The 144,179-nt window shown below is 33.9% G+C and overlaps 4 protein-coding genes and 1 long non-coding RNA gene across 16 annotated transcripts; 4 read left to right on the top strand and 1 right to left on the bottom strand.

Moving 5' to 3' along the window:
- Positions 1–52,470: 52,470 nt before the first annotated feature.
- Positions 52,471–78,986, top strand: LOC143231775 (uncharacterized). Its single transcript, XM_076466421.1, has 3 exons — positions 52,471–52,866; positions 71,253–71,353; positions 78,421–78,986. Exons 1-3 carry the CDS (start codon positions 52,829–52,831, stop codon positions 78,960–78,962), a joined length of 681 nt encoding a protein of 226 aa, XP_076322536.1. The 5' UTR covers positions 52,471–52,828; the 3' UTR covers positions 78,963–78,986.
- A 278-nt stretch (positions 78,987–79,264) lies between these two features.
- On the top strand, positions 79,265–92,895 carry LOC143231325 (uncharacterized; the record flags this gene model as incomplete). The annotated part of the gene is given in 17 exon segments (XM_076465873.1): positions 79,265–80,165; positions 80,352–80,986; positions 81,125–81,382; positions 81,521–82,174; positions 82,313–83,258; positions 83,520–83,728; positions 83,829–84,321; positions 84,508–84,840; positions 85,299–86,121; positions 86,288–86,496; positions 86,880–87,214; positions 87,557–87,683; positions 87,821–88,423; positions 88,661–89,233; positions 89,236–89,888; positions 90,100–91,147; positions 91,232–92,895. Coding segments are annotated over 17 exon segments (10,464 nt in total), but the record flags the coding sequence as incomplete, so codon positions are not given.
- Positions 92,896–92,923: 28 nt separating this feature from the next.
- On the top strand, positions 92,924–94,413 carry LOC143231772 (uncharacterized). Its single transcript, XM_076466416.1, has one exon. It carries the CDS (start codon positions 92,937–92,939, stop codon positions 94,173–94,175), a length of 1,239 nt encoding a protein of 412 aa, XP_076322531.1. The 5' UTR covers positions 92,924–92,936; the 3' UTR covers positions 94,176–94,413.
- Positions 94,414–106,663: 12,250 nt separating this feature from the next.
- LOC143231776 (uncharacterized) lies at positions 106,664–127,703 on the bottom strand. 10 transcript variants are annotated; one of them, XR_013017174.1, is made up of 6 exons: positions 127,222–127,702; positions 122,051–122,124; positions 117,740–117,805; positions 116,481–116,586; positions 110,061–110,219; positions 106,664–107,808 (listed from the first exon to the last, which is right to left on the bottom strand). It is a non-coding gene; the product is annotated as an uncharacterized LOC143231776 (long non-coding RNA). The 10 variants fall into 10 exon arrangements; XR_013017175.1 differs by lacking the exon at positions 106,664–107,808 and adding an exon at positions 110,572–110,630 and having other exon boundaries at positions 109,150–110,219; XR_013017176.1 differs by lacking the exon at positions 110,061–110,219.
- Positions 121,068–137,196, top strand: LOC143231773 (uncharacterized). Of its 3 annotated transcripts, none has more exons than XM_076466419.1 (6): positions 121,068–121,402; positions 131,868–131,933; positions 132,120–132,173; positions 133,276–133,351; positions 133,790–134,003; positions 136,612–137,196. In XM_076466419.1, the coding sequence occupies exons 1-6, from the start codon at positions 121,366–121,368 to the stop codon at positions 136,678–136,680; spliced, it is 516 nt and encodes a 171-aa protein (XP_076322534.1). In that variant the 5' UTR covers positions 121,068–121,365; the 3' UTR covers positions 136,681–137,196. The 3 variants fall into 3 exon arrangements, with proteins under 3 accessions (XP_076322534.1, XP_076322532.1, XP_076322533.1); XM_076466417.1 differs by lacking the exon at positions 121,068–121,402 and adding an exon at positions 129,404–130,155; XM_076466418.1 differs by lacking the exons at positions 121,068–121,402; positions 131,868–131,933 and adding an exon at positions 129,655–130,155.
- The last annotated feature ends 6,983 nt before the right edge of the window (positions 137,197–144,179 follow it).

Below are 144,179 nucleotides of genomic sequence, written 5' to 3'. Positions count from 1 at the left end.
TTTCTGTCAAAGTCTGTTTTCTGTTTAAAAACGTTACCTTAAAACTTTAGTAATTGAACGATATTGGAACAAACGAATTTAAGTCACGCACAGTGGCGTAATGATTTTGGAATAAGTGATACCGAAGTTTCCAACAAATTATATAATTTCCCACATATTTCAAGCTATTACACCTGCTGTGCATAAACAAACATGGCGGAATACTCACTGAAGCATGAATTATAACGTGTGTTTTTTTTTATAGAGGGAGGAACGAAACTGAACTTGCTTGTCTTCACTCAGTCCTTGGTCACAAATTTCTTACGTTTCCTGTAATTTAGTAGTGCGCATATGAGTGCATGTTTCCAAGGTTTTAACAAATACCACTAGAATTTCAGCATGTTACGACCTCGTTACGAATGAATGTACGTATGAACTTTTACACAAAAATGAGAGCAAATAGTTGGTTTTAATGGTGAAACTTTCCGCTTATATTATGCGCACATTAAACTAGATCCACACCTGTACATTCCGGGTTACCTTTATTTTTAACACAAGAAAGGGTGTTCATAGAATTTCAAATCTTACACTGGGATTGTTTTCTGGGATTGCTAACCCTAACATTATTCTGTTGCAAAGGGATTGCTAACCCTAACATTATTCTGTTGCAAAGGGATTGCCCAAAACAAAATAGATGTGGTGTAAAAACACGAGTTGCTTTAAAGTAGAGAGGTTGCTGAATGATTAGTCTGCCTGTTAAAGTGATTAGTTAATTATTGATTTAATGGTTTTGTACGTTACTCACACTTGTGGCTTGTGGGATTATATTTGAGCTTTAGTAATAAAAAAAGAGAGACATATCGTGGATACGAAAAAGTAGAAAGTGAAAAATGTAGAACTTGAATTTTTCCCGGTATTTAATCACTTTTAAGGCATCCAAAAGGACGAGCCGACAATACAAACTCTTACAACATTAAGTCAGGAGTAGGGTTATTTTGGTAAAAATGAAAACTGGACTTCAAGATGATGAGAAATATGCGAGGTTGAAAATGTGTTACAAACGATGAGACAATGGAATTCCAATCAAGAAGGAAGAAAAAATTTAAAAGAACAATACACACTTCATCGTAGTGTGTGTATTATAAATAACTACAGATACCTCCTGGAGAACTTCATCACTACAGCATCAAACGATGAAACATATCAAGTCAGTTAAGCAATATCGTTTAGTTAAAAAACATATCAATTATGATGACAAGGCCACATAGGAGACATGTCATCATAATTTAAGATACTTTCCATAGCAAATGATGGTACAGAGAACAACAACGTATTTTTACTGCTTTAAATTTAAAATGACCAGTTTAACGATCATAAAACAACCTTCCAACAAACAGTCGTAATAACTGCCAAGCAGCAGTGGCAATCTTACCAAATAAAGTTTGAGTATCATATCAGCGGAAGAAGACTAAAGACTAGACCAATGCAATCTTATATATGTAAAAACGGCTGGTATGGATAGAGAAAACACTATGTAGAGGAGCGAACAACGTTTCGACCTTCTTCGGTCATCGTCAGGTTCACAAAGAAAAAAAAGAGGTCACTAACTGATAGCTGATCATATGTTTAAAGGGGGTTGTGTAACTGAATGCAGGAATGTAGAGGGCGTGCTTAGATGTTTGATTATGTTTATTAATATACAGTCATGTGAAAAAGTTAGGACACCCCCACATTTTTACACACAGGTGTATCACATCAGGTGCACATGATTAGAAGATCCTTACTCAGCATTTTGAATGAGGCTTGCCCTATTTAAACCTCAGACATTTAGTTTGGTGTGTTCCTGACTGTTGAAGTGAGAGTGAACACCATGGTGAGAGCTAAAGAGCTGTCTGAGGCCTTCAGAAAGAAAATTGTAGTAGTTTGTAAGTCTGGTAAGGGATTTAAAAAGATCCCAAAAGATTTTGAAATCAGCTATTCTACTGTCCGGAAAATAGTCAACAAGTGGAGGGCTTTCAAAACAACTGCCAACATGCCCAGGTCTGGTCGTCCAAGCTAGTTCACCCCGAGAGCAGACCGCAAGATGCTAAAAGAGGTCTCCAAACACCCTAACCTGTCATCACGGGACCTACAGCAGGCTCTGGCTACTGTTGATGTGAAAGTGCATGTCTCTACCATAAGAAAGAGACTGCACAAGTTTAACTTGCATGGGAGGTGTGCAAGGAGGAAACCTTTGCTCTCTAAGAGAAACATCAAGGCCAGACTGAGGTTTGTCAGAAGAGAATGTAGACAAAGACCAGGACTTCTGGAGTAATGTTCTTTGGACAGATTAGTCCAAAATTGAATTATTTGGACAACAGAACAGAGGACATCTTTGGCGTAAACCAAATACAGCATTCCAGGGAAAGAACCTCATACCAACTGTGAAGCATGTAGGTGGAAGTGTCATGGTTTGGGGCTGCTCTGCTGCAGCAGGACCTGGACAGCTCACAATCATAGAATCCACCATGAATTCTACTTTGTATCAGATGGTGCTTGAGGATCATTTGAAACCATCTGTAAGAAAATTAAAGCTGAAGCAGAACTGGACCCTGCAACACGACAATGATCCAAAACATACCAGTAAATCCACCAAGGACTAGCTGAAAACTAAGAAATGGAGAGTCCTGGAATGGCCGAGTCAAAGTCCAGATCTTAATCCCATTGAGATGCTGTGGGTGACTTGAAACGGGCTGTACATGCAAGAAACCCCTCAAACATCTCACAGCTATTAAGGGGTAGTGTGTCCTTGCGTTTTTCCTCAGTTAGAATATACATTTTTGTAGAATTACATTTACAGAAGATCTTGAAAAGTCTTTTCTTCAGTTTTAATTGTTTAGTTATATTCCTATAATCTCTCAGTATTGTTAAAATTGAGACTGAATATCTATATATCCAAAAATGTTACAAAACTACACAGGCTTTCATAGGGTGTCCTAACTTTTTCACATGACTGTAGGCATAAAGGTGTTCCTTTCTATTGATTTATTTTGGGCTTGAGTTTTTGTATAAGTAAGGCTTCTTTAATTTTGCGTTTATTTTAAAAGTCACCTTCACACGTTTTCAAACACTGCAAATAAAATAAACACAACATAACCATAGAAAACATTTAAATACTAAATAAAGAAACAAAACATGAATAAACGCAGAATTAAAGAAGCCTTACTTATACAACAACTCAAGCCCAAAATAAACCAATACAAAGAAACACCTTTATACCTATATTAATAAATATAATCAAACATCTAAGCACGCCCTCTACATTCCTACACTTAGTTACAGAATCCCCTTCAAACATGTGGTCAGCTAACGGTCAGTTACCTCTTTCTTTCTTTGTGAACCTGACGATGACCGAAGAAGACCGAAACGTTGTTTGTTCCTCTACATAAATATTTTTCAACCCAAACCACTTGTTTTGACATATATATTTTTCTCTATAAGTGGGTTTTCTCGTCATCGCTGATTACAATGACAATTTTGTTAAAGACGTCAAAAAACTTGCCCAATTTACTCGTCTAAATCAGTAGCGGCGCCAGGGTATTTTCATTGGGAGGCTGAGGTAAACTGTGGAAGGGCTTTCAAAATTGCCATCAATACAAAGTGTAGATTGTAAATTATGATAATGTAAATACCAAGGTACATTTCAGAAAGGTGTGCTATTTTGAACTGCGTTTTCCATATTTTATGAATATATGTTGGTAACAATATTGGGGGGGGGCTGAGGGGGCTTCTTTCATTTGCAGGTTCAAGCCCCCAAGCCCCCCCCTGGCGCCGCCACCGGTCTAAATGCCCCACTTTTAATGATATATTTGTTTGTACATGTATAATTCATACATGACAATTGGACTAAACTGAAGTAGGTGTGTATATATATATATATTTTAAATGGCCAGTTGACGATTGAATTTGATTCTCATAAAGTTCCCGATAACGAACTACAGGCACTCGTAATTCATGGCATTCAGATCAAACCGTGTGAAAAAATATTAGTGTCTTTTGATTGAAGTATAGAACAATTCAACGGCCAGGAAGTGTTTAACGTGGAACTTAAAGAAATATATGTTATCTTCATGTAAAACCTTTATAAAATAAAAACTAATGAAAGAAAAAAGGAACTGTTATGAGTGCGGAAAACGTAAAAATTACATCTGAAACTGTGAGGCGTCAACCATTTGAGTCCGGCATGGCCAGGTGATTAAGGCACTCGACTCATAAGCTGAGGGTCGCGGGTTCGAATCCCCGTCACACCAAACATGTTCGCCCTTTCAACTGTAGGGGCGTTATAATGATATAGTCAATCTCACTATTCATTGGTAAAGAGTAGCCCAAGAGTTGGCGGTGGGTGGTGATGACTAGCTGTCTTCTCTTTCGTCTTACACTGCAAAATTAGGGACGGCTAGCACAGATATCCCTTGTATGGCTTTACGCGAAATTCAAACCAAACAAACAATCAACCATTTGTAACAAAGAACGGTGGTAATATTCAGAAGGTAAACATATTTATTCTATGCCCAGCGGATACGAAAGGGCTTAAACCATAGAGCCCATTAATTTAGGGAATTGTTAATAAGAAGTCTTTTAAAATGTAGATTGACTCTGGTTCTACAGTTACCATTGTCTGACGTGATCCAATGACGAAAGCCGGAAAGTTGCATTGAAGAGTGAAGCAATATATCGGATTAATGCGAAAAGCAAATAGTCACAAAGTTCCACCAAGAGGAAAGTTGGAAGCCATTTTTACTGTGAGAAGTTTCTCTTCATAACATGATGTGTTGGTAATTATAGTGCATACTGGTAATAAAATTCACGGAAAAATAAATACGTTAAACTTACTTGAAACAGTGCTGCCCTCCTTGTTACCATTAAAGAGCTCACTGGTAGTAAGTAAACCTGTTGGAGATCCTGAGGTTACTGTCGAGATCATTTATAAAATATCCCTGGGAATGGAAATTCTAGTGGATTGAGACTGGTTCTACAGCTAACGTTGTTAAGCTTAAAGATAACTTCCTGATGGCAAGATAAAAAGTGTTGATGAAGAAGAAGATGTCAGTCCATCTTCGTACTACGTGCAACGGAAAATAAACAGAAGTATCTGTTGACTGAACAATTTAGGGACGATACACCATAAAAGAAAAAAGTATTTTTAAATAAAAATTATACTTATATTTTACACCTTTAAGTAATGTTTTAATTATTTTAATGCATCCGTGTTGCTGTTTGGAAAAATTCTGTTGTTATTCATTGACACTTTAACGTCCAATTGTTTTGTTTTGTAAAGAATCGTTAAAATACAGGTAGACATCATAATAATATGACTTTTCAAAATTAACATCATTCAATACAAGATTTTCAAACTCTGGACATAATTATAATAAAAAAGTACAAAACTTGTCCAAGATGTTGACTTGACTTTGTTTTTTAAAATACTTTCTTATTATTTCATTTTCAGCTTGAAAAAATATTTCTTGTTTTTAGTGATAAATACATTTTTTAATATTTAAATCATTAAATTTGGAAAGCACTTTTACAACAGAGATAATACTGTGCTTTTAATCGACTATGGTCTAGTTGTTTTCGAGGAGATGAAGATAGATTAGACTCTGCTGAATTTGAAGTTTTCATGGATGACACCTACCTAGAGAGAAGATGTGATAGAATATTAAAATGCGCTAGGCACCAGTGTAAACCAATGGTCATGTTGAAAAATTATTAGACTCTGTATGACAAAAACATTATTATTAATATTATTAATAATGTTTTTGTTGTAGATATGTGTTTTACAAATTTTGAATACTTTTTTTCATTATGTACAAGAGAAAAACATCTTGATGACGGATTGGTACTGTTAATAAATCCTGAAATGTGATTTTTATAAAATATTAGGCCTAAGTACAAGTAAAACATCCTGAAGGTACTTGTTATAAAATATTAGGCCTAAGTATGCATAAAACATCCTAAAGGCAATTTTATAAAACAGTAAGTCTAAATACAAGTTAAACAACCCCAAAATACTTGTTATAAAATAGTAGGCCTAGATACAAATAAAACAACCTCAAGGTAATTTTTATAAAAAAAGTAGGCCTAAGTACAAGTCAAACAACCTGAAAAGGCTTGTCATTGTAAAAACTTAATGACAGGTAATTGTTACAAGATGATAAGCCTAAATACGCGTAAAAAAACAAAAAAAAACGTGTAATTAAATACACGTAAAATTTTCAAGATAATTGTTACGCTATTTTTAAGTATAGAATAGTGTAATAGTATAAGATAGATAATGTTACGCTGTTTGGTCAATAGAACTGAAAATGTTCTCGTGTTTTAGTTTTTGAAGGTAAGACAACTAAATAGGAAATCTTTTCAGACAAAATGTGGGTCTGCGAAGTGAGCTATAGTGATTATGAAGGTATTTCAGCTTATGTAGCGTGAACAGTGCTTTACCAATAACTGCGTGCGGTTACCGCACGTTAACCCGAGGACCTCGAAAATTCTTTCTCCTCCTATTACTTGCAGAGAAAGATACCATTTAAAATAAAATGTGAAAAGTGCCTGAGGACATTCCTAAGTAGCAATTATCCATCTATGCGTTATATGCGTGCATGAAAGTGAATGAAACCGGAACACTTTTGTAAGAGGTATGACAACACAGAAGCGAGTAAAGAAAGTGGTAATCGAAAGAGCCTCAAGACATCTTAGCTGGAAATATGATTCAGACTACTTTGGACTTCTCTCCCGCTGGATATGACTGTAGGGGCCGGAAGTGCACTAACCTCTCTTTGCATCTCCGTAATGTTTGACCACCTACAGGCTCTACGGCAGCGCCTTACGTTGATACTTCGTCACGAAAGTTAGCTCTACGGCAGAGCCTTACGTTGATTCTTCGTCACGAAGGTTGCTTAAGAGACTCTTTACCCCCCTTTTTCCAGTGTTGTAATAAATTTGCAAATGCCTGCCATGTCAAAGGTCATTTATTTAATGACCCAACTGTTGCAATGGTACCATTGGAATTCTTCTGGGCAGCACCAAAAGCCCTATTTGCTACGCCTCATTAAAAGGCACTGCTTTTAGCTAGACGCGTGATTAGGTTTATACCTGTTGGCATTAAAATGATTGTTCCAAGATTTAATGTTTTCTTTGGAATGTCCGTTTTCACGTCCGGCTTCCATACCCTTTGTTGTAATAGCAGACTTTTTGGATTCCAAAAACTCGTCACGAAAAATTTAAATTTAGGCTTTAAATTTCATAAGACAGATATTTCAAAGTACTCTTAGTGTATAGAAAGCTGCTCCTTTAACTTATTCAGTTGCACATTTAAATGAAAGCTGACTTTGTTGAGGTGACCCATCACGTTCGTGTTCAAAACAAAACGTTTCTCTGGTTTAATGTAGATCAGTAATATTTCTGCGTTTAGAAATGGTAATTCCTGTTATTTCAAACATACATTAAAGCAAGGAGAAATATTAGCATATTCAAACATAACCCGATATAAAGAATTCATACATTGGTATGTAAAATGTCTGTCACTATTCTGTGTCTATGAATAAAACTTCGATCTTGCCTTCCAGTTGAGGGGTACGTGTCGTTCGCCGACCTGTTTACGTGAACATAACAACTCGCTGAAGCATCTTTTCATCGAATTATTTTATGAGATTCAAATCCAACAACTTTACATTTCTAACACAGTTTTAGTTGTTACTTCCGTACCAATATTTTATACGATATGTGTAAAATGGGACAACACACCACGTGATTTTATTGAGAGGGAAGGGTTAGTTCCAGAAACGTTTCGTGTTAATCAGTTTTAACATACTTGAAACTGAGTTAATTAAAGTTCCTGTGTACCACGAGTCATCTCAAACCTCTCACGACTGCTTTATTTCATTTTCAATTTCGCTCAAACCTACTCGAGGACTCTCTGTTCTACCCGTTGATAACTTTAGAGTGATAGACCAGAACAAACTACCCGTTGATAACTTTAGAGTGATAGACCAGAACAAAGTACCCGTTGATAACTTTAGAGTGATAGACCAGAACGAACTACCCGTTGATAACTTTAGAGTGATAGACCAGAACAAACTACCCGTTGATAACTTTAGAGTGATAGACCAGAACAAACTACCCGTTGATAACTTTAGAGTGATAGACCAGAACAAACTACCCGTTGATAACTTTAGAGTGATAGACCAGAACAAAGTACCCGTTGATAACTTTAGAGTGATAGACCAGAACGAACTACCCGTTGATAACTTTAGAGTGATAGACCAGAACGAACTACCCGTTGATAACTTTAGAGTGATAGAACAGAACGAACTACCCGTTGATAACTTTAGAGTGATAGACCAGAACGAACTACCCGTTGATAACTTTAGAGTGATAGACCAGAACGAACTACCCGTTGATAACTTTAGAGTGATAGACCAGAACAAACTACCCGTTGATAACTTTAGAGTGATAGACCAGAACGAACTACCCGTTGATAACTTTAGAGTGATAGACCAGAACGAACTACCCGTTGATAACTTTAGAGTGATAGACCAGAACGAACTACCCGTTGATAACTTTAGAGTGATAGACCAGAACGAACTACCCGTTGATAACTTTAGAGTGATAGACCAGAACAAAGTACCCGTTGATAACTTTAGAGTGATAGACCAGAACAAACTACCCGTTGATAAATTTAGAGTGATAGAACAGAACGAACTACCCGTTGATAAATTTAGAGTGATAGACCAGAACGAACTACCCGTTGATAAATTTAGAGTGATAGACCAGAACAAACTACCCGTTGATAAATTTAAAGTGATAGAACAGAACGAACTACCCGTTGATAAATTTAGAGTGATAGACCAGAACGAACTACCCGTTGATAACTTTAGAGTGATAGACCAGAACAAAGTACCCGTTGATAACTTTAGAGTGATAGACCAGAACGAACTACCCGTTGATAACTTTAGAGTGATAGACCAGAACAAACTACCCGTTGATAACTTTAGAGTGATAGACCAGAACAAAGTACCCGTTGATAACTTTAGAGTGATAGACCAGAACGAACTATCCGTTGATAACTTTAGAGTGATAGACCAGAACGAACTACCCGTTGATAAATTTAGAGTGATAGACCAGAACAAACTACCCGTTGATAAATTTAAAGTGATAGAACAGAACGAACTACCCGTTGATAAATTTAGAGTGATAGACCAGAACGAACTACCCGTTGATAACTTTAGAGTGATAGACCAGAACAAAGTACCCGTTGATAACTTTAGAGTGATAGACCAGAACGAACTACCCGTTGATAACTTTAGAGTGATAGACCAGAACAAACTACCCGTTGATAACTTTAGAGTGATAGACCAGAACAAAGTACCCGTTGATAACTTTAGAGTGATAGAACAGAACGAACTACCCGTTGATAACTTTAGAGTGATAGACCAGAACAAACTACCTGTTGATAAATTTAGAGTGATAGAACAGAACGAACTACCCGTTGATAAATTTAGAGTGATAGACCAGAACGAACTATCCGTTGATAACTTTAGAGTGATAGACCAGAACGAACTACCCGTTGATAACTTTAGAGTGATAGACCAGAACAAAATACCCGTTGATAACTTTAGAGTGATAGACCAGAACGAACTACCCGTTGATAACTTTAGGGTGATAGACCAGAACGAACTACCCGTTGATAACTTTAGAGTGATAGACCAGAACGAACTACCCGTTGATAACTTTAGAGTGATAGACCAGAACGAACTACCCGTTGATAACTTTAGAGTGATAGACCAGAACAAAGTACCCGTTGATAACTTTAGAGTGATAGACCAGAACAAAGTACCCGTTGATAACTTTAGAGTGATAGACCAGAACAAACTACCCGTTGATAACTTTAGAGTGATAGACCAGAACAAACTACCCGTTGATAACTTTAGAGTGATAGACCAGAACGAACTACCCGTTGATAACTTTAGAGTGATAGACCAGAACGAACTACCCGTTGATAACTTTAGAGTGATAGACCAGAACGAACTACCCGTTGATAACTTTAGAGTGATAGACCAGAACAAACTACCCGTTGATAACTTTAGAGTGATAGACCAGAACGAACTACCCGTTGATAACTTTAGAGTGATAGACCAGAACAAACTACCCGTTGATAACTTTAGAGTGATAGACCAGAACAAACTACCCGTTGATAACTTTAGAGTGATAGAGCAGAACGAACTACCCGTTGATAAATTTAGAGTGATGGACCAGAACGAACTACCCGTTGATAAATTTAGAGTGATAGAACAGAACAAACTACCCGTTGATAAATTTAGAGTGATAGAACTGAACGAACTAGCCGTTGATAAATTTAGAGTGATAGACCAGAACAAAGTACCCGTTGATAACTTTAGAGTGATAGACCAGAACGAACTACCCGTTGATAACTTTAGAGTGATAGACCAGAACAAACTACCCGTTGATAAATTTAGAGTGATAGACCAGAACGAACTACCCGTTGATAACTTTAGAGTGATAGACCAGAACGAACTACCCGTTGATAACTTTAGAGTGATAGACCAGAACGAACTACCCGTTGATAACTTTAGAGTGATAGACCAGAACAAACTACCCGTTGATAACTTTAGAGTGATAGACCAGAACAAACTACCCGTTGATAACTTTAGAGTGATAGACCAGAACGAACTACCCGTTGATAACTTTAGAGTGATAGACCAGAACGAACTACCCGTTGATAACTTTAGAGTGATAGACCAGAACAAACTACCCGTTGATAACTTTAGAGTGATAGACCAGAACAAACTACCCGTTGATAAATTTAGAGTGATAGAACAGAACGAACTACCCGTTGATAAATTTAGAGTGATAGACCAGAACGAACTACCCGTTGATAAATTTAGAGTGATAGACCAGAACAAACTACCCGTTGATAAATTTAGAGTGATAGACCAGAATAAACTACCCGTTGATAACTTTAGAGTGATAGACCAGAACAAAGTACCCATTGATAACTTTAGAGTGATAGACCAGAACAAAGTACCCGTTGATAACTTTAGAGTGATAGACCAGAACGAACTAGAACAGAAAGTACCCGTTGATAACTTTAGAGTGATAGACCAGAACGAACTACCCGTTGATAACTTTAGAGTGATAGACCAGAACAAACTACCCGTTGATAAATTTAGAGTGATAGACCAGAACAAACTACCCGTTGATAAATTTAGAGTGATAGAACAGAACGAACTACCCGTTGATAAATTTAGAGTGATAGACCAGAATAAACTACCCGTTGATAACTTTAGAGTGATAGACCAGAACAAAGTACCCGTTGATAACTTTAGAGTGATAGACCAGAACGAACTACCCGTTGATAACTTTAGAGTGATAGACCAGAACGAACTACCCGTTGATAACTTTAGAGTGATAGACCAGAACAAACTACCCGTTGATAAATTTAGAGTGATAGAACAGAACGAACTACCCGTTGATAAATTTAGAGTGATAGACCTGAACGAACTACCCGTTGATAACTTTAGAGTGATAGACCAGAACAAACTACCCGTTGATAACTTTAGAGTGATAGACCAGAACGAACTACCCGTTGATAACTTTAGAGTGATAGACCAGAACAAAGTACTCGTTGATAACTTTAGAGTGATAGACCAGAACGAACTACCCGTTGATAACTTTAGAGTGATAGACCAGAACAAAGTACCCGTTGATAACTTTAGAGTGATAGACCAGAACAAAGTACCCGTTGATAACTTTAGAGTGATAGACCAGAACAAACTACCCGTTGATAACTTTAGACCAGAACGAACGCTCAACACCACCCACTTTCAATTCTTGGTACTTGTACCATCGAATAGTGCAATTGATCATACATTATAACGCCCCCCCCCTCCATGATTGAACGAACAATCATGACTGTGGACAGGATGTGACTCCACGATTTACAAATTAGCAGTCGAGTGCCTTTATCATCAGGCCAAACAATTCTCTTGTGATAAAAACAGACCTTAGCTCTAACTATTATTCCTACACTTTTCTCCAATTAAAAGTCTTAAAAGAATTCATAGTGTTAGAAGATTGTTTGGCTTAGGTTAAACCAAACCCTCAAGTCTGTAAAGACCAGCGAGCTTAGGTAGACATATCATATCACTTTTCTTTGGTGTGGTTAGGGAGTTCGAATCGCAATCTTAGGGGCACGGGCTCGACCTCCCCCCTATCACACCCTAACATACTCGCCCTTACAGCCGTGGGGGAATTATAAAATTTCAATCAATCCCATTATTTGTTGGTAAAATGGCAGTCTAAGAGTTGGCGGTGGATGGTGATGGCTAGTTTTTTAATTAGGCAGATAGCCCTCGTGTAGCTTTGCATGAAGTTAACTTTCATGACAAATAAAGAAACACAAAAATTTGGTTCGAAAAAAAACCACCCAAATTACGACGTTCTTCCTGTTTATTTGTTTGTTTCCAACTCGAAATTATTTAAATCTAAATATTTTAATATACTGTAACGCCACAACATAGGTGTATTGAAAGACGCCAAGTATTTACTTGTTACTATATTTTTAATTTTGAAATTCTTGTCTTTCGTTAGATTCCAAAAAAATGACAGAACTCCGTTAATCTTTAAACAATATAAAAATTGTAAATAGTCTTAAAACCAGTCCTTATCCAGAACTTGAACAATACAAGTTATTGCACGTGTTTTTGGATTGTAGAAATTTTTTGTTTTGTTTTTTCACATACGCCCTGACAGCAGAAAACGTTAAAATATATAAAAATAAGTTCCATGGGAAGGAAAAACATGATCTGAGTTTTATTTATTTATTTATTTATTACTATTATTAATATTGGTGTGTTTTACAAACAAAACACATCAATCTTCTGTAAAAAGTTGTCACATCTACACGAATACCTCGGAAACTGTTAGGCCTAACGCTGGCCAGAATAATAAATCGTTGCGCATGTTTGAGCTACCACTTCAAATACAAAAGTCATTTTTTACCAATATGGCGTTTCCACAATAATTCAAACCCTAAAGTCGAGTAATTTTACAAACATACACACACACACACACACACATATATCAAAATCCCCATGCTTCTTGCAAGTTCACATGTGTGACCAGGCGGTAAACGTTGTTGTGTCTTTGTTGTGTAAGTTGCAGGTCCGAATGCAATTATCGTCTAAGTAGTTTTTCAAGTAAACTCTTTTATAAAAAAAAAAAAAAAAAAGTCAACATCAAAGCAAACAAAATTCTCTTTTGAGTATCTAAAATGTATTTGAGATCAAAGATAGTTTTTAAATACTTGAAAACTATCTTTAATTTCAAATGTAGGAGTAAAAGTCATAAACTCGAAACGGTAGGAAGGTAGTTGACCCCAACATGGCCAGGTGGTTAATGCACCGCCTCATAATCGGAGGATCGCGGGTTCGAATCCCTATCACACCAAACATGCTCGCTTTTTCAGTTGTGGGGGCGTTTTTATGTGGCGGTCAATCCCACTATTCGTTGGTAAAAAGAGTAGCCCAAGAGTTGGCGGTGAGTGGTGATGACTAGCTGCCTTCTCTTTAGTCTTGCACCACTAAATTAGGGATGGCTAGCGCAGCTAGCCTTCGTGTAGCTTTGCGTGAAAATCAAAACCAAACCAAAAACCAGAAAATACTTAACCGTACTTCAACCAGTTGTTTTGTTTATAACATAGGAAAAATCACAGACTTAAACTCTAAATTAAAAATCTGGCTACACTTTAATAAACTCGCAAACTCCAAAGGAAAAAGAATATGTTATTTGACACAGTCAATAAGTTTTATCAAAATATCTATGAAAAGTTAAATAGACAGAGATCGAATTCGAAGCAAGGCGGTTACTTCCATTGCCAGACCATGCTAGGTTACTTACTTACTGCGTTGACGGTGGGTGATGATGACTAGCTGCCTTCCCTCTAGTCTTAAGCTGGTAAATTAAAGACGGCTAGCACAGATAGCCCTCGTGTAGGTTTGCGCGAAATTCAAAAACCAAACAAACGACATATTGTAATGAGTTTTTGCTGAAGCTAGAAATCAGGATTAAAATATGACATTCCACCAAACCTGTAAAAAAAATTCTTTATTTTGTAGGGTTAAGACATTCTACAACATGTAGATTTGTTGTTGTGAAGCGCAAACCTATACTTTGGGCTATCCGTGCTCTGCCCACCACAGGTATCGTGACACGATCTTTAGTGTTCTAAGCCTGCAGTTTTAATGCTATTAAGACAAGGAAAGTATACATATTCGCAATAGGTTCGTATATCTGGGTGTCAGTGCGTATGTGTCTGGACATGACAACGTGATTTTACACCTGAACACCTAACAGCACAAGAAGAGTGACATCGTGTCTTCATTTATATAATTCCATTCATAAGGTGTGAAAACTATTTGTTATTATTGTTACCGACTGCGTCATGTTTTGTTGAAATATGTGCATCGTACAAATTTAAGATAAAAATGTTTTATGTCCGTCAAAGTAACGAAATGTTAGCGAATTAGTTTATTAACTTTGACAGTTTGACTCTACAATCATATAAAACCACGAGGTGCATTCTGTAACGGGACGTAGTAAGTATACGAGATAGGTAATTTTAGTAGCGTGTGCAAAATGCTGAAAGTCGCGAATTACATGCTTTTGATTTTGTTTGTTTTTGAGTTTCACGTAAAGCTACACGCGGGCTATCTGCGCTAGCCGTCTCTAATTTAGCAGTGTAAGACAGCCAAGGGAAGGCAGCTAGTCATCACTTTTGGGCTACTCTTTTACTAACAAATAGTAGGATTGACCGTCACACTATAAAGCCCCCACAGCTGGGAGGGCCAGCATGTTTGGTGTGACGGGGATTCGAACCTGCAACCCTCGGATTACGAGCCGAATGCCTTAACCACCTGGCCATGCTGGCCAACACATGCTTTTGAAAACGAAGAGATTATAGTGAACGTGTAGAGAATCGATATTTATATTAATTCTGTGGCTTAGTTTCACACGAAAATAAAAACTTTGAACAGTGTCGAAAACGTATCATAACATCTGACAAATATCGGTTTTGTTAGAACGGAGTAAACATTACCAAATATCCAGCGTGAGAAACTTTAGATCTCTCATGAAAAACTCACTTGAACTGAATATATATTCTAAAGATTTCAGATCTGTTAGAACATGGCACCACACAGTATCAAACATCTAGCGTAACAATACTCATACTTTATTATTGTTTGCTTCTCGTGAATGTGAAATACTGAAATGATCAAACCAAAGATGAACACTAAAAAGTTCTTATGTCTTCGAAGCCCTGTCGGCACTGAAATCTTTACGGTCGGTTTCAAATACTACAAATTACACAGATCCAATTTTCTTATTTCCTGGGTAATAGTGGAATCAATTGGTAACTGTTTACTTTGAAATAAATAGATGACATGTTAACTATGTTGTGGCGTTAGATCTTACCTCCCAATGGCACAGTTTGCGGATTTACACTGCTAGAAACCGGGTTTCGAAACCCGTTGTGGACAGAGCACAGGTAGTCCTTTGAGTAACTTTGTGCTAAAATACATAATAACAAAACAAGGTATGCTCTTCATATTGGGCAATAGAGGCCTTATTGGATATCAAGATGTCATATGTTAACACATTAATATCCTCTGCTACAAATTATAAAGAAATGTTCTTACACTATATGGAATTAACCAACATTTTGTTTCAGGTGATAACAGCTTCATTATATAATCTCCTAACTACTCATGTTAACTTGTCACCGTCTACACATATTCCTATGTCAATAAATGTCGCCTTTGTGGACACGGCAGATAGCCCGATGCGGCCTTGCTCTAATTAAAACACAAACACACACACTTTTCGTTAATGTTATCATTAAATCACTATTTTATTATTTTTCGAATTTATCTTTGTTATATTTCTGTGCCATTTTAATTTCTATTACTTTAATACTCGGATATCATTTTGAAAACTGATTTAAGAACCACTACTACGTTTTAACAATATATTTGGTATCATGCTCTACGTAGTACAAACTAGGAATCTCTCTATTCTAACCTTTCAATGATTCTTTCTAAGCCTTTTTTTTTTATCTTCCGTGTAACACGATTTAAGCTGTCTAACAAATGGCGTCTGCCAGAAACGTTGTCAATAATAATAAAGTTTTGTTATAGACGTGTTTTACCAATTTGGACACTTTAATTATTTTTCCACATCCTGTGGTCATTTCTACTGTGTCTTTATAACACCACTCGGACGAGTGCATTACATTTTTTATAATGCTGTTTTGAATAATCATTCGTTCGTTTAAATTTTGAAACAATAAAAACAAATTCACCTAACATCTTTAGAATCGTACTTGAGAATACGTCATTAATCACTTATCCTTCACACCAAAGAAACTTCTGATTGGTCAATGCATATTTATGCCAGATTTTGTTATAAATGGTAAATATGAATTTAAATTATAGGTTTTTTCTAGACTGTTACATAGTTGTTGTTGTTTTTTATTAAGCATAAAGTTACATATTAATTGCGTGTGTGTGTTTTCACACCGAGTCCACCGAGAAGGATCGAGCCCCTGATTTTAACGTTGTAAATCCGTAGACTTACCACTGTACCAGCAGGGGACCACTTGAATTGTCTATACTCTGTCCATTGCTGATATTGAAACTGGAATTTTAGCATCGGATACTTTAATTAACGTATCATAAAAAGAACTACTTTTATTAAGGCATCATAAGAAGGACTACTTTCATTAAGGTATCATAAGAAGGACTACTTTCATTAAGGTATTATAAGAAGGACTACTTTCATTAAGGCGTCATAAGAAAGACTATTTTCATTAAGGTATTATAAAAAGAACTACTTTCGTTAAGGTATCATAAGAAGGACTACTTTCATTAAGGTGTCATAAGAAGAACTACTTTCATTAAGGTATCATAAGAAGGACTACTTTCATTAAGTTATCATTAGAAGGAATACTTTCATTAAGGTATTATAAGAAGGACTACTTTCATTAAGGTGTCATAAGAAGGACTACTTTCATTAAGGTATCATAAGAAGGACTACTTTCATTAAGGTATTATAAGAAGGACTACTTTCATTAAGGCGTCATAAGAAGGACTACTTTCATTAAGGTATCATAAGAAGAACTACTTTCATTAAGGTATCATAAGAAGGACTACTTTCATTAACGTGTCATAAGAAGGACTACTTTCATTAAGGTATCATAAGAAGGACTACTTTCATTAAGGCGTCATAAGAAGGACTACTTTCATTAAGGTATCATAAGAAGGACTACTTTCATTAAGGTATCATTAGAAGGACTACTTTCATTAAGGTATCATAAGAAGGACTACTTTCATTAAGGTATCATTAGAAGGACTACTTTCATTAAGGTATCATAAGAAGGACTACTTTCATTAAGGTATCATAAGAAGGACTACTTTCATTAAGGTATCATATACTTCTTGAAAAAAATGATCATTTCATATTCTCCAAGAAAAACTTTCCCTAACTTTGTGTTCCAAATCGTTGTGTTTTTTTTTAACCGTGGTTTTAAACACCAGGTGATGTTTTATTATATTCTTCTCACGATTTGGCCTCAGAAGCACCCAATTATGCTAATATCCGTCGTATAATTAATTACCTCAAGAAGGGTTGAGATTGTAACGAAGAAGCTCATAAATAGTGTATTTGACGTAGTCGTGAATTCTAATGTTCTGTCGTCAGCGGTAAAACTCCTTGTTGCAACACAAATACCTTTGTTTAACTGACGTGGAAATTATCTTTGTGAACTTCCATTCACAAACGTGTAACACGTACTCTGCCTTCTTATATCGCTCTGGTGAGTCAGCTGTAAGTCTGAGACCTTATAACGCTAGAAATTGCGTTTCGATACGTGCGATACGATTGGAATAGATTACGCTGAAAAAATAACAAAATATTCCCTTTTAAAGAAAATACTCAAAGTACTTATTGACCGGAAATTGTTTGTTTCTTTTGACACCAACACCCACCCACCTAACCCAGCAGTTCCCTGGTTCTCAGTTCGGAAGGCTGGTTTTAACACCTATATAAGGCACAGCATACATGGACTATTGTGCAGTTTTGGATTTAACTAAAAACAATTATTTACTCTTATCTTTTTAAAATAATAAATGATTTTTACACACCGATCATCGAAAACAATATTTAGCTTTCAGGTTTATCAAATAAGTTAATTAGAAATTATTATATTGATTAACAATTTCTAGTCCTTATATCATCAGTGTATGAGAGAAAAAACTATTAATATCTTGATAGTCTGGATAATAACGTTAGTGTTATGTTAATTGTGTTTATTTAGTTTAGATAAGGACATCAGTGTTATGTTAATTGTGTTTATTTAGTTTAGATAAGGACATCAGTGTTATGTTAATTGTGTTTATTTAGTTTAGATAAGGACATCAGTGTTACGTTGATTGTGTTTATTTTAGATAAGGCCATCAGTGTTATGTTAATTGTGTTTATTTAGTTTGGATAAGAACATCAGTGTTATGTTAATTGTGTTTATTTAGTTTAGATAATAACATCAGTGTTATGTTAATTGTGTTTATTTTAGATAAGGCCATCAGTGTTATGTTAATTGTGTTTATTTAGTTTGGATAAGAACATCAGTGTTATTTTGATTGTGTTTATTTAGTTTAGATAAGGACATCAGTGTTATGTTAATTGTGTTTATTTAGTTTAGATAATAACATCAGTGTTATGTTAATTGTGTTTATTTTAGATAAGGCCATCAGTGTTATGTTAATTGTGTTTATTTAGTTTGGATAAGAACATCAGTGTTATTTTGATTGTGTTTATTTAGTTTAGATAAGGACATCAGTGTTACGTTGATTGTGTTTATTTTAGATAAGGCCATCAGTGTTATGTTAATTGTGTTTATTTAGTTTAGATAAGGACATCAGTGTTATGTTAATTGTGTTTATTTAGTTTAGATAAGGACATCAGTGTTACGTTGATTGTGTTTATTTAGTTTAGATAAGGACATCAGTGTTACGTTGATTGTGTTTATTTAGTTTAGATAATAACATCAGTGTTATGTTGATTGTGTTTATTTAGTTTAGATAAGGACATCAGTGTTATGTTAATTGTGTTTATTTAGTTTAGATAAGGACATCAGTGTTATGTTAATTGTTTTTATTTAGTTTTGATAAGGATATCAGTGTTATGCTAATTTTTTAATTAGTTTGAGTTTAGAACACCATTATTATGTTAATTGTTTTTAGCTAGTTTGGATAAGGACATCAGTGTTATATTAATTGCTTTAATTTAGTTTGGATAATGACGTCAGTGTTAATTGTTTTTATTTGTTTTGCCTTAACTGCTTTTCCATCATAATTATATTATTCTAGTTTTGAAGAAACTGTTATTTTACTATTATACTGTATTTGCTTGGACTACGTAATTAATAATAGATATTTTTGTATCCATATTTAGAATCAATATTTACAAGTAATCTTGAATAAGCTATCATATCCCCGCCAAAATAAAGAAACATTACATACACACACACAAAGATCTGGTGGGGAGTTTAAGAACAACATGATGGTTAGCATGTAACTTACACTGTTGTTCACTAAAGTTCCAGAAGATTCTCGAATGTAACAATGCACTATGGGCACATGTAAATATTGATGTTTCAAGAGACAGAATGTATTGCTGATTTGCTACAGTTGGTATACTATAAATCTTGAAAGTTATAACTGTGATAAACGCTTATTAATCGGGAAACTACAGATATATGACCAGGCACATTTATTGTTTTCGAACATTACATACCGTTTAACTTCAGAGAAATAAAATTGGACATTAGTGTTTCTACGAAAACGTTTTTCTACCTTTAGTGGTGAAAAGCTAACGTGTGATCAGCGAAGAACTAGTTGGCTACCCGTTAAGTAAACTGCTGGAAAAATGTTGAATTCGTAACGATGAAAAACCCACTTGAAGTAAAGATGTATCTATATTTCTTTCTTAACCTGAAGATGACCTAAGAAGGTCGAAACGATGTTCCATATTTTATTTTAATAATAGTTTTAATACCCATACCAGCCGTCTTGGGATTACAGAAAAGGTGAAATCGGACCTGTTGGTGGGTCTCGCGGTCTTTGCCTCGCCGAGAAAGAGTTAGATAATTACTGCGTGAAACATTCGAAAAGAACCAAACACAAACAAGTCTCTACATTATGTCTTCAAAAGACATATATAAACCTGCAGGAACAATAATTGTTTTTCACAAAGCAATATTCAATAGCTTATAACACAAAATCATCAATATAATTTAAAGCACACCAGGTTATTTATTCTACATTCCAGATAAATAACATTCATTTTTATGGGCATAGTTCATCGAAAGCTATGTGCATTATGTGAAATACTGTTTTTGGAGTCACACACACAATTTTATCCAAGGGAAGAAATACAGAAATTTGGAACATTTCCGTTTTATTTATTCTGTATTTTTCTCTTCCTAAAATACAGAGAAGGAAGTGGGTCGTTGGTGCGTCCATGAATTTACTCTAGCATGTCCATTCAAATAACCCCAATTTTCTACTGATGAGGGTTTGCTTTTCCTTGCTAATACCCGGCGTTTAAAACGAACCCTGTGTTTAGAGTAAGTACTTCCTCTGATAGGGCAAGGCTGGGAAAACATCACTTTCACGTGGTTAACTAAACGCTATATAAGCCATAGCAACAAATACGGAGAAAGTTCGTGTGGATTAACGTTTACGTCACGCCTCGTGACTTGCATGAGAATCATCCTTTACGAAAGTTTCGTTTGGCACACGAATAATATGACAATCGCAACTTTGCAACATTCTCAAGGATTAGAGACGACAAGAGAGTTGGATAGATAGTTATTTCTACACAGTGGATCTCAGGGCAAGATATTCATTCATTTTTAGAACGAAAAAATTCTACTCGATAACGCTGTTCTTGTCGATATCGACTTCGTTTTCAACCACAGAAGTTCCGCTATTTAACACAGAAATGCTGCTTAGAAAATATATTAGTATAGGTAAACCCTAGTATGAAAAACACATTGTCAATATAAATCTTTCAAAAAAAAACTTCATAAGCTGACGAAATGTCACGATTCGACTTTATATAGTTACAAGATTAAAGTTTCTTGTCCTTAATGTTAAATCTCCAGTTACATTAAACAGTAAGAATTTTAATAAGGTGTTAGATGTATATATATTACCGTTTAGCTACGTAACACAAGACAAGAATTTTAATAAGGTGTTAGATGTATATATATATATTACCGTTTAACTACGTAACACAAGACAAGAATTTTAATAAGGTGTTAGATGTATATATATATATTACCGTTTAACTACGTAACACAAGACAAGAATTTTAATAAGGTGTTAGATGTATATATATTACCGTTTAACTACGTAACACAAGACAAGAATTTTAATAAGGTGTTAGATGTATATATATTACCATTTAACTACGTAACACAAGACAAGAATTTTAATAAGGTGTTAGATGTATTTTTATTACCGTTTAACTACGTAACACAAGACAAGAATTTTAATAAGGTGTTAGATGTATATATATATATTACCGTTTAACTACGTAACACAAGACAAGAATTTTAATAAGGTGTTAGATGTATATATATTACCGTTTAACTACGTAACACAAGACAAGAATTTTAATAAGGAGTTAGATGTATATATATATTACCGTTTAACTACGTAACACAAGACAAGAATTTTAATAAGGTGTTAGATGTATATATATTACCGTTTAACTACGTAACACAAGACAAGAATTTTAATAAGGAGTTAGATGTATATATATATTACCGTTTAACTACGTAACACAAGACAAGAATTTTAATAAGGTGTTAGATGTATATATATTACCGTTTAACTACGTAACACAAGACAAGAATTTTAATAAGATGTTAGATGTATATATATTACCATTTAACTACGTAACACAAGACAAGAATTTTAATAAGGTGTTAGATGTATTTTTATTACCGTTTAAATACGTAACACAAGACAAGAATTTTAATAAGGTGTTAGATGTATATATATTACCGTTTAACTACGTAACACAAGACAAGAATTTTAATAAGGAGTTAGATGTATATATATTACCGTTTAACTACGTAACACAAGACAAGAATTTTAATAAGGTGTTAGATGTATATATATATATTACCGTTTAACTACGTAACACAAGACAACAATTTTAATAAGGTGTTAGATGTATATATATTACCGTTTAACTACGTAACACAAGACAAGAATTTTAATAAGGTGTTAGATGTATTTTTATTACCGTTTAACTACGTAACACAAGACAAGAATTTTAATAAGGTGTTAGATGTATATATATATTACCGTTTAACTACGTAACACAATACTTCAATTTTAATAAGGTGTTAGATGTATATATATATATTACCGTTTAACAACGTAACACAAGACAAGAATTTTAATAAGGTGTTAGATGTATATATATTACCGTTTAACTACGTAACACAAGACAAGAATTTTAATAAGGTGTTAGATGTATATATATTACCGTTTAACTACGTAACACAAGACAAGAATTTTAATAAGGAGTTAGATGTATATATATATTACCGTTTAACTACGTAACACAAGACAAGAATTTTAATAAGGTGTTAGATGTATATATATTACCGTTTAACTACGTAACACAAGACAAGAATTTTAATAAGGAGTTAGATGTATATATATATTACCGTTTAACTACGTAACACAAGACAAGAATTTTAATAAGGTGTTAGATGTATATATATTACCGTTTAACTACGTAACACAAGACAAGAATTTTAATAAGGTGTTAGATGTATATATATTACCATTTAACTACGTAACACAAGACAAGAATTTTAATAAGGTGTTAGATGTATTTTTATTACCGTTTAAATACGTAACACAAGACAAGAATTTTAATAAGGTGTTAGATGTATATATATTACCGTTTAACTACGTAACACAAGACAAGAATTTTAATAAGGAGTTAGATGTATATATATTACCGTTTAACTACGTAACACAAGACAAGAATTTTAATAAGGTGTTAGATGTATATATATATATTACCGTTTAACTACGTAACACAAGACAACAATTTTAATAAGGTGTTAGATGTATATATATTACCGTTTAACTACGTAACACAAGACAAGAATTTTAATAAGGTGTTAGATGTATTTTTATTACCGTTTAACTACGTAACACAAGACAAGAATTTTAATAAGGGGTTAGATGTATATATATTACCGTTTAACTACGTAACACAAGACAAGAATTTTAATAAGGTGTTAGATGTATATATATTACCGTTTAACTACGTAACACAAGACAAGAATTTTAATAAGGTGTTAGATGTATTTTTATTACCGTTTAACTACGTAACACAAGACAAGAATTTTAATAAGGAGTTAGATGTATATATATTACCGTTTAACTACGTAACACAAGACAAGAATTTTAATAAGGTGTTAGATGTATATATATTACCGTTTAACTACGTAACACAAGACAAGAATTTTAATAAGGTGTTAGATGTATATATATTACCGTTTAACTACGTAACACAAGACAAGAATTTTAATAAGGTGTTAGATGTATATATATTACCGTTTAACTACGTAACACAAGACCAGAATTTTAATAAGGTGTTCAATGTATTTTTATTACCGTTTAACTACGTAACACAAGACAAGAATTTTAATAAGGAGTTAGATGTATATATATTATCGTTTAACTACGTAATACAAGACAAGAATTTTAATAAGGTGTTAGATGTATATATATTACCGTTTAACTACGTAACACAAGACAAGAATTTTAATAAGGTGTTAGATGTATATATATTACCGTTTAACTACGTAACACAAGACAAGAATTTTAATAAGGAGTTACATGTATATATATTACAGTTTAACTACGTAACACAAGACAAGAATTTTAATAAGGTGTTAGATGTATATATATATATATTACCGTTTAACTACGTAACACAAGACAAGAATTTTAATAAGGTGTTACATGTATATATATTACAGTTTAACTACGTAACACAAGACAAGAATTTTAATAAGGTGTTAGATGTATTTTTATTACCGTTTAACTACGTAACACAAGACAAGAATTTTAATAAGGAGTTAGATGTATATATATTACCGTTTAACTACGTAACACAAGACAAGAATTTTAATAAGGTGTTAGATGTATATATATTACAGTTTAACTACGTAACACAAGACAAGAATTTTAATAAGGTGTTAGATGTATATATATTACCGTTTAACTACGTAACACAAGACAAGAATTTTAATAAGGAGTTAGATGTATATATATTACCGTTTAACTACGTAACACAAGACAAGAATTTTAATAAGGTGTTAGATGTATATATATATATATTACCGTTTAACTACGTAACACAAGACAAGAATTTTAATAAGGTGTTAGATGTATATATATTACAGTTTAACTACGTAACACAAGACAAGAATTTTAATAAGGTGTTAGATGTATTTTTATTACCGTTTAACTACGTAACACAAGACAAGAATTTTAATAAGGAGTTAGATGTATTTTTATTGCCGTTTAACTACGTAACACAAGACAAGAATTTTAATAAGGAGTTAGATGTATATATATATATTACCGTTTAACTACGTAACACAAGACAAGAATTTTAATAAGGAGTTAGATGTATTTTTATTGCCGTTTAACTACGTAACACAAGACAAGAATTTTAATAAGGAGTTAGATGTATATATATATTACCGTTTAACTACGTAACACAAGACAAGAATTTTAATAAGGTGTTAGATGTATATATATTACCGTTTAACTACGTAACACAAGACAAGAATTTTAATAAGGAGTTAGATGTATATATATATTACCGTTTAACTACGTAACACAAGACAAGAATTTTAATAAGGTGTTAGATGTATATATATTACCGTTTAACTACGTAACACAAGACAAGAATTTTAATAAGGTGTTAGATGTATATATATTACCGTTTAACTACGTAACACAAGACAAGAATTTTAATAAGGAGTTAGATGTATATATATATTACCGTTTAACTACGTAACACAAGACAAGAATTTTAATAAGGTGTTAGATGTATATATATTACCGTTTAACTACGTAACACAAGACAAGAATTTAAATAAGATGTTAGATGTATATATATTATCGTTTAACTACGTAACACAAGACAAGAATTTCCAGAAGTAAAATGTATCTAATTACGTCGTGTTTTTTGTTTGTTTGAATGGGCCATATTCACTTATTCATGTGGCCCAAATTCATGTTTTCATCACGTTCGTTTACAAAGAAATAATACCTATAAAATAAGGTATTTTTTTATTGAAACGGAATCTCTTCTTACGTCATCAAAAAGACCAGACATCTTATATAACATGGACTAAACTAACCTGAATGTCACATTATACAATATGGACTATACTAACCTGAATGTCACATTATACAGCACGGAATAAACTAACCTGAATATCACACAATATACAGCATGGACTAAACTAACGTGAATGTCACCTTATACAACACGGACTTAACTAACCTGAATGTCACATTATACAGCATGGACTAAACTAACCTGAATGTCACCTTATACAACACGGACTAAACTAACCTAAATGTCACATTATACAGCATGGACTAAACTAACCTGAATGTCACATTATACAGCATGGCCTAAACTAACCTGAATGCCACATTATACAACATGGACTAAACTGACCTGAATGTCACATTATACAACATGGACTAAACTAACCTGAATGTCACATTATACAACACGAACTAAACTGACCTGAATGTCACCTTATACAACACGGACTAAACTAACCTGGATGTCACATTATACAGCATGGACTAAACTAACCTGAATGTCACATTATACAACACGAACTAAACTGACCTGAATGTCACCTTATACAACACGGACTAAACTAACCTGGATATCACATTATACAGCATGGACTAAACTAACCTGAATGTCACATTATACAGCATGGACTAAACTAACCTGAATGCCACATTATACAACATGGACTAAACTAACCTAAATGTCACATTATACAACACGGACTAAACTAACCTGAATGTCACATTATACAACATGGACTAAACTAACCTGAATGTCAACTTATACAACACGGACTAAACTACCCTGAATGTCACATTATACAGCATGGACTAAACTAACCTGAATGTCACCTTATACAACACGAACTAAACTAACCTGAATGTCACATTATAAAAGCATGGACTAAACTAACCTGAATGTCACATTATACAGCATGGACTAAACTAACCTTAATGCCACATTATACAACATGGACTAAACTGACCTGAATGTCACATTATACAACATGGACTAAACTAACCTGAATGTCACATTATACAACATGGACTAAACTAACCTGGATGTCACATTATACAACATGGACTAAACTAACCTGAATGTCACATTATACAACACGAACTAAACTAACCTGGATGTCACATAATACAACACGAACTAAACTGACCTGGATGTCACATAATACAACACGAACTAAACTGACCTGTATGTCACCTTATACAACACGAAATAAACTAACCTGAATGTCACATTATACAACATGGACTAAACTAACCTGAATGTCACATTATACAACATGGACTAAACTAACCTGAATGTCACATTATACAACACGAACTAAACTAATCTGAATGTCACCTTATACAACATGGACTAAACTAACCTGAATGTCACATTATACAACACGAACTAAACTAACCTGAATGTCACCTTATACAACATGGACTAAACTAACCTGAATGTCACATTATACAGCATGAACTAAACTAATCCGTTTGCTACCTCATACAGTATGAACGTAAACTAATTCGTTTGCTACATTATACAGTATGGACATGAACTAAACTATGACGTCAGGGACTCCCAACCTTTAGATGAAACCATTAAGTTATAACGAAGAACGTCTAACAAAAGGGTTTTGAACCCAGTAGTTGGAGTTACTGTCACTTTTATTTATAACGTTTTCACAGCTAAAACTGTGAGATTCGTTGTAACTCTAACAACAGTATCCAGCCAGCTCAATTACAAAGGATTTTCAAGAATATAAAACTAATTCATAATTGAATAACTGAGCTGAATGTTGTTTTCTGATTGGCTACAGGAATTCTTTGTTTGAAGGTATAAAATGTCCTAACCTGTCGCACATTCAAAATTAAGTACATATTTATAAATATAAAAATAATATTATTGTTATAATTTATAACACAGTGAACTGAACAGAGCTCAGTTTTAAACACACACGCGCATATATATATTATATGTTTGTTTGTTTGTTTTTTGGAATTTCGCACAAAGCTACTCGAGGGCTATCTGTGCTAGCCGTCCCTAATTTAGCAGTGTAAGACTAGAGGGAAGGCAGCTAGTCATCACCATTCACCGCAACTCTTGGGTTATTCTTTTATCAATGAATAATGGGATTGACCGTCACTTTATAACGCCCCACGGCTGAAAGAGCGAGCATGTTTAGCTCGACCGGGATGCAAACCCGCGACCCTCAGATTACGAGTCGCACGCCTTAACACGCTTGGCTATATATATATTATATGACTGAATTATTAAACACACATACATGAATTTTGTCTTGATTTTAGTATTGTACAGTTGCTATAACCAATTTTAATGTCGTGTTTTGAAAATTATAAGAAGGATAATAAACAAATCAACACACAATTTGTATTCAAATTTATTAATTTCTTTAAATAATAGAAACAAATAATAAATATTCATACACGTGACCAAAATGATGTAGACTCTTTATTATTTTCAAAATTCTAAATTATTTTGATATAAAACAGTTTTTTTTATCAACCCGAATTTTAAATAATGACTAAAAAACGACAAGTTTTTCATGTGAAATTATTTTCTTTTTGTGTCTTGGAAACACATGTGTCGTTGCGAAAAGATAATTTCTCTACCACTGAATAGTTTGTTTTTTTTTTAACTTCGCGCAAAGCTACACGAGGACTATCTGTGCTAGCCGTCCTTAATTTAGCAGTGTAAGACTAGAGGAAAGGCAGCTAGTCATAACCACCCACCTCCAACTCTTGGGTTACCCTTTTAACAACGAATAGTTGGATTGACCGTCACATTATAACACCCCCCGGCTGAAAGGACTAACATGTTTAGTGTGACGGGGATTCGAACCCGCGACCCTCAGAGTACCAGTGAAGTGCCTTATCCACCTGGCCATGCCAGGCCTTATTTTCATATAAACTACAACTCTGCTGCCCCTAGTGGCACAATGGTATGTCTGTGGCCTCATACCGCTCAAAACCGAGTTTTAATACCCGTGGAGGACAGAGCACAGATAGCCCATTGTGCAGCTTTGTACTTAATTTGTACTCTAAACAAACAAATAAACAACTCTGAATAGATCAGAGTTCTAGTTTTTACTGAATTTTTATGAACATTGTTTTTAGCAACAAAGCTTTATAACATGCTATCTACGGTTTGCTCACTACAGGGAATCGAGCCACTAATCTTAGGGTTGTCTAGTCGTAGATTTTCAGCTGTTCCACTGGAGAGGCTTCTCCCGAATAAAGAAACTATCATATATTAGACCAGTATGAGTTACTCATACTCTGCGTTTTGTTCACTAGGGGAATCAAACTCCGAATTTTTGGATTGTATAGATGTAAACTTCATAATAAAGTAATTATCTTACATTACAATCAGTGTCATCCGTCAGTGAATATATCTAAATTTATTTAAAGATAACAATAGAAACGATTCTCATAACCGAAGAGCCTTTACTTAATGAAGTGATTGGCAAAACTATAGAATTCATATCTGTGCAGTATATGTCCTAATGAATGTCCTGATTTCTTTCACAGTTCTTTTGCTCTAGAAACAAAAATACAAATAGGTTTAGTAAATTCAAATAAGGTTTGAAAAAAAAACGCATAAAAATTAATGACACAGAATAGATATATATATCAGTAACATAATTTACTGTAATCTACTTGTAATGTAGGTGTTGAAAGCTCTAGAACTCTTCAGTTCTGTTTCCATTTTTCTAATCTACTCCAGGACGTTTGCAGAGTTGCATAGATGTAAACATGTAGTGCAATAGAGAAAGAGCATGTTAACACCACTCGTCCTTATGGAAAACTGAGCAAGTAAATATAATTACAAGGAACTAGTGGGTTATCATGTAAGTACCCTACACTTTTTTCATTCAGTAACTACGGTTATTGTCTGGCACGGTTCCCTTGAGAGATTTGACACACTTTATTGCTAGTTATTTCACTGGTACTCACAAGAGGTCACTTTATTGCTAGTTATTTCACTGGTACTCACAAGAGGCCATTTTAAACAATGTGAATGTAAGGTTACGTTTTTCGGTATTCATTCTAGCACTTTGCGTAAAAAGAAAAATGAATCCATATAAGTACGTTAGTTCAAAATGGTTCACACAAACCACACACGTACACGTAAAAATATTACATGGCATAAAATTAGACTTACTACATACATCGTGTTGTCTAGATAACCCACTGAGTTTAATAATAAATAAACCCTCTTTCCGAACACAGGGTGTTCCAGATGTGTAATTAAAAGTCACCGTGCACTTATATATTTATTAACAGAGATGTTTTAAAAACTGCACAGTCACTTTCCGAGCACCCTGTGTAACCGTTTGCTGCTGTATTAATTTATAAAAAAATGAATATATCCAGATGTGTAATTAACATTTTGTGTAGCCTCGTTTTCCATTTTAAAGACAAATAACAATTAAACTGTGACGTAAGGTTTCTTACCCAAGATGTTTTCAATATGTTGTTAATATGTTTGATGGTTTCTTACCAAAGATGTTTTCAATATGTTGTTGATATGTTTCATGGTTTCCTACCCAAGATATTTTCAATATTTTGTTAATATGTTTCATGGTTTCCTACCTAAGATATTTTCAATATGTTGTTAATATGTTTCATGATATATTTCCTACCAAAGATATTTTCAATATGTTGTTAATATGTTTCATGAAGTGTAATAAAAAAAGAAAATGCATTACTATATTTAATAATTGCTATAATAAAATATATTTTAGTTTAAATTTTTTAAACTAAATGAAAAAAAAAATGCTTGTCTAGTTAAAAGTAAGGTTTAATAATGCTTATGTAGTTTCTGTCCTGACAGTCATGGCGGAGAGCAATTTTATAATATTCCTTGATAATTTATTCAGAGTATGAGTATTAGCCATAGTGAATTCCCAACAGAAAAGTGCTAACTTTACGAACTTTCCAGTTCTGTGTTGAAGAACAGCCACAGTGATTGATCTGATACATGTATGCTATAGCCATCTATCGTCACTTGAGAACACTATAATGATATGATGATTTACAAACGTGAATTCAACATATCGTTACAAAACTTTGTCATTTTGACTTAACATGCTATATGTAAAAAGGAAGGAAATATCACCAGAAAGCTATGGTATTTGTTCATTCGTTGAAGAACTAATTAAATAAATTATTATATAATTCCATCGAACTACTTTTCACTGTAAATTAATTTTTTTATAACTACATGTGACATGTTTCATTTAATATTGATACTATAACAAAATTATTGCAGTCATAATACGTATTAGAAATATATACGAAAAGATAGCTATGAATTAAGTCACCAAAAAAAATTTAATTACTATTTGACAGACAACGTACTTACTAAATTATTTGCCTGTAACCTGCACTAGCAGTCCTTTCGAAAATACTAATAGTTTAATAAATCAAACTTCGTTGGCCTGCGTCTATGTAGTTGGTGTGTATAATAACATAAATAATGGTTCAAGCGACAGCTACGTGAGGGCTATCTGCGCTAGCCGTCTCTAATTTAGCAGTGAAATACTAGAGGGAATGCAGCTAGTCACCGCAAACCACTACCAACTCTTGGGCTGCACTTTTACCAACGAATATTGATATTCATCGTCACATAATAACGCCTCCATGGCTGAAAGGGCGAGCATGTTTGGTGCGTCGGGGATTCCAACCCGAGACCTTCGGATTACGAATCGCTCGCCTTAACCCACCTGGCCATGTCGGGCCGCCGTATTATAAGGTAAGGTGCCAGCTATTAAGGCTCTAGGTAAGGATTACCATTAATTAACACGTTGCTCACCAACAGCTAAATTTACGTCTTATCTTTGGACAAGGAAAAAAATCACCAGAGATTATTATAGAAGGCTGCAAATCGCTCATAGATACCATGCACTGTCATTCCTACCAATTGCTGGCACTGGAAGTGAGCACTGGCACCACGTGTAATTGGCTAGTAGTAATAATGAATAAAACCTGAAGTCAATCTACAGGTACTTACGTCTTTAGTAAACCACGATGAACTGACATTTATCATAAAAGAATTCAACTGTTTTAACCACGATGAACTGACATTTATCATAAAAGAATTCAACTGTTTTAACCACGATTCACTGACATCATGCCACTTGTGTAAATATTTTGTAATCGCTTATTCATTCTGCTTTGGTTCTTCACCATTCTTAATTATATACTTTTAATATCCAATTAGATTTAAAAAGGTCTCCCACTGGCGGGAATCTTGTCTCCCTTAGATTTGTCAGCATATAATTCCATTGACAAGGAAATATGTTGAAGGCAACAGAACAATTGCTCTGAGTTTCACCTTGGATATTATAACAATACTTGTAATATGAGCACATGTTACATAGAAGATTCAAAGTTTATTAAGGGAGCTGGGTAGATAGTGGAACTTTATAATTAGTTAATTGTGAGACCCTTTAATCAGTTGTAAACATTCGATTAGTTAATTATTCGTAAATAAGACTCAGTTGGAATAACTGAAAATTCTGGTTAACACTCCTACGAAAAGTGGGGCCTGATAGGCCCCAGAGCAACTTGAAAGGTTATTCATATTAGGCTAATAATTTTGTATTTAAATGAAATTGCCATTTAAATCCATAAATGAATGGATTAACGAGATTCCCACTGTCCCTATCTGCTATCTAGCGAAACCACAGCCAGGGGAACGGGCTTGGAGAAATCAGGACTAGAAACGTCTTTTCGTAGGAGTGTTAATAAATCTACCTAAACAGTAAAGATAAATAATCATGAGTTAGCAGAGAAAAAATATAGTAATGTAAAAAGGCTTCCCCACAGGAAAAATAAATATAGTAATGCAGAAAAACTTCCCTACAGGAAAAATAAATATATTAATGTAGAAAGACTTCCCTACAGGAAAAATATATATAGTAATGTAGAAAGACTTCCCTACAGGAAAAATAAATATAGTAATGTAGAAAGACTTCCCTACAGGAAAAATAAATATATTAATGTAGAAAGACTTCCCTACAGGAAAAATAAATATAGTAATGCAGAAAGACTTCCCTGCAGGAAAAATAAATATAGTAATGCAGAAAAACTTCCCTACAGGAAAAATAAATATATTAATGTAGAAAGACTTCCCTACAGGAAAAATATATATAGTCCCTACAGGAAAAATAAATATATTAATGTAGAAAGACTTCCCTACAGAAAGACTTCCCTGCAGGAAAAATAAATATAGTAATGCAGAAAAACTTCCCTACAGGAAAAATAAATATATTAATGTAGAAAGACTTCCCTACAGGAAAAATAAATATAGTAATGTAGAAAGACTTCCCTACAGGAAAAATAAATATAGTAATGTAGAAAGACTTCCCTACAGGAAAAATAAATATAGCAATGCAGAAAGACTTCCCTACAGGAAAAATAGTAATATATTAATATTAATAGAAAGACTTCCCTACAGGAAAAATAAATATAGTAATGCAGAAAGACTTCCCTACAGGAAAAATAAATATAATGTAGAAAACTTCCCTACAGGAAAAATAAATATATTAATGTAGAAAGACTTCCCTACAGGAAAAATAAATATAGTAATGTAGAAAGACTTCCCTACAGGAAAAATAAATATAGTAATGTAGAAAGACTTCCCTACAGGAAAAATAAATATAGTAATGTAGAAAGACTTCCCTACAGGAAAAATAAATATAGTAATGTAGAAAGACTTCCCAGGAAAAATTACATAGTAATGTAGAAAGAAAGGAAAAATAAATATAGTAATGTAGAAAGACTTCCCTACAGGAAAAATAAATATAGGTAATGTAAGAAAGACTTCCCTACAGGAAAAATAAATATAGTAATGCAGAAAGACTTCCCTACAGGAAAAATAAATATAGTAATGTAGAAAGACTTCCCTACAGGAAAAATAAATATATTAATGTAGAAAGACTTCCCTACAGGAAAAATAAATACAGTAATGTAGAAAGACTTCCCTACAGGAAAAATAAATATAGTAATGCAGAAAGACTTCCCTACAGGAAAAATAAAATAAATATAGTAATGCAGAAAGACTTCCCTACAGGAAAAATAAATATAGTAATGTAGAAAGACTTCCCTATATTTGGATTTCCCTGAGAACACACAGAAGATATGCCAACATAATAAGCTCAGAATGTTGTTTTTTTTTGTTTCCTGAATTTTGTGCAAAGCTATACGAGGGCTATCTACACTAGCCATCCCTAATATTGTAGTGTAAGACTACAGGGAAGGTAGCCAGTCATCACCACTCACTGCCAACTCTTGGGCTATACTTTTACCAACAAATAGTGGGATTGACTGTCACATTATAATGCCCCATGGGTGAAAGTGTGAGCATGTTTAGTGTGATGGGAATTCGAACCCACGACCTTCGGATTACAAGTTGAAAGCCTTCACCCACCTGGCCATGCCAGACCTAAAAAAAATAGGGACTTACTAATGAGGGACTGCATACACTATTACATTTTCTGCACACACTTTTTGCAAACATTTCCCACCTATTTGTGCACTAAAAGTAAAATCAACAGTATGAATTAGGTAAAATAGGCCCATAAATACATTATTTTTTATTTGTAGTAGGTGCAGTTTCGTTAAATCTGTATCTCAGTAAGTTACACATACATATATGTATATATATATATACAGTAACTTATCATATTCAACCTGTAAAACTGTCCCTCATTACAGATAAACATAAATCATGAATACATTTTAACATTAATACATGTAGAGTAAAATATTAACCTGAACTCCAGCATTCACAGTTGAAATATTTTTGAAACTCCACAGTCTAGCCTAATCTACATCTAATTCCAATCAGGAATAACTCTAATTAAGACCTGGAATTATGTCCATTTTCTCCATGGTGTATTGGTAGTATCCACCATATATCTAGTGTTAAATATCTAAAGATTATAGCAAGTAATAGTTTACAATCAATTATTGACCACTCTTAGAGTAGCTGATATATAAACTGATTGAAGCTGTGTTTTCTTTTATTAAAAATTGTGTAGGTATATGAAGATAAGACCAATTAGGTGCCACCTATTAATTGGTTATCTGCTTGACAACCATGTGTGAACATGCAAATCTGTATCATAATACCTTTCATTTCATTGATAGCTGCATGACTGAGGTCTGTGTACAGACAAATATCCATGTGATAGTCGTAAGTTTAGCTATTGTTTACATGGCTGAAGCCAGTTTGTAACATACTTTATCTGCATGTACCTAATATATGCTTCAGATTATCAATATATTTGTTATTGGAAGTTATTTAAAAGTCATTAACACCATTAGAACACTAGAGTTAATTCATGTTTTAATTTTTTTTTATATATGCATATTTTCACGTGTAAATGTGTATGATGTGATTTTATTGGGTAATCATGGAATTCTGTGCATGAAAACTGAAGATTTAGGGTTACCAAGAACCATGCTACATTTTGAGAAAAGGAAACACCAAAACCTTGAAAAAACGTGCTATATCTAACCCCAGATTAAGGCATAGGTTAACAAGGCTGAAGCCCAGGGCCTCACACTAATTAGGGTGCCTTAAGCTATGCCTATAAATGTATTGTGCATAGAGATTCTGTCTCGAGGGAGCTTCTATAAGTTGAAAGCCTAGGGCTAAAAGAACTCTTATCTAGCCTTGGCAATATCTTCTTGGGACAGTATATTGAAATTTACAGGTGGACTCCATCACTAGTCCACATGATCCAACTACAAGTTTTTATTGTATGGTACACAGAGATATCAATTTGTATAAGTGAGCTTTTCCTTTTTCATTTATATAAATGTTAACAATGAAAGAATAATTCTTGAACAACTTATTGCCTATGTTTCCTATTATGCATAAAGATAGAGGCTTGAAGATATTTACCTGTGGACAACAAGAAACTCTTTGGTTCTCTAAAGGTGTCCTTGCACACCCATACTTGAGAAATGTAAAATATGTAACCTACCTTCTATTTTTCAGGAATTCAACCTTTCTTTCTTTTAAATTCTCATAACATACTAATTTCACTATTGCTGATGCCAGTTCATTCCATAACTCAATCATTCTGTTAGAAAGATAAAACTGTTTTTAATTTTAGGTTGTATTTACAGAAATACTGAATATAAGTTTAACCTTGTCCCCACTGGCCAAAGGCCATGTCATCGTGTTTGTTGACTTGCATTCAAAACTATTATTTTATTAATTTATATCATTAATTTTGTTATCAAATTGTAGATTATAATTTAAAATTGAATATTATTTATCAGTTGATATTTTAATTTAAAAGTAAATATTAAAAGAGCACACCTAAGTATTGATTTTTGTGTGTCATGTGGTAAGTTGAATGCAGCACTGGTTTAAATTAAATTTTTTCAATGTCAAAATACTAATTCTATAGTTTTGTACAAGTTAAGAGTTCAGATTACTAATATTGACAAGCTAGAATATGAAATAAGAACCTCACATCTTTTCATTTTGCTGAGATATGGCTTCTGTATTGAGTCAAACACAGTGGCCTCCATTCACCTCTCTCCATATCTGGAAACATTTTATCATATACACTCACTTCAATATATGACATGCTAATAACCAATCAAATGCTCAGAATGTTCCTCTAGTCACTTTCTCAGCCATTTTAATGTGTTAGGGATGCCACCTTATTCTTTAGAGCCAAGATTTCAAGCAGGTTAACTTTAGTCTGCTTGAAATTACTTATTCTTTAGACAAAATACAGCTTAGTTACTAATTTTGATAAATTGTAGTAAAATACTATAGTATTGGTAGGGTTAGTTATGATATTTTGGACTTTTTAAAGATACGTAAAACATAAAAATCATTATTTTGTTTCACATCTTCCATGTGCAAAATTTAAAAGGACTTAGCAACTTATGGCAAGCAGTAAATGAGTACAAACTATACAATATAATTGTTGATATGCTAGTTTATTTACTGTTCTGTGGTTTAATAAAAAGTAATAGTCGATATAAATATATAATAATTGAAATGTGACCATTTTACCAAATACTATTCCACTAAAGGATGGCTAAAACAGGTCACGTTGTAGAGACTAAAGGTTGAGTTTGTATTATTGGATGCAGAGGTATGAGTGCACATGTGCTGCATCAATGTGACATGTGTAATATTAGCTAGGCATGGCTGGAAGGACAGTAAAATAAATATATATTAATGTATGGTGTTATGAACTTTACCAGTCTTTAATTTTCCTGGTTGATGTAGAAATTGATATTTTTCTGTTTATTTTCCACTTATTTAGCCAAACTTTACATCTAATGTATGATAAGCATCTTTTCAAGATTCTCTTTGCAGTAGCTATTTTCTCATGTTTGTTCTGTTATTTATTATGTGAAGCTTGCAATAAGATGAACAGCTTTATTTTGTTTTTTCTGGTTTTTCTCTCTGTCAAAGATACTAAAAGTAACTGTTTTTGGTTGAGAGACCAGTTTGTCATTCCTCCAACCTCTAGGAGTTAACCCAAGATTTTATCTTTGAAGAATTTCTTGAGTTGTTGGTGTTATCTTATGAAATAAATTGTGATTACATACTGTAAACAACAGCTTTTCATGTTTCCCCAACAGTGCAGCCCTTTATCCATTGAATTTTATTCAGTGTGCTGTTAGGCTGTTAACACCAAACATTAATTGTTCCATGTTTCTAGCTAAGCACAGCATTAACCAGAGTGCCACTCTCAATTCCAGAGAAATTTGAGGGTTTATTTTAGTACAGTAATCTTATTAAATAACAAGGAACTCTTTTTTATGCCTGATGCATAGGACCAATGTATATGTTTGGATGAGAGTGCCTATTAGATACCATCCTTCTGTTTTGAATGATTCCCTGTGTTTCTCAGAAAATGTCATGACACTTGTCTCAGTTGATACAGTGGTGTCCAAAGACTGTAATGGTTTCATAATCATAAAGCATGTCTCTCATCCTCAGGTTATAACTAACTAACCTGGAATAACCTTGTGAAAATAACCCTATTTTTACTTGTTAATCCTCTGAGTAACCTCTTCTTTGATTAACACTCAAATATGGACTGCCGTATCAACTGGTCACTCTTTTCCTCTTAGGATACTGCTGTCTTTTCTCTTGTAGAACATTCTTCATTTCGAATGTGGTTATTTAAGAGTTCAGGTATGTGTGAGGTTAATATATTTAAAAGTTTTAAACATAACTTTCTTTCTGTTTCTCCTCATTTTCTGTTTGTTCCTAGAATTGTCTCAAGTGATGGGACTCGTATAAGAAATTGTACTAAAGAATGAAAAAAATAGGCTTTAAATTTATCAAATTTTAAACACATATATTTCAGACTCTTGACTGTCTTTTGAACTGATTCAAAGTTAAGCCTAATATAGTATCTTAGTATTATCAGTAAATTTGAATGATATATATTGTCTAAGTCGGAATTTAAAATACTAACATAAAAATGAATAATAATAGTCCCAAAACAGAACTCTATCAAGTAGCATTCATATCATAACTCTTTCATGAGTTCATAAGGTTTTCAAAGATTATCATAAGGATATCCCTGACTGCTTACAAGGAACTGTAAGTAAAGTATTCTTCAATTTTTTAAGATTTAGATGTGATAACACGAAGGTAGTGAAATCACTAATATTGGAAAATGAGGACAGCAAACTTGTAGGAGTATAGGTGTTTGTGATGTTAGCATTTTAGTTAACACTGATGTTGGTGGTAACAGATGCTTTACAAGTAAAAGACCTCATTGCCATGCTCAGTAGTTAACAAAGAGCAGTTGAGTTGTTTTATATTTAACCTATACCAAACGATAACTTTCACCCACTGAAAGTTAGAATTTTTTTAACTGGATGCCAAAGGTTTTTGATTAATAACTTATTGGTAGACAACAGAATGTTGCTAGACAATAACATTGTATAACATATATAAAGAACCATTGTTTTGGAATCAGTATTCTATTAAAATTTTAAGAATAATTATGATGGTGCAGCTGATTTTCCGTTCTGTTGATTTGTCTTGTTGTTAAACATGTATATTTTATTACTTGTTGAATGTGGGCATAGTAATCTTGCATTACAGTTACTGTTTAAATGTTACTGCTTACCATCTATTCCTTCTTCAATTTTCAGTTGAGCACTGTTGCAGACAGTTTTCTCAAGTTGATCCTAGATGAGCAGTCTGAAGCAGTGAAGCTCATCCGAGGCCTTCAATCTCTTCTAGTCAACCAGTTACAGGTCGATAATGATCTTCTAGACGCCCTTGTGCTGGAAAGAAACCAGATATGGGAAGACATTATCAGTCTTCTTTTTGAGAAATTAAATGGTTCTTTTGGTATGAGATCTGGTCCATTTACATGTGATAATAATGCCTTTAGTAGTGAAGTTAAGGTTGGTAACAGAACTTCTGATTACCTTTGCATCATACCCTCTTCCATGTCTCCACAGTTTGTTACTGAGCCACATAATTACTTAAACACAAGATGGACTTTTGATATACAAAATCATTTAGATATTATTGAGAAAAATGGGATATTGTGCTCAATAATGCAAAGAATTCTTTTGTTATAAGACATGTCAATTATTCTGGTTTTAAATAGTCTTTTAACAAAGGACATGCCCTCCACTAGTACAGCCATAAGTCTACAGATTTACAATGATAAAATCAAGAGTTCGATTTCCCTCGGTGGATTCAGCAGATAGCCCGATGTGGCTTTGCTATAAGAAAAACAAACACACACACTTCTCAAACAAAGGACATTGAGATTTCTGAATCACAGACACAACTTCATGGGCAGAATGTTTTATCTAGCTTTAGCTTGTCAATTGCTGGTGTCACAGAAAACTCACAAACACAATTTATGCCATAAATCCAGGTTTGTGATGTTGGTTCTGTTGACAAAAAATGCAGCAAATGCAATGTTGAAGAACAAACAGAGTTCTAGTAGTAACTCCAAACAGAATTGTAAGTACCTGTTTAGAACATTGCCTCAGTAGTAACTCCAAACAGAATTGTAAGTTCATGTTTAGAACATTGTCCCAGTAGTAACTCCAAACAGAATTGTAAGTTCATGTTTAGAACGTTGTCAGATGAATATCTACTATTTAAGTTTTCTAGAAACTTCCTTTCTCTTAAAGTTTTAAAAATGTGTGGAATTTCCTTGAAACATAAGCTCCACTATTAAGGTAGTTATTAATAGTAGTTATTATTTCTTGTGTACATCTTCATTTGAAAATAACAAAAAAAAATTATTAAAAGTAGTGTCAAACATGTGATTATAACACATAAAACTTTAATATGTAATACAGTTAAAACAAAACTAGCTTAATGTGGTAGTGTAATGTTTTGTTTCTGTAAAGTGGATAAAGTTATTAAAATGTAACATCCAGATTTTTACCAGTTTTCCAACCAAAGCATAACTTTTGAAACTTTCCATCTCTCTCTCTTCAGACTCAGATTACTGTAGACTGTGTCAGATGAAACCTTTCATGCTTCAAACTTCTCATGATGGTTAACAGGCAAAATATAGCCATTAAGACCATTAAATGGCAGTATTATAAATGAGAGTGATATATCTACTGAAGAAATTTGTAATATGAATAATAATTAATAATAGACGTTTTTGTATATTCCTTCAGGTAGTCCAAAGGCAAGTCTAGTAAAAAGTTATGAAGATTGTGCCAAACTGTTAATAACGTCTCTATGTGTGCGTGAAAAATCTCTCGATTGTTGAGAAGAGAAACAATTCTTCCTGTAGAAAAGGACTGCCTTGATGCAAAAGTAAAAAATTGCAAGAGAGTCATTCAAGAATAAGAAACATTGTGCTAAAAACTTAGAAGTGTCAAAAATTACTGTTAAAGTTTCTCAAAAAGTAATAAAATGCAAACAAAAAAGATAAAAACTAAGTTGAATTTACACGTTCCAGAAAGTGTAAAAACTATAGAAACATTAATAGAAAAAGGACAACATCTCTGTGACATTTTGTAGTAGAGGTTGGCCTATTAGACAAAAATTGTACTGAATGGGTGAAGTGTATTCAGATGATGAAAAAGTTGATGTTACTTGATGAAATTCCTCTGAGAAACTTACTTTATGAAGTATAAAAAACGTTCCCAAATTTTTACTGGACACAATTTAGTGAAACAAAAGTGTCACAGAAAGGCAATGGTCATTCTTGAAAAAAAATAAAAGAGAGTATGTTGCAGGTTGTGTAAAAAGGATTTCGACAACGTTAACAGCTTAAAATACCATGAGTGCAAGCCTACTTCAATACCAGAAGGTAACATGATTTAAAACTGTGATTTGTATGGTCTTCAGGCCTATCATCAATAACATCTTGAAAAACATGTACAGGGTCATGAATGTAATAACTGTAGGATTTGTAATACAAAGTTTATGATTAAAAAAAATCTCTGCAAACACATGAGAACTACTCGTAAAATTGCTGAACCTGAAGAGCTCTATGAATGTCCTTTTTGGGAGCATCATTTTTTAAATGACTATCACTCCTTTCACATTTAAAGGAATATGCAAATGGAAATATAGTCTGTAAAAAGTGTGGGGATATATGTGAAAATGGAAAATCTTACAGTTGGTACATGGAAAAGCATTTGGAATAGTACAAGTTTTATTATAATCAGTGCAATTAAAGCTTTATAAGACGTCAACTGTACAAGAAACATTTGTAGGTCATGAGAAACATGGCTGTACTGTCTGTGGGAGTAACTTCTCTACAAAGAAGTACCTTGTCAAACACCACCAGGTTATTCATAGTATTCATATCAAAGAGTAAAGAAAACATCTATGTTCAACTTGTAACAAAATATTTCACAGATCAACTCTACTCAAAGTACATCAGTGAATCTACATGGGTGAAGAGCCTCACAAGTGTTTTAAAATGTGATAAAAGCTTTTGCACATCTCAGACACTGTCAGTCTACATGAAAAAAATATTTGTAAAATTAATGTTGAAAAATTCTAGTTAGAAAAGCCATATCTTTGTGCTCAGTGCAGAGCAAAGTTTTACTCTAGACCAGAGCTACATTGTTATCTTAGGCTAGGCCTTTGGAATGCTCATATTGTGACTATAAATGTAAATGTAAAACCAATTTGAAATGAAACATAGAATTTCATAATAACAAAAGGAGGTTTTTATGGTGCTTCTTTCCATGCAGTTTAGAAGCAAAAGAGTAAAGAAACTTTGTTCTGAAGATTTTTGTGATGGTGAAACCAATTTTAGCTGTCAGGACTTGCAGGAATTTCAAGAGAGGGACCTTAATGAAACTTGTGATGTTTTAACTGTGTCCTCAACAAACACTGGTGGTTTGGCTCTAACACAATTACCATGAGGATTAGATCACTGTATTCTTCTGAAAGTAACAACAGGGAAATCCTGAAGCATCCCCTTCACTACTGGATACTGATCCCAAGTGCATAGCTTCCACATCTTCAAAACAATTTTCTACAGTCATCTCTTCTGGTGTCCCTGCTACAGAATCAGGGACAAGCAACATTGAATGTTTTAACAAGTCCAGAAGAATCCTCCCTTTCATCCACTTGCTCTGAATCATCAGTTATCCAGACTCCATCACAGAATCCTTCATTGGTTTTAACTTCAAGTGCAAGTTATACTTTGTTACTGCATCATCTTATCCATTGATTTCCAATCCTTCTGTTGACGATGCCAACTCTTTAGTTTAGAAAAGAGACAATTATTGTACATTTCCGTTGGTGATGATAATGGTTAATAAATATCGGTCTTGTAATGAAAATATTATCAATACTATAAGTGAGTGAGAAAAGAACAGTCGGACTGTATGTGATTGGGACTGTTGATGTCATTTTGTTTGCCCGATTATAGGGCAATCTTGAATATAATGTGACCATGAGAATTAAATAATTGAGTGTCATAATGTCAAAGGGGAGTTCACAAAATCAGTACTATAACTGAAAGGCCTGTAAGTGGATTAGTTCCCAGAATTAGCAGTGACCTTCAGGGAACATCTGGTGCATATGTGTAAACATGTACTATCTAGATATTCAGGAGTGTGACAGGATAGAGTGTGGGGAAGAGGCCTGTGGTCAGCTGCAGTTATAAGGTGACTATGAATTTTACATTCTAATTGTTAATCAAGAAAACACTGCCTTATAATTGGGCCAATATAGTATTTTAAACAAGTGTTGTGGAGAACCTTTTATTGACTATTAATTAGGTATTTATAAGTACTGTAGGTCACTAAGAGTGCTCACTGCACAGCTTGTATCATTTAAACCTACACACTTAATACAAATCTCCAAGTGTAATGTTAGGAGAATCACTTGTAGATGAGTGTACTGCAGGGGTGCAAGAAATCATCAGTTGATGTTTCACTTTTGTAAGTAATGTTTTCACTTTTTAACACTACTGTTTGGACTATAATTTCATTTAACCCTATATGCATGAGTGGGGATCAAAGTGCACAGGTTATGACCTTTTAGACAGATCCATTCAACTTAGTTTTATGTGTTATCAACCATTCGATTTATTCTGTACTGCTAAATTAGCCACTGGTATAGGTGATCTAGAACCATATGCAACATACTAAAAACAACAACTGTAAATATACATGTCAAGAGGCTTAGAGGTTATGTAGTTTTAATACATAAACTGTGTGGACTATGTAGCTTTAATACTTAAACTGTGTGGACTATGTAGCTTTAATACTTAAACTGTGTGGACTATGTAGCTTTAATATATGAACTGGTTGAACTGTGTAGTTTTAATACATAAACTGGTTGGACTATGTAGCTTTAATACATGAACTGGTTGGACTATGTAGCTTTAATACATGAACTGTATGGACTATGTAGCTTTAATACATGAACTGTATGTACTATGTAACTTTAATACATGAACTGTGTGGACTATGTAGTTTTAATACATAAACTGTGTGGACTATGTAGCTTTAATACATAAACTGGTTGGACTATGTAGCTTTAATACATGAACTGGTTGGACTATGTAGCTTTAATACATGAACTGTATGGACTATGTAGCTTTAATACATGAACTGTATGGACTATGTAGCTTTAATACATGAACTGTATGTACTGTGTAGCTTTAATACATGAACTGTATGTACTGTGTAGCTTTAATACATGAACTTTATGTACTGTGTAGCTTTAATACATGAACTGTATGGACTATGTAGCTTTAATACATGAACTGGTTGGACTATGTAGCTTTAATACATGAACTGGTTGGACTGTGTAGTTTTAATACATAAACTGGTTGGACTATGTAGCTTTAATACATGAACTGGTTGGACTATGTAGCTTTAATACATGAACTGTATGGACTATGTCGCTTTAATACATGAACTGTATGTACTGTGTAGCTTTAATACATGAACTGAATGTACTATGTAACTTTAATACATGAACTGTGTGGACTATGTAGCTTTGATACATGAACTGTATGTACTATGTAGCTTTAATACATGAACTGTATGTACTGTGTAGCTTTAATACATGAACTGTATGGACTATGTAGCTGTAATACATGAACTGTATATACTGTGTATCTTCAATACATGAACTGTTTGTACTATGTAGCTTTAATACATAACCTGGTTGGACTATGTAGTTTTAATACATAAACTGGTTGGACTATGTATCTTTAATACATAAACTGGTTGGATTATGTAGCTTTAATACATTAACTGTATGGACTATGTAGCTTTAATACATGAACTGTATGGACTATGTAGTTTTAATACATAAACTGGTTGGACTATGTAGTTTTAATACATAAACTGGTTGGACTATGTATCTTTAATACATAAACTGGTTGGATTATGTAGCTTTAATACATGAACTGTATGGACTATGTAGCTTTAATACATGAACTGTATGGACTATGTAGTTTTAATACATAAACTGGTTGGACTATGTAGCTTTAATACATAAACTGTATGTACTATGTAGCTTTAATACATAAACTGTATATACTATGTAGTTTTAATACATAAACTGTATGCACTATGTAGTTTTAATACATAAACTGTATGTACTATGTAGCTTTAATACATAAACTATATTAATTTTTATTCTTTACATGAATATCACCTTTCACTCTGACTAGTCAGAGTCTGAGTCAAACTAATGTTACTTCACAGATGTATCTCGTTTTTGTGTACATTGGACTTGTTATATTTCATGTAGGTACACTTAGTAAATTTGGAATTATAATGTGTCCAATGGACCAACTCTGTGGATATTCAGTTACCAGTTGATGAAGAATTGCTTGATTCGGTCTATCCTTTAGTATCCTAGTATCCTTGGTGATGTTTGTACATGGACATCAGAAAATTCTGTTTTCTTTTGTTTTTTAGACAAGTGTGATGATGAACATTTTTATATATGAATAATGTATACATAATTTAAGAAGTCAGACAGAGCAAACCATTGGTGAAATATTATTTTTGATGCCATTATTGAATTGAACTGTGATTACGTGTATAATAAGGTGAGAGGCTTGTAAAGGCATTACATGTTTTGAAACTGTACAATACTCAATGCATTCTGTGTGTAATGTTAACGAAATATGTTATAGTCTCGAATTTGGCGAGGCATGGTCAGGTGGTTAGGGCACTCGACTCATAATCTGAGGGTCGCAGCTTCAAATCCTCATCACACCAAACAGTGCTTGCCATTTCAACCATGGGAGCATTATAATGTGACAGTCAATTCAGCTATTTGTTGGTAAAAGAGAAACCCAAAAGTTAGCAGTGGGAGGTGATGACTAACTGCCTACATCTAGTGTTTAATTGCTGAATTAGGAACGGCTAGGATAGATAACCCTAGTGTAGTTTTGCACAAAATTCCAAAAACAAAACAAAAAACAAAGTCTTTTATTTTTATTGTGAATCTGAGAACATGGTTTAGAATAGTATAGTTGTACAGTTGAGACGTTAATGTAACAAAGAAATAAGTAAAATCTGTTTGGGTTTATTTGTGTCAAAGCACAATATTCTAATTCATTGTTAAATATATACCTTAACTACTATGCGTGTAGTTAGAGGTAGCTTAACTCTCTATTTTCAGTTGAATAACACGATCACAATTCTCTACTAATGCACTTTCTATTTCTCAACATAAATACTTTCACTGTCTTTCAATGCTAAAACTATCTTTCTGGATCATTAGTTCATTTGAATGATAGTAACGTTAAATAAAATAATTATGTTATTAATTAACTAATTATGTTATTAATTCCTACCATAATTTTGATTTGTAAAGGACTTAACTAAAACTTATAACAGTACAGTTCACTTAATGTAATTCATACCAAAATATTTGTTATTCATGAAATTGATTATATAATTTATGTGTCGACTACTACTATATCCCTTTATTCCTGTCGGCTTGGTGAGCCCTGGATGTGACATGTTCAGTGTGGTTGACGTATTATTACTTGTTTGTAATTTCTTTCACTCATAAGTTCTTTGAATGGTTTTCACACAAGCATATAAATAATTCTTCTGACGTCTAAATAGTAGATATTTTATTTTCAATGTAAATCACTATGTAAGTAACTACAAGTACAACCACACACAAAGGCTGCTGTTTTAGTGATTCTGTTGTGTATGGTACTTTTTCTCAGAAATGTGGTCTTTTCGTCTCTTTTGCATGAAACAAAATGATATTAATTTTAAATCAAAAGTGTACAACTGTATATATAGATATTAAATTGTTTTACAAGTTGTTTTATTCTTTATGTCCTCAGAAAATGTTTGAATTTTAAAATATTTCATTTAATTTTGATACTAAAGCCATTTTGTCAGAATACACTGTTAAACAGTTCATTATTTCTTGATTTGGGTTATACCATTTACAGAGTATTTTTAAAGAATAATCTTATGCCAATTGTTAATAAATTGCAAGACTGAGGGATATTCTGTGAAAACAAATTCCAGTATTTTTGAAACTTGTAATAATTATTTCTAGAGGAGATCATACGTGTGAATGTGGAAGTCAGTAAAATAATATTAACTTCAAAATACCGAATCACTGTTTTACAAGATATATCTAGACAGGTATGTATATATAATCATCAGAGATGTCAGTACAGATAATATTTGATTTTAATATAACCGGTAAATAGAGATAAATGTTAATCCAGGATATCTTCCTCCTCTAGTGTTCTTTTGAATGTTGGATGTGGTATAAAAAAACACAACTTGTGGGTGTGTCTGTACCAGGACTGTACACTTTCCTTTGTATTACTTGTTTAAATAGAACTGGAAGTAGATGAGGGCTTATATAGTGGTTTTTATTTATTTTATAAAAAAAATATTTGGTAGTTTTGAACGTGATATTTCATAAGAAAGTTTTATTATATAAACGATATACCCGCTGTTTAAATTGTAATAATGAATATGAAGAGTTATTTTATGGTTATAGTAAAGACCCTTCTCACTTTTCTTAAATATTTATTTTCTAATTTGAATACGTTTTCCATAGGGTTACCAATACTTTTCTATAGGGTTACCAAAACCTGAACACAGTTTTATAACTGACACAAGAAACGGCAAATAATATTTACGACAAAGTACAAGTGCATGAAATTTACTAAGGATTGTGATTACCTTAAGAATACAGGCACAATATCAAAATGATTGTATGTTGCTCAGATCTTGTTATAAGTGTGTCACCCATTATGAGTTGTACAACTCTGCATGTTTGATTGTTATTTCATGTAGAGTACATTTGATTATTGTAGAAATCTCATCACTGGTGACACTTGTTCTTCCTCTTTTTCACCTGTTTCACCACACAGATCTCTGAGATGAACAAACTGGTGTAGCAATAAAAAATATTCATCAGGTCGTTTCTACAGATTCTTATGTTTAGATCTCTGAGATGAACAAACTGGTGTAGCAATAAAAAATATTCATCAGGTAGTTTCTACAGTCGTAGATTCTGAGATACAGCAATAAAAATATTCATCAGGTAGTTTCTACAGATTCTTATGTTTAGATCTCTGAGATGAACAAACTGGTGTAGCAATAAAAAATATTCATCAGGTAGTTTCTACAGATTCTTATGTTTAGATCTCTGAGATGAACAAACTGGTGTAGCAATAAAAAATATTCATAAGGTAGTTTCTACAGATTCTTATGTTTAGATCTCTGAGATGAACAAACTGGTGTGGCAATAACAACTATTCATCAGGTAGCTTCTACAGATTCTTATGTTTAGATCTCTGAGATGAAGAAACTGGTGTAGCAATAAAAAATATTCATCAGGTAGTTTCTACAGATTCTTATGTTTAGATCTCTGAGATGAACAAACTGTAGCAATAAAAAATATTCATAAGTAGTTTCTACAGATTCTTATGTTTAGATCTCTGAGATGAACAAACTGGTGTGGCAATAACAACTATTCATCAGGTAGTTTCTACAGATTCATGGATCTCTATGAACAAACTGGTGTCTACAGATTCTTATGTTTAGATCTCTGAGATGAACAAACTGGTGTAGCAATAAAAAATATTCATAAGGTAGGATTCTTTTGTTTAGATCTCTGAGATGAAGAAACTGGTGTAGCAATAAAATAATACAAATGGTAATACAAATGTAGGTAGTTTCTACAGATTCTTATGTTTAGATCTCTGAGATGAACAAACTGGTGTAGTAATAAAATAATATTCATAAGGTAGTTTATACAGATTCTTATGTTTATCAGATAAATGTGACTCGTAACAAGTTCTGATAAAGTTCATCAACTGGTTATTCTTGCATGACTCAACATATTACTATTTAGTAACAAACCCTTTTGCCAAGGGCTGTTTTGACACCAGAAACTTTTGTGAAGGACCTTAAATATATTACAGGGGAAGAATTCATTTGACATGAGATGTGACTGCAGGTTACAGGTTAAGAATTTATTAAAATGAGATATGAAAGAATTCATTAAAATGAAGATAAAATGAGATATGACTGCAGGTTAAGAATTTATTAAAATAAGATATGACTGCAGGTTAAGAATTCATTAAAATAAGATATGACTGCAGGTTAAGAATTTATTAAAATAAGATATGACTGCAGGTTAAGAATTTATTAAAATAAGATATGACTGCAGGTTAAGAATTTATTAAAATAAGATGTGACTGCAGGTTAAGAATTTATTAAAATAAGATATGACTGCAGGTTAAGAATTCATTAAATAAGATGTAACAACAGGATAAGAATCTGTAAAAGTTAAGTTTTATTTATCTTTTTACTAACCAAAAAAAATCATTTGTAGAGAGGTAGAGTCAATTGTACGTAGTGTCAACTGTCTGTATATAAATATGAAACAGGGCAGTTGTAGCCTGAAGAAGTAAACAGCTGAGAGATTCCAAGACAGTTAAACGACTCTTTTAGTAAGAACAACGTGTGGACAGTACCATTAGTTGCCATAATCGCGTTTGTTTCAGTTTGTTTTTGAATTTCGCGCAAAGCTACACGAGAGCTATCTGCTACCTAATTTTGCAGTGAGGGAAGGCAAGTAGTCATCACCACCCAACGCCAACTTTTGGGCTACTCTTTTACCAACGAGTAGTGGGATTGGCCATCACTTTATAACGCCCCCACGGCTGAAAGAGCGAACATGTTTGGTGCGACGGGCATTCGAACCCGCGACCCTCAGATTACGAGTCGAACGCTTTAAGCCATTTGGCCATGCCGGCCCACAACTGGATGTACAGTGACTGAGATAAAAAGAGTTATGATAAAATTATGTAATATATAATTATCTATTATTATGTCGTTAGCAAATGTATATCTGAGAGTTTGCCGGGAAACCATTCTTATTTCTCTGCAGTTTTTGTTGAAATCATATAAATATCAGTGACGTAGATTATACTATTATTTTTGTGTACGTGAGTAGAATGGGTGGTGCACTATTAATAGGTACAAATAAAAAAATAAAATAACGGTAAAGTTGTGCCTTACGCAGAGAATATGGATTATTCAGCGTTTCTATATCTTTTGTATGAAAATCTTACAATTAAATCTGGTTTTTAATTGTGCCTGAAATTATATATATAATTCAGTATAATTCCTGTAACAATATATTTCAATTATGGTTCTTTAAAAACAACTTGCGAAGAAAGGGTAATTTCGCATTAGTTTATTACGTTTTTCACCAATATTAACGGTAGTAAAAACGCATTTTAGAATAAAAAAAAACAGACGCAAAAAATAAAATGGTTAATTATGTCGAGATCACCGTGAATAATAATAAACATATTAAACAAAGCATCCATATTTCTGGTCAGAATCCATTGTCTTTTTTTTAAAGTACGAGGTCTGTTCAAAAAATACGCGAACTGTTTGAATTGCGCGGCTCCAGTTGGTTCCAGGGGAATCCGCTTGGTGTCGCTAGGTTCGCACAGATCAGCTGATTACGACGCCATTTCCCGATTGCAGATATCTTCATTTGTGTATTAGCTACGCGGTTTTAAGTGAAGTGCGATTTTTTCGTTTGGCGGATTTCAGAATGAGTGACCTAAAGGAGCAACGACTTGCTGTGAAATTTTGTGTTAAACTTGGAAAACCTGCGACTGAAACTTTTGCTATGCTTAACACGGCTTACGGTGATGTTGCTATGAAGCGTACGGCATGTTTCAAGTGGCATGAACGTTTTAAGGATGGTCGACATTCCATTGAAGATGATGAGCGTCCTGGACGTCCTTCCACGTCAACTGACGACCCACACGTCGACAAAATCAACACTCTGGTGCGGGCAAATCGACGTCTGACTGTCAGGGAGGTTGCTGAAGAGTGTGAGATATCAGTTGGATCTTGTTACGAGAGTTTGAAACGAAAAATTGAAGATGCACCGCGTTGCTGCGAAATTTGTGCCTCAGAACTCGTGCGTTTTTGGCCAAACACTCGATCACTGTTCTTCCCCACCCACCCCTACTCACTTGACCTTGCTCCTTGCGATTTTTTCTTGTTCCCCAAACTCAAAAGACCCTTAAAAGGAAGAAGATTTGAGAAGATTCCCGAGATTAAGACAAATGCGACGAAGGAGCTGGAAGACGTTACAAAAGAAGCGTACCAGGACTGTTTCAACAAGTGGAAACACCGTTGGGATAAGTGTGTGCGTTGGGGAGGAGAGTACTTTGAAGGGGTCCCAGACCTGTAACTTCTAAATAAAGTACATTTTGTTTTATGACGTCAGTCCGCGTATTTTTTGAACAGCCCTCGTATTCGCTTGGAAAAAGTGATGAGTCTATATTTAACATAGCAGATCATTATTCATAACGGTATTTTTGTTGTTTCAACCCAAAAAGTGCAACTGAACCACCAGGGGACGATGATGAACGTAACCCTTGTTTAAGTATGGATCATCAGTTGATCAATTAATTTCGTTAGAGACGTAACACGCATATGTAAATATGGTATAAACTAATATCAACATATAGTTATATTTTGAATGCCAGATTACACGCTTTATTAAAACTTTCATTACAATACCACCCTAGTTAATCCATTGTTTTTGTTGAGTTGTGGTGCTGCCATCTTTTGGAATTATTGGTACTAATCTTAACTTCAAAGGGTGTTTGGTCAATTAAATGAATACAGATTTTAGTAATGTATTCTTAATTAGTTCAGCACGACCTGTAGCAATGTTTCTCAATAGCCACATCGCATCATGGACTAGATAGTTTGATTCGTGGGCCACTTTATGAATTTTTTTACGGATTATCGTTGTAATACTTAATAATACATAAACAGAGTTTTATTTGGGAAAGGACATATTCCCCTTTAAACTTAGCTTGAGGTTTTTCTTTATGGTCATCAACTGAAGAGTTTCTGTCTGGGAACTAATGAGATACCACTGTTCAAGAGTGTTGAAACCAAACCTGGTTCAAACCAGTATGTATAACGTGAAATAATGAACCTAGTCTTTCTTCTGAGCGAAACAAACAAACAATAACTTTACAACATTTGAAGTGACGGTTTCTTTCAGTCTCAAAGATATTAAATGTTATTTATGATGTGATGTTAACGTGTTTAAGGATACTCAGAAGTATTAAAACAATTTATATGAGATATTCGGATAACTCATGACAACATCTGGAGCAATGCCTTGTTTCTTCATCCAGGTCTACTGGATTCGCTTCTGTGATACAAGACAGAACATTACTGATGAAAGTCTGTTAGAAACCAGGTATGTGATGAAGGATAGAATATTACTGACAAAATTCCGGCAAAACTGAAGTATGTGGTTCAAGATAGAACAGTACTGACGAAAGTCCGTCACAACTGAAGTGTGTGATTCTAGATGGAACGTTACTGACAAAAGTCCGGTACAACTGAAGTGTGTGATTCTAGATAGAACAGTACTGATGAAAGTCCGTCACAACTGATGTGTGTGATTCTAGATGGAACAGTACTGACGAAAGTCCGTCACAACTGAAGTATGTGATTCTAGATAGAACGTTACTGACAAAAGTCCGTCACAACTCAAGTGTGTGATTCTAGATGGACAAAAGTCCGCTACAACTCAAGTGTGTGATTTAAGATAGAACATTATTGACGAAATGGGTAACTGTCTCCGACTCGTGCCGAGCGTAATAAGTTGACAGTTGTGTACCAATATTAAGACTCGGTACATTCACGACGATCGATTTTACACCGAATGGTTCCGAAATAAGTTTAAGGCACACAATGTCTGTAAACTGAGTAAAATCCATGACACGGTATTGATTTTGATCACAGCTGCGTTTTGTCAGCAATATGCGTTGAGATATACCTAAACACACGTGAAGATTAATGTATATAGGCATTACATTATAAAAGCAAACAATCCACTGACCATCTGTATTTTTTCGGAAAGATTTTCATTCATTAGGTTATAACACTACATATTAATGGTCGTGCTATTTTAGCCCAGGATATTATGTATCGGTTAATTGTGATTCTAGTCAGAGTGTTGTTTCTGTTTCCAAGGGAACGACAGGCCACGTTTTTATAGAATTCCTAGAAACTATAATCCCACTAAAGTTGATGTAAACATCGGACGGTACAGCAAATGTAACAGTTCCGATAAACTATTATGGAATTCGCCAAACTAAAAGCATGGCCAAACTGGTTGTCACATGTAATGCACCCAGTCTGATTACAGTGAGGCCCAGTATGTCTCCCACCGTCCTCGAATTCGGCATCTCAGTCGGTTTTTCATTCCACAACGGTGGCAAAGAGTGACGTATAAGTCTGGCACAATGAAGGAAAAATGTATCTGTGAAATCTGCACGTGCGGGTAAGCATAAATATGTGATTATTTCAAAATAACAATCGGATAAATATGTGATTATTTCAGAATAACAATCGAATAAATCATTAACCTAAAAGTTACCTAATGACTTATTAAACTTTAACTCACAGGCTTATTCTGGTACTTGTAAGTAATGTGAACTAAATATTATACACGTTTGTTTCTTTCTGTGAAGAACCTCAGATATTGGTGAATAAAACGAATTGTTAATTTAATATATACTATTCTTCAGTCTAGGTTTGTTTAAAGATTTTTAGCGAATATTGAAATTCAACTGTTTTTTAAAATACTCTCTTACGACGAAAATTGCTTGGTTCTGTTTTGGGAAAAACTACACATTGAACCAGATGTGTTCTCTTTATTTCATGGTATCGAACCTCGTATTTTAGTGTTGTAAGTCAGTAAATTTAAATACTGGAGACAAATCTGCACGGATGAAGTTTTTCTCAGATAACATGCTTAATTTGGCAAGGGTCAATGCAATATATTTGTATTTAAAACTTGTAAGACCTTATAAATGTATCACAGACGTTATCGCGGATCGAAGTTGTACCTCTCTACACAGTTTCAACTTTGGAATGCTAATATCAACAGTAATAGCATGCGCCATCTGGTGGTGTACTGGGGAATATAGACTACTTAATACGTGAGGGTTGCATTCAACTTGAAGCATATGACTGCGTATTACATTTATATTTAATCTGAATTGTGATTATTCTAAGATTCCGATTAGAAATAAGCTTGTATAATCTCAAGTTCTGCAAATTAAATTAATTTTAAATAAATACATTGACATGTTACAGGAAAATAAAGGCAAACTAGGTAATTGTGATATTTTTTATTTTTGTCGTGTATTTTGAATTTGGTATTAATAAGTATTATTATATTTATTTTATTAGTATTTATTATTATATTACACTTATTATATATCTATATTTAATATATTACTATTATATTAATATATTATATTACATTTATTATATATTTATATTTAATATATTAATATCATATTAAATATATTACATTTATTATATATATATTTATTTAATATATTAGTATTATATTAATAAATAAGAGTAACTGCGTGTATGTGTGTTTTTTTTTCAAAAGAATTGTTCTCAAAACAAATGAAAAGTCTTTTGACCTCCATGATTAAAAGTTAATGAATCAACTTCAACACCCATCTCTGTCCCTTACGTACATTCCAGCAAATTTCAAGATCCACATCCTTTGGTTCTGGGTACAGGCATTTCCTCTGATACATCTTTTCCCACCCCACGATGCAAAACAATAATTTGTTCAAGTCCTCAGTCGCTGGAATCCTCTTTCAACAGCAAAGATCTTCCTTATCGTCCCAGGGCAGGATCCACGGAGGTCGATAGACCTCCCTCGAATAAAGACAGTCCTCTCTACCTGTCTCAGGAAGAGACTTATGATCAATCAGACCTTGATGCTTTCTCCCTTTCTAATCCTGGGGGGCTTTAATGGACATCATCCCCTCTGGGGAAGTGCTGACAGGAGGGGTCGCTCTGTAAAGTGTATGCTCCCTGATCACAACCTTTCTCTTTTCAATACTGGTTCTTCTACTTATTTTCATACACCTAGTCAGTCCTTTACTGCTATTGATCTCTTGGTTTGCTCCCCTTCACTATTCTCCCACTTTTCATGAAAGGTTGACAGTAACCCACGAGGCAGTGATCATTTTCCTACAATTTGGAAAGAGACTGGCCGTGGTTAATGCCACATGACCAGCGTGCCTCGATGGAAGGTGAACCAGGCCAACTAGCCCTCTTTCACTGCTTTTTTCCAAGTTGATTCTCGCTTCTTCTGTTAGCCATCAGTAGACGACTGTGTGGTAGCATTAGCTGACTGTATTATACAAGCAGCTGCTCAACGTATTCCTAAAACCTCGACATGTTTTCCACGATATCCTTGTCTGTGTTGGAATCCTGCCTGACACATGGCACGGAAGGCTCAAAAGCGGGCCTGGGATACATTTTGTAGGTATCCCAAACTCTTACACTACATCGCTTTCCAGCAGACCCGTGCACATGCTTGGTGGGTAAGACATCAAAGCCAAAAGGAATCTTGGATTAAGTTCACAACCAGCATATCTTCTACCACCAGTTCCAAAGTCATATAGGACAAGATTCGAAAGGTCAGTGGGCAATATAATTCTGTCCTACTCTCGATCTTGCTCTCTGATAGGCAGGAAGTAACTGATACCTGGCGCATTGCCGATACTCTAGGTGGAAGCCTTTCCAGGTATTTAGCACTTCTGCTTCTTCTTCCACTTTTTCCAACCTTCAAAATTCGGGCAGAGTGATCGCCTCTTTCTTTTCGAGCTGATTGTCTCTATCACTATAATCGTCCCTTTACACTGGTGGAACTCAAACTGGCCTTTCATCAGTCTGGCAGTACATCGGTTGGACCTGATGATGTACACTATGAAGTGCTGCGTCATGTATCTCCTGCTTCTCTTGCTATTCTTCTGATTGTTTTTAACTGGATCTGGCAGGAGAATGTTTTTCCTGATGTCTAGCATCAGGCTATTGTCCTACCTTTCTCTAAGCCTGGGGGCGATCCCAAGATTCCTTCAAACTACTGTCCAATTGCTTTGACGAGCTGTCTCTGTAAGACCTTAGCGAGGATGGTTAATGCTTGTCTTGTTTGGTTCCTGGAATCAAATAACCTCCTCTCACCCACCCAGTGTGGGTTTTGATGACAGCACTCCACCATAGACCTCCTGATTAGACGTGAAAACATCAATCAGAGAAGCCTTTCTCAAACGACAACATCTTGTATCAATATTCTTTGACATTGAGAAGGCTTGTGACACAACATGGAGGTATGGCATTTTGCGAGACTTCCATATATGTGGGTTACGTGGCCATTTACTCATTTTTGTTAAAAAAAATTTAATGGACAGCAGATTCCAAACCCTGTGGGTTCGACACTTTCCCTTTCCTTTCTACAGGAACTTGGAATCCCTCAGGACTGTGGTTTGAATGTCACACTTGTCATTATAAAGTTTAAAGCTATCACTGAATAACTCCCTCTTACTGTTACAAATAGGCTCTATGTCGACGACTTTCACATCTCATGTCAGTCATTGAACATGAGGTATATTAAACGGCAGCTACAGACTGCCCTCAATCATTTACTGAAGTGGACCTCACAGCAGACGGCTTTAACTTCTCTCTCTCTAAAATCGTTTATATGCACTTTTGCTGCCAACAGGATATTCATCCTGATCCTGAACTCCGTATAGGTGAAGTTATGCTGCCTGGGGTCCCTGAGACTAAGTTCTTGGGGCTTGTTTGACCTAGGCTGACCTTTATACCACACATCAAGCAGCTATGGGTCAAATGTACAAGAGCACTGGACATCCTCCGTGTCCTCTCTTCCACCACTTGGAGAGCGGATCCATGTTCTAAGCTAAAGATATATTGTGCTCTTATTCGATCGAAACTCGACTATGGATCAGTGGTCTGTGGTTCTGTCAGGATCTCAACCTTAACGATGCTAGACCCCATTCATTATCAAGGACTTCGGCTCTGCACTGGGGCTTTCTGCACTTCCCCAGTTCCGAGCTCATACATAGAGTCTCATGAACCTTCTTTGCACCTCCGCCATTTGCAACTATCTTCACTGTATGCTTCGAAACTTCGTTCCTTATCAGAGCATCCCACCTGGCGTTGTGTTTTCCTTCCTCTGTGGGTCATACTTTTTCAGAACAGACGATCTGCCATTGCTCCTTTGGCCTTCAAATCCAGGTGCAGTTGAATGAATTGGGTCTGTCCTTGGATAACACTGCTGTATCTACTGGTCAGCCCATCCCACCATCGCTTTTTACAGTCCCTAAATGTGACCTATCTTTAAGTCATTCGAGAAAAGCAGACACTCCTAATTGGAAATACTGTCTTTTATTTGCTGAACATCTTTCGAACCATCCTTCCATTCCTATTTATAGAGATGCTTCGAAATCAGGTGACGGTGTGGGCTCTTCCATGGTTTGTTGTGGTTCGGTGGTTGCGCGCAGAATCCCCTCTACAGCTTCTGTGTTCACTGCTGAACTGTATGCCATTTCTCTTGCCGTGGATCGCACAGAAGCTAAGCAGTACTCAAACTGCACTATTTATACTGATTCGCCTAGTTCCTACTGGCTGTGGAATCGCTTCACGATGGTCCACACCCTGTTCTCGCCGATATTCAAAACCGACTGGCCCATTTCTCTTTAGCATATACTTCTATCCAGATTTTTCTGGATACCGGGTGATGTTGGTATTCACGGGAACGAGCTCACCGACACTGCAGCTAAGTCTATCTGCTCTGGCACTATCACCGCTGTGTCTGCTCCATACACGGACTATGGTCCTATGTTCAAAGCTCGGTTCCGTGACAGCTGGCAGTCGACTTGGAATGAGCAACGTGACAACAAGCTTTTCCAAATAAAACCCTATATTGGACTTTGGCCGTCTTGCTTCCATAAGGATCGGAAGGAGGAAGTTGTTCTAACTAGACTACACATTGGTCACAGTTTTTTAACTCATCGTTTTCTTTTATCTGGAACTGATGCACCAGTGTGTAGTTTGTGTAACACTCAGGTCACTGTAAGCCACATTTTACTGTCTTGTCATCGTTATGACTCTCAACGATGGCACTATTTTAAACATGTTCTGTCCCAGGGTTTATACATAGCATTAGACAGTGTCATTGGTAATGGTGACACTGTCCACCTTGGTAAAGTTTTTAGTTTCTTAAAGGTCATTAAACTTGTTAATGTCATTTTAAAATTGTAATTTATACATTCGACCTTTTTAAATGTGATTTCCTTTTAAGATCACAATCCATCTAGTTCGATTTGAAATTAGAAAATGGCCATAACGTCAAATAACTCAGAACCAGGACTGGAAAGGCCAAATTCAGGTGACTGACGGTGTTTTTTGTACTTACCTGTTAGTCTTCCTGGCGAGTTATGATAATTACAATTATGCTACAGAAAGTATTTTATAACTTGTATTACTGTAGTTTTTCTCTTAACGTTGTAGACTAGATGTAAACATTGGTTTTATGTTATTTATGTGTTTTTTTTTTAACTTTGTTTTGTTTTACCTTAATTTCCTTTTATGAATTTTACTAAATTTACTTTTAACTTTTTACCGGATCTTTGGTGCAGATAGGCCTAGCTGCTTTATACCATGAAACATCAAACCAATCAACCAACCCACTATTCGTTGGTAAAAGAGTTGGCGATGGATGGTGATAATTGTTTGCCTACCTCTTGTCTTACACTGCTAAATTAGGGACGGCTAGCGCAGATAGATCTCATGTAGCGAAATTCAAAAACAAACAACAACGAAACTCCTAACGAAGCATGTTAACGGGTTGCACGTTCGCCGAGTGACACTATAGAATTTAATTTGAAACCAGCAATACATTTTTGTTTAGAAATGTATCAAGTGTTCCTGGGGAGAATGTGTATAGGATTTCCTGAGACTCTTGGCTGTTGGTGAAACAAAATCTCCTTTTAAAAAAGGATAAGAAGTTCTGATTCTGTTTTTTTTTGTAACGTATTTCAAAGAGAAATAAAAGTACATAGATGTACCAGCACTGAAAATAGAAACATACTGTTTACAATAATTCTATCAATAAGCGTTACATAGTTGACTCTGATGTTGGTGGATACACAACATTGGTAGTTTTTATGAAATTATATAACGAAAAGGGTCCTTCCTACCCTCTATGACCATTCTTATGTCATCCTGTATCAGTGACAAGATTAGTGCTGACTGATCAAGTAACTTCGAAACGTATCAGGAATAGATACACATATTGACGTTTATTTATATAGATAAACACAAAGATTAACGTTTATTTATATAGATATAGTCACATATTCATGTTTATTTATATAGATACACAGATATTTACGTTTATTTATGTAGGTACATGAATACTGACCTTTATTGGCGTTTATTTATATAGATACACACATATATTGACGTTTATTCATATAGATAGAACAGAACAAATTGGCTGTTGTATTGTGTCACTGACGAATAACTCCACTCACCGAATGAACCTTAAACCTAAGTGCAAGACGTAAGTTTAAACCGCGAATCCTTTTCTGAAATATAAATCATTGTTACGAACAATTTTCACGTGATCCCCCGCTACTACAGCGTTAAAATCAGAGGTTCGATTTTCCCTCGGTGGACTCAGCAGATATCGCGATGTGGCTTTGCAATACGCACAACACACAGTTTTCACGTGTCACAACCGCGTTATATGTTTCACACAATTTCGTTCTTATGTGGTCGAAATTACATTTTCAATAAATTCACATTGTCGCATCATAAGCAGTTATGGAGTAAGTTGTATGTTGTATACATATTTTTTTTTTTTATAAACCAACTGGTAGTGACACCTTTTAGTTTACCTCATCAGAGTACATGAGACATAATGATAAATTACAATGAAAATCCTGCGGGGAATTCATGAACAAAATATGAAAACCAAAACAAATTCACACTCCAAAAACTTACGTGTTATAACAAGCAGATTTCCATTTGTAACTTTTAACAATTTATATCACTTACTTTAGCCATGCCGGCCCGGCATGGCCAGGTGGGTGGAGGGCGCTCGATTCGTAATCTGATGGTCGCGGGTTCTAATTTTCGTCACACCAAACATACTCGCACTTTCAGCCGTGGGTAGTTAAAACGTCGATCAATCCTACTATTCGTTGGTAAAAGAGTAGCCCAAGAATTGGCGGTAGATGGTGGTGACAAGCTGTCTTCTCTCTAGTCTTACTACACTGCTAAATTAGGGACGGCTAGAACAGATAGCCCTTGTGTAGCTTTGCTCGAAATTCAAAAATCGAACCATACTCAGACCAATAAAAATTTGGATATAGGTAAGTTTCACCAATACGTGTCGACCAACAGTTTTATATCATTGAATAAAACTCAAAGTTATCTCGTAAGTACCACGCCAATTTAATTTGTTTTTTTTACGTTACGATTTTGTGTTACATTTCGATCCATCAGTTTTTAAGCTATAAAATATAATTTGGTTGAAATGTTTAGGTAACTCCAATCAATTATCGTGAAACTGCTATGCTGCTGTTATACATACATATGTTACAGTAATACTGTTTGATATTATAGAACATATGTTTCAGTAATACTGTTTGATATTATAGTACATATGTTTCAGTAATACTGTTTGATATTATAGTACATATGTTTCAGTAATACTGTTTGATATTATAGAACATATGTTTCAGTAATACTGTTTGATATTATAGAACATATGTTTCAGTAATACTGTTTGATATTATAGTACATATGTTTCAGTGATACAGTTTGATATTATAGTACATATGTTTCAGTAATACTGTTTGATATTATAGAACATATGTTTCAGTAATACTGTTTCATATTATAGAACATATGTTTCAGTGATACTGTTTGATATTATAGAACATATGTTTCAGTAATACTGTTTGATATTATAGTACATATGTTTCAGTAATACTGTTTGATATTATAGTACATATGTTTCAGTAATACTGTTTGATATTATAGAACATATGTTTCAGTAATACTGTTTGATATTATAGTACATATGTTTCAGTAATACTGTTTCATATTATAGAACATATGTTTCAGTAATACTGTTTGCATATTATAGAACATATGTTTCAGTAATACTGTTTCATATTATAGAACATATGTTTCAGTAATACTGTTTCATATTATAGAACATATGTTTCAGTAATAGTATATACATATGTTTCATATTATAGAACATATGTTTCAGTAATACTGTTTGATATTATAGAACATATGTTTCAGTATACTGTTTGATATTATAGAACATATGTTTCAGTAATACTGTTTGATATTATAGAACATATGTTTCAGTACTGTTTGATATTATATACTGTTTGATATTATAGTACATATGTTTCAGTAATACTGTTTGATATTATAGAACATATGTTTCAGTAATACTGTTTGATATTATAGAACATATGATACTGTTTTATAGAACATATGTTTCAGTAATACTGTTTGATATTATAGTACATATGTTTCAGTAATACTGTTTCATATTATAGAACATATGTTTCAGTAATACTGTTTCATATTATAGAACATATGTTTCAGTAATACTGTTTCATATTATAGAACATATGTTTCAGTAATACTGTTTCATATTATAGAACATATGTTTCAGTAATACTGTTTCATATTATAGAACATATGTTTCAGTAATACTGTTTCATATTATAGAACATATGTTTCGGTGATACTGTTTGATATTATAGAACATATGTTTCAGTGATACTGTTTGATATTATAGTACATATGTTTCAGTAATACTGTTTCATATTATAGAACATATGTTTCGGTGATACTGTTTGATATTATAGAACATATGTTTCAGTGATACTGTTTGATATTATAGAACATATGTTTCAGTGATACTGTTTGATATAAAATATTACATTAAATCAAATCTTTTTCATTTCCTTCTTTTATTAATCGTAACATTGTTTTTGTTGTTTGGTTTAAAGAAAAGCCACCTTCGACTTTTGAACCCTGAATGTTAGCATATATCAGTTTGTTTGTTTTGAATTTCGTATAAGCAAAGCTACATGAGGGCTATTGGCGCTAGTAATCCCTAATTTATTGGTGTCAGACTAGAGGGACGGCAGTTAGTAATCACCACCCACCGCCAACTCTTGGACTACTCTTTTACCAACGAATAGTGGGATTGACTATCACATTATAAATCCCCACGGCTGAAAGGGCGAGCATGTTTGATGTGACGGGGATTCAAACACACCCTACTCGGATTACGAGTCGAGTGTCTTAACCACTTGGTATGAATGTAATATAAAAGCCTATTGTTCTGACAATAACCTATCAGTACAACTGAAATTTTGTTCTAACTGTGACCGCCGGTCTAAATATAATGTAAAATATTATGATTTAAACAACAGCGTAAAATCTATTGTTCTTATCTCAGTAAAATCTATAAACAAATTTGTATAACTGTTAGCCAATAAACTGATAATCGTATTTGTATAACATGATACCAGAGGTCTAAATAATAAATGTTAAAAACAATCAACGATGTTGAGCTATTTTTTTACGTTTCTTTTTTAGTGACATAGAAAGATATAATTTTTTATCATGCCCTGGTAATCTGCATAATTTTATTTCGAACAACCTTTCAGGTCATGTTGACAAGTAGGACTGTTATCCAACAATTTTTTTTTCTACATTTATGAGGCTTCTCAGTGGCACAGCGACAAGTCTACAAAATGAGTTTCGATACCCGTGGTGGTTACGGCACAATAAATCTATTATGTAGCTTTGTGCTTAACTTCCAACGCACATATACACTTATTAGAAATTTATTATTTTTCCTGCCTTTAAACGAAATGTGCTCTTCAAATCTTATTCAACCACTGAGCAGGAAGTGTTTATGTAACAAGTACATCGGGACATGCGCACTTCGAACGGTTCTATTGCACGGAACTTATGCCCATAATTTAAGTATTCAGAAAGCATTATATTTATTTTTAGTATTGTCACGCAATTTTTTGCCAAGTAGTAGTAAGAAATAGAGAAACGCAATGAAATCAACAGTGCTTAACCTTTGAACTTTTCTAGTCACATTATGAACAAACTAGACTGTTTTTCTTCTTGTTTTTTTAACGGTTTTAACATTAAATCATATCAGTTAATGTTACCAGATGGCATATTAAGTTAGAAAACATTTATTATTTAGCTCTTCATTTATTATAATCTTAAAAAAAAATTTTCCACCGTAAACTGGAGTTTCTCGCTGTTGACCAACTAACTTTCAAATTGTTGTAAACTCGTTTTATGGGTTTTTTTCAAGGCTAAATATTTCGATGCACACATGTAAACATATTATAATCTGCTGACCTGAACGGTTCAGGCATGGTGTGTCTAGTTGGTTAAAGCACTCGTCTCTTAATCCAAGGGTCGCGGCTTCAAACCCCATCACACCAAAAACGATCGCCCTTTCAGCCGTGGGGTTGATATAAAGTGACAGTCGATCCCACTATTAGTTGTTAAAAGAGTAGTCCAAGAGTTGGTGGTGGATTGTGATGAGTAGCCGCCTTCCCTCTAGTCTTACACTGACAAATTAAGGATGCCTGACGCAGATAGCTCTGGTGTAGCCTTTCGCGAAATTCAAACAACCAAACTTTAACAGCTCAAAGTAAAGCTATCTTTGGGATGTGTATATTTATATTTTCTTGTATCAATGCCACATTTGGTTGTCTGCTGAGTCCACTCTTTGGGACGACTCCTAAATATTTAAATTTGCGTAATTTTCAGCTTTCTGTCAGTATTTTTGAAGGATTTGTTTGTTTGTGTTTTAATTTCGCGTAAAGCTACACGACCTCTATCTGCGTTAGCCGTCCATAATTTAGCAGTGTAAGGCTAGAGGGAAGTCATCACCCCCCCGCCAGAGGGGCTACTCTTTTACCAACGAATAGTGAGATTGACCGTAACATTATAAGGCCCCCACGGCTGAAATGCCGAGCATGTTTGGTTTGACGGGGATTCGAACCCGCAACCCTCAGATTACGAGTCGAGTGCTTTAACCACCTGGCCATGCCGAGCCATTGTTGAATGAGAGAAGAAAATACAATATTCGCAATAAAGTTCAAGATATGCTTACTGGCAAAGCACACAAAACATTAAACGTGTAGAAAGAAACAAAACTTATACGTATTATTCGGTCGAAATACTCTTGTCTGTTTTGTTCTAGATTTTAAAACTTAACATTTTCAAACATTAAATACTCTGTCCTTTAATTAGAAGAATAAAAAATGACCCAAGGTCAGATATCGAAATTTTTTTCATTTTTTAAAACTTTAGAAGAATATCTCCTAATAAGTAAATGTCCGCCCCAAATCTGCTTAATTAGGCTTAATCAGTCTTAAGATAATCTAATAATTACCAAAGCTCAGGTTAGGATCGCGCCCCCTACCCATAAAAAGAGAGACTTTAAGTGTGTACTTTAAGCTTTTTCTAAGTTATTACGCACAACGAAAAACAAAACAAAATATGATCTATAGACTGCGTCTTAAGTGTCGCACATTTTGAAAATGGAATATAATATAATTATAATTTAAAACAAAAAAATGAAAAAAAAACTTATACCAAAAGAAGAGAACTTTTAATATCCATTGCATTTTAAAATCACAAGAGGAAGAGCGTCCGAGACTAAAACGTTTTTTTTCGTAGTATTAGGTTTTTATTTTATTTTTTGTTTTCGATTTTAACGTACCACAGCGGATGTTTTAGCCGTATTTATAATCTAGCAGAATTAAAATCTATTGGTATTGAAAATGACTTCCACCAGTAAGTGTCCTGCTATAAGTATTGGTGTTGAAGAATGGCTTCCATTTGTAAGTGTCTTGCAATAAGTATTGGTGTTAAAGAATAGCTTTCATTAATTAGTGTCCTTCTATAAGTATTGGTGTTGAAGAATAGCTTCCACCAGTAAGTGTCCTTCTATAAGTATTGGTGTTGAAGAATGTCTTCCATCAGTAAGTGTCCTGCTTTAGTATTGGTGTTGAAGAATGTCTTCCATTTGTGTCTTGCTATAAGTATTGATGTTCAAAAATTGCTTCCATTAGTAAGTGTCCTACTATAAGTATTGGTGTTGAAGAATAGCTTCCACCAGTAAGTGTCCTGCTAAAAGTATTGGTGTTGAAGAATGGCTTCCACCAGTAAGTGTCCTGCTATAAGTATTGGCTTCCACCAGTAAGTGGCCTGCTGTAAGTATTGGCTTCCACCAGTAAGTGGCCTGCTGTAGGTATTGGCTTCCACCAGTAAGTGTCCTGCTCTAAGTATTGGTGTTGAAGAATGGCTTCCACTAGTACGTGTCCTGCTCTAAATATTGGTGTTGAAGAATGGCTTCCACTAGTAAGTGTCCTGCTAGAAGTATTGGTGTTGAAGAATTGCTTTCACCAGTAAGTGTCCTGCTGTAAGTATTGGTGTTGAAGAATGGCTTCCACCAGTAAGTGTCCTGCTGTAAGTATCGGTGTTGAAGAATGGCTTCCACCAGTAAATGTCCTGCTCTAAGTATTGGCTTCCTCCAGTAAGTGTCCTGCTGTAAATATTGGTGTTGAAGAATGGCTTCCACCAGTAAGTGTCCTGCTGTAAGTATTGGCTTCCTCCAGTAAGTATCCTGCTATAAGTATTGGTGTTGAAGAGTGGCGTCTACCAATAAGTGTCCTGCTATAAGTATCGGTGTTGAAGAATGGCTTCCACCAGTAAATGTCCTGCTCTAAGTATTGGCTTCCTCCAGTAAGTGTCCTGCTGTAAGTATTGGTGTTGAAGAGTGGCTTCTACCAATAAGTGTTCTGCTATTAGTATTGGTGTTGAAGAATGGCTTCCTCCAGTAAGTGTCCTGCTATAAGTATTGGTGTTGAAGAATGGCTTCCACCTACTATAAGTATTGGTGTTGAAGAATGGCTTCCACTAGTAAGTGTCCTGCTATAAGTATTGGTGTTGATGAATGGCTTCCACCAGTAAGTGTCCTACTATAAGTATTGGTGTTGAAGAATGGCTTTCACCAGTAAGTGTCCTGCTATAAGTATTGGTGTTGAAGAATGGCTTCCACCAGTAAGTGTCCTGCTATAAGTATTGGTATTGAAGAATGGCTTCCACCTACTATAAGTACTGGTGTTGAAGAATGGCTTCCACTAGTAAGTGTCCTACTATAAGTATTGGTGTTGAAGAATGGCTTCCACCAGTAAGTGTCCTGCTATAAGTATTGGTGTTGATGAATGGCTTCCACTAGTAAGTGTCCTACTATAAGTATTGGTGTTGAAGAATGGCTTCCACCAGTAAGTGTCCTACTATAAGTATTGGTGTTGAAGAATGGCTTCCACCAGTAAGTGTCCTACTATAAGTATTGGTGTTGAAGAATGGCTTCCACCAGTAAGTGTCCTACTATAAGTATTGGTGTTGAAGAATGGCTTCCACCAGTAAGTGTCCAACCGTTCTTTCATGATACTTTTGTCATTGTTTATACTGAACGTTTTATGTTATTGAATAAACACTAGTTCTAAGAATTAGAATATCCTTTATCTTCGTTCTTTACATGTATAACATTTCGAGTTCATAGTTTCAACAACTGAGATTTTTTAATAAGGACCTTGACATGTAATTAGCCTAAGGAGATATTAACAGTACATTAGTTTGTCCAGAAAGAAATGTCGGAATTCTCACGATAGCATCTAGAAGCTGAATATTGACTAACTTATCGTTGGTTGGTTTAATCCAACGTTTGTCACTTACAAGGTGTCTTAATTGCCTGCTGTTTCAACTCTACACAGAGTAAGTTTCGCAACCACCAAGGCAGCATGGACAAGAAGGACTTTCGTCCGATTTCCTGTAAAACTTCAAACTTGGAATAAAAGCTACCGAAACTACATGGAACATCAACCAGGCATTTGGCCATAGATCTGTTACTGAACTAGAGTCCAGCGTTGGTTCCAAAGGTTTCGACATGGAGATAAAAGTCTTGAAGACCATGAAGGTCGTGGAAGGAAGCCATCCTTAGATGAAAACACATTAACGGAAGCAGTTGAGACAAACCTTCGCACAACAGTACGTGAGCTTTTAGAAAAGCTAGACACAAACAAATCAAGTATTGCCAACCTGAGTGCAATTGGAAATATGAAAAACTTGGATAAGTGGGTTCCACATGAGCTGACTGAAGATCAACAAAATCGGCGTTATCAGACCTGTCAAGGTTGACGCTCCAAAGATTGAACGAATTGGGAATTGAGGTTCTCCCTCATCCACCTTATTCCCCAAACTTTTCTCCCTACAGACTTTCATTTTTTTCAAGCACTTGGACAACTTTTTGAACAATAAACGCTTTCAAAGCCATGCAGCTGCAGAAGAAGCTTTCAGGGAGTTAATTGACCATAGAAACTCTGATTTCTACAGCAGGGACATAAACAGCATCGTTACACGTTGGTAAAAGTGTGTTGAAGCAAATGGTGCTTATTGTAATTAAAGCACGTTTTACAGTACTGATTTATACGTTTCCAAAGTCCACAGTTCAAAAACGATATTTATTTGTGGACAACCTGATAACACCCTCTCTTTACTTAGTTAAGGAACCAAGTATCCAACAAACAATTAACATTTTTTTCTTTATTTCTGTTTGCTGGTGGAAATCATTTTAATGTTTTGAAGTGTATGCTATGTTTACTTTGAGGAAGATGTAATAATTTGTTTCCATTTTGGAAAGCTCACGAACGTTTGAAATAACTGATTTTCAACAGTCGTTCGCGTACTAAAGATTTAATGGTATTTATTTAGAATCTTCTGAGCTTTAATAACAAGTAAGTGATGATAGGATTGTATATACTATCATTATTTTATTGAGACCTCATAGTGAAATACGGTCTTTTATCACCACTTTCAACTAATAGATAAAACACTTTAGTAAACTACTTTTTTATTATCTCAAGTGTAGAGCAACAATCACAGGCACGTGCAGTATATGTTTAGGTTTCTATAGCAACCCTAAAACAAGCATACGTCTGTTTCTGTGTAAAGTTTATGCTGTCTAGGAATTACTGGTGCACACGATATTTGATGGCGGGCAGGGTGCATACAGATTTACCATACTGTATAAGGTACTTCTGCACGTAATTGTATAAACGCCCACTAACATACAGACAGGTATTGATGGCATAAATATTTAGTGCTGAGTGTTCTTGATTCTTCTTTGTGTTACAAACAATTATTTTTTAGTAAACTGTAAACAATTCGAAAAAAAAAATGTTAAAGTCAGCTTGGTTCCATGTATAAATGAAAGTACAATAAAACATGGGAGCTAGCGATATTCAGATTAAGACATTTGTGTGAAAAATGTTTTATTTTTCTTTTGTTTGAGGTTGACTTCGCTAGTGCAGCGGTAAGTCTACGGATTTACAACGCTATAATCAGGGGTTCGATTTCCCTCGGTGGATTCAGCAGATAGCCCGATGTGGCTTTGCTATGACAAAACACACACACACACACAATGGGCTATCTGTACTCTGTCACGGGTAACGAAACCTGGACTCTATAGTTCTACGTCTGCAGACAAACCGCTGTGCCACTAGGGGTTGATTTCAGTCACACTGTATGTTTGTTTGTAACTTGAGATTCGAATAAATTGGATTTATTTTTACTCATTCGGGACACGTTCGGCAGACTGTATTGTTCCGTTTGTGTGTTCTAAAGCAGAGCCGCATTGGGTTATTTGCTGTGTCCATTGTGGGGAAACGAACCCCGGAATTTAGCGTTGTAAGTTCGTAAACTTATCGCTGTTGGAGGATGTATCATTATGAAATGTGATTTGGTTTTATAAATAGTTATTTATAAATTTTATAGATGGCGTAATAGTTACTGAGAAAAGCAAATCTTTCCGTCTTCATTTAAAACTATATGTTCTTAAAATCTCGAAATACAGATTCTCTCAGGTACTGTGCTAAAAATAAAAAATTATTATGGTGTGAAAATGACATCATCCTAAATTCGATATAGCTAGCTTCTATTTAAATATGATATCACTGATATTCAGAAATCTTCTAAATTATTTAGAGCCAAGGTTCAAACGTTAACTGTCTTGAAGTACCGTAAACACGCATACAAAAATAAATTAATTTTTGTTACACAACAGGGCGATTTCCTCACACCTAAATCTATCCTGTATGGATAACTTGCATTTCAGCATCAAAGCTTGTCGTTTATTTGTAAACCTGCTTGCCTCACTTATTTACTGTTTACATAGATATTAATATGAAACAGATTAAAATAATATAAGTTCTGAATAAATGATATTAACTTTCTGAGGCCACTGTCAGAAATTAAACGTTGGCTGACAGAATATTTACATTTTTACAATAGTTAACTGAAAATCTTCAAAATAATTTTTAGACATATCACTAACTATAAAAGATTTCTTTCAGTTATCACTCTGTCGAAGAGACATTCACCTGCTTTCTTTGGTAATGCTCAACAATATTCACCGTCAATTAACAACAAAACTGTGATTTGACCGTTTTTAGGCAAACGATGGTGTTTATGTTGGAAGCTTAGCATTCACGATGGTTTGTTTATTAGAAAGGTTTTTTTTAATCTGTATTTTTTTGATAACTTCTATGATATAACAGCAAAATAGTTAAATTCAGAAGTTTTATGTCATTGGAATGTAGCCAAAAAACCAATATAAAATTTACCAAGTAGTGTTTCAGCTAAGCCTTATGTTACGTTTATGCATTAGGCCTAAATTAGACTAATAATAGGCCTATTATTACCATTGTTATAGTGTCAATGGTTGAAAAGCTTTTTTTAAAGTGGTGAATAAATGTTAATTAATAAATATTGTTTTGGTATTTTAACACACGTATCACCTACTTGGCCTTAAAACGTAAATAAAAATAAACGTTTATTACTATCAAATATATTTTATCCTTTGTATAGTCAAAAAGAGTTGAAAGTTCGTGTAGGAGTGTCTACAATATGTTTTCTACTTGACCAAAGATGCAGTGAAAAGGTTCAAGAGTACTATTCAAGTTTCTTTCAGAGTGCAGAAGTTCCCGATAAGATATAATTTTTCTGCGTAGTTTTTTACGAAATATTTGGTGATTAAAGAATTACTTCGAGGCTGATGAAAAAGTAAAGAGAAGATGTGTTATATAGGTACAGACTAAATTTGATGATTTCGTTAGTTATTCAACAATGGTTTTCGGTTATTTTCGGAGGACTTTTATGCTGATCCTAATATGGTTAATTAGTTCACGTGGAGAGGACGCCAACAGAACAGATTTTTCTGTACTAGGTGTGATAGATTCAACAGAACGAGTTTAAAAAAAAATGTGTTTGAAGAGGAACATTATCTTAGCCTAATGGAACACCAATTGCATTTGATAAATTTGAAAAGTTTCAAAGAACTAGACGTTTCCTGAATTTTGTTGGTTTTACTAGATTCTATGAAAATTCTAGCACATAATGTTATTTTATCTTGTGATAAATAAATAAAAAAATTATAGTTGAATGCTATTTCTATTGTTGGTGTGTTTATTGTTTAGGCTGTAAGTAAAGAATTTATAAATGACCTCATTCTATTACTTCTACATTATATAAACATTCAAAACACAACTGTAATTGATGTAACAACTGCTTAAATTTTAATATTACGTTAAGTTAATGTGTGTGTTGGAATATATTATTTAACTTAACACGCGTTTCAAACGTCTCTTAAGTATTATTGATTAGATTATATATTAAGACTATGTCTCTGTTTGAAGGCTTCGCTGTTAATAACTTAGAGCAACATATTTTAGATTGGTGTATATCGATTTGGAAACATTACAGTTTGGAATTACTAAAATATAAGCACGGTGGCCATCTGATAGTACTATTTTGGTAACACTAAAATATAGGATAACTATACAGCAACCAGTTTCCAATCCTGTTTAAGCTTTTAACCAACCAATTTTATCTCCAGGTCTGTTGGTTTTGAAAAATGGATCGCTGACTACTGCCAGAGAACACTGTCCATCTTCTTTCTTACCAATTATTTCAGTTAGGCCTAGCGATTGTCGTACAGATCTGTGATTTACGGACGACCGCGCTCCGCCGTGGACTGTTATAAGAAAAACAGTTATATACCGTTGCGAATTCCCCATCACACCAAGCATTTTCAACAACCGTGAAGTCATTATAATGTAATGTTCAATCCCACTATTCATTGGTAAAAGAATAGCCTAAGTGTTGGCGGTTCCCTTTAGCCTTACACAACTAAATTAGGAACGGTTAGGGCAGATGGCCCTTGTATAGCTTTGGGCGAAATTCAAGCCAAATGACACAAATTGCTATTATTATTCAAATAAATGTTCGATTTGACATTTCAATAATATTTTCTAGCGATTCAAAACAAATGTTTTCATTTTAAATGTTTATTATCAAGTTTATTGATAACTAATATTAACTTACAATCAGAACCCCACCCTCAGTTTCTCCAGTGAATCAGTGGGAAGTCTGGAGGCTTATAACGCTAAGAAACTAAGTTTCGATACTCATTGTGGGCAGAGCACAGAGGGCATATTCTATATCTTTGTGTCTAACAACAAATGAACCAATCAGAGCAAGCTACCTGGTTAGAGCAAAACTAAAACTAAGTATAGCTAACTAAATATACTTTCCTTACGTTCTTGCGTGTGAATATTAGAATGCATAGTTTTATCAGTTGAGTATTGTCACATTTAACGCCATCTATATTATATTTTATTTCAGGAAGCACCGCTGTCCCCATCGTCCCAACGTTCCTTTCGCCGTGGATGACGACCATTTGGGTGCAGTATCGGCTTATCACAAGGAAAAAGATAGTCAAGAAGGTGCTTCTTATCTTCTAAAACTATGTTAGAATAAATTACTAACCAACACTATTACTAAAAGCAAATATTACTTATATACATATGTATAAGAATTCTGGTTTGAATATTTACCGGCTAATATAATTTCACATTTTAAATAGTATTGTAAGGTATTCTGACTTGTTGTTAAATAGTCAGGCTTAAATTTCGTTGGCAGATGATAATATGTAGTGAGATGTTTCTTTATAATGTTAATATAAGCACTGGACATTCAAAGGATAAAAGAATTAATTGGTTGAACATTTATTGTTAATGAAGGATTAACTCTGCCCTTCAGCGAATTGCATCTCGTAATTTTGTGTGTGTGTTTTCATTTAGCAAAGCCACCTTGGGCTATCTGCTGCGTCCACCGAAGGGAATCGAACCCCTGAATTTAGCGTTATTTTTTGTTTTTTTCATTATCAGTATTAGTTCTTCACTGTATTTTACCATATTTTTATATTAAGTGACGAATACGTGACTGCAAACTTAGTGGGTCTTATCCATACAAAAGGTAATTTTTGTTTGTACACGATCTGAAGCTAGAATCGTGGATGTTATATAAAATGACGAAAACGGTTAACAGTTAATTAGAGCAACGTTTTTTATTATTTCAAAAGTGGTCAGGTGGTTAGGGCGCTTTTTTTTTCTCGTGAGTTCGAATCCCGTCCCCTCAAACATGCCCGCCCTTTCAGCCGTGGAGGCGTTATAATGTAACGGTCAATCTGTTAGCAAAAGAATAGCCCAAGAGGTGGCGTGTGGGTGGTTAAGGCTAGCTGCCTTCCCTCTAGTCTGTATTAGGCACGGCTGTCATAGATAGCGATGCAGTAGCTTCGTGCAAAATTCAAATAATTTCAAATAAAATTAAGAAATCAACACCTAGAATTGGTGATTAAAATCCACCAATGGATAACTTTTGAACGCTCTAAGCAATGAGTTATGTTTCTTTAGAGCAGTGATTTCGAATTATTTCCCAAACCAGACCACTTCAAATGATGATTGTAAGTTCAAAGGTCAGGCCTATGCTTTGAGGGAAATACTTCATTCTCCAAATACGGGATATTTGATCATATTGTGACTCACGAGTTAGGCTTATGAGGGCCTAAAATGCCCGCGAGTCGCCTATTGGAAGCTGTAGTTTTAAAGGTCTGACTTATTTATTATAAAATAAATGTTGGTAGAAAGTAATGATTGCATTTTAAGAGTATTCTAAGCTCCCTGTGATAAAAAATCTTGAACGTACTTAGAAATATAACTGGATAAATCTTAACACACGCGCAAGAAACTCGTTATTGAAGTATAGAATGTATCTTAACCTAAGTAGATGAGTTAGCGATCACGATTGTTCTGTTAACAAGAACCTAACAGCAGAACTTACAATATGGTAGTACAAGTAATTTAGTTTGTTTTAAATTTCATGCAAAGCTACAAGAGGGCTATCTGCGTTAACCGTTCCCAATTTAGTAGTAATAGACTAGAAGGAAGGCAGCTGGCCAACACTTTCTACTGCTAATTTTTGAGGTGCTATTTTACCAACGAACAGTTGGATTGAAAGTCACATTATAACGCCCACTCCTGGGGCTGAAAGGTCAAGCACATTCGGTGACGGAAATTCCAACCTTTGACCCTTAGATAGCGAGTCGTACGCCCTAACCAACAGGTCATGAGTTGTACGAAGGACAGAAAATTGTCCTAATGTTTAATCCATTGAAAATTAACAAAAAAGAGATGTTAGTTACAAATGAAATATATTACTTTTGTATTAAAACCTATAAACTCCAATGTATGTATTAATATCATCAACATAAGTGTTTTTTATTCATATATCGTAAAATACAGATCACCCATTTCAGGTGAAGTAAGCAAAGTAAATGTGGAAATAGCCAGTCTTTTATCCTCAAACCCAGATGACTGGAGCATCTTAGCTTAAAAAAACCTATTCAACTTTGAACATTAACTCTCAAGTTAATAAATATTTTAGTTTGGACTTAATTCCGTTTCTGAAATTATCAGAAGCTTCAAAACGTTAGAAACATGCATAATTAATTGCTTATAGTGCTGAAGTTAAGTTACTGATGGCACTTTATGAAGAGCTTTCCAAAGACAAATTTAAGCCATTTAATTAGGTGGCCCGGCCTGTCCTAGCCTGTTAAGGCGTTTGACTCGTAATCCGACGGTCACGAGTTCGATTCCCGGTCGTACCAAACATGTCCACCCTTTCAGCCGTGGGAGCGTTATAATGTGACGACCAATCACTATCCGTTGGTAAAAAAAGTAGCCCAAGAGTTGACGGTGGGTGGTGGTGACTAGCTTCCTTCCCTCTAGTCTTACACTGCTAAATTAGGAACGGCTAGCGCAGATAGCCCTCGAGTAGCTTTGCGCGAAATTAAAACAAACATTTAATTAAAGTAAAGGGATTTCTGACTATACTTGAAATTTGTGTGAAATCGTTTTTGTTTACCTCATTCAGTCTACAAATGTTTGAACACGTCTATTTCAGAAGTTATCAAATTTAAACTAAGAGAAATACCTGTAGAAACATTTTAAACTAATATAAATATCTATACTATGAATTTAAACTAAGAGAAATACCTGTAGAAACATTTTAAACTAATATAAATATCTATACTATGAATTTAAACTAAGAGAAATACCTGTAGAAACATTTTAAAATAATATAAATATCTATACTATGAATTTAAACTAAGAGAAATACCTGTAGAAACATTTTAAACTAATATAAATATCTATACTATGAATTTAAACTAAGAGAAATACCTGTAGAAACATTTTAAACTAATATAAATATTCTATACTATGAATTTAAACTAAGAGAAATACCTGTAGAAACATTTTAAACTAATATAAATATCTATACTATCAATTTAAACTAAGAGAAATACCTGTAGAAACATTTTAAAATAATATAAATATCTATACCATGAATTTAAACTAAGAGAAATACCTGTAGAAACATTTTAAAATAATATAAATATCTATACCATGAATGTAAACTAAGAGAAATACCTGTAGAAACATTTTAAAATAATATAAATATCTATACTATGAATTTAAACTAAGAGAAATACCTGTAGAAACATTTTAAAATAATATAAATATCTATACTATGAATTTAAACTAAGAGAAATACCTGTAGAAACATTTTAAACTAATATAAATATCTATACTATGAATTTAAACTAAGAGAAATACCTGTATAAACATTTTAAACTAATATAAATATCTATACTATGAATTTAAACTAAGAGAAATACCTGTATAAACATTTTAAACTAATATAAATATCTATACTATGAATTTAAACTAAGAGAAATACCTGTAGAAACATTTTAAACTAATATAAATATCTATACTATGAATTTAAACTAAGAGAAATACCTGTAGAAACATTTTAAACTAATATAAATATCTATACTATGAATTTAAACTAAGAGAAATACCTGTAGAAACATTTTAAACTAATATAAATATCTATACTATGAATTTAAACTAAGAGAAATACCTGCAGAAACATTTTAAACTAATATAAATATCTATACTATGAATTTAAACTAAGAGAAATACCTGTAGAAACATTTTAAACTAATATAAATATCTATACTATGAATTTAAACTAAGAGAAATACCTGTAGAAACATTTTAAACTAATATAAATATCTATACTATGAATTTAAACTAAGAGAAATACCTGTAGAAACATTTTAAACTAATATAAATATCTATACTATGAATTTAAACTAAGAGAAATACCTGTAGAAACATTTTAAACTAATATAAATATCTATACTATGAATTTAAACTAAGAGAAATACCTGTAGAAACATTTTAAACTAATATAAATATCTATACTATGAATTTAAACTCGCAAATATGTCTATGCAATTATTTCAAACTCGTTAGACGAGGAAATTAAAATGCACAACCCCCAAGTGGCTAAAAATGAAATTAAAATGCATAACCCCCAAGTGGCTAAAAATGAGATTTTGATACTCGTGGTGGGCAGAATACAAATAGCTCATTCATTAGTTTTGTGTTTAACAACCACTAACCCAAAATGTAACATACGGAGTGGTTTCGTTAGCGGTTAGAGAGCGTTAGATTTGTGATCTGAAGATCATGCGTTCGAATTTTTGTCACCAAACATGTTCGTCATGGGGTCGTTATAAATGTACAATCAATCCAATTATTCTTTGATAAGAACCCAAGTGGCACAGCGGTGTGTCTGCGCTAAAAACTGTAGCCTTGTATTTAACTTAAAAAGCAAGTAAATTATTTGATGAAAGAGGACCCAAAATGATGTCGGTGGGTCGTTTATGAAAAATGATTTTATATTTTACTTTGAAATTAATGACAAATGTGTGTGTGTGTGTTTTCTTATAGCAAAGCCACATCGGGTTATGTGCTGTGTCAACTGAGGGGAATGGAACACCTAAAAAAAAAGCACACAAATCGTTCGTACTTAGACTATCTAATATCAAACAAAAGCCCCCCAGTGGCTCAGCGGTATGTCTGCGGACTTCCAACGCTAAAATCCGGGTTTCGATACCCGTGGTGGGCAGAGCACAGATAGCCCATTGTGTAGCTTTATGCTTAATTCAAAACAACAATCAAACAAAATTCATAGAAATGTCCTGGAAATGAAAGGTTATCAGAAAATATAAACGAAATGCATTACCATCAGCTAATTCTTCTACTCAAGCTTAAAATTAATAATAGTTCAGAAGGAAGAAGAGGTCTGAGAATAACCGACCACTCCCAGATCCATAGACAGAATCTCGATCCCGATTATTACTTTACTTCATATTATATTTTATTTCACATTATATTATTATTAATTTCATATTATTTTATTATTATTTTATTTCATATTATATTTTATTGTTATTTTATTTCACATTATATTATTATTAATTTATTTCATATTATATTTTATTGTTATTTTATTTCACATTATATTATTATTAATTTATTTCATATTATATTTTATTGTTATTTTATTTCACATTATATTATTATTAATTTATTTCATATTATTTTATTATTATTTTATTTCATATTATTTTATTATTATTTTATTTCATATTATTTTATTTCACTTAATTTTATTATTTTATTTCATATTATTTTATTATTATTTTATTTCATATTATTTTATTTCACTTAATTTTATTATTTTATTTCATATTATTTTATTATTATTTTATTTCATATTATTTTAATTATATATATATTTTCTAATGACAGATATTTTACAAGTATGCAGTTGTAAAGGGTAGGGCGATTCATTGTATAAATACTCATTACTCAACATTACATTCTTTGATATTCTCGATATTTAGTTAACTTTTGTAACACAGAGGTCTTTTATCTTATTTACACAGGAAATCTTATGTCACCTCTGTTAATAGTTCAGGAAGAATCTTTCGATTCCGTTTGGTGAATCGCCATCTTCTGGTCTCAATATAAATATTTTACTATTACCATATAAAGTGTTGTACCCACCACGAATTTGGAAATCTGGTTTTTAGCGTTATAAACATTCTGACTTATCTTTGAGCCAATAGAAATTTGTTTGCTTGTTATAGGGCAAAGCCACATTTGGCTATCTGTTGTGTTCCTCAAACCACAAGCTTTAGTGTTTTAACTCTGTAAATTGACCGGTATTTCAGTGGAGGACACCATTGGAAGATGAACGTTAGAAAATAACAATATTCACAATATCTGAGTAGAGAATTATCCCTGGTAAACAAGTATTAGGGAAAAACATGATCTTAAAACAAAATAAATAAGGCTTGCTATTGAACTGGAAAACAAATAACGAAATAAGACGATGATGGGGTGGATCATCACTTGATCATCACACAGAAGATTAATCCATCTACACTTTACATGGAGGATAAAATATTGAAGTTCTAAATCGTTACAAACTTTGCATATAATAACAGTAATATGAGAAGTCAGAAATCGTAAAATTGTTTTGATCTATTTGATAATGATAAAACTATAGCTAGTGCTGTAACTAGGTAGGTGCTAGGCTTGTGAAATAAATATTTTTATGAAAGTAGACAAGAAATCTCAGTTTGGCGATTCGCAAGTTTTCGACTTTTGGACGCTCTGATTAGCTGAAAATCGGTGCATATAAAGGATATAAAACTAACACTTTGTATTTTCAGATGACCTGCATGTATACTGTTTTGTTTTTAATTTCGCACACTAGGCTATCTGCGCTAGCCGTCCATAATTTTGTAACGTAACACCAGAGGGAAGGCAGCTAGTCATCACCAACCACCGTCAACTCTTGGGCTACTCTTTCACAAACGAATAGTGGGATTAACCGGAACATTATAACGCTCCTACGGCTGAAAGGACAAGCATGTTTGGTGTGACGGGGATTTAAACCCGCGACCCTCGGATTACGAGTTAACCTGGCCATGCCGGGCCGTATGTGTACTGATTTGCGTGTTCTCCTTCACTTTGTAGATAATATATGGGTTAGTTCCCTGAAGACACCAACTGTGTAGTGTATAAAGCATTGTGTACTGTAAGACTTACAGTCATCTAATGTTTATCTTTTAATTGGACGATAATTCCTGTTTCACCCTGTACTTCCCTCTGGATAGTTGAAAAGCGCTATATGCAGTGAAGATAGAATGACTATCCCATATCTAACTTCTGATGACCCATTACGAAGAAAATGCAGGTGAATTTTACATTGCTTTAATAAAGGTGTTTGTGACATATCCACAATCAAAGTGATAACGCAATCCGATGTCGTCTTATTTTACGATGTTGAGTTTTGTGTTGCAGTTATAAATAATCTAAGGAACTTAAACAATTTATTTCATAATAAACTGTGATTTCTAATAATTAATTTTAACTTGTTCCAGTTAATTGTAATGATAGAAAACGGACCAGTGATAAGACCGAAAAAGACAGTTAAATAGTATTAAAAGACATTGCATATGGGAATTGTTACACATAGGGAAGGTTTCCAAACATATATTATACCATCATGTATTTATTCACAGATTCCAAAGAACAAAGTAAACAATGGCAAGCTGCTTCAGAAGAGAAAATAATAGTCAATGATTCCTACCATAATCAAGATAATAAAGAGAATATTAACAAAAATTCACAAATTTTAACCACACCGCCACTAGTAAAGATGGTACAAGATTCTGGAAGTGGACAACCACAGGGGTCTTTGAAACATGCATCCAATAATATACATGATTCTTTGTCTCAAGTATCTAAAACATTGTCTATTAGACCAAAAGAGAATCTACGACCTTGTGGTGAAATGGATTTATACACAATACATCAACAAGATTATATAAAAAGGAATTTGGAAAAACTTCCCTACAACGTCCAAACACGTCAGTCAGGAACGAGGGAGACCTCGATATGCAAACCATATACTCCCAAGAGTATCAAACAAAGAATATTCAAAGATCACATGAAGCTACGAGAACAAATAAGATTACCACGAATACCATTTCTGAAGAGGAAGAAGACAAGTATTTCTCCCAAGATCATACAAAAAGTAAAGCATTTAAGGAAAACAAATTAAAAGACCTCACGTTTTCAACAATTTCCTCAAACAACGAAGGAACGATTTCTGATTACCAAAACAATGGCTCAGAAAAAAAACGTTTATACAAAAGTCTAAACAACAAGATAGAAAAAGATTCAACACAATCCCAATACCAAAGAAAAATAACAGAACAAACAATGAAAAAAGTAAGACCAAAAACATTAAGCAGCTTTGAAAAGACACTAGAGAATGAAGAAAACAATTATGATTACCACAAAGACACAAAACAAAAAACAAAACCAATAAGACATACAAACAATCTGAAACAAGAAGGAGCAATGGAATTTCAGACAACTTCACAATCAGACTATTCACAAAAAACAACAGAACCAAGAAGTAAAGAAATGCGTCCAAAGACATCAAACAAATTTGAAGGCGACTTCGAGAATGGAACGACAACTTCTGAATATCAAAAGGTAATTACGGATAACACAAAACCAATTAGACCTCCAAGCAATTTAAATCAAGAAGGAACAATGGAATTTCAAACAACTTCACAATCAGACTACTCACAAAAAACATCAGAACCAAGAAATAAGGAAATACGACCAAAGACATCGAACAAGTTTGAAGGCGAATTTGAGGGTACAACGACAACCTCTGAATACCAGAAGGTAATTGCTGAAAAGACAAAAGCAATTAGACCTCCAAACAATCTCCAACAAGAAGGAACAATGGACTTTCACACAACTTCACAATCAGACTACTCACAAAGAACATTAGAACCAAGAAGTAAAGAAATGCGTCAAAAGACATCAAACAAGTTTGAAGGCGATTTTGCGGGTACAACGACAACTTCTGAATATCAAAAAGTAACTCCTGAAAAGACAAAAGCAATTAGACATCCAAACAATCTCCAACAAGAAGGAACAATGGACTTTCAAACAACTTCAGAATCAGACTACTCACAAAAAACATCAAAACAAAGAAATAAGGAAATGCGTCCAAAGACATCAAACAAGTTTGAAGGCGAATTCGAGGGTACAACGACAACGTCTGAATACCAGAAGGTAATTGCTGAAAAGACAAAAGCAATTAGACCTCCAAACAATTTGAAACAAGAAGGAACAATGGACTTTCACACAACTTCACAATCAGACTACTCCCAAAGAACAATAGAACCAAGAAGTAAAGAAATGCGTTCAAAAACATCAAACAAGTTTGATGGCGATTTTGCGAGTAAAACGACAACTTCTGAAAATCAAAAGGTAACTGCTGAAACCACAAAAGCAATTAGACCTCCAAACAATTTGAATCAAGAAGGAACAATAGAGTTTCAGACAACTTCACAATCAGACTACTCACAAAGAACAATAGAACCAAGAAATAAAGAAATGCGTCCAAAAACAACAAACAAATTTGAAGGCTACTTCGAGAGTGGAACGACAAACTCCGAGTATCAAAATGTAATTGCCGAAAAGCCAAAACCAATTAGACATCCAAAGAATCTCCAACAAGAAGGAAAAATGGATTTTCAGACAACTTCACAATCAGACTACTCACAAAAAACATCAGAACAAAGAAATAAGGAAATGCGTCCAAAGACATCAAACAAGTTTGAAGGCGAATTCGAGGGTACAACGACAACCTCTGAATACCAGAAGGTAATTGCTGAAAAGACAAAAGCAATTAGACCTCCAAACAATCTCCAACAAGAAGGAACAATGGACTTTCAGACAACTTCACAATCAGACTACTCACAAAGAACATCAGAACTAATAAATAAGGAAACGCGTCCAAAGACATCAAATAAGTTTGAAGGCGATTTTGCGGGTACAACGACAACTTCTGAATATCAAAAAGTAACTCCTGAAAAGACAAAAGCAATTAGACATCCAAACAATCTCCAACAAGAAGGAGCAATGGACTTTCAAACAACTTCACAATCAGACTACTCACAAAAAACATCAGAACTAAGAAATAAGGAAATGCGTCCAAAGACATCAAACAAGTTTGAAGGCGAATTCGAGGGTACAACGACAACCTCTGAATACCAGAAGGTAATTGCTGAAAAGACAAAAGCAATTAGACCTCCAAACAATTTGAATCAAGAAGGAACAATGGAGTTTCAGACAACTTCACAATCAGACTACTCACAAAGAACAATAGAACCAAGAAATAAAGAAATGCGTCCAAAGACATCAAACAAGTTTGAAGGCGACTTCGAGAGTGGAACGACAACCTCTGAGTATCGAAATGTAATTGCTGAAAAGACAAAACCAATTAGACATCCAAACAAACTCCAACAAGAAGGAACAATGGACTTTCACACAACTTCACAATCAGACTACTCACAAAGAACAATAGAACCAAGAAATAAAGAAATGCGTCCAAAGACATCAAACAAGTTTGAAGGCAAATTCGAGGGTACAACGTCAACCTCTGAATACCAGAAGGTAATTCCTGAAAAGACAAAAGCAATTAGACCTCCAAACAATTTGAATCAAGAAGGAACAATGGAGTTTCAGACAACTTCACAATCAGACTACTCACAAAGAACAATAGAACCAAGAAATAAAGAAATGCGTCCAAAGACATCAAACAAGTTTGAAGGCGACTTCGAGAGTGGAACGACAACCTCTGAGTATCAAAATGTAATTGCTGAAAAGACAAAACCAATTAGACATCCAAACAATCTCCAACAAGAAGGAACAATGGACTTTCACACAACTTCACAATCAGACTACTCACAAAGAACAATAGAACCAAGAAATAAAGAAATGCGTCCAAAAACATCAAACAAGTTTGAAGGCGATTTTGCGGGTACAACGACAACTTCTGAATATCAAAAAGTAACTCCTGAAAAGACAAAAGCAATTAGACATCCAAACAATCTCCAACAAGAAGGAACAATGGACTTTCACACAACTTCACAATCAGACTACTCACAAAGAACAATAGAACCAAGAAGTAAAGAAATGCGTCCAAAGACATCAAACAAGTTTGAAGGTAATTTTGCGGGTACAACGACAACTTCTGAATATCAAAAAGTAACTCCTGAAAAGACAAAAGCAATTAGACATCCAAACAATCTCCAACAAGAAGGAGCAATGGACTTTCACACAACTTCACAATCAGACTACTCACAAAGAACATTAGAACCAAGAAGTAAAGAAATGCGTCCAAAGACATCAAACAAGTTTGAAGGCGAATTCGAGAGTACAACGACAACCTCTGAATACCAGAAGGTAATTGCTGAAAAGACAAAAGCAACTAGACCTCCAAACAATTTGATTCAAGAAGGAACAATGGAGTTTCAGACAACTTCACAATCAGACTACTCACAAAGAACAATAGAACCAAGAAGTAAAGAAATGCGTCCAAAGACATCAAACAACTTTGAAGGCGAATTCGAGGGTACAACGACAACCTCTGAATACCAGAAGGTAATTGCTGAAAAGACAAAAGCAATTAGACCTCCAAACAATCTCCAACAAGAAGGAACAATGGACTTTCACACAACTTCACAATCAGACTACTCACAAAGAACAACAGAACCAAGAAGTAAAGAAATGCGTCCAAAAACATCAAACAAATTTGAAGGTGACTTCGAGAGTGGAACGACAAACTCTGAGTATCAAAATGTAATTTCTGAAAAGACAAAAGCAATTAGACCTCCAAACAATTTGAATCAAGAAGGAACAATGGAGTTTCAAACAACTTCACAATCAGACTACTCACAAAGAACAATAGAACCAAGAAATAAAGAAATGCGTCCAAAAACATCAAACAAGTTTGAAGGCGAATTCGAGGGTACAACGACAACTTCTGAATATCAAAAAGTAACTCCTGAAAAGACAAAAGCAATTAGACATCCAAACAATCTCCAACAAGAAGGAACAATGGACTTTCAGACAACTTCACAATCAGACTACTCACAAAAAACATCAGAACCAAGAAATAAGGAAATTCGTCCAAAAACATCAAACAAGTTTGAAGGCGAATTCGAGGGTACAACGACAACTTCTGAATATCAAAAAGTAACTCCTGAAAAGACAAAAGCAATTAGACATCCAAACAATCTCCAACAAGAAGGAGCAATGGACTTTCAAACAACTTCACAATCAGACTACTCACAAAAAACATCAGAACTAAGAAATAAGGAAATGCGTCCAAAGACATCAAACAAATTTGAAGGCGAATTCGAGGGTACAACGACAACCTCTGAATACCAGAAGGTAATTGCTGAAAAGACAAAAGCAATTAGACCTCCAAACAATCTCCAACAAGAAGGAACAATGGACTTTCACACAACTTCACAATCAGACTACTCACAAAGAACAATAGAACCAAGAAGTAAAGAAATGCGTCCAAAAACATCAAACAAATTTGAAGGTGACTTCCAGAGTGGAACGACAAACTCCGAGTATCAAAATGTAATTGCTGAAAAGACAAAAGCAATTAGACATCCAAACAATCTCCAACAAGAAGGAACAATGGACTTTCACACAACTTCACAATCAGACTACTCACAAAGAACAATAGAACCAAGAAGTAAAGAAATGCGTCCAAAAACATCAAACAAATTTGAAGGTGACTTCGAGAGTGGAACGACAAACTCTGAGTATCAAAATGTAATTGCTGAAAAGACAAAAGCAATTAGACCTCCAAACAATCTCCAACAAGAAGGAACAATGGACTTTCACACAACTTCACAATCAGACTACTCACAAAGAACAATAGAACCAAGAAGTAAAGAAATGCGTCCAAAAACATCAAACAAGTTTGAAGGCGATTTTGAGGTAAAACGACAACTTTGAATATCAAAAGGTAACTGCTGAAAAAACAAAAGCAATTAGACATCCAAACAATCTCCAACAAGAAGGAACAATGGACTTTCAGACAACTTCACAATCAGACTACTCACAAAAAACATCAGAACCAAGAAATAAGGAAATTCGTCCAAAAACATCAAACAAGTTTGAAGGCGAATTCGAGGGTACAACGACAACTTCTGAATATCAAAAAGTAACTCCTGAAAAGACAAAAGCAATTAGACATCCAAACAATCTCCAACAAGAAGGAACAATGGACTTTCACACAACTTCACAATCAGACTACTCACAAAAAACAATAGAACCAAGAAATAAAGAAATGCGTCCAAAGACATCAAACAAATTTGAAGGCGAATTCGAGGGTACAACGACAACTTCTGAATATCAAAAAGTAACTCCTGAAAAGACAAAAGCAATTAGACATCCAAACAATCTCCAACAAGAAGGAGCAATGGACTTTCAAACAACTTCACAATCAGACTACTCACAAAGAACATTAGAACCAAGAAGTAAAGAAATGCGTCCAAAAACATCAAACAAATTTGAAGGCGACTTCGAGAGTGGAACGACAAACTCCGAGTATCAAAATGTAATTGCTGAAAAGACAAAACCAATTAGACATCCAAACAATCTCCAACAAGAAGGAACAATGGACTTTCACACAACTTCACAATCAGACTACTCACAAAGAACAATAGAACCAAGAAGTAAAGAAATGCGTCCAAAAACATCAAACAAATTTGAAGGTGACTTCGAGAGTGGAACGACAACCTCTGAGTATGAAAATGTAATTGCTGAAAAGACAAAACCAATTAGACATCCAAACAATCTCCAACAAGAAGGAACAATGGACTTTCAGACAACTTCACAATCAGACTACTCACAAAAAACATCAGAACTAAGAAATAAGGAAATGCGTCCAAAGACATCAAACAAGTTTGAAGGCGACTTCGAGAGTGGAACGAGAAACTCCGAGTATCAAAATGTAATTGCTGAAAAGACAAAACCAATTAGACATCCAAACAATCTCCAACAAGAAGGAACAATGGACTTTCACACAACTTCACAATCAGACTACTCACAAAGAACAATAGAACCAAGAAGTAAAGAAATGCGTCCAAAAACATCAAACAAATTTGAAGGTGACTTCGAGAGTGGAACGACAACCTCTGAGTATCAAAATGTAATTGCTGAAAAGACAAAACCAATTAGACATCCAAACAATCTCCAACAAGAAGGAACAATGGACTTTCACACAACTTCACAATCAGACTACTCACAAAGAACAATAGAACCAAGAAGTAAAGAAATGCGTCCAAAAACATCAAACAAATTTGAAGGCGACTTCAAGAGTGGAACGACAAACTCTGAGTATCAAAATGTAATTGCTGAAAAGACAAAAGCAATTAGACCTCCAAACAATCTCCAACAAGAAGGAACAATGGACTTTCACACAACTTCACAATCAGACTACTCACAAAGAACAATAGAACCAAGAAGTAAAGAAATGCGTCCAAAACATCAAACAAATTTGAAGGTGACTTCGAGAGTGGAACGACAAACTCTGAGTATCAAAAAGTAACTCCTGAAAAGACAAAAGCAATTAGACATCCAAACAATCTCCAACAAGAAGGAACAATGGACTTTCACACAACTTCACAATCAGACTACTCACAAAGAACAATAGAACCAAGAAGTAAAGAAATGCGTCCAAAGACATCAAACAAGTTTGAAGGCGATTTTGAGAGTAAAACGACAACCTCTGAATATCAAAAGGTAATTGCTGAAAAGACAAAAGCAATTAGACATCCAAACAATCTCCAACAAGAAGGAACAATGGACTTTCACACAACTTCACAATCAGACTACTCACAAAAAACAATAGAACCAAGAAGTAAAGAAATGCGTCCAAAAACATCAAACAAGTTTGAAGGCGAATTCGAGGGTAAAACGACAACTTCTGAATATCAAAAGGTAACTGCTGTAAAAACAAAAGCAATTAGACATCCAAACAATCTCCAACAAGAAGGAACAATGGACTTTCACACAACTTCACAATCAGACTACTCACAAAGAACATCAGAACCAAGAAATAAAGAAATGCGTCCAAAGACATCAAACAAATTTGAAGGCGACTTCGAGGGTGGAACGACAACCTCTGAATATCAAAAGGTAATTGCTGAAAAGACAAAAGCAATTAGACCTCCAAACAATCTCCAACAAGAAGGAACAATGGACTTTCACACAACTTCACAATCAGACTACTCACAAAGAACATTAGAACCAAGAAGTAAAGAAATGCGTCCAAAAACATCAAACAAATTTGAAGGCGACTTCGAGAGTGGAACGACAAACTCCGAGTATCAAAATGTAATTGCTGAAAAAACAAAAGCAATTAGACATCCAAACAATCTCCAACAAGAAGGAACAATGGACTTTCACACAACTTCACAATCAGACTACTCACAAAGAACAATAGAACCAAGAAGTAAAGAAATGCGTCCAAAACATCAAACAAATTTGAAGGCGACTTCGAGGTGGAACGACAACCTCTGAGTATCAAAATGTAATTGCTGAAAAGACAAAACCAATTAGACATCCAAACAATCTCCAACAAGAAGGAACAATGGACTTTCACACAACTTCACAATCAGACTACTCACAAAAAACATTAGAACCAAGAAGTAAAGAAATGCGTCCAAAAACATCAAACAAATTTGAAGGCGACTTCGAGAGTGGAACGACAAACTCCGAGTATCAAAATGTAATTGCTGAAAAGACAAAACCAATTAGACATCCAAACAATCTCCAACAAGAAGGAACAATGGACTTTCACACAACTTCACAATCAGACTACTCACAAAGAACAATAGAACCAAGAAGTAAAGAAATGCGTCCAAAAACATCAAACAAATTTGAAGGTGACTTCGAGAGTGGAACGACAACCTCTGAGTATGAAAATGTAATTGCTGAAAAGACAAAACCAATTAGACATCCAAACAATCTCCAACAAGAAGGAACAATGGACTTTCACACAACTTCACAATCAGACTACCCACAAAGAACATCAGAACCAAGAAGTAAAGAAATGCGTCCAAAACATCAAACAAATTTGAAGGCGACTTCGAGAGTGGAACGACAACCTCTGAGTATGAAAATGTAATTGCTGAAAAGACAAAACCAATTAGACATCCAAACAATCTCCAACAAGAAGGAACAATGGACTTTCACACAACTTCACAATCAGACTACTCACAAAGAACAATAGAACCAAGAAGTAAAGAAATGCGTCCAAAGACATCAAACAACTTTGAAGGCGAATTCGAGGGTACAACGACAACCTCTGAATACCAGAAGGTAATTGCTGAAAAGACAAAAGCAATTAGACCTCCAAACAATCTCCAACAAGAAGGAACAATGGACTTTCACACAACTTCACAATCAGACTACTCACAAAGAACAATAGAACCAAGAAGTAAAGAAATGCGTCCAAAAACATCAAACAAATTTGAAGGTGACTTCGAGAGTGGAACGACAAACTCTGAGTATCAAAATGTAATTGCTGAAAAGACAAAAGCAATTAGACCTCCAAACAATCTCCAACAAGAAGGAACAATGGACTTTCACACAACTTCACAATCAGACTACTCACAAAGAACATTAGAACCAAGAAGTAAAGAAATGCGTCCAAAAACATCAAACAAATTTGAAGGCGACTTCGAGAGTGGAACGACAAACTCCGAGAATCAAAATGTAATTGCTGAAAAAACAAAAGCAATTAGACATCCAAACAATCTCCAACAAGAAGGAACAATGGACTTTCACACAACTTCACAATCAGACTACTCACAAAGAACAATAGAACCAAGAAGTAAAGAAATGCGTCCAAAAACATCAAACAAGTTTGAAGGCGATTTTGCAGGTAAAACGACAACTTCTGAATATCAAAAGGTAACTGCTGTAAAAACAAAACCAATTAGACATCCAAACAATCTCCAACAAGAAGGAACAATGGACTTTCACACAACTTCACAATCAGACTACTCACAAAAACATTAGAACCAAGAAGTAAAGAAATGCGTCCAAAAACATCAAACAAATTTGAAGGCGACTTCGAGAGTGGAACGACAAACTCCGAGTATCAAAATGTAATTGCTGAAAAGACAAAACCAATTAGACATCCAAACAATCTCCAACAAGAAGGAACAATGGACTTTCACACAACTTCACAATCAGACTACTCACAAAGAACAATAGAACCAAGAAGTAAAGAAATGCGTCCAAAAACATCAAACAAATTTGAAGGTGACTTCGAGAGTGGAACGACAACCTCTGAGTATGAAAATGTAATTGCTGAAAAGACAAAACCAATTAGACATCCAAACAATCTCCAACAAGAAGGAACAATGGACTTTCACACAACTTCACAATCAGACTACCCACAAAAAACATCAGAACTAAGAAATAGGGAAATGCGTCCAAAGACATCAAACAAGTTTGAAGGCAAATTCGAGGGTACAACGACAACCTCTGAATACCAGAAGGTAATTGCTGAAAAGACAAAAGCAATTAGACCTCCAAACAATTTGAATCAAGAAGGAACAATGGAGTTTCAGACAACTTCACAATCAGACTACTCACAAAGAACAATAGAACCAAGAAGTAAAGAAATGCGTCCAAAGACATCAAACAAATTTGAAGGCGAATTCGAGAATACAACGACAACCTCTGAATATCAAAATGTAATTGCTGAAAAGACAAAAGCAATTAGACATCCAAACAATCTCCAACAAGAAGGAACAATGGACTTTCAGACAACTTCACAATCAGACTACTCACAAAGAACAATAGAACCAAGAAGTAAAGAAATGCGTCCAAAAACATCAAACAAATTTGAAGGTGACTTCGAGAGTGGAACGACAAACTCTGAGTATCAAAATGTAATTGCTGAAAAGACAAAAGCAATTAGACATCCAAACAATCTCCAACAAGAAGGAACAATGGACTTTCACACAACTTCACAATCAGACTACTCACAAAGAACAATAGAACCAAGAAGTAAAGAAATGCGTCCAAAAACATCAAACAAATTTGAAGGTGACTTCGAGAGTGGAACGACAAACTCTGAGTATCAAAATGTAATTCCTGAAAAGACAAAAGCAATTAGACATCCAAACAATCTCCAACAAGAAGGAACAATGGAGTTTCAAACAACTTCACAATCAGACTACTCACAAAGAACAATAGAACCAAGAAGTAAAGAAATGCGTCCAAAAACATCAAACAAATTTGAAGGCGACTTCGAGAGTGGAACGACAACCTCTGAGTATCAAAATGTAATTGCTGAAAAGACAAAACCAATTAGACATCCAAACAATCTCCAACAAGAAGGAACAATGGACTTTCAGACAACTTCACAATCAGACTACTCACAAAGAACAATAGAACCAAGGAGTAAAGAAATGCGTCCAAAACATCAAACAAGTTTGAAGGCGACTTCAAGGGTACAACGACAAACTCTGAATATCAAAATGTAATTGCTGAAAAGACAAAAGCAATTAGACATCCAAACAATCTCCAACAAGAAGGAACAATGGACTTTCAAACAACTTCACAATCAGACTACTCACAAAAAACAATAGAACCAAGAAATAAGGAAATGCGTCCAAAGACATCAAACAAGTTTGAAGGCGATTTTGAGGGTACAACGACAATCTCTGAATATCAAAAGGTAATTGCTGAAAAGACAAAAGCAATTAGACCTCCAAACAATCTCCAACAAGAAGGAACAATGGACTTTCACACAACTTCACAATCAGACTACTCACAAAGAACATTAGAACCAAGAAGTAAAGAAATGCGTCCAAAAACATCAAACAAATTTGAAGGCGACTTCGAGAGTGGAACGACAAACTCCGAGTATCAAAATGTAATTGCTGAAAAGACAAAAGCAATTAGACATCCAAACAATCTCCAACAAGAAGGAACAATGGAGTTTCAGACAACTTCACAATCAGACTACTCACAAAGAACAATAGAACCAAGAAGTAAAGAAATGCGTCCAAAGACATCAAACAACTTTGAAGGCGAATTTGAGGGTACAACGACAACCTCTGAATATCAGAAGGTAACTGCTGAGAAGACAAAAGCAATTAGACCTCCAAACAATCTCCAACAAGAAGGAACAATGGACTTTCACACAACTTCACAATCAGACTACTCACAAAAAACATAGAACCAAGAAATAAAGAAATGCGTCCAAAACATCAAACAAATTTGAAGGTGACTTCGAGGGTGGAACGACAAACTCTGAGTATCAAAATGTAATTGCTGAAAAGACAAAAGCAATTAGACCTCCGAACAATCTCCAACAAGAAGGAACAATGGACTTTCACACAACTTCACAATCAGACTACTCACAAAGAACAATAGAACCAAGAAGTAAAGAAATGCGTCCAAAGACATCAAACAAGTTTGAAGGCGAATTCGAGGGTACAACGACAACCTCTGAATACCAGAAGGTAATTGCTGAAAAGACAAAAGCAATTAGACCTCCAAACAATTTGAATCAAGAAGGAACAATGGAGTTTCATACAACTTCACAATCAGACTACTCACAGAGAACAATAGAACCAAGGAGTAAAGAAATGCGTCCAAAAACATCAAACAAATTTGAAGGCGACTTCGAGAGTGGAACGACAAACTCCGAGTATCAAAATGTAATTGCTGAAAAGACAAAACCAATTAGACATCCAAACAATCTCCAACAAGAAGGAACAATGGACTTTCACACAACTTCACAATCAGACTACTCACAAAGAACAATAGAACCAAGAAGTAAAGAAATGCGTCCAAAGACATCAAACAAGTTTGAAGGCGATTTTGCGGGTACAACGACAACTTCTGAATATCAAAAAGTAACTCCTGAAAAGACAAAAGCAATTAGACATCCAAACAATCTCCAACAAGAAGGAACAATGGACTTTCAGACAACTTCACAATCAGACTACTCACAAAAAACATCAGAACTAAGAAATAAGGAAATGCGTCCAAAGACATCAAACAAGTTTGAAGGCAAATTCGAGGGTACAACGACAACCTCTGAATACCAGAAGGTAATTGCTGAAAAGACAAAAGCAATTAGACCTCCAAACAATTTGAATCAAGAAGGAACAATGGAGTTTCAGACAACTTCACAATCAGACTACTCACAAAGAACAATAGAACCAAGAAGTAAAGAAATGCGTCCAAAGACATCAAACAAGTTTGAAGGCGATTTTGCGGGTACAACGACAACTTCTGAATATCAAAAAGTAACTCCTGAAAAGACAAAAGCAATTAGACATCCAAACAATCTCCAACAAGAAGGAACAATGGACTTTCAAACAACTTCACAATCAGACTACTCACAAAGAACAATAGAACCAAGAAGTAAAGAAATGCGTCCAAAAACATCAAACAAATTTGAAGGCGACTTCGAGAGTGGAACGAGAAACTCTGAGTATCAAAATGTAATTGCTGAAAAGACAAAACCAATTAGACATCCAAACAATCTCCAACAAAAAGGAACAATGGACTTTCACACAACTTCAAAATCAGACTACTCACAAAAAACATCAGAACTAAGAAATAAGGAAATGCGTCCAAAGACATCAAACAAGTTTGAAGGCGAATTCGAGGGTACAACAACAACCTCTGAATACCAGAATGTAATTGCTGAAAAGAGAAAAGCAATTAGACCTCCAAACAATTTGAATCAAGAAGGAACAATGGAGTTTCAGACAACTTCACAATCAGACTATTCAAAAAAACAATTAGATGAAAGAGTTAAAAAAATTCGCCCAGAAACACTAAGTAAATTTGAAGGGAACTTCGAGGATAAGGCAACAAACTCTGAGTACCATTGGGTAACCGTTGAAAAAACAAAACCTATTAGACATCCTAGGAATGTAAAACAGGAAGGAATAATGGAGTTCTCCACAATATCAAAATCTGATATCCCTGGAAAAGGTCAGGAACTCATCGTTAGAGGCTGTAAACCGCCGTTGAATTCTTCCTTAATCTCCGAAGAAGAATTATATGAAGATGGATACGGAGGAGTTGTGTCCAAGCCTGGAAATAATTTGATGCAGAATGGTTCTATGGACTTTTCAACAACTTCTCGTTCCGATGTCTCTGTTAAGAAGTCTGATTTTAACTTAAAATCTCTTCGACCAAACACCAGTAATAAATTCGAAAGTGAATTTAATGCCAATAATATAAAAAGCACTATTTTTGAAACAAATAAGATTGAAAAAGTGAAATATTTTAATCATTTGGGAAATTTGAAACAAGATGGTGTTATGGAGTTATGTACAACAAACCAAGTCGATTATTGTGACAAAGAAATTAGCAAACAAAGAATTATTAGACCGAAAACAGATACTCACATTACAGGATTGCAAAATTTTTCAACTACAAGCAAGGATAGTTATCGTGGTTCCCAAAACAAAAACGCTGAGATTATAGATTCCCAAGATAATATTTTTGCTCATGTGGGTAAAATGTCAAATGAAACAATTTCAAAGGCAACTTATGATTCGTTGAATAAAATGAATAGATTACTGGTTGCTAAACCCGATGAAAACTTAATGATTGAAGGTGTGATGGGATTAAATACCACATCACAAGATGAATTTACGGAAAAGAAGGTCGACAGGGTGCGGGGTAAAAGGCCTCAGACTAATATGAAATTTGGTGGCAGTTTTAATGGTCGAACAACAAATCGAGATACTTACAAAGAAGTGACGTTGGAGAAAACCAAAAGTGTGAAACCTAGTAATGAATATGTAAAAAGCGTCATTCCTTTTGAGAAAAAAACGACGAATAAACGTGATTTTCAAGAAATGATAAGAGCAGAACCATCTGATGCAATTAAACATCAGGACAACTTGGGCCTTCATGGAGATACGGAAGTTTCCACCACAACTAAGAATTCTTTCGCAGAAATTAATGTAGAGAAAACAAAATTCCTAAGACCAAAAACAAATCTTACTATTAGGAGTGGTAAACTTGAAGACAAAACTACAAATAAAGAAGCCTTCCGTGGACTTATTGGAGAGAAAGTAAAGGCCTTTAAACCTGAAAGTTCATCTGTTTTGTCGCTATTAAAACGGATGAAAAGAGGTCAGTCGAAATGAACTGTCAACCTCGTGAGAATACAGACTATAAACATGTGAAAGTCGATCGAAGTATTACTGAGAATGGAAAAATGGAAAATAAACACGTGACATCAGTATTAGAATCAAACGGTAAATCAACTGAACGAAGAACAGGTACAACAGTAACAAAGGAAGATTATCAACAAATATCTGTTGAAGACAGGTCTCAACCAATAAAGCCCAAAGATAACCTTAAACAAGATGGGCAAATCATCTTTGAAACCACTACTCGCCAGGAGTTTTCAGAAAAGTGTGGCGACCGTTTTCTGGCCGAAAGACCAAAAACAAATACACGATTTTCTGGAGAAATGTGTTTAAAGACAACAAACGCAGAAACTTTTACAGGTCATGCAGTCGAAAAGGTGAAAAGTCTGAAGCCCCAACAACTGTGTAGAATATCAGAAACTATACCAGAATCTACAACTACCACAAATGCTGCATTTCAAGAATGGAAGGCAGTTAAACCCACACCTATCAAGCATCCTGGAAACCTTGAACAATCTGGGATAATGGAATTTAAGACTATATCTCAAAGCTCTTATCCTGGTCACCTGATAGAAAAGCCAAAAGCTGTGAAACCGACATCTTCCTTCCGTATCAACAATAATTATGATTTTAATTCCCTCGGTAAACCTCAACAAATAAACAAAAATGGAGCAAATTCCCCGCGAATTGAAAACAAATACGAACACAGTGAACACAGTCCAGCGGGTACACTTGCACTCAGGAGAAACAACGATAACCGTGCTGAGAAGATGGAGACAATCTCAACTTCCAAGACAGTTTTCACTACTTTTCCAAATGTTACAGCAACAGAAAAGGTAAAACTATTGAGACCAAGAAGCCACCGAATTTTCGATAAAGGCGGAGTTTTTGAAACCACGACAACCTATGGCAGCAATTTCAAAGCGTTTAAGAGCATGCCGAGGAATTACTGTCCAGTCACAGAGTTGAACAGAAAATATGAATTTAAGCAGGAGGTTGCGGGGCATCATTTTATCTACCAGTTGTTCAGGCGTGACCTGAAATTTTTAGTTACTCTTATGATGTCAAGGAACTACATACGTAGTTATTTATTTATTCATGAACAACGTGTAAAGTATAATCTAGTAAATACTGATCAAAATATAAATCTTTTAGAAATTAGCAACACATTAAGAACGGATTTAGTAATTATTTCTTGCACAATAATTTATAAACCTAAAATAAATTAGATCTTAAACATTCTGCATCCAAACACCAAGATTTATCTCTATCTCAGACCTCGTGAAATATATAAACTTAACAGTTGTAATAAAGCTTCGAACGTTCCACTTTCGAAATAACATAATTACATCTAAACAGTATTGACGTATTCTATAAAATCTAATGATTTTTTTTTCATGTTGTGCATGATATAAATATCTGAAACGATGAATGTCTTTCGATTACAAGGAACAGTTTGTGTTTGTAAGAAAGCTCAAATGTTAACATATACTGTCATTAAGAGAAGCTACAAGAAAAATTAAACTAATTTATAAACACTAACTGACGAGACACATGTCCGTCGAAGAGAAACCAAGTAATCCAAAAGTTTCCTCGAGAAATTCGACGAATGTTGCAAATTAAAAACTCCGTATTGATATAAAACAGTTCACAACTGCTGACAAACCTATTGCGCTGGCTTAGCAAAAGTAACACATTCTATATATCAATTTTAGTATAACGTTCAATTTTTTGTTCGTCTTAGGGTATGCCAACAGTAGTGATGATTTTATTATTTGTGGTCTTAATTTCTAGAACTATATAATTAATATTTTCAACGTCTTAAAGCCAAGATCAAGTCATAACATATTATCTTATGCTGTTAAGGAAAGTAATATTAAACGTCGTGTGGTGTTTTTGGTAATCAAACATTTGATAGTTATTTGTTACGAGCTGCGAAAAAAAAACAACAACTCGTAATTTGGTTGGACTTTGCGATTTTATCATTGTTATCAAGTTACAAAGTTTAAAGATGGTCACACAGTTTGTAAATTGGAAACCATCATGATGTGAAGAAAGGAGAAAGATTCGATATTTGCCTATTTCTATCCTGCGCCATTTCCTACAAGTGAGGAAATAAACGGTAGGAACAAAATAGGTTCATGTGGAAAAACACTGAGAGAATAGCTTAAACTAGCAGCTCGCCATGTTTAGTGAGGTGCTTTGTTTCAAGTTAAGTGATAGTAATATTACTAACTTCATGTGTTCCTGCTATCGTTAAAAATTCCTGTTAATAAATATCGCTTGAAGAAACTGTGACGAGTTGGCTCTATCTTAACATAACGCCAGTAGCTCAAGAAATAAAAAAAAACAAAAAAAAACGGTTGAAGTTATATTTTTAAACTAGACATTTTTAAAGAATCAGAACAAAGTGCATATGTTTTTTGTTTGTAAACAGTTGTGCGAAACTTATTCCATTCAAATATACTTATTTTGTTTTTACTTTAATACAATACGAAAAATTACGTATTTTTGACAGCACGATTTTCGTCATTCTCTGTTTGGTGCTCAGAAAGAAAGTTTTTCCCGGCTTGTCTTGGTTGTTTAACTTCTACAAACAAAAGGCACCCAACTACATACTTATCAAAGATAGTTTATCCAATAGGAAAAAAAAATGCTCATTTTTTGTATTCTATCCAATAAGAAAAAGGACTATATATTTATTGTTGGTATTCTACCCAATAGGGAAAAATATTATATTTGTTTTTACTATTTTACCCAATAGGGAAAAAAAATATGTTTTTTTAGTGTTTTACCCAATAGGACTATATAATTATCCTCATAATTTTCAAATGAACGATGTTCACAAAATTCTTAGTGTTTAAAATACAGTTACATCTGATTACCCTTTTTCTCAACGTTGTCTAATTATCTGTTGTATCACAACTTCGCGTTAATTCTAATGCTTGTATTTAAATGTCTATCTCTAAATCTCCTCTTTTAGTTATCATTAAAAGTTATATTCAACTGTACTCTCCGTGGTCTAGTCGATAGTCATGTTAAAAAGGAAGATGAGACACACGAATTCACCAATAAATTAAGGTCAGTGGAATTCTTCATAACGCAGACGAAGTGGCACAGCGGCATGTCTGCGAATTTACAACGCTAGAAACCGGGTTTTGATACCGTGGTGGGCAGAACACATATAGCCGATTGAGTAGCTTTGTGCTAAACTTCAGTAACAAACGAAGTCTAGAAATATTGTTTGAAGGGTTTTTTGAAGTTGTGGTCGGTGCAACGTCTTACGTTTGGAAATCCTGCTTGTTCTTAGTATCTGGTCACAGCAGTTTTCCTCTTCTCTGTGATACACTTGTAGAAGGCTGTGCTAGAGATAGAGTTTATAAGGTTGATTAAATTCCATTTTTCTTAGTTTATTTTTCCTTTGATCCATTCTCAGGGACACACTCTTTGTTTAATGAAGAATGGGCGCAGTATATCAGTATGTGTCTAGTTTTTATTTGAGTAGTTTGGCATTTGGTATGTCTAGTTCCGAAACCTTAAGCCTAACGATAATCTCAGCAGGCCTAGTTCTGACACCTTAAGACTAATGCTGGTCTAAAGCAGGTGTAGTTCTGAAACTTTAAGGCTCATGCTGGTCTTAGTAGGCCTGGTTCTGAAACCTTAAGCCTAATGATGGTCTTAACTTTTGTTGAAAAACTATTAATAGCATATATCAGTGATAAAAAAGAAGTTTTAAAGAAAATCATCTTCCTTAAAATAAGAAAACAAAGACCTAAATAATAATACATAATGTAAGAATGTCTTTAATAATAATAAATATTGTAAGAATGTATTTACTCTAATAATGCACGTACAGCATAAAATAATTCTTATTCGTGTGTGTCACGAAGACTTCATCCAGGAAGACTCTGGACATTGGTGATGGGGAAAGGTTTACCTCTGGGGCTCTTTATTTTTGAAGAACTACCCCTAGTGTATTTCTGGGGAAGAAAACTAAAGCTACCCTAGCATTTTAGACAATTCGTATAACTTTTTCGTGTACAAACTTTTAAGCTGTAATTTATAACCTAGTAATATCAAATTAATTTAGGCTTCATGCACTTTAGGTATAAAAAACAATATATCTGATTAATATTATAAAGGTACTAATATGAAACATCTATAATGTCACAAAGCATGTTCATTACCAAAATTTTCTGATGGGCCAAAGGTTATTTTACGGTCTTACATTAAAATCTCACTTTAGATTCTCCAAATATGAACGTCGCGGATAACCCAATCTGGTTATGTTCTCAAACAAAAACAAAGGCTCATCACCTAAGTCACACTTGCTAATTAGGACGTCCAGACAGGCGTGAAAACTTGGCAAATTTTGAAACGGAAAATTAAAGCATGACTCGTAAATGCTGTGAGGACAAAACTACACAACAAATATTTGCGTTTAATTGTTTCGAAATCTGAGCTGAAAAACTGGAGGAAAGACATCATAGTTAACAGTATTCACTGCCAGTTTTGGACTAGTCTTCTTTGACGTTACGAAGCTTCGAACTTTTGGATGGATTTGGCGAGAGAAGAGAAGGATCATAATTGTTAGGCTCATAAGCTTTACGTATTTCCGTTTTTCGAGAACTTATTAATTAATATAATTTTTATCTGGGTTACTCACCAGTCTATTAGAAGAAAAGATACTCGGTCGAAGTTAAGAGCCATACTGACCGGAATGCCGAAGCAGACTGGAAAGTTGAACGACAAATGACGTCGAATATGGAAAGCCTAGATCCGTACTCAACAGCAACAAAAAGTAAGTCTAGTGTAGGTGGCCAAATTGTAAATGATAATTTAAAGTTAAAAACATTAATAGAACTTGCAAACGAAGATCTACAATTTAAAACCTCCCCAGTGAAAGTTACTAAAATTAGAGCTACAAAAAGAAAAATATACAAAATAACTAAAGAAAATATAAATTTAACTACTGTCGACAATGAAGCTGAGGCTACATTGATAGACAATGAAAGTCTAACAACTAGTAGCATAAGTATTAAAAACCCCACTTTGGATATTGAAACAAACACAAATTCGGAACCAAACGAAACAAATTCTGACGACGAAGGCTTCACACTAGTGAAAACTAGAAGTCAGAAAAACAAACACATACAAAATATGTATCTAAATTACCAAAAAAAAACGCCATAATCATACAAGGCATACCAGGAAACTACAACCAACCACAACTAGTAAGATAAATATTCAGGTGTAAACCTAAAATTAATATTACAAACTTTAAGCTTCTGTCTCGCGGCGGGGTCCTCGTTTAAGGACAGGAACCCCCTGACTTAAATAAATTATTCAAATAATGGCTTTCAGACGCTTTTAAAACAGGAAACATAACTATACACTTGTCTGGAGCTAGGCCAACACCCAAATCTTTCGTAATCTGGGGGTTGCACCACTCTGTCGACATAGAACAAACCATAGAACACATTTCAGTGGAACGCATAATTTCGAATATAACAAAAAAACCAACAAACTTAATTAAAGTAGTTACAGAAAATATCCAAGACGTAACCCAGCTAATAATAATGGTATCACATTGTGGTATCATAAATACACAGTAGAACAAACCAAAACACCATCAGTGGTTGTAACACAGTGTTACCAATGCCAAAGGTTTGGACATGTAGCAGCAGCATGCCAAGCAACTGCGCGTTGTGTAAGCTGTGGAGAAAATCACCACATTTCACATTGCACCAAACAAAACCCCAAACCTAAATATCAATTAAGACACTTATACGAACTTAAAAATCCAAACATGAACAAGCCACAAACAAACAAAATTCAAGATCAAAACCAACTACCACTCCAGCACCACAAAACACAAACAAACTCGTATGGTGCAGTAGTCAAGAAAACATCAATCATCCAGGAAAACCATGAACAAGTAATGAAGATTCACCTAAAACAACTGAAGACACACATAAAATCACTCCTATGTATATTGAAAACACACTAACCAATACCATTACTTCCACCTTTTCTGAAATATTGACAGAATACACAAATCCAAATAATAAAAACAATCTAACAAATATAATCATTAAAATAATTATGAAAAACATCGAAAAATACCTACCACAAATGTTAAGATACATCATGAACTCTGTTAAACATGGATAAATTCACTGTATTACATATCAATATCCAGAGTGCTATTGCTTCCAACACCTCTCCCCGTTAAACTTGTACATCTGATCTTTAAGATAAAATCAAATTTAAAATAATAATAATAAAATAGCGCTAAAATAAAACAGCCACCTACATTCTAGACTTAAAAAAATGAAAAAAAAATAGAAATGGACATTACCCTGAAAAGGACCAGTTTAAAGTTATGTTATTACTTAAGTATTAATCAGTCCATTCCAATAAAGAAATGGAAGGAGGGAGAGGTCTAGTGTACCTGGCACTCCTGGGTATACAAATATATATATACGCAAACATCAGAGAGAGAGAGAGGCTTTGAACCTGCGACCCTCAGATCACGAGTGGAGCGCCCCTAACTATCTGTCCATGCTGGGTCAGAATTAAAACACACAAATGACTTTCTTACAATGACATCTAGGACAACTATTGTAAAACAGAATTCTTACTTAATACGTTTGAGTTAAAATCTAGAAAAGTATCGTTTAAGTGTCATTTATAAACTACAACTAATTCAAAATAAAAAAATATTCCAGAAAATGTATATATTTTTTTGTTAAATAATACATAAATTAAAAACACGTCAGACTTGTTCCGCTGAGATTATGTGTTTGTTTGTTTTGTTTTTTGAATTTCGCGCAAAGCTACACGAGGGCTATCTGCGCTAGCCGTCCCTAATTTAGTAGTGTAACACTAGAGAGAAGGCAACTCGTAATCACCACCCACCGCCAACTTTTGGGCTACTCTTACGAACGAATAGTGGGACTGACCGTCACATTATAACGTCCCCACGGTTGAAAGGGCGAGCATGTTTGGTGCGACGGGGATTCAAACCCGCAAGCCTTAGATTACGAGTCGATTATCTTAACCCCCCCTGACCATGCCGGGGTTCTGAGATTATGTAACAAAATATTATTCGCTTTATGCAAATGGTTAAAGAAGTTTAAATAAAAGTGATAAAGTAACCGCTTCACTAAGTTAGTAAAATATACAGTAAATTAGGTTTTATCAGTGGCTTGTTCAACATTTTTAAACATGTTGAATTTGTAAGATATTTGAACAATATAAAGGATCTAGCCATCTGCAATACGTTCAGTATTTCACGATTTAAAACTACAATTTGGTAAAATTTAGTATGTTCTGTAAAATCATATTTAAATGTGGGTGAAATACCGAGAAAATAATAGTTTATAAGTGAATTAATTAATTATTTTAAAAACTGAAAACCCCGTCTATGTGAGAAATATTAAGTATTTAACAAATAATATCTAAACTGGTGTTACCTTAGGTTACAAGGTCTATTTACCAAAATATACAGTATGTTTGTCCAACAAACATGCTCGCCCTTTCAGCCGTGGGAACATTATAATGTTACGGCCAATCCCACTATTCGTTGGTAAAGGAGTAGCCCAAGAGTTGGCGGTGGGTAGTGATGACTAGCTGACTTCCCTCTAGTCTTACACTGCTAAATTAGGGACGGCTAGTGCAGATAGCCCTCGCGTAGCTTTGTGCGAAATTCAAAACAAACAAACAAATCATTATACTAATTTTAAAAAAATGGATATTGTTTGGTTGACAATAAACTTTCGATGAGTTGATTAAACTATTGATTGAAATTTTTTTATTGGTCATAAAATGTCAAATAGATTCCCCATATTTACTGAACTGTTTATTAAACATTAAACTTTTTATTAAAGGATATTGATATCATAAAGATATCATGTCTTGTTTAAAGGTGAATTTTACAGAAAAAAAAAAAACTTTGCTGTCAAAAGAACTACTCATACTGATTAATTTTGCAGGTTCACATTTTTGATAAACAATATGTGCTAATAAATGAAACGTAGAACTTGGTGCAGAAAGTGCCCTTTCTGAGTGGCAATTTGAACGTTTTACTTTTTACGTTTGCAGCTAGGAAAGGTACTGTGACGTAATAATTGCCAAACAAACCGCCAACGCCAGCGCATTGAATGTGAATAAACATGGCCAATGCATACAGAGAAACAGTAGCGGAGTCTGTTTTGACTTTGTGTTCTGAACAGTGTCGAGTAGCACCATATCAATTTGAACCTACTCTGAACGAACCTATAATAGTTACTTTTGACACAGATCTGACAAGTTCTAGTGATGAGGACAGTTCCACGAGTGAGAGTAGCGGAACTGTGAGTGATACTGATAGCGCCCAGGCCGGTTGCGTGTCGGTCATACTTCCAGTGGAAGAATGGTAAGCCTAAGTCATGACAACAAATATGGTCTGTATTATTTTACGTGCAGTTTTAAGCATCTCGAAACCTGTTTGGTGTTTATAAATTATTGGTATCACAGACTGGGTTTTATTTGTTTATACTTTGCCGACTATGATAACTAATACTCGGCCCTTCCACAATCATTGTACCGGGTATTTATGACTCGTAACAAAATGAATTTCAATTATACGTCATAATTCTGTTTATAAAATTAAACTAGATGTAGCAGGTTGAATAGTTAATTTAATATTTACCATAAATGTATAATTTATACGACATATTCCTTTTCTACAACCATAAGCAACGCAGTAAACCATGTTATCATAAAACAAACATAAAGTAGCAATATCAAGACAAAAAATTGTAAAACAAGGTATGTAATCCGAAAAAAGCACCAATAGATTTATATAAAACACCAGCACTGAAAGGAACACAATGGTCGGCGCGCAACGAAGCGTGTTTGGCAACTATTACGCCATAGTTGTAAAACGTCACGGAAACAGCCGAACGACCGAGAGGAACTTGTGTTCAAGGATCGCATATTTTGTTTCATTTAGTACTCAAAAACTAAAGTGTTTAGAAATATGGCAACCACACAGGAATTATACCTAACCAAAGTACAGTTTCTAAGTTAATTATTAAATTTGTTGAAAATTCACTTTTAAGATACAAGACTTACTTAAATGTTACCTGCTAATAATAAAACTGATTCAAAACCAATACGTTATTGTAAGCTGCTGCCTGCAAACAATAAAGTAGATTCACAACAAATCAGTTATTGTAAGCTGCTGCCTTCTAACAATAAAACGTATTCACAACAAATCAGTCATTGTAAGCTGCTGCCTCCTAACAATAAAACTGATTCATACCAAATCATTTACTAGAAGCTGTTGCCTGCAAACAATAAAGTAGATTCACAACAAATCAGTTATTGTAAGCTGTTGCCTGCAAACAATAAAAATGATTCACAACAAATCAGTTATTGTAAGCTGCTGCCTTCTAACAATAAAACTGATTCACAACCAATCAGTTATTGTAAGCTATTGCTTACTAACAATAAAACTTATTCACAACAAATCAGTTATTGTAAGCTGCTGCCTACTAACAATAAAACTGATTCATACCAAATCATTTATTACAAGCTGTTACTTGCAAACAATAACAATGATTCCCAACCAATCAGTTATTGTAAGCTGTTGCCTGCAAACAATAAAAATGATTCACAGCCAATCAGTTATTGTAAGCTGCTGCCTACTAACAATAAAACTGATTCACAACAAATCAGTTATTGTAAGCTGCATCCTACTAACAACAATATCATTTATAACCATTGAACTTTGGCCTGTATCAGAAGAAATAAATATAATAGTCATTCAACAAAGTCTGGCAAAAAGTTACTGTTTTATAAATAGTATGTACCTCAAGTTGTACTATGGGCATTTATTAAGAAGCAGAAAACAGGCTGAAAAGACAAACAACAGGCCAGTAGTCAATTAGAAGAGTCGCAGAGGAAGGCCAAAGGATATCTTTGTATAACAACATTATAAAAAGTAAAGATCTGGACAAAACAAAGGCCTAACATAGCGGAGAGCCTTCACAGCTGTCCTGTGGAACAACTGACGTCTCGAAGGGATGCAAAGATTTGTACAGAACAGAGGCCTAACGTAGCGGAGAGCCTTCACAGCTGTTAATTAATACTATACACACCAGTTGTGCATTTTCACTTCCGTATGGAACATGTTATGGAGTCTAATAATTTTAAAATGTATTAAAATGATGGCGAGGTAGTTAGGGCACGTGTCTCCTTATGTGAAGGTAACAGGCTCGAAATCTCGTCCCAGCCAAACATCCTTGCCCTTTACAGCCATTACAATGGGGACGCTATAATGTTATACTCAATTTCATTACTCGTTGGTAAAAAAATAAGTAAAAGCTGGCGATGGGTAGTGGTAACTAGCTACCTTCCCTAGCTGTGTTTCATTGCTAAATTAGGGACAGCTAGCGTAGACAACACTGGCGTAATTTTGCTCGAAATTCCGAACAAACAAACGTATATTTTAGAATATTTATATGCAAAAAATGCTCGTTTGGGCTGAGAAAACACTTTACATAGAAGTGTTTTCTCAGCCCAAACGAGCCGTTTTTGCATATAAATTTCTCAACAAGTGGGTTTCTCGTCATCACTGATTATTTTAGAAAATGACCAGAGTGACTGTTGCCCTCTATCGGAAACTTTTGAAGTTCTCTTATTAAGGAAAGTACATTTAGTCTTAGCTTTTGATACTGTATTCTATCTTATTTTATTCCTTGCAATCAAATTGGGAAGAGTTTCAATATAATATGATTCTGGAATTGTTTTTCGTTTCTGCGATATTTACGATTTACTAATTTTTGTTTCCATTCGAAAGTGAATAAATGTCTAATTTACAGTGTAGAGAATGATACTTGGTTTCCGAAAATAAAATTTTGATTTTTTAAATCTAGAAACTGAAGATAATTTTAAAGAGGTATAAAATAAAAACGTGTTCATGTGACGTGTAAGTTTTCGTGATTTAACTACAATTTTTAAAATGGTATAAAATATTTTATAATTACTCTTCTTTTTCATTTTTTCCGGCAGATGGCGGGAAACTAGTGATTTAACTACAATTTTTAAAAGGTTATAAAATATTTTATCATTATTTTTTTTTCTGATTTATTCCAGCAGAGGGCGAGAAAAATAATACCTTGTATGATCACCTAAAATTTAATTATTATTATACACCTAATTTTTTATTAGTGTACCTAAATAATAAAACTTACTAAATACTAAATCATTTCGTCTGTACTCTAATGCCCTTGTCAGGTTACTCCTGCGAAGGACTAGTTTTTGTCATGACCGAGGTTCGATCCTGTGTTTTCTTATACAGAAGGGTTGAAGATATATCAGTACGTATGCATATAATAAAATGAAATTGTTATATACACGTAAATTAGAAATTATAGCAACAAACAGTAATTCATGTTGAACAAATTAAAGAGTCTACGTGATCTGATGTTTTCATCAAAAATATTACACAAAATACATTAGAGTTTCTATGTAGAAATATCAATAAATAATGTACATTTGAAAGTTTATAATAATTAATTTTATCATCCCCCACGAGTGGCACAGCGGAATGTCTGCTGACTCACACCGCAAATCTGAGAATTGCGTGTTCAAATCCTCGTCACATTAAACATGTTCGCCTTTTCAGCGGTAGAGGCGTTATAATGTAACGGTCAATCCCACTATTTGTTTGTAAACAGTAGCCCAAGCGTTGGCGGTGAGTGGTGATGACTAACCGCCTTCCCTCTGGTCATACACTGCCAAATTAAGGACGGCTAGCGCAGGTAGACCTTGTGTAGCTTTGCGCGAAATTTAAAACAAATAAAAAAAACATCGCAAAAATAGGGTTTTGATACACGTGGTGGGCAGAGCACAGATGGTTCATTGTGTAGTTTCGTGTTTATTTATCAATAAACCATCTTTTGTCGTACACTAACTGTGTCGGAGTCTACGTATCTGTTTTTTTCATGTTTGTTTAAAGAAACGTTTTTCATAAGCAATTAATGTTCTTCGAATATAATTTTTATACGTGATTATACTTAATTCTAAGACTATAAAAAAAACTGGTTTAGCAGCAACTTTGAATGTACAGATAAATATATTTTATGAAGGTTCAAATTATATTTACATGTATAAATAGTAGTAATGCTGTAAATGACATCAAACGTACATATGTGATTAAATTAGCGCTAAATAACAATTAACGAAAGTTGGTTAAAAATCCAAAATCGCGATGCGTGTATAAAAAATAAAAATGCAGATCATGAACTCGGGATGAAAAATTGACAGCCTTACTGTGAAGGTTTGTTTGTTTGTTTTGAAATTTACTACATGATTGCTACCTGTGTTAGCTGTTACTAATTTAGCAGTGTAAGCTCTTGGGTTTACCCTTTACCAACGAATAGTAGGATTCATCGTCATATTATACGCTACCACGGCTGAAAAGGCGAGAATGTTTGGAGCGACGGGAATTCGAACTCGCGACCCTCATATTATGAGTCGAACGCCTTAACCCACCTGGCTATGCTGGGCATTTACTGTAAAGGACGCTAGACTCGCAATCGTGGGTTCGAATCTCCGCCCCACGTAACTTGTTCAGCTTTTTATCCTTGTGAGCGTTATAAGTGGTAGTCATTCCCACTATTTAGTGATAAAGAGTAGCCCAAGAGTTCGCGGTAGGTGCTGATGACTAGCTGCCTTTCCTCTAGTCTTACACTGCAAAATTAGGGAGAGCTAGGGTAGATGGCCCCCGTGCAGCTTTGCGCGACATTCAAAACAAACCAAATCATAACGGAAATTGCCCGTAGTGACAACACAAAATACATTACTCACGAAGGTATAAAATACCTATATCTGCGTCACCAAAGTTTATGCATAAATATTCAAACATATCAATAATAGTAGACAGACTCTTACGTAGTACAATAAAACATTTCGATAAAAATTGGAGAAAAAATGAGCTACTATGTGAGATGGACAGATTGAATTTTCGCGTAAAGCTACTCGAGGTGCTATCTGCGCTAGCCGTCCATAATTTAATAGTGTAAAACTAGAAGGAAGGCAGCCAGTTATCACCACCCACCGCCAACTCTTGGGCTACTCTTTCACCAAAGAATAGTGAGATTGACTGATACATTATAACGCCCCCAAGGCTGAAAGAGCGAGGATGTTGGTGCGACCGGGTTTCGAACCCGCAACCTTCGGATTACGGGACGAACGCCTCAACACGCTTGGTCATGCCGAGCCGGTATACATTAGATTAATAATTAATAATTAAAGAAATAAAATAAAAACAGGCCACCTATGAACTAAATATCACATTAGTGAGGAACTTCAAAATAAACATTGAAAAGGTAGTTTACGTAAATATTTTTAGCTAATCCCCTATAATGGAAGTGCGATTGATGGAACTGTAAAGAGAAATAATATGTTCATACCAAATACATTGGTGAATGATGCATGAACATTGCACTGATAGGGGCCTGAGCAAGTGCGGGTTACTCTGGCTCTCATGTAATATTTATTGACACATTAAACAGTTTAGATATACAAAGAAAAGGAAGAGGCCAAGTGTACTTGACCCTTCTGTGTATATATTAATACCCAAACGACGAGAGAGAGTGAATTGTCCGCAGTAATAGATAAGTCTGTGTACAGGGTGTCCCAAAAAATGTATACGCACTTTGAATGATTATAAATACAATGTTTATTAAGATATATCTAGGTTTTATAATCCAAGTTTAAGAAGCAACTGTAGAATCTTTTGAGTTATCGCAGGTGTTCGAACTGATGACCGTTCTGATCCGGGCACTGCTGATAACGCGGTGAGATTTAACGAATCATTTTATTTGGTACTTGGGCGCATTCTCTTTCAACTGCTTCTCTCAGTTCATTGATGTTTGCAGGTTTTGTGCTACAAACCTTATCTTTGACGTATCCCCATAAAACAAAAGTCCAGAGATGTTAGGTCTGGTGAACGTGGGGGTAATTCACTGCTACCTCTTGGCCCAATCCATCTGTTCGGCAAAGTTTTGTCAAGATAGGCCCTCACATTACGATGGTAGTGGGGAGGTGCTCCATCTTGCTGGAAAAAAAAAAAACTCCTCATCTCCAAATTGCTCTCGAATGCGTGACACGCTAGATTCTTGCAACAAGTTCAAATAAACGAGACCAGTGTTTGTGTTTTCGAAAAAAAAAAAATGTTCTAGTTATGCCTAACGCCGATAATCCACACCACACTGTTAACCACTGGTAAGTTTACGTGGTGTTCAACCGTAACAGGCGGGTTCTGATGAGCCCAGTAGGTGCAATTGTGGCGATTAACTGAGCCACTTAACTTGAATGTGGCCTCATTGCTACAGACAATCTTGATTGAAAGCTGTGCATCCTCTGCAGATTTTGCCAGGTACCACTCACAAAATCCAGTCAGGGTCATCTTCATTAAGGGTGTGGACTAGTGCTGGAATAAAACTTTACCAATGAGCGTCCTTCAACATGCGATGGACGCTCTATTTTAGGATTCCTGTCTCACGGACTATTTGCCGAACAGGTTGTCTTGGAGATCGGTGGAGTCTTTTTAACAGCCCTGCTTCTTGTGTGGGACTGGTGGACGACTGCAGGCTTCCAGAACGCCCTTTATGGACGTCTTAAACAGTTCCTTTTATTTGAAACGTATCTCTAATACGAGTAATGGTGAGTCGCGATGGTGGAAACTTCTTTCTAAACTGTCTTTACAATTCAGCTACGTTCTCACACTTCCAGTAACACTTTAAGATAACTATCCTTTCATCAAAGCTTAGTTTTACTTCTTCCATTACTTCAAATCAGCTGTATCTGTAAAATAAGATAGTTTGAGTTATAATCATTTAAAGTGTGTATACATGTTTTTGGTACACACTATATATATCCAAAACACATGTAATACAAACACACAGTAAATAAGAATCTAACGATAATAAAATTATTTATCAAAAGCAAACACTACAATTTAAATAGATTATTAAATAAGCCCATAAGAAATAACAATAGGGAGCAGTTGGCATGGCTATTAACACTTTTATTATTTGTTTTGAATTTCGCACAAAGCTACTGAGGGCTATCTGCTTAGCTGTCCCTAATTTAGCAGTGTAAGACTAGAGGGAAGGCAGCTAGTCATTACCACCCACCGCCAACTCTTGGGCTACTCTTTTACCAACGAATACTGGGATTGACCGTCATATTACAACGCTCCCAAGGCTGCAAGGGCGAGCATGTTTGGTGCGACGGGGATTCAAACCCGCGATCATCAGATAACGAGTCAAACGTCTTAACACGCTTGGCCGTGCCGGACCAACACGTTATGCTGGGACACAAAGTTAGGAAACGTGAAAAACAGGATTCTTTCTGAATTTAAAATTTTCTCAAAATACTTTCATTAAAGTGTTTGTAGGTATGAAATGCTCCTTGTTTTGGGGACCTTACGTATAAAGAGATTGTATATATTTATCTTTAATTTTAAACGATTTGCTTCACCAATATATAATTCACCACAATTTAACCAATATTCTGAAGAATATGTTATGTTTGTTGAATTGCAGTTTAGCAAATTAATAAGAAAAAACAAAAATGTCTTTATTATTTTATTTATTGTTTTTATAGTTTTCATACACCGAAATTACACAAATGTATTTCTTTCTTTCGCAACAGAAAAAAAAAATCTTCATGACGGAAACCCCACTTGAAATAAAAATGTATCTCAGAACGGCTGGTATGGGTATTAATACTTTCATTGATAAGAAGAGAACAACGTTACAACCTTCCTAGGTCATCTTTAGGTTAACAAAGATAACACATTTTACTTCACCACATACCAGGTTGGCAATTTTACTTTGTATCCACATGAAGATGTTTATTCCAGTAATAACTGGGACTACACTTGAAAAACTGTATTAAGTACCATTCTAAAAATCTCATAAAGGCCCTTGGTGTTTGTTTTGAAAACACATCTTTACAAATATTGTTTATACAGATGACTCTCTTAACACAAATATATCAGTGTGTTGAATCATAAAGAAGACAGTTTAGATCTATCATAGCTGCTATTTATTAGACTACGAGGTTTGTTTATATTCTAATATCTGTATGTAATTTTACAATTAGTTGTTAAGTTATATTCAAAAAACACAAGGAATTTAGTTGTGTCACGACAACAGTTTATTAGATGATTCAAGTTCATTTGCTACTATCTATATATTACCTTGAGACCAAACAGTTATGAGCTAGCTATTACATCAAATGGAAAATTAGAAGAGAACTATTACACTGACCCGTGTTTAATGTCTTTTTTATTATTTGTGTTATGATCACAATTTAATTATAATATCAAACTTCCCTCAGAATCACACACTTTCCCTATTCTATAACACAATAAATGGGCTAAACAAAAAGTGATTTAAAACTGAGAAATAAAGCAACATATGGGTCAAATAATTTTAATAATTTAGTGTCATAAACGTTTTTGTCTCTCACAAAATTTTAAAACTATAGTACACTTTTCACAAATAAATAAACATTGCAATTGGTTCAAAAGCATGCATTATAAAATATAAAGTGTAAACACACCATTGTAAAGTAAAAAACAAAAAAAAACCTTTTATCTTTATAACACAAATTCATCAAACAATCAATTCTTTTATAAGTCTGCACACACACACATTTGCCCTAAACAATGTTTTAGGTAACACTGCATAACAAATCATTTGCTACTAGAGAAAACTCAAGTGATTCTTGGTAATTAAATAGTTTTGGTTTCAGATATGTGACCAGAATTTGTCCATCACCTCTAGATTTTAAGATACTGTAGTATCTCACTACTTTATCAACAATATGTGTAATACCATACAATCAGCTCAGTTCAATAGGTTTATACTGTGAAAGTACGTTTACATAGAAAGTTTAATGAACAAAAGGAATAAATATTTGATAACTTCAAACAGTAACTGTATTGTATTGGTGTAAAACTCCATATATATATTGTTCATATGTGCTACTTGTTCTTCATAAAATTATTATGACTTGCACCAATTTTGCTTCATTCCCATGTTCACCTTTTCTGCCCAGGAACATTTGAGGAGTCCTTCAACTGAGCTTAAAATGGGCAGAGTGTTACACCTCTCTCTCAACTGCTTTTCACTCACTAACTCAGTTGGTTACTTTGTCTGGCTCTGTGCACACTCAAAACAAAGTCCATCTTCCTCACATCATACCTGTGATATAATCAAATAAAATCAAAATTTTGTTTTTAAAATATTTTAAACTAGTTCTCTAAACATAATTCTTTTATACTTTTTAGAAAATTATTTTATGTACTGACTGCTTTCACTTCAAGTCCAAAAACCACCTAAACAGTTTATGCTACATTTGTGTTGTACAGTTTCCAAATCTGGCTCACATAGTGGCTAAATAAAAGAAGAGCAAATGTGTCATTGACAATTTCAATGATACAGTGTGAGCCCAAAGATCATCTAACTTACTGTTATTTTTGCATTAGTATTTCTGAATATTCAGAGAAAACTAAACAATACACTAAATATCCAGAGATTGTGATGAAACCAGTACCTCATGGGGATGATTTTCTTGTGTCACATCCAGCAGCAAAGTGGGAAATAAAAGTTATACTGCAAAAAAGACAATGAATCATCTTTACTTCCTTCATTTAGTAATTTTACCCCTGTGGCATCTCAGCATAAACTGCCTCATCTGATCACACAAGATGAGCTAAATGATCAGATATGTGACTTGTTTTATACTGAAACAGCATGGGAAACTTTCATTTACGGCAATGGAATTTGTCATAAAAGTCTTGCTTCTCACTACAGCATGCAAGATACTTTGTGTTTCTGTACAAATGTTGATGCACTAATTGAAGAATCAATTACTGAATATATTCTCATGAAAGAAAACATTTTACCAATACATCTAAAGTTAGTGTGAAAACTGTGATTTTACATAATGGGAACACTAAGCCATTGGTTCCTGTTATTAATGCTGTGAACATAGTAGAACATGCAGCTTATACCTGAAGCAATCAAATATCCACTACTGCTAAGTCTATAAAGTGAGTATACCAAACACTGTAGTCTGTCTGGGATAGCCGATATCATAAAATTCATTTCAAAAAAAAAAAAGGAAAGACCACTGAGAGAATTACATTCCAGGAAAACAGAAAGTTGAGTTCCTACTTTCAGTAAATCATCAAGATATGTTTCTTCCATCACTCCATCTGTCTTATAAGTTTCAAAAAGTTAGTGAAGTGAAAACTAAAAGGTGGTATCTTTGTTGGGCCACAGATTTGGGAAGTGCTGATGAATAAAGTACAACTCAAAGCTGACAGTTAAAACCATATATAACTTCTATTATAAAGAAGCTTACACATAGAACAGCCTTAAATATAAAATTTTCAAAATTTCTTACAGATCAACCTATACAAAATATATACTTCATGATATTCCTACAAGTACCTATATTCTTAGTTATGCCAACTAACAAGACATGCTTTAACAGATATGAGGTGTTCTTTCACTATAAAAAGCCTGAACACCTAGTTATCATAAAAAAAAGGTTAAGGAAAACTATCGTATTTATATGCAAGAAAGTATCAATTAATTGTGCAAATTTGAGGTAAGCACTGTTAAATATATGAATAAACAAACATTCTGAATTTAAGTGGTTTTCTATTAAATGAAACTAATTATGGCAAAATTAACTAACACATTCATGATCATTAACTTCAAAATGTAAAATAGAATTTTAGTTATAAACATTATACCTTAAATTTAAGATTTTATTTCTATCTACCTAAGAAAAATAATATATTGATAATATTTATCTACTTTGTATTCAATGTTTTATTCCTCTCACATTACACGTGGAGATGATAATCTAAGAATGTTTATTTAATTTGAAGCATTGGAACCTATCATCTTGTGAATATGTGCAAATTGTATGCATGTACGATTAACTGACTATACAACAGACATTCAACTATTATTAAACTCTCGACAGTTAAAATTGATTCATTAATAATTATGGTATTAATACAGAGAATTCTCAAGTTATGTTTAATATATTACTATGATAAAAAAAATCTACGGTGAGAAACTTTTTGGTAATAAAATCTACAACTGTTTCCAACTTCTGATCAAAACAAAATACCTATATACTTCAAATAAAAATTAAATGAGTAATGAATATTATGTACGTCTAACATACCACCATACTTATGATGATTAGAAGGTATTGATTCATCTGTCATGGTACCCTCAATGCAAGCAAATGTTTTGCTATAATCTCAAACACAAGATTCAGCTAGCTTAGGAGGTTTAGTTTTGTTCTAAACACATATACTAAAAAATAAACTAACATTAAAGAAAGAAAAAATAAAACATTACTTTATTCACAGTCTACAACTATTTATCCACTTACCTTCATTCTTTCTAAATTTGTATTTACACCTGTCAAAGGCTAGTTGAGAAACTAAATAAGACTTAACTTTTAATTTAAAAAATGAAACTTGACATCTTGCAGGACATGTCTTGGAGTAAGACATCAATAGTATCAGGTATCTTAAGGGCAACATATGACTAGGTAACTAAACATACAACTTTCATCTATAGTATCAGGCATCTTAAGGACAACATATAACGAGGTAACTAAACATACAACTTTCATCAATAGTATCAGGTATCTTAAGGGCAACATATGACTAGGTAACCAAACATACAACTTTCATCTATAGTATCAGGTATCTTAAGGACAACATATAACGAGGTAACTAAACATACAACTTTCATCAATAGTATCAGGTATCTTAAGGACAACATATGACTAGGTAACTAAACATACAACTTTCATCTATAGTATCAGGTATCTTAAGGACAACATATAACGAGGTAACTAAACATACAACTTTCATCAATAGTATCAGGTATCTTAAGGGCAACATATGACTAGGTAACTAAACATACAACTTTCATCAATAGTATCAGGTATCTTAAGGACCACATATAACTAGGTAACTAAACATACAACTTTCATCAATAGTATCAGGTATCTTAAGGACAACATATGACTAGGTAACTAAACATACAACTTTCATCAATAGTATCAGGTATCTTAAGGACAACATATAACTAGGTAACTAAACATACAACTTTCATCAACAGTATCAGGTATCTTAAGGACAACATAACTAGGTAACTAAACATACAACTTTCATCAATAGTATCAGGTATCTTAAGGACAACATATGACTAGGTAACTAAACATACAACTTTCATCAATAGTATCAGGTTTCTTAAGGACAACATATAACTAGGTAACTAAACATACAACTTTCATCAATAGTATCAGGTATCTTAAGGACAACATGTAACTAGGTAACTAAACATACAACTTTCATCAATAGTATCAGGTATCTTAAGGACAACATATGACTAGGTAACTAAACATACAACTTTCATCAATAGTATCAGGTTTCTTAAAAACAACATATGACTAGGTAACTAAACATACAACTTTCATCAATAGTATCAGGTATCTTAAGGACAACATATGACTAGGTAACTAAACATACAACTTTCATCAATAGTATCAGGTATCTTAAGGACAACATATGACTAGGTAACTAAACATACAACTTTCATCAATTATATCAGGTATCTTAAGGACAACATATAACTAGGTAACTAAACATACAACTTTCATCAATAGTATCAGGTATCTTAAGGGCAACATATAACAAGGTAACTAAACATACAACTTTCATCAATAGTATCAGGTATCTTAAGGACAACATATGACTAGGTAACTAAACATACAACTTTCATCAATAGTATCAGGTATCTTAAGGACAACATATAACTAGGTGACTAAACATACAACTTTCATCAATAGTATCAGGTATTTTAAGGACAACATATAACTAGGTAACTAAACATACAACTTTCATCAATAGTATCAGGTATCTTAAGGACAACATATAACTAGGTAACTAAACATACAACTTTCATCAATAGTATCAGGTATCTTAAGGGCAACATATAACGAGGTAACTAAACATACAACTTTCATCAATAGTATCAGGTTTCTTAAGGACAACACATAACTAGGTAACTAAACATACAACTTTCATCAATAGTATCAGGTATCTTAAGGACCACATATAACTAGGTAACTAAACATACAACTTTCATCAATAGTATCAGGTATCTTAAGGACAACATATGACTAGGTAACTAAACATACAACTTTCATCAATAGTATCAGGTATCTTAAGGACAACATATAACTAGGTAACTAAACATACAACTTTCATCAACAGTATCAGGTATCTTAAGGACAACATAACTAGGTAACTAAACATACAACTTTCATCAATAGTATCAGGTATCTTAAGGACAACATATGACTAGGTAACTAAACATACAACTTTCATCAATAGTATCAGGTTTCTTAAGGACAACATATAACTAGGTAACTAAACATACAACTTTCATCAATAGTATCAGGTATCTTAAGGACAACATGTAACTAGGTAACTAAACATACAACTTTCATCAATAGTATCAGGTATCTTAAGGACAACATATGACTAGGTAACTAAACATACAACTTTCATCAATAGTATCAGGTTTCTTAAGGACAACATATGACTAGGTAACTAAACATACAACTTTCATCAATAGTATCAGGTATCTTAAGGACAACATATGACTAGGTAACTAAACATACAACTTTCATCAATTATATCAGGTATCTTAAGGACAACATATAACTAGGTAACTAAACATACAACTTTCATCAATAGTATCAGGTATCTTAAGGACAACATATAACTAGGTAACTAAACATACAACTTTCATCAATAGTATCAGGTATCTTAAGGACAACATATGACTAGGTAACTAAACATACAACTTTCATCAATAGTATCAGGTATCTTAAGGACAACATATAACTAGGTGACTAAACATACAACTTTCATCAATAGTATCAGGTATTTTAAGGACAACATATAACTAGGTAACTAAACATACAACTTTCATCAATAGTATCAGGTATCTTAAGGGCAACATATGACTAGGTAACTAAACATACAACTTTCATCTATAGTATCAGGTATCTTAAGGACAACATATGACTAGGTAACTAAACATACAACTTTCATCAATAGTATCAGGTATCTTAAGGACAACATATGACTAGGTAACTAAACATACAACTTTCATCAATAGTATCAGGTATCTTAAGGACAACATATGACTAGGTAACTAAACATACAACTTTCATCTATAGTATCAGGTATCTTAAGGACAACATATGACTAGGTAACTAAACATACAACTTTCATCAATAGTATCAGGTATCTTAAGGACAACATATGACTAGGTAACTAAACATACAACTTTCATCAATAGTATCAGGTATCTTAAGGGCAACATATAACTAGGTAACTAAACATACAACTTTCATCAATAGTATCAGGTTTCTTAAGGGCAACATATAACTAGGTAACTAAACATACAACTTTCATCAATAGTATCAGGTTTCTTAAGGACAACATATGACTAGGTAACTAAACATACAACTTTCATCAATAGTATCAGGTTTCTTAAGGGCAACGTATAACGAGGTAACTAAACATACAACTTTTATCAATAGTATCAGGTATCTTAAGGACAACATATGACTAGGTAACTAAACATACAACTTTCATCAATAGTATCAGGTATCTTAAGGACAACATATGACTAGGTAACTAAACATACAACTTTCATCAATAGTATCAGGTATCTTAAGGACAACATATGACTAGGTAACTAAACATACAACTTTCATCAATAGTATCAGGTATCTTAAGGACAACATATGACTAGGTAACTAAACATACAACTTTCATCAATAGTATCAGGTATCTTAAGGGCAACATATGACTAGGTAACTAAACATACAACTTTCATCAATAGTATCAGGTATCTTAAGGACACAACATATGACTAGATAACTAAACATACAACTTTCATCAATAGTATCAGGTATCTTAAGGACAACATATAACGAGGTAACTAAACATACAACTTTCATCAATAGTATCAGGTTTCTTAAGGACAACATATAACTAGGTAACTAAACATACAACTTTCATCAATAGTATCAGGTTTCTTAAGGGCAACATATGACTAGGTAACTAAACATACAACTTTCATCAATAGTATCAGGTATCTTAAGGACAACATATAACTAGGTAACTAAACATACAACTTTCATCAATAGTATCAGGTATCTTAAGGGCAACATATGACTAGGTAACTAAACATTCAACTTTTAAGGTGAGTATATGTTTTCATTTTCCTTTTTTAAAAATCAAAACATGCATAATAATTATTGGAAAGACTTTAACAATTTATAATAAAGCAGTATATAGTGACATTTAAAATTAACTTTGATTACTTTTATGTTCCACTTACTTTTCAAGCAGAACTACAGCAACTTGTGGGTTTACCCTTAAATACTTGCTATTTTCTCATTCATAGTCATGAAAGTAGGTTGCCCAGTCCCATGTCATGAAAAGGTCTAGAAGTTATAAGAAAATATAACTACAAGAATTCTGCAAGATAAATTCCAGTGCACCAAAATAAAGTAAACTGCTATACGTAAATTAACTAACAAAAATTATAAGAAGAATGGATTGTACACCATAAGTCAGAAAGTAATAATAAGAAATCAGTTTTAGTGAAAGGAGACTGATGGACTCTGTGACTAAACTAAAATAATTGGAAGATGTGATATCGAAAAATATATGTAACTATTTTACTTAGTAGAGTTTCCACAGTTAATACATCTTTAATTATGTTTGTTTGTTTGTTTTTGAATTTCATGCAATGCTACACGAGGGCTATCTGCACTAGCCATCCCTAATTTAGAAGTCTAAAACTAGACGGAAGTCAGCTAGCTATCCCTAATTTAACAGTGTAAGACTAGAGGGAAGTCAGCTAGCTATCCCTAATTTAACAGTGTAAAACTAGACAGGGAAGTCAGCTAGCTATCCCTAATTGCTAGCTATCCCTAATTTAACAGTGTAAGACTGGAGGGAATTACGTACTTTAAATACATTCACACTTAGACACAACTAGCTATCATCTGATCTTAACATTAGTAACAGAAGGTGTATTTAATGGCCTAAATATAAGCATTGGGTGTAAAACATTATTGTAACAAAGGCTTAGTTGAAATGCTACTCCATTGAAACCCTTGGTAACTTTTATCTTACTTTTGTCTATACCTCAATGTTAATAAACAACTGAAAAAATATAAATAAAATGCTATTTAACTTATCATGGTGCAATAAGTGAGCCTAGGGTATTATTTGTTTTATAATTAAGCTTAAAAATGTACTGTGCAATAACTTACTCTAAGCTCAATAAAGACAAAATATCAATTCTAAATCTAAATAATTTCTGAATTAAATTGTTTTGTTCTATCACCAAAGTTAACAAGAATAAAAAACAAACCAATATGTATATTAAACATTCACAACATAAATACCATAGTTGACCTAACAATATCAATTGGTAGTTTTGTTACAAAACAATGATATAAATTGTAGACCATTACTATTAAAACAAAGAAGCATGACACAAACTGTTTATTATATATATTAACACCAGAGGGACATTTAGAGTGTTCCTTCTACCACACACATTATACTCTTTAACACTGTAAATACCTGACAGCCATAAAGCTTCTTATTTCCAAAGAATGCAACATGTAGATCTTCAATGTTTTCAGTTTACTAAAATGTTTAGTTAAAATAAAGTTATTTCAATTTTTAAGTCCATCTCATGCTACGTTTATCATTTTTATAAAGTACTTCATAACTTAATGTTTCATGAAAAATTCAAAATCTTCCTATTAACAGTAAGCAGAGCCAATCTTTATACATATACTCAAAAGGTGATATACAAAACTGTAACTTTTATCTCTGTATTTCTATAGACTGATGGAACTTTTAGGTGAATAGGTCTATTCAGATACAAATAACTATTTTGAATCTATTCAATGTTACACAGCGTGGCTTTCAAATGCATTACTAAACTTTTGTAAAAGAAATAGCAATAACTAACATACTGAGCAAGAGCAAGAATTTAAACTGAACAAAATACACTATTCATTTCAAGCAGGCTAAACTAGCCTAACAATCCTTTGACTATTTATGTACATGTAAAACTGAATGAGTGTTTAAATCTTTATCAGTACTACATATAACCCAATAAAGGTGACATAAAATATCTTAACTAGATTAACTATTCTTTTTTAGGATAATAAAGAGCAATGATTAGTAGGGCACATTACAAGTACAGATGTTGATGTCATTTATGTCAATAATAACAGAAGACATTCCTGTCATGTTTAGATGTACATAAAAAAATGTGTGCATTACATGAAAGATGGCAGTGACAACAGTTAAAAAGATGTTAAAACAGTTTTCACAGAATAGAAAAATAAAAAGGAATGGGAATTACAGAAAATGATAATGTAAAGAAATATATAGGAAACAATACTAATATATGGGAAATAGAAAAATGAATAAAAATACAGGTGATATTAATATATAGGAAACAATACTAATATATGGGAAATAGAAAAATGAATAAAAATATAGGTGATATTAATATATAGGAAACAATACTAATATACGGGAAATAGAAAAATGAATAAAAATACAGGTGATATTAATATATAGGAAACAATACTAATATATGATAGGAAACAATACTAATATATGGGAAATAGAAAAATGAATAAAAATATAGGTGATATTAATATATAGGAAACAATACTAATATACAGGAAATAGAAAAATGAATTAAAATACAGGTGATATTAATAAAAAAATAAAAATAAATTACAAAGTTGTTTTGAAATTTTTTTAAGAGATGCACAAAGGTCATTAATTCTAGGACTGAGAATGATGTCATACTGTTATAGATTTTAACAGTGCTATCCAATAAACATCCTTAATTTCTTTCTAAAAGTGGAAAAGATTCACAAATAACAATGAACAGTTATGTTGAAACTTGAGAAAATTAAATAACCTTAAACAATATCAAACCTAATGAAGGGCAGTTGCTTGAAACACTAGTTAAATAATGTAACTGTTTTGTCCTTTTTTTAACTTTAGGTGTTTATAAAAACAATATTTCTTTTGTGAAGTAAGAGAGGATTCCATATACCAGCACAGTGCTTCCTTGTACCTAGAAAAGCATGAGACCTGTACAAGTAAAACTTTATACAACCTTCCCTAACAATGGCTAGTGACCAATAAAAGCCAGCCTATTAACCTGAGACACACACAAGATCATCCTCTAATACAAAGAAAAAGCAATATGCAACAAAATTCACATAATACAAACTTGAAACTCCCTTGAGTTAAAAAAAGAGAAAACAGACCTCCATGATGGTCACTGAATATTAAAACTACTGTATATATATCAACCAGTCTCTGTATCAAGAAGACTAATGATTGATTTTCAGCCATGACCACTAAATAAATAGTTCTTTGAAATTTCCAAGAATATGGAAGCAGATTATTAGTCAAAACACAGGATAAAAAAGTAATGAGTAACTAGTATCTAGTAGTTAATAAAAAAAAGTTCTCAATTAACAATCAGACAGAAGTGACCATACAGGTTACTAACTATGACAGTTCATGAGCATCAGAACTATGGGATGAACTAGACAAATACAAAAACTTGTTCACCATTTACCATTCAGATAACTAGACTAGACTGATGTTTCAGGCAAGACTAAGAAAAGAGGATTCTAAAGTATTCTAGAGATGTTTCTCAAGCAAATTAGAATGACCAAATACAAAGTTCACCAAAATAATTATAACAGAAGTAAACAATCTGATTAACAATTACTTTGAAATTCTTTTAAAGCCTGTAGAAAGGTCCAGTGAATTAGTCAACAGAAAAATATAAAAAAAGAGAATAAAAGCAAATAACTTCATGAAGAAATCACAATTCCAAGAATTACTTGACAAAATAAGTCACTCTCACTTACAGCTGTGATAAGACATGTAACTGGATTCCTCGAAGTTCAAGAGAGCGAAGTCAACAAAAAATGTATCAATTACAAACATGTGTGACATTTATAATCACAAGTACAAATGCCATAAATACATTGACGGATGTCACTGACAATGAATGTGAATCTCGTGTATATATTTGGTTCCCAGATATATAAAAAGTGTTCTTGACTGAAGCCAACAGGCAAAAAATTCCAGATTAAAATGCACACAGAAGTATTTAAATGACATGGTCTTAAGTATTCACATCAGAAACTCAATGATGAGTAGTGTTGATAAACAAAATAACACTGAAATTCATATCTGTTTATCTGATCAGAACAGCAGCATTTTAAAATTAATGTATATGCAAATTACTGAATTATGTACAAAAATTAAACATCTTTACAATCCATGCATGTGAATGAAATTAACATTATAGTATATAATTTAATGTTTATGTTATCCAAGTTTTAATTCTTTGTTACAACAGAAACATTTAAAATAAATAGTTTGCTCACATAGTTTGCTTGTCACATGATCCAAGTTATATAAAAAAAAATCTCCAATTTAACAGAAACTGACTAAACACATAAGCTCGCAATGCATACAACTGTCAAGATGCCAATGTGTTTTTACATGTCCTTTTGAGACATACGATATATGCAGTCTTAGAACTGAATCCACTGAAAAACAGAAATAGATTTTACAGCCTTTTATGGGTGCTATGCCAATCTTCTATACATTGGAAACAAATTTATGATGTACAAGTAATTAGTTAATACAAATGTACAAAGCTGTTATAAAGAGCTCAGTGTACACTCCACTCCATCAACAGTTATTATGAAATTGGTGAACAGTTTTTGTTCTAAAGTAGAAGTAACAGCCTGCAGTACTATTGTCTACAGCACTTACAGTGGTTTGTTACCTCAAAATGCTATAGTTAGAGACAGTTGAACTATACTTAAATCTAATTTTTATATTTTAGTTGACTATGTATAATTTATGTTTTAAAAATCATATATGAGTGATTTAATGGTTTTTATAAGCTTAACTTGTTACATGGATTGTGAAAGCTTTATAAACAAGATGGTATCCATAACAGCCATCCTGTTTTTGCAACACATCTATGTCGGAAATTTGTCAAAATAACTTCTTCATAAAAGGCCTATTGGTATCAGTTAACATATCAGAATAAATAGTGACAAAGAATTTTAAAGGATAATTAAAAATAAACTATAAATGAAAAGATAAAGACGTTAAATTACGAATATGTGAAAAAGATGACTATACTAATAAATTTCTATAAAGATGTAAAAGGTATGTACACATTTTTATTTGTTAATTTGAAAAACATTTCCCTGCACTCTCTGTTGATGATGATAGAGTTAGTAATACAGTGCATAAAAGAGAAAATAAAGTTCAAATATTTACCTTAAAAAACAGCAATTGATGTTCATTTATGAGGTTCTAGAGGTTATGCAAATGAAATGTAAAAACTGTAAGGTAAAAAGTATTCTTTACATAAAAATTACTTTGCATGTGAACTACTCAGAGTCCAAGTGTAAATAACTACATTAAATAATGAATTTTTATTAGAAAAATCCAAAAAATATTTACAAAATAAAACTTTTGCTGAAACTACTTACTTTAATGAAAGTTTGTTATCAAGTTTTAAGGAAATAATTTCATTAACTAGTTTCATTTTTGAAAGGCATTTCATGAGAGTTGCATACTTTTCTTCCTATGAGCATATATCATTCTACAAGGTTTAATGTCTTCCATAATGTAACTGTTAATTACATATCTATATACATAATGTATGCCTATGTTACATACGTATACAATATTAATGACTATTCTACAGCAACCACATAAAATGTATTTAGTCCAAAAGCAATGTTTACATTACTTGTAATATCTTTTAATATGAACTTAAATAGTAGACTTTTGTAAAGGTTTACTAACCTGCCTAAGATCAGCAAAGCACATCTGGAGTGCACCTTCTTCAAACCCTCTAACAGGTTCTGAATTAGCAAACACTATTGAAGACAAAAAAGAACTCAGTTTAGTTTATATCCATTAGTGAATAATTATTATCTGTATTTGTTTTGAAGGCCTTAACACAAAATATTTGGATTGCCAACACAATTCAGTTTTATTGAAGCATAAAATGCTGTTTTGTTTTTGTCTTTGATCTGCTTAAACATAGTCTAGAAAGTCAACATCCAAATGTAGTGCAGATTGTGTGATAAGTTTATCAAAATGTGTGGAATAAGATTGACCTCATTTTGTAGAAACTTACTACAATGAAAGAAGTATTTTCAATAATGCATTATTATGGCCATCAAAACTGAACATGATTTACAATGAAATAGTTCCAAGGGAAGCAGGAAACCTGAAAGTTGTTCTTAAAAGATAAATTAACCCTTAAACAAATAATACTGTGTAAAAGTATTAAGTATTCTGATTATTTACACAACTGAAAAATAAATAAGAACAAAACTACAATAAGAATTTCATTAATTAATCAACAACAAAATAAATCTCTTCACAGAGAACTAAATCTAATTAAAAAAATACAATTCCTAATTGACCTAAAACTTTAAGAAGTTAATTATTCTTGGGTATCTTTGAAATTAGATTTTGATAAAAATGGTTTTATGTTTCAGATGTGGTTTAAATAAACAGTTTCAATTTTAAGGTAATAACATTAAAGTGTGATGGTCCATAAGGTACAAATTTTCCAAACTCTTAAAATTTCTTGATTTGCATATATTGTGTTAACCTTATTTTCCCAGATGTTAAAAGCTTTAAAAAATAACAACAAAAGCACTTTCAATTTTGTCCATAAATCATCTATAAAAAGATCATAGCATAATGTGTATGCTAAATGACCAATTTCCATCTTCAATCATTGTCTAATTCAGCAGAAATACCTTTGTTGTAATATATGGAAAATAGTCAAGTAAGGAAACTGTTATTGTATTAAAGTCTATCTTTATACTGTGCTGTTTGTGTCCCAGGAACCACAGAACTTACATTATACACATTTTGCACCTCACTACTATAACAACTGAATAACACAAGCAAAACCAGGCTAATATATGTGATTCATCCTCACTGTCAAGCTGAATTCAGAAAAAGTACACCTTACTTTAAAAGATGGGACTAAATATTTGTCCACAGAAAACCATCCTTTCCTTTTCACTACTGGCTTACATTATACACTATATCTTATTAGTATGATAAAGCTGACTTAAAACTATAAAATGTTCAAAGTTGCATCACCTACTTCAATCTTTTTTCACATCATCTACCTTTGTATTAAACTCACTGACTCTTTAATATTTTGGGATCTTCTAGAAATTTTTCCCTCCATCCAGGATATTTTTGTGGCCTCCAAATTAACAAGTTTGGACTGAGAGATGCCTTGGGTCTCTTTTACAACTGGATGATATATCCATATCGAGGCTTACAATATAAAATTGGATATAAGTAGCCTTGTTAATTTGGAGGCCAAGAAAATATACTGGAGAGAGGAAAAATTTCTAGATGATCCCAATTTTCATGAAAATATAGGTGATTTTCAACAAAATAAGATATTAAGCAGGGCAACAGTGAAAGTTATGTTTCCTATACTGAAAATGTATTTCATATAACTAGTCTCATTTAGTGCTGCCCTTTATGTGACAAAAAAGGAAGAAAAACATGCCACAAGTATTTTTCCTCCCATCCTTTGGAAATCACTCATTTTAATGTCTCTCATGCAAATTATCATGGATAATCCTCCTCAAAGGAAAGTGCTATACACTCATTATACGTGCAACTTCCTCTATTCAGTTCTATCAAATTACTGTTTTGAGTTTTAGTGGAGAATTGAAGCACTCATTTTGAGTGGAGAGGAAGTACATTTTATGTATAGAAAAACTAACTTCTAAAATGGTACATCAGCTGTGCTTATATAATCAGATAGAATCACACACTGAATTGGTGCAAGGGAAGAAAAGAAGCACCCTTTGGAAGAGTACAAAGGACACACCTTGAGTCTAAAGAATTAGATATGATGACATGATGTGGGAGACTACACTATTTCTAAACCAGCCATACTCTTCACCAATCTGGGAAATGTGTTATATATTCTGGTAGACAAAAACTGAGAAGTAAATCTAATTAGTATTGGAGAAAAATGGAAGTGTTTCCAGACACAAAGTGGCTAGGGCATGATAAACTGTACTTGACAAGTCAACTACATCCAAAATCTATGCTGCTGGAGACTGACACAGATAGAGAGAGTGGGTGTAGAATGAGGATCATACCATCTTCACTTAAAATTAATGAGACCAGAAGGGATATCAAACATCTGACTCCTGAAGAGAGCATATGTTAAGAACAGAAAATGGTATATCAACTTTGAAAACCTGATGTCCTGGATTGAAAAATGTATATGAAAGAGAAATTGACCAGAACCAACCTAAGACAAATAACATCCTCAGAATAAGCTACACAAAAGACAGTTGAAGGGAAAGAACCAGAACAATCCCAAGTTCCTCCACCATGCTGTATCAAGACGATTGTAGGACGAAGGCACCTACTGTTTGTAGGCCCTACCAGCCATATAAGTTAATCCAAAAATTAACTTTTAAGGAAAATTTTCATGGACCTATAGTTTTCATAGGCACTGTGCCTAATAAATAATTCAGCCCTGCCTCCACAATACAGATAAAGTATAACTGAAGAAGGAAGTCAAACATCCATACTACAATGTGCAAAAACTTATGTATTTTGCTTTTACTCTATATCCAAAATCCAGCCAATGGATTTTCATCTGGGACCAGGATGATGAAACCCAACCAAACGAGTTAACTGCAATTTGAGGTCTCACTCCTTTGGTCTATATATATGATGTCATCTACACCAGCAGAAAACCACTTCCCTACTCTGCACTGAATTGTAGATATTTTATGCCATTAAACAATTCAGGACAATGCCCCACAGTGACTTGGAATTGAAAATTGATAAGGACACCCAGCTCCACTAGAAAAAAAGGGAGTGTGATATGTGGTGGAAAGTTTGGAAATATGTCAACACCTCAGATAGTGAAATAGGTGACCATGAAACTGTTTTTAAAGTAGCCCAAGCTGATTTATTCAATATAAGGCATGGCAGGATAGGCAGCTATCACATTCTGTTTTACTCCTGTAGTCCATGATTGGTACAGTCTGGGATGGGTGTATTTGTGAAGCACTTTTGTTGCAAAGTTAATCCTCAAGCAACCTTGTTGAATACCCCATCTCAACAGTGTGCACTGAATGGCCATGGAATATATTTAGGTGCGTATACATGGCAGAAAAGTGTGGATTTTAAGGTTAAAGAATACTTGATCAGGCAACATTTGCCATGAAGTGTGATCCAAACAGAGAATTACAATGAGAATGGAAATAAGACCTCTGAAAATGTAGAAAAAGATGAAATATAACTTATCCAGGCTTGTTGTCACATGGAAGTCTAAAGAATAGTCACAGGTGGAAGACAACATCCTGAAGAGGAAGTAAAAAGCCTATGCAAATAATGAGAGAGAAACATATCACATGTAGTCCATATGCCTAAGAATTTCCTCTGACAGACAATGAAGATGCGATGCCAGAGAAAAGGTAAGATGCCTAATTTGATGAGAAGACACCTGGAGCAATGTATGGGAGGATAAAGAAACATAGGAATAAACCAACCAAATCAAAAGTTGAACCCATATGGTGGAAGGAGAAAAATCACAAACAGAAGATGGTTTCTAAGGGATAAATAGGTGGAAATGGAAATCATGAATACAACAATGAAGAGCACATACAGGACACAGAAGGCCAGGAAATGGAAGGAAGGGAAATTGGAGTAACCATATCTAGCAGCCAAGATTTTATGGAGGAAAGAATAATCTGGATAAATAAAATATGTTAAATGATAAAGAGTATATGAAACATTAACAGCAAATAAATCAGACTGCCAACATCCATAAGCTAATAGGAGAAAAAACACCCACCAAGGGGAGAAACAATTTCATTATAAAACAAAAAAAGGAGACTGAGAAATTGACTGAAAGACTATGACAGATAGCCAGTCTTCAGTTTTAATAACAACAAACAGCTGGAATAGAAACTGTGAGAGAGATGATTTCTAGATTCAATGGTCTTGAACTACCTCCGACAGAAGCTGGCTGTTAATGGGATCCTGAGGAAGAAGAAAAGAAATGGATATCTGTGATAAAAAGAGGAAGGTAAAGGAAGCATAGGACATGCCCAAATAATCCACCAATCTGTGGTGAAACATTGCCAAAGGGGAAGAAAGTCACACAACTGAGCTCCCATCCAGTTATCAACTGGTACTGTTGATATTATGATGATCTACACTGAAAAAAACACCTGGAAAGAGGAACAGGTAAAAGCTGGGAAGCACTAGGACGGGAAACAGGAATAGGGGCTTCTTCTTGATTCCAACTGTGGCAAATGAGCTACCAAAAATGAAAGGGTAGAGTGTTGATGCAGGTGTTCCCAGCATGCATTTCCAAAGTGTCTGGAATACGTTTGAAAATATACTAAGAAACAGAGCTACACATGATTCCCTAAGTGGGCAGCAAATAAGTCTGACAGAAGGCTGCATTTTGACCCAGTATGTTTCAACAACAGAAAAATTATGTATGCAAGGTGAGAGTAGAGAATGGAAAATGAGTCATCTTAGAAGTAACAAAGGAGAGGCTGTTTCTCAAAAAACCTCAGGATTTTGGTACACAGTATCTGAAAGTAAATCTATGATAGATAAATACCACAAAAGTAAGGATAAGACAGAGGCATGGGTTAAAAGCACTGGAAATCATGGAGTACTCCCAAATTGGTAAAATAGATTCCAACACCTGTGAGTCTTAAAACGGATAGGCTACTTGATGGTTCGTCAAACAAACTATCCACAGCACATAGGAAGCAAGACATGCTGGAACTCTCAACCAATTATGAAGTAAAATGCTTTGTATGAACCCTAATAACCAAAGAAAGTGGGAAACTGAATAAGGTAAAGAAGAACTAAGAACTATCATACAACAAAAAAGGATGAGGATTGTAGGAAATCATAAAAAAGGATAAAACATCACATACCTGAGGCATCATATCTAAATACGCAATATTAAACCGAGCTGACTCTGCAGGAGGTGTATAGGGAAACATGAGAAAATCCTGTGGTGGGAAAAGGCTATAAAAATCTTTCTCGGAATGAACAGGTTCAGATTGTTCATGAGGTGAATAACTTCAAGAGAAAGTGGCTGACTCACAAAACGATCAGTCTCTCATTGAATAATTGCAGATTATTCCATTAACAGGGTTGCTTGCACCTCCAGGCAAAGTTACAAAACCGGCACTCTGTGCTCTATCTACCTCACGAGCTTCATAAGCACTCACGAATTTTTCAAAAAACAAACATGTACAATATTATATCAACTATACTTTGCCTTACGGTGAAAACGTTTTCTAAACTGATAGAGTGTGATCACAATTAATTATACTTGTGAGAAGACATTGGTAGTAGGCCTGTGATGTTATTAACTCTACGATTTTTCTATTCAGCCCCCTAGGTATCTTCATGGGAGAAAATAAATAAATTTCTTTGTCTTGTAATTCTGTTCCAACCAGTATGTAAACAGTTTGTTTATGATGCTTTCATTTTTTAATAATTTAACTCAAATTGGAGAAACTTAAGGGAAGAATAGAAACTTTTTAAATTCCCTATAAAATCCGAGATCTTGAAACATGCATGGAAATAAACCATATTCGAGAGGTAAAAATCATCAAATCTCATAATTTTGATGTTTTATAACTGTCATAACAATATCACTTTAGTAATAATCGGAAAGTACGCGTTGAATGATTTTATTCACTATAATTCAAGCCAATGTTTTGCTGTTGAACTGAATGACTGTCGTATATGGGACCTTGTATGATACACTTGTATCAGACGAAGGACTTTGATTATTGATGAGTGTTTTTGATACATTTATCCATGTTACACAAACATATTCTATGACTGTTTTTATGTTATATAGTGTGGTATCCAGTTTAATTTTAAATCAAAGTAACCCCTATGATTTTTTTTTATATTGTTTGTTTGTTTTGGAATTTCGCACATAGCTACTCGAGAGCTATCTCTGATAGCCGTCCCTAATCTAGCAGTGTAAGACTAGAGGGAAGGCAGCTAGTCATCACCACCCACCGCCAACTCTTGGGGTACTCTTTTACCAACGAAAAGTGGGATTGACCGCACTTTATAACGCCACCACGGCTGGGAGGGCGAGCATGTCTGGCGCGACTCGGGCGCGAAACCGCGATCCTCAGATTACGAAGCGCACACCTTACCGCGCTAGGCCATGCCAAGTCCTTTTGTATTGTTACTTGTAATAGAGTCACGTTTAGATATAACTGTAATATTAATATATTAATTTGTTTTCTTTTTGTACGATTTTGTAAATAATATGACTTGTATTTTGTGCGCATTTATTTTAATTCTCCACTTACTGCAGTTAAAATTCTATACTGTTTAGTAGTGGCCATTTCTTGCTGTTATATGTTTTTCGGCATTCTTCCAGACTGCAACATCACCTGTGAATTGCAAGATAAAAGTGTGGTTTGAGTCTTTCAGAGGCTTGTTTTTAAGTTATGTAATTTACCTGCCAGGCGAGTTGTTTGAACTATTTTCACAACAATAACTGTGATTATTTAGCAAGTATTATTGTGAAACAACAATACTTTATTTTGAAATAAAAATAACGTAAACATTAGGTTTTTTCACACATTTTTGAATTTGTATATTTTAAATTCAAATCAAAGCTGTTTAAAAATGGAATTGTGGTTTCTGTAGCCTCATCATAAATTTCACACCTTTTAGTTTCTGTATTTTGTCAGCTTTTAGTGTTTAATCCGTAACTTTTATCAGCTTTTAGTGTTTAATCCGCAACTCCGTAACTTTTATGATATATTGTTTGTGGTGTTTCTTTGTTGCCTCTAAGCATGTTGTGAAACAACAATATCTTATTTTGTAATAAAATAACGTAAACATTAGATGTTTTTTCACACATTTTTGAATTTGTATATTTTATATTCAAATCAAAGCTGTTTAAAAATGGAATTGTGGTTTCTGTAGCCTCATCATAAATTTCACACCTTTTAGTTTCTGTACTTTGTCAGTTTTTAGCGTTTAATTCGTAACTTTTATCAGCTTTTAGTGTTTAATCCGAACTCCGTAACTTTTATGATATATTGTTTGTGGTGTTTCTTTGTTGCCTCTAAGCATGTTGTGAAACAACAATATCTTATTTTGTAATAAAATAACGTAAACATTAGATGTTTTTTCACATATTTTGAATTTGTATATTTTAAATTCAAATCAAAGCTGTTTAAAAATGGAATTGTGGTTTCTGTAGCCTCATCATAAATTTTACAACTTTTAGTTTCTGTACTTTGTCAGCTTTTAGCGTTTATTCCGTAACTCCGTAACTTTTATCAGCTTTTAGTGGTTAATCGGTAACTCCGTAACTTATATGACATATTGTTTGTGGTTCTTACGTCATTACAATATTTATAATATAACAATGAAACAGTATCTTAGCAACACAGATAATTAGGAGACATTTTGTAAAACGTTTAACATACTACTGCAAGGATAAGATATAGAGATGGTGAAGTTCTTTTTCAAAACATTGCTTTTTATGGCATTATATGCTGTAATAACAGCAGTGCCTGGGCACATAAAACTTAAATCTGAAAATATTATACTTGGCGCCCCACAGGTTATTCCATGTGTCCCTGACAACTATAAGATCAAATGTTATACCTTTGATGTTTTCAGGTATTATTGGTTTGGCCCATACGGTGTAATAGAAACAGATGACGAGAAAATTCGGGTAAACAAAGCCACGGGTGATTTGATGATTGATAAATTTGATATTTCTGATGCCGGTGCTTATAAGTGCATTATTGAATACTCAAGAAACTGGGAGATAAAAGCACACAAACCAATTTCCATCACTCATTTCTTGGAAGGTAAATGCCTATAAGAATCGATTTTGGTAGTGTTTAGAAGTTAAAAAAAAAAACACTTTATATTATGAATCGGATTCCATCCATTTTTTACTACAATTTATGTAAAGTGTTATAAGTTCGATATATATTTAATGATTGTACATTAATTTTCCAAAATCCATGAAATCACCTTTCCAACTACCCACATACAGCTCACCGCCATTGTTTCCGCGTTAAACCTGAGGTGTTAAAACGTTGAAAATCAAACTTGTCTGGATATAAATTTATCATTACGAAATAATTTTTGGTTTATTATTATTATATACAATAACTAAATACATATATATATATATGAATAAATGTAATCAATAGCATTACACAATTAATGAAATTAGACATTCCGTGAAGTCAGAAAACGAGATAACCTTATGTTAGAAATTAGAAAGGTTTTGTTGTTTTCTTTACAAGTCATAGAACAAATAAGTTTAAAAAATCAAAAGTGTTGAATGATTTCTTTAATCGTCTGTGAAAATATTGAAATTATAAAGTGCTACAGTGTTATAGCAGAAAAATGTTTCTTTTGTTACAAACACACAGCCAAGTTCTGGTATTCAGAGACATTGTTTAGCCACTTTTCACATCCAAGCGATGAAACAATACATTCTTATCATTTGAAATAAGAAAGTTTGAAGAGCTTATTTCATTAACTATATCTGTTACTGAGCATATCTTTAATTCTGATCTGGGTAGACATCTTCATTTGTTGGAAGTTAATATTAAACACGTCACATGTTAATGAAAAAAAAAATTCAACAATAAATACAGCACTGCGTGTTGTTTATTCGCTATTCCGTAAAGCAGAAAAAACACATGATTTCGTTAATAATTTTAATTTTTTTAGTTTATGTTCTTTCTCACGCTTCACTTTATTTTCCGTTCAGTCATGTTATATAAATTTTTAATTACGATTGTTTGTTTTTGAATTCCGCGCAAAACTTCACAAGGCTATCTGCGCTAGCCGTCCCTAAGTTAGCAGTGTAAGACGAGAGGGAAGGCAGCTAGTCATCACCACCCACCGCCAACTCTTGAGCTACTCTTTTACCAACGAATAGTAGGATTGACCGTCACGTTATAATGCCCCCATGGCTGAAAGGGCGAGCATGTTTGGTGTGATTGGGATTCGAACATGCGACCCTCAGATTACGAGTCGAATGCCTTTACACATCTGGCCATGCCGGGCCTTTAATTACCAAAATTTGCGTTTTTCATATAGCAAAGCTTCAAAGAGATATCCGCTGTACCTACCGAGGGGAAATCGAACCCTCAACTTTAGCATTGTAAATCCTTATTTATTATTAATTATGAAAATACATTGATTTGAAACTTCCTGTGACTTACGATACAGTAGATAAAGAACAAGATAAGCCATCAACTATATTTGTTAGATTTTGTTTATACCTTACAGGATTTCCAGTGTATGAGCTTTCAAGAAGAAAAGTAGTTAATAATTTGTTATGAGCCTAAAGTGTCATATCAGGTCAAAAATTCCCCTAGTGGCCCAGCAAAATGTCTGCGTGCTTCCAATGCTAGAAACCGGGTTTCGATATCCGTGATGGGCAGAGCATAGATAGCCCATGATGTAGTGTTACGCTAAATTCCAAACAAACAGTGCAAAATATTATTTCTTATGTCAACAATACTTGAACTACAAAAAATCGTATACTTTATTTTAGCATGCGTACAACCTAGTGAAAACCACCAATGTCCTGAAGGATTCACACTGAGAAATAACCTGTGTTGTAAGTTGTGCTTTCCTTTAAAGCGTTTATATGTGTGATCAGTATTTGTGAATTCTAATTTTTAAATAAATCGAAAAAAGGAAAAACTGTTTTGAACAAACTAAGCAGTAAATTAGTTATTATATACTTCATCCATTATTTTATTTTTAATTGTTAACATTGTTTATATTTCAAACTTTTTCTTAGATCCAAGTCAAACAGAAACGGAGGAAGAAACATACGTTCCTTCTCCAAGGAAAAGTGAGTTATGCTACATATAAAATTATGTAAAACGTACCTTTAACGTGAGACAATATGTGTGGAAAGGTTGGTGACAAAATGTCGTGATGTAAAAATATTACTGTGACGATGTTTGTGTTGACGCGTGTTGTTCTTTCTTCCCATTAAATTTCTTCATTCCCTCATTCATGAAGGTAAAAAATGTAGAAAGGTGTGAAGACCCGATCTCTTATAATATTCCAGTACATTGTGGACATTATTTTCTATTCTAAATAATAAATCTCTTACCATTTCACCACTCATAGTAACTTAGGTAAAACATGATTCACCAAACCACGTCTATCATTCCCACTAATTCACTGTTCACAGTTTGAGCTTTTCTGTTGTCTGAAGTAAGTTTTTTGGACCAGTAATTGTATGTCATAAGTATTTTTTTCCTCCTAGTGTTGTTGTATTATTTAAACCTTGACTATTTTAGAAAAAAACTGGTTGACTAGAGCAGAGTTTTAGATTTGTTTACAACAAAACGACCGTCCATGTACTTTAACTTTGAATTGTTACCGATAGTTTTCCAATATATTCTCTTTCGTTTGTAGTTCATTTACACACTAATTACAGATTTCTTTGAATAGAGAAACATATAAACAGTATTCAGTTTACAAATTGCTAGTAAGTCAGTGTCAACAATCATACATCCTTGGAAGTCTGAGAACTCGTCACTTTTGCATTGTTACGAATATATATATCTGCTGTAATGGTGGTCAGTCATGTGACGCATCAAATGATTATCCTGATTTGATATGAAAACACAGTCAGTGTATTTGGTTGTCATAAGATATGATAAGTTAATATCTTTACTTGGATTATCAAGGAAGAAAGTAAATCTAAAGTGATACTTTACACTTCTTTACCCTTAATGTTTTATCCATGTGCATTAAACTTATACGTGTTTGAATAAAGAGTGGAACTTCTTCGATTCCAGTAACTTAGAACGCTGTGGTTATCTTGTTATTTTCACTGTAAATATACTAAATGAAACGTAGCCTCCTCCAATACTATCATATAACAAAAAACAAATTGCACTAAACTAACTTTCTTTTTAACTTGTATTTTTCCATTTCAGCACCATCCATGTTAGAATATCCGATTCCATTGGTAACTGCTGCAGTAGGAGTACCACTATTGTTCATTTCTTTAAGGCAAGAACAAAACAGTATTTTTTTATGTTTTGTTGAATAGATCTTAATATAATTTCTATGTTATTAATAGTTGAACCATGTGTGTATATACTTAATAATGAATTTATAGGGGCTGAGAAATAAAAAAAATGTTAGTTACTTTATTTTAATTAGAATGATAAATAATCAAAAGGTTACAAACGCTTGCATTAATAAGAAATAAGTAAGGAGAAATTAGCATCATTAGTTTACAATAAAGTGTATTTTAAGTGTGGAGATTCACTTAAAGCTTAAATTGTGGATCACTTTTTAGGAGAGAACGTCTCTGTGGCTGTCGTTGTTAAATATTATTATTTCTAGATTATAATTATATTCCATTTTTAATTGACATAACACTAATGTACAAATAACAGTCAAATTAAATCATCTATGTTATTTATTCGCGCTTTTCTTTTGTAGTGTCATTATTTGGAAGTGCAATTCTTGTGGATGTGAAGCAGTAAAATCAGCTAACACAGAAGACCATACAAATAAAGATGACAGAACAAAAATTAAATATTCACTTGTACCACAAAAAGATGAAGATCAGACTGTTATTAGAAACGAGAAGAGAAAATGTAAAAGTGTAAAAGAGAAGAGGGCCAAAAACGTTCAGAATTTTCATCTTCCTGAAGTAAGTATTGTGATAACGGGAAATGTCATCACATTTCATACCGAGTGTCTGGGACTTACAACGCTAGAAACCGGCTATCGATAGCTGTGGTGGGTAGAGCACAAATAGACGAACATAACAAGAATGTAATATACCTTCAGTCACATATATTTACTTACTTTCTATACATTTTATGTTGGTGTTCTGCGTGAAGTTTAGACACCGTTTTAAATATAATGTATTAAGGTTATAAACTTTACACTCTAATCTTCCACCTCATAAGAAACGTTTCAATTTAATGGTGCGGTATCGATTTTTAGAAGGAAATTGTAGTCGGTTTAAATGGATACTTGATAACAGCTTCTAGAGACGTTGTGTGTAGATATATACATATAATACAGGTTTCTTCTTTATCATTGCAGCCATCTCAAAACATTTTTGAAATTGTTGTACTCTATTGACTCTGTTTATGAGTCATGTGTTTTCACAATTATTGCGCTATTGACACAGTTACGGATGAATCTTAACTTGGTATAGGAATACAACAACTTTATGCCATGTCGCTTAGCAACAAAAGTATAACCTGATATTCTTGTTCATCTATGTACTCAAAGTATAAAGTGAAATGTATGAACAACAAAATTGTAAAAAATTACATATTTTCTACTGTATTAACATTTGGGAAGATGTATGAAAGATGCTTCTAATATGGCCATTTTAAAACGGCCATTTTAAAAGCTATTTCAAATTATAGTTCTAAGCCCGCTACGGGGAAAGGAAGGCGTTTTATCAGTATTTTATCTCATGGTTTTCATTGAATTGGTCATATATAAGGGAGACAATTCTTCATGTCGTTAGATGACTTTTCATTAATTATGAATTTACGTAAATTCCGTCCAGGGGACTAGTACTTGTGCTAGTTTTTAATAATATTTTCTTCATTACCATTCAAGCCGTCTCCAAACCTTTAATAAATGTTTATTCTATAGATTTGTACTGTATGACTCTGTTTATGAGTCATTACCTCGTAAAGTTGGGTTGTACTTATTCCATTTAGTAGTAGAGAGACATATATACGTATGATGTATAATGTGAGGACTTCCATCCTTCATATACTACAATTGCTAATTTAGTTGTGTAAGACTAGAGGGAAGGCAGTTAGTCATCACCACCCACCGCCAACTCTTGAGCTATTCTTTTGCCAACGAATAGTGGGATTGACCGTCACATTATAATGCTCCCAGAGGTGTGACGGAGATTCGAACCCACGACCTTCGGATTACGAGCCGAGCGTCTTAACCACCTGGACATGCCGGGACATTTATATTTGCTTATTTTCTTTTGCTGTTTAACAACCCGGCATTAGCCAAATTTTCTTTGCTTGGATAACTGTAGAACTTTGATGTTTCTTATCTGATGTTCAAACACCCCTTTCGTCATGCCAAAATTTTAAACAGCAGAAATTCTCTAACAAGTTGACATTTATGCTAGCTAGAAACTTTCTAATTAAAAACACTGGACTCATTTACGCACCACATAGAGTTTAAAAATGTATTTTATTTTACTTTTTATGAAGCATCATTATTATCGTGTTTGTATTGTTCTTGTGTTTTAGTTCAAATCGATATTGATGAATTTCGCAGCGCCATCTCGATGTTAAACTGCTTCCAAACAAATATTAAAATATTCGAATTTTAAATACAAAGGCACCTGTAGATTAAGGACATCTGGTGCAGCCCAGTAATACGACCGAATACTTATAACTCTAATATTCTGGTATTAATGCTCTTGGTGAGCAGACACAGATAGTTTTGTTTGTTTGTTTTGGAATTTCGCACAAAGCTACTCGAGGGCTATCTATGTTAGCCGTCCCTAATTTAGCAGTGTAAGACTAGAGGGAAGGCAGCTTGTCACCACCACCCACCTCCAACTCTTGGGCTACTCTTTTACCAACGAATAGTGGGATTGACCGTAACATTATACGCCCCCACGGCTGGGAGGGCGAGCATGTTTAGCGCGACGCGGGCGCGAACTCGCGACCCTCGGATTACGAGTCGCACGCCTTACGCGCTTGGCCATGCCAGGCCCACAGATAGTCCGTTTTGAAGTTTTCTGATAAAAAAACCAACAAAAACAACGTAGAGTGAAATTCTCGATAATTGCAGCAACTAAATTAAAATATACATCACGCAATTTATCATTCTCAAAAGTATAGTTGTTAGTACCAACGTTTTTTTATTTCAATTTCTTTTTCAGTTTGATTATTTTTGAAATTCTCAAATTTCTAATAACGCTTGTTAGTAATTGTTTACATTTTATTCTGTTTAGTACTAGAAAAATATGATACTTCTACAGAGTTTTTCCCCAAAGTAAAGTGGAAAATATTTCGATATGCATAAGATAAACATTCCCTTCCCTTTTTACTTATTAGAAATCAATTTATAGAGTCAATTAGTTTGCTCAAAATTTGGATATTTCAATAAAAGTGTTGTTCGGAAACGTATTTTAATTGAGATCCACTAAATTGATATAGCCCAGTTATCGGTAGTTTCATTGTATTAATTTCCAAGAGGTAATTTCTATATAATGATAACTAACATCAACCTATCCTGATTCTTGTTATTTTTAGAGAGAAAGAAAGGCGAATGTTTTACTAACAGGAAGGACATCCAAAATAGTAATGTCTCAAATGAAATAACAAACATTATCACGAGTCTTGAAGGATCACATACAAAATATTTTATACCAACACAGCCTCATAAATATCAACCAATAATTTCATATATATCAGAAACTCTGTTAACTGAAAGGAAGGAGGTACCTTCACATTGTAGACGTAACAAAAAATTTAAGAAATATAAATCAAAGAGACCTCTTTACTTCAAAGAACTGCGAGATTTGTTTCATGAAAGGAAATCATCGGATTCAGAGTGTTCCGACGACTAGAGTAGAAAGAAAAATTGAGAAAAGTAAGCCCCTGAAACATATTTAGATCTACAAGAATTTTTTGACAAGTGTTTAACTGAATTAGAAAGCCAGATGGAAGACAACAACAGAAGAACTTCTATGATCGGACGATTTTCTTCACTAATAAGAGACAGTGGAACTCGATTTATGTTTTCTTGTCCCGAATTTTCACAAACTTCACATCGATAAAAAAATTAAAATAAAATGTATGTAAATAGAAAATAAAAAGTTATAGAGTATTTAAAAATTGTCTGTTTTTTCGCGTTAAAAATACATGTTTGTTTCAAAGAAAATGATTATTTATTACAGAGGCTTTATAAATTATAACTTCACTGTAGACACACAAGTTGGGGAAAAAATGATTTCAAATTAGTAATTAATATTTTTTGGATATACAAAACTGTTTAGTTTAAGAGTTATTATTCAATTTATTTGGTGAGTTAATATTTATTGATTTAAAAAAAGTGATTATTTAAGTTTGGTTACATAACGTGGCAAACAAACAAACATTCCACGTTATACAAACAAACTTAAATAATCACTTTCAACACTCTTGCTATGATTTTTTGATAGCCCTCGAGTAGCTTTGTGCTAGCCGTCCCTAATTTAGTAGTGTAAGACGAGAGGGAAGGCAGCTAGTCATCACCACCCACCGCCAATTTTTAGGCTACTCTTTTACCAACGAATAGTGGGATTGACCGCACATTATAACGCCCCCACGGCTGAAAGGGCGAGCATGTTTGGCGCGACGGGGATGCGAACCCGCGACCCTCAGATTACGAGTCGCACGCCTCAACACGCTTGGCCATCCTCGGGCCCAACGTTGTAAGAGTCATACATAGTGTGAGTCAATTATTGACGCCAAGTTACTCGATTCTACTGTATTTTCGATGTTTCCTCAAGTTTGTATTGTTACACTCAAACGTCATTGCGTAGTTTACACAAAGTTTGAGGCCTCAATGAACAATTTATAAATATATGGGCTACCAACCAACTGTGAGCTAGATTGAGAAAAATTGTTCTTTTCTCAGAAAATTAGTCAATGAGAGAAAACGTGAAGTTAGCTGGTGTGAGAATAATTAACCATATCGAGCGATATGATAAAGTTAGTTTCAAAGTTTAATAAATATAATAATTTGTATTGTAAAAGGAGGATCTATATTAATTGAACCATTCTCTGTGGGTTTTGATGAGAAGTAGACATTTTTTTAAAGTTATGACACAACTGTTGTAACCCATGTTGTAACTCAGTAAGTTACTGAGTGAATAATCTACTAATAGTACTGTGAGTAAAAGTAAGTACTGTGAGAAAAATAGTTTATATTGTCAATTATATTCTTAAGTAATTGAATCAGCCCAAATGGATATTTGAAAATAAACATTAATTATTTAGAGTTTTGGATACAACTGTGATATTTCATGGTGTAAATAATTTTTGTACATACGTTTGTCTTGTTTTGAAGAGATTATTATTTAAAACAAAAACTGGTAGTTGACTAAAAACAGGAGTTTACCAAAGGTTACATGGGGTGAACAGACAAATGGGTAAAGAAATGTTATATTTGTTATAAAATATGTAACGTTGCGAAAGAACGGAAGTCCATTACCAACAAGCAACAGCAGAAATCTCAGTATGAAGCTGCTATAGCAACTTCTATAGATGGTGTTGTTAAGAAACTAGAAAGTTTGACTGTCAGCATAGATGCTTGGATTTAGGTAATGTTTAAAAAATATTTTCTCATAAAAATAACTATATAAATTTGCAATACAAGTAGAATAGTTAACGTCCATTGAAACTCCTATTATTGTTTAAATTGTTATTGAAAAACATATAATTATTATAAATACCGAAACTTAATATATCTTTTATGATTTTGGAGTTAAAGTTTCTTTCTTCCGATACTGTGAAAGAATAACACAATTGTTCAATTAATGAATTTATAATGGAAATTGAACCTTTAACAGAATTGTGGAGAACAATGTAGTAACGTCAATTGTTGGTCCATTCTTTACTTGTACAACATAACTTGACCATTCTAACCACTTACTGTTGTATATACTTACAAAAAAAAAATCACTTGACCCTTCCAACCCTTTCCGTTGTTTCAATTAACAATAACGTTTTCTACCTAGAAAATGAGAACCAAACGACAGAAAGATTAAAGGTAAACAAAACCATAACGCTATCTTCAAACCTATTTCTAATAATAGAACAATAATTTAAGTGGACAAAGTCAAATCCCCTAGTGACCCAGTGTCATGTCTGCTGAATTAAAACGATGGAATCCAGGTTTCAAAAGTCAAATAAAACTTAAATGAACGTCGTAGTTGTAATTGGCATAAAATAATGATACATTAAATATATTTTTATTCATAAATACTTTGAGTTAGTAATTGACCATTGTCGAGAAACTTTGTAGTTAAGCACAAAACTACACAACGTGTTCTGACCATTACATGTATCGAAACCTGATTTTAGCGTTGTAATGCAGACATACCACTCTGCTGCTAGGGAATGTGTCGAAAACATGTAACTTTTTTTATATGCACACAGTGAAACTATTAATCACTTTTCCTCATATTTGTTGATGTTTGAAGTATATGATTACTTTTCGATGCTAAATGTATACAATTATTATAGTTTCAATGTTGATGATACAATAGAACTACAGTTCTTTTCAAATCAGACCGTTGATTCCTTGCACCATTCGTTACATTAATTAAACGAGTTAAACTGTATTAAGTTTGAGAGCTTGCAACAATCAAATCAATTAATGAATCGACGCATTGAGGCAGCAAGGTAGCTATAGAAGTAATCAAGATAAAGGAGACATTTGATTGGTGCGTTAAGGTCTTTGTGAATCATGACAGAATCTTAGAGTTCCACGGTGAGAGTGAATATTTTATACTAGTTATAAAAACACACAAAAATGAAATATTTGTTTTTTGCTAGTCAAGGTCTTCGTATTATTTGCACCAATAGCAACACATTAATGACACTTAGTGAAAGGTTTAAATTGCTCACACTCGGTGATGAAGTGAGTAATTATCTGGTCTTGTGGAAACCAGTCTCTCACGTGAGGTTCTAAAAGTAGTAAATGCTTAGAACTGAATCATGTAATAATGCCAACTGGTTTTGTTGCACTTGGTTGCACAAGGTACAAGAATGACCTTTAAGAATAATGTGGCTGCTGCACGTAACACAATCATATTCCTGTTACACCCTTGTGCAAATTAATTGAAAGAAATGGTCATTTTACAATATTTTCAGCATGGCGGCCGGTGTTGGCTCGATGGACCCGCTGATTTCCTTTAATACTCATTTTTTCACACAGACGGCGTAATTAGCTATGTTTTGCAGTACGGTCGATCTATTTTTGGGATATATGACGAAATTTTGAGGAATATTACGCCATTCGAAATTGCGTTAGACTTTCTTCAAAAATGAGGCTATTTGTTTTGCTGCTAATTAGTCGTTTTTTAACCGTCATACACAATGGATGTGACTCCTAGAAAGCGTACAAAGATTGTGACACTGCACTAGTACACCGGCATGACTTACAAGGAAATCGTGGACGTTGTTGGTGTTAGCCTATCGACAGTCAGCGCTGTATTCCAGGCCAAGGTGTGTACCGGATCTATCAGTCCGAAACGTAAAGAAAGATGTGGCTGAAAAAAAGGAAAACAACGCCAAGAGACGACGCGTACGTGGTAAGGGAGTGTGTGAAAGATTAAGGGAAAATAAGTGACGCCATAAAAAGAGATTTTGAGGTCAAAGGAATAAAAAATCAGCTCTTCAACGGTTCGTCGTAAGCTTCTTGATGTCGGTCGAAGGGCACCAGTCAAAAAACAACTTCTTATCAACTCAATGACAAAACAACGGTATCAATGGGGTCTGAAATATAAGAACTACACGCAAGAAACGTGGAGGAAGGTGTTATTCAGTGACGAGACTCATTTCTTCGTACAGGGTCAAAGAAGTCTGCATGTTCGCAGATCTCCAGATGAGAAACTTCGAGAATCTCACATCAATCAGTTCGTAAAACATCCCTTCTACATATCGTAGAAGGTATAACGCGAGAACCACAGTACGTCGAAGTTTTGCAGAAAATAGTCGTTCCAGAATTGAAAGAGAGATTTCCTGATTGATTTGGCATTTTTCAGCAAGATCTGGCTCCGTGCCACACATCGAAACTTGTGAAGAATTTTATGACTACAACGCGAATAAAGGTGCTGGACTGGCCTGTAAACTCTACGGACTTAAATCTTATTGAAGATCTTTGGGCGATTTGTAACGAAAGACTTCGGGCAAAAGACTGTACTACGCAAGATAAGCTAATTGAGGCCATAACTGAGGTGTGGTACCGCGATCCAAAAATTAGCAAAGATTGTAGTCAACTCGTGGACTCGATACCAAAGCGGATTAATGATCTGCTGAAACATAAAGGCGGTCAAATCATGTATTAATTTGTAATTTTTGGATTCTCAGAAATAAAACGCAAAAAAATTGAAAAATCGTAATTTTCCGTCTTGTTTCAATTAATTTGCACAAGAGTGTACATACGTGCAATGTGCAGTCAAGTCCTGGCCTTCTAGATAACCGAAAACCCATACAAAGGTAAGTCATTGTGACTGACGTCAATACAAACATACACGAATGTAATACAAGTATTTTCTTTCGAAGAATGAAATTGTCATGAATATTTGGTTATCTGCTGTCTCTACTGAGGGGAATTTATCCCCTGATTTTAGAAATTTAAACCTAAAGATATACTGCTGTGTCATCGCAGGACATCATGAATATTAATACTAGAACGACAAGAGATTCGAGAACAGGAATAATTTTTTATACAGATCAAACAATCCTACCTAAAACAATAGCCCACAATTATTATTATATATATTTAGGCTGATACTGAAATATAGCATTAATATATAAACTTTTGTTAATTTGTGAACAACTTGAAATTTAATAACCGTGTTTGTCCTTATATTTTACCATTTTACTGTAAATCTGGATCAGTAGTTAACTGATATGAAAATAAACTTTTGTTGTAAACTGTGAATGTTGCCTCATTTTAACACATTAATTACATATTTATCATCAACACATATTTCCGAAACTGTAATTATATATAGCAGCCTGTAGCCTATAGTAGTCTGCTTGTTTCATGAAAAGTGTGATTATTTGGACAGAATCATGCATTAAAATATATTTACTGGTATATGATCTATAAAATATAAATGTAAATGTATCGTAAGGCTACAATTCAAGCGTTGCCCCGTTAAACAATTAGATCTAGATTCTAGGCCTAATGGCCCGACATAACATCATAGTTAGAGCGTTCAATTCGTAATATGAGAGGAATGGATTCGAATCCCCGTCACATCAAACATGATCGTTCTTTGAGCCGTGGTGGCGTTATAATGTGACAATTAATCCCAATATTCTTTCGTAAAGACTAGCCTAAGAGTTGGCGATGGGTGGTAAAACCCAGCTGTCTTCTCTCTTGTCTTAAACTATTAAATTAGAGACGGCTAGCGTGGATAGCTCTCGTGTAGCTTTGGACGAAATTTCCCCAAACAAACAATAACACTAATATATCTGATAAACGTTACAAAAAAATTAACAAATAAGTAGTTTTTCTTTGAGTATAGAACAATATCTTCCCACATTAAATATTTCTAACCAAGTAAACATGGTTATATAGAACTCGTGTGTTTAACAGTTTTTGTACCAGTTCTTTAACTTCGACTGGATTATGAAAACTAATGCGTCTGATTACGTGCACCCAGCCTGTTACAAGGCATCTAAACTTTGTGTGCTTTCAAAATTAAACACTGAAATTTAGGTAACTGAAAATATCTGGGTGTTATGTGTCGGGTATATCCATAACTGTTTTTATGTAAAAAAGACTGACGAAACAGCAGCTAAATCTGTGGACAGAGCTGACATTTATCCTGTACTGACAGTTCATTTAAATCCTCAGTCAAGGCAGTGAACAAAATGTTTTCCTGCACACAAAAAACGTTACAGAATTCCATTTGCTCCAAAAATAGAAAGTAACCTCCTGGGGTTTAAACCAATCATTGTATCTGACATTGAAGATAATGAAGGTTATGTTTTCATCCCAGTGTGTTTATCTGTGGGTGTTTCTCAGCACGATTTATCATAAACAGCTGAATGGATATGGCCGAAATTTGATATACTTTGGGTCAAGATTACAGCCATATCCGTTAACATGGGGATAGATTTTTTATACTTCTTTGCTTTATAACTGTATAACTTTATACATGTGTAGTATTATTCCTCATTGTTTTGCCACACTGGTTTAAGTCTGTTGATAACCACGGACATACAAAGGTATTTTCTTATTTTATGAGGGTCGAATTTGATCAATGTGGCAAAACATCTTTCCTAAACTCTCTACAGATGTCGCCACTTGTAACCGGCAAAATTCAAGAGCTATGAAGCTTTTAAAATACGAATATCTGCTAAATCGACGTTAGCTACTAGGGTTGAAAGGTGTACCTTAGTCATCGAAAACTATGTGAAAATCTAAAAGAGTTGACGCAGTTTTCGTTACCCCACTTACAAGACAAATTAAAAAAGTTTGGATAACGAAGTGAAGAGGTTAGGGAGCAAGCACCTTTCAACTGATCACACACCCCCTGAAAAACATTCAAACACAATGACATTTAGAAAACCCTTGAAAAAACACGGCTATTCATTGAAACTTCGTAAAATTATCAAGCCATATGTAAGATAGAGTCCTGATTATATAATTTTATATCGCTATCAATTTACCTGTGTAACATTTGAGTTCATTTAACTACTTTAAAAGTAATTATTTAAGGCTGGTAATTTAAGCATGAGTAAACCATTATTAGTACGCATGCGTAAGCTATTATGCAGTTAACCACTACTAAACTATATGGCGCTTTATGTATTTACTTTATAATTAACTCACATAACTCTTCTTAGCCTCCGTCATATACCAGTATTGTTCATAATAATATGGAATGTTTACTTTCCGGTACTCTTTCCTCAAATTTACAAAGAATGGCTAACTAACTTCATTTTAACTTTGTGTGTATTAGAAAATCCTATATGTTATGTAAAAATGCAAAATTCTTTACGATATGGGGCTCACACTGGTCTACTGTTTGTTCGGAATCGAATTGTAAAAAATGCAGCAAATAACACACGACAACCTAGTCACAGAAAGA

Source organism: Tachypleus tridentatus, chromosome 11 (genome assembly GCF_004210375.1).
Source record: "Tachypleus tridentatus isolate NWPU-2018 chromosome 11, ASM421037v1, whole genome shotgun sequence".
Lineage (NCBI taxonomy): Eukaryota > Metazoa > Arthropoda > Merostomata > Xiphosura > Limulidae > Tachypleus > Tachypleus tridentatus.
The sequence above is the reverse complement of the archived record's forward strand: the minus strand, read 5'-3'. Positions and strand labels throughout refer to the sequence as shown.

What these genes read in the sequence shown, in the direction of transcription:
- LOC143231775 (XM_076466421.1), top strand. Translation starts at nt 52,829, where the DNA reads ATGAAGGAAAAATGTATCTGTGAAATCTGCACGTGCGG. An exon ending in TGTGAAATCTGCACGTGCGG is followed by an intron (nt 52,867 to 71,252) that starts GTAAGCATAAAT and finishes ATTTTATTTCAG; the next exon opens with GAAGCACCGCTGTCCCCATC. An exon ending in GGAAAAAGATAGTCAAGAAG is followed by an intron (nt 71,354 to 78,420) that starts GTGCTTCTTATC and finishes ATTTATTCACAG; the next exon opens with ATTCCAAAGAACAAAGTAAA.
- LOC143231772 (XM_076466416.1), top strand. Translation starts at nt 92,937, where the DNA reads ATGAACTGTCAACCTCGTGAGAATACAGACTATAAACATGTGAAAGTC.
- LOC143231773 (XM_076466417.1), top strand. Translation starts at nt 129,789, where the DNA reads ATGGTGAAGTTCTTTTTCAAAACATTGCTTTTTATGGCATTATATGCT. An exon ending in CATCACTCATTTCTTGGAAG is followed by an intron (nt 130,156 to 131,867) that starts GTAAATGCCTAT and finishes ACTTTATTTTAG; the next exon opens with CATGCGTACAACCTAGTGAA. An exon ending in CGTTCCTTCTCCAAGGAAAA is followed by an intron (nt 132,174 to 133,275) that starts GTGAGTTATGCT and finishes TTTCCATTTCAG; the next exon opens with CACCATCCATGTTAGAATAT.